Below are 142527 nucleotides of genomic sequence, written 5' to 3' on the forward strand. Positions count from 1 at the left end.
CCAAATTCTGCAAAGTGGAACACATCCATCTGCCAGATTTCATTCCTTTGAGTACCCTGTGGGTTGCTTCCTGCAGGTAGTGGTGTTTGGTTACAGAAAGAGCAAGTAGGGCATCTCCTTATAATCTCCTTAGCTTGTTGCCATGTAATAGAAAACTCTTTCTTTAAATCTTTGAAATTGACATGATGTTTTCTATGAAATTCTGAGGCCTGCAACACACTTCCAATCAATAATTGATCAATTTCTGCATTACCTTGTGCTAGAGGACCTGGCAGACTTGTATGGGATCGGATGTGTGTTATGTATATAGGACAAAGCCTATTCCTGATTATGTCTTGCACCTGGATAAATAATGAAGTCAACTCTGTGTCATCTGGCATAAATTCAGTGGTTTCAATATGTAAGACAACTCTTTCTGCATATTGTGAATCTGTAACTATATTAAGCGGTTCTTTAAAATCCCTTAGAACCATAACATATAATTCTTCCTTCTGGACAGAATTATAAGGGCTTTGTTCCACTTTACTTAAATCTTCTGATTTGTAACCTGCCTTCCCTGATTTATTTGCATCAGTATAAAATGTACAGACTCCAGTTATTGGAGCATCATGTACAATTTGGGGATGAATCCAAGAAGTTCTCTTTATAAGGTTAAGTCTATCGCTTTTGGGATAATTGCTATTAATTTCTCCCAAAAAATAGCACAAGTTCTTTGCTATGGTTCATTGCCTTCCGATAACTTTTTTATTTCATCAGTACTGAAAGGCAGTATAATTTCTGCTGGGTCTAGACCTGCTAATTGACGAAGTCTCAATTTAACTTTTATAATTAATTCAGAGACTTTTTCCACATAAGTTTTTAAATTTTTACTTGGTTTATGTGGTAAAAAAATATCTATTCTAAGATAATATCATCCCTCTGCATTAAAATTCCTGTAGGAGGAATTCTGGAAGGCAATATGGTTAGAATACAGTTAAGATTTGGATTCACCCTATCCACATGTGCCTCCTGTAATTTTTCCTCAGCAATTGTCAACTCCATTTCTTCTCCAGCTGTTAATTCTCTGGGACTATTCAAATCTTTTTCATCATCTAAGGTTTTGTTTAAATGAATTATTAGATCAAGTATTATCCCAACAGCCGATTGTAGACTAGAAATGTCTCCTAACAATCTTTGAAAGTCATTAAAAGTCCTCAACCGGTCTCTCCTAATTTGTGCCTTTTATGTCCTAATTTTCTGCAAACCTATTTTATAACCTAGGTAATTGACAGAATCTCCTCTCTGTATTTTTTCAGGAGCAATTTGTAATCCCCTTTTTGGCTAAACTTTCTTTACTTCTTCAAACATTCTTTCTAAAGTAGCCATGTTTGTATCAGATAGCAAAATGTCATCCATGTAATTGTAAATTACAGACTTAGGAAATTGCTTACATATTGTTTCCAATGGCTGACTTACAAAGTATTGGCACAGAGTGGGGCTATTGAGCATTCCCTGTGAGTGGACGGTTCACTGGTATCTCCTAGTAGGCTGAGAATTATTAAAAGTAGGTGCTGTGAAGTCAAATTTTTCTTTATCCTTTTCTTGTAAAGGTATAGTGAAGAAACAATCTTTCAAATCAATAACTATAGAGGCCATTCTTTTGGTAATAGAGAAGGCAGAGGGATTCCAGATTGTAGAGGACTCATAGGTTGAAAAACCTTATTGACAGCTCTTAGATCTGTCACCATTCTCCATTTACCAGATTTCTTTTTACAACAAATACAGGGGAATTCTGTCCTTGCGCCTTCTTTCCCTGTTCATCAGCTCCAATAATTTCCTCAATTGTTTCAAACAATTTTATTATTGTCTTTTGTAAAGACTGAATCTCTTGGTCTGTATATATTTCTAGTGATTTCATTGAGGCACCTAATCTCTGGTCCTTATTCTGCACATGTGATTCCAAGGTCTGAAGTTTCCGCTTTAAAGATAACATCTCATCCTTGGACATTACTTGAATAGCGTGCAGATTGCCATCCTGGAGAGACAGTTTTTCTGCTAACTTATCATAAGTTTTTGACAAATTTTGTTTGTCAAATCCAACAATATGGATTCTTTCAGATAACTTCTTAGTACCCTTAGATATGAATTCAGTTTTGTCTGTAATAATATTAACTTTTCCAGGTAACTTTTGATTTTCTATGATATTGATCCTGTCAACTACCTGTTCATTATTAATCTGTAAAGACTGTATCATTCCTAAAAGTGTCATATTCTTTCTTAATGATAAAATATGGAGAAGAAAACTGAATCCTAATACCCAATAAATTGAAGCATCACCATAGTCATATAAGCCTCGCATAATACAATCCATAGTATTAACAAAAAAGTTACTAAAATTTGCATTATTAATGCAGTCTGCCATAATGATTTATTAATTACCTGTTATGTGATACAGTAAACTGCAATCTTTATGGTCCAGCAGATGTCGTGATTGCAGAAATGCAACCGGTAGTGACAGGAACAGTCCTAGGCTGCTTTAATTTCCGAGTTGTTTTAGTTTTCCCCTTGGTGCTGGTTAAATCCTGAGAAATATGCTTTGCTTGACAAATTAAAAGCAATAAAATCAATTTCATACATGGAGGAAGAAAACCAGAACTCAGGGGCAGGGAGCAGAAACCAGAAGCTGCACAAGTGGCCACTTGGCGAGGAACTGCCCCAGTGAATGCAGCGGTTGTGCATGTATGCTTGCATGCGCTTGGGAAATTTCCAAGTTGCCACACCCAGTAAACTCTTGCTGTGGCAGGGATTCTACAATAAAACACTTAGGTAAAAACAAGCCAAGTGGGCAGGGTTGGGAGACTGTCTGGGCCGTGGACCAGCCAGGCTGTGAGGCCGTCTACCCAACAGACGAGGAGTCTCCAAATGAAGACGCTGGCTTAAAAGAAATCCCACACTAACTCAGAATTGAGAAATAGATGGTTATTTATTTAGGGGTAAACTCACAAATCAGAATCTTCTGCTGGAACGGAGATCAGAAACAGAAATCCACAACCGGAATAGAGAGGCTGGACGCACGTTCTACATCGGCATATACAGTATAAGAGGCCACGCCCCAGTGGGCAGGTGACCACAAGCTGAAAGACTTCCTACAGCACCAGAGACTCAGATCTACTCAAGACTACTCAGCCGTAGGAGTCGCTTGTATTTCTCACATTCTCTGTCTTTTAGAGACACTGTCTGGGCAGAGACTCCTCCCTCGAGTTGAAAACTTTCTGGCACTACTTATGTCCTGATCATCTTGCAAGGTTTGAAATAAATTAGCTCTTGAGTAGTTAATCCAGTTGTGGGCCATAACCAGTCAATATGTCCCAACAAATTTTGAAAATCATTAAGCATTTGTAATTGATTTTTCCTAATTTGTAAGTTTTGTGGTTGAATTTTCTGTAAACCTATCTTATAGTCTAAATAATTAATAAAAGCTCTTCTTTGTATTTTTTCAGGAGTGATTTGTAATCCCCAAAAAACATTTGCTAGTTGCTTTATGTTCTTGTACAGCTGAATGGTTGGTGACCTTTGTGTATAGTACCTTATTATAACCTTCCCAGAATTATGAGTTCCGAATGTTAATTTGGGTATCTGGTAATCTGGTAATGCTTCATCAGACATTATTTCCTCAGACATCTGCTTCTGAATCAGATAGTAAGGTATCTTCCACATAGTGGTAAATTATAGATTGAGGAACCTGTTTACAAATTATTTTTAATGGCTATTTGACAAAATATTAACACAAGGTGGGGCTGCTTAACATTTCTTGTGAAAGAATTTTCCAATGGTACCTTTTTTTCTTGGTTTTTTGAGACAGGGTTTCTCTGTGTAACAGGCCTGGCTGTCCTGGAACTAGCTTTGTAGACCAGAATGGCTTCGAACTCATAGAGATCCGCCTGCCTCTGCCTCCAAGTGCTGGATTAAAGGTGTGTGCCATCACTCCCTGGCACAGAAGTATTCTTTATTTTATGGTTTGTTTCTGAGATTGGAGGAATGTTAATCTGTGTGTTCCATTGCTGTAACAAATCAATGCCCATAAATTAATTGCTATGTTAACCACGTATGGGTTTAATTTTCCTCTCCGCCCTTCTGCCCCTAAACTCTTGACCCATCTTGCACTTTGTCTTACCCGAGATAAAGTTCCAGTCCCTAGAAACTGAGCATTTACCTCCTGAAGAGAATGCCAAGATTTTGGTAAATTATTATAATATCTGCCCCTATGTCTACTAAGCCTTCAATTTCAATACTATTTATTTGTATTTTTTAGCTTTGGTCTCTGATCATTTACAGAAGTTTGCCAAAATACTTGTTTTCTGATCTTTCCTGAACTTTGTTTTATCTACTGAAGCTGTTTTATCTTTGATCACATCCAAAGAATGTTGTTTTTAACAAACAGGCATTAAGTCTTTTAATTGCTCTGTGAATGAGTTTCCCCAATGCTGACAGGGAATTATTAAGCCAAATCTGATATTGGGGCACGTGGGAGGCCCCCTAAGGTGTCTCCCAATGGCAAAAGTTACCTTTCCTGTCCTTTGTTGATCTGTACTCACTAGTCCAATGCTGGTCTTTGCCATATCCTTCTGCATATTCCAGAAGGCTGGGGCCTTCTGTTTGGATTATCTCTAGAAAAACTATTGTTTCTAGGAACAGCTTGCCTACAATCCCTTTTAACATGAGCTTGTTCACCACAATTAAAACATCTGACATTTTAATTTTTCTTAAAACTTTTAGAAATTACTTCTATCAAAGTTGCATCATAATTGTGAAATCCAGTGTCAGCTGTATTTCTAATCCATTCATCTATTGGCTGATCTTTCCTTTAAAGATTTAATCACCATTTTGCATTCTGATTAGCATTTTCAAGAGCCAAAGATTCAGTTAGTACTTGTCTGCCTCCTGGATCTGATACTAGTCTACTACTTACAGCTGACGTCAATCTTTGTAAAAAGAAAAAAAAAATCAGTGAAGTCTTCTTTTGGGCCTTATATAATTTTAATAAGTGACTCACACCCTTGTGCCAAGCATTTAAGCCTGCTAAACAACATAGGATCAAGGTGAGATCTTCAGCTTCAAACTGTCTTTCCAACTAAGCAAGCTATAATCAAAAATAAGAACTCCAGGTCTGCCAGGACCAAGGTTGGTGCAGCTGCGAACTCTCTCTCGCACACAGCACCAAGGGCAGACTCTTCAGAGACACAATTCTTCAAGGTTTCAACAGTCTCAAAACATTTTCTCTGCTTCTGCTGATTAACTCAAACACAGCAAAGGCTTTGCGGAAACATTTCTCTCAAAGCCAGACACGGCGGCTTTACTATTCATGCCACTACATCTTCAGACAAGGGTCAAAAACAGCCACTTGCATCACCAAAATATCACTAGAATGATCTCTAGGCAGCGTACTAAAATTCTTCTCCTCTGAAACCTCTTGAGTCAGCCCCGCACAGTTCAAATCACTCAGCGCCTGTCTGCCATGCTCCTAATAGTATGGCCCATTAGACAGTGTTCCTGCTTTCCGAACCCAAAGTACCAAAATCCAAATTCCTCCAAACAAAAACGTGGTCAGTCCTTTTACAGCAATGCCCCAGTCCCTGGTACAAACATTTAATTGGGGTGGCTCTTATTTTCAGAGGTTTAGTCCCCTATCATCATGGTTTGACATGGTGGCATACAGGCAGTTATGGTGCTGGAGAAATACCCGAACTATAATTCATAAAATGAATTAGTATCTGGCAATAACACTATCCATGGTAGAATGTTTAAATTGTACTAGGCTGGACATGGTATACACCTTTAATCCCAGCATTTAGGAGACAGAGACAGGTGGATCTCTGTGAGTTTGAGGCCAGCCTAGTCTACAGAGCGAGTTCCAGGGCAGGCTCCAAAGCAACAGAGAAACCCTGTCTTGAAAAAAACTCCAGAATAAACAATAACAAAAAATAAGAAAATCAAAAACAAGTAAATTATCATATAGTGCTCTTAGCCAGGATTAAGAAATTAACTTAACAATACTCATAGTTTGATACTAAAAAGGAAATGGTTACTATTACTTCAACTCCATTAGAATTCTATTTCCCTTTTTGACTGTTACAAAAAATAACATTTTGTTGTGCCCATGATGCCTATAAATCCTAATTTCTAACGTGGCTGAAATTTTGTTTTTATCTGTCAGTAAAAATACTTGGAAAATGGGAAAAGACAATTTTCTTAAAAGGGAATTAAAAATAATATTGTCAAGTTATATGATTTCTCCTGGAACTCTAATTTTATAGACGAATAAAACCCAGTGAAGCATCATCCATAAATAAGAGTTAAAATAATTTAAATATTTAAGACCATTTTTTCCTAAAACTTAGCGCCAGCCATTCCACAAAATTATAGCTATAAGGTAAAATCAGTCAAAAGGAAAAAAAAATCTAAATGTAAAGAATTACATTAAATTCTTTTAAATACTCCATACCAAAAAAGCCCCACACATACCTATAGAATTTATAAAAATAACCCTGTTAGATATATGGGGAAGCATATAGTCGATCTAGTTTTTCAAATACATAATGGGACCCCCGCCTGATGCCATTCCGCCCAGTCCGGGTCTAGGCAGCTCAGGTCCTCAAGGTTCCGTCTGTCTGAAGACAGCCATGGCCTGCCCGACAGGTTCCTTATTATGATAAGGGGATATGTGGTGGGTAAACGGGAAAGATAGAGACGCGAAATGATTCACGCTCTGCGGAAAGATGCAGAAAGGAAAAAGATGAAGACAGTGGGGAGTGGCCAGATAGCGGAGCCCTGATGGCCACCTGGGGCCACGGTGAAGGCGGTGAGGAGTGGACTGAGTGGGGAGGTTGCCACCCAGGGCCCTGGTGATGTCCAGGCTGGGCTGCTGCCAAGGGCCATGTCTGGATCCCCAGTCCTGCGGTAGCCAGGGCCTCTCTTGATGTCCATGGCTCCTGTTAGCGTTGACTCCCATGCGGATTCCAGTGGACTAGGCCCCCCCTGAGACCGTGTTTGTGTCCACAAGCCACGCTGCCACTAGGGCCATACAGATGGGGCGCTTTTGCTGCCACCTGGACCATGGTGACGCCATGGTGACAATCAGGCCTAGGCTGTGCCGAGGACCATGTCTGGGTCCGTGGTCCTATTGTAACCAAGGTCTATGATGATGCCCCTGTCCCAAGGTGCCACCAAAGGACACATGAAGCCTGGGGTGTAAGCTGCAACCTGTGGTGTCCAGAGACCATTCTGCTGCAAGAACCGTCCTGACCTAAATGGGGCTAGGATGTTGACCAGGCCGAGCTGCGGCCTGGGCCTGTGTTAAAGTCTGTGTCCCAGGTTGCCACTAGGACCTATGCAGAGGCCCAGAATGTAGGCCAGAGCCCGTGGCTTGGTTGGAGTCTGGGGACTACACTACAGCAGGGCCATACATATATAGGTGGTCTGTGTCGCCACCCGGAGCCATGGTGTCATCTGAGACCAGGCTGTTGCTGAGGGCCATGTCTGGGTCTGTGGCCCTATAGTGGCCAGGGTCCAGACTGATGTATGTAGCTCCTATTGCCACCGATCACCATGAGGATTTCCGGGGTCAAATCAGCCCCCCTGAATCCAGGCTGGTGTCCAAGGACTAGGATGCATCCAGATTTGAGTGGCCTGCGCTGGTGCTCAGTTGCATCTGGACCAGAGCTGTAGCTGAGGGCCATGTCAGGGTGGGTGACCTTACTGCAGCCAGGGTCTGTGCTGACGTCCAATGCACCGTTACCACCAAAGGCTATACAGACAGACACCTGAGATCAAGGGTCATACTGTTGTCTCAGGGCCATAAACCACAGGGGCAGTGGTGACAGCCAGACTCAGCTGATAATGGCCATGTCTGGGTCCATGGTCCTACCTTGACCAGGGTTCTGCATTGCCACAAAAGGTCACATAAAGACCCAGGCTTGGGGCCACAACCTGAGACCTTGGTGGTGGTCTCACCATTCCCACCTGAGGGGCCATTCCTTCTACCCAGGGCCAGGATGTTGTCTGGGCCCAAGCGGCTGCCAAAGGCCATGTCTGGGTCCATGGTCCAGCTGCAGCTGGGGTCTGTGTTGATGTCTGTGGCCTGCGTCATCTCAGGAGGCCTTAGGAACTGTGCAGGATGAAATCACAGGGCCATGTTGAGCCGGCCCTGCACTTTGCTGCTCCTGGAGAAGCTGGCCTTGCCTCTGGCTAGACACTACAGCAAGGAAGCTGGACTCTGCACTCAGGAGAGATAGCCCCACCCCTCACCACAGGTGAGGGTGAACAGACCCTGAGAAAATGCATGTGGGGGAGCTGGAGCTGGCTCCACATCCTCACCCTGAGCTGGATGGCTCCAGTGGCCCGGACTGACCAGTTAGGCTACCACCCAGGTCCACAGCTGGGCCTTGGGTTGCCTCACCTTGGCGTCTACCCCATCTAGGACCTGCTGGAGCTCATGGGAGGACTGGTCCTGTAGAACAATACCTACAAGGTCTCCAAGACCTGGGGCAGCCACAGGATACCCCAGAAGAGTTCCGGTGAGGCTCCAGTGAGGATGGTGTACCAGAAACCAGAGGCCTTGAACCAGACCAGTGGCTCACTGCAATGAACATCTGCCAGTAAAGCTGGTGGGACAGGGGAGTGTACTGTGTGACACAATGAAGCCTCCAATGCCACCAGGATGAATGAAGAGGAGATAGAAAGGCAGAAAAGAGATTTTTTTTTTCTGTTGTTGTTTTGTTTTGTTTTGCTTTGGGATTTTTGCCTTTTGCTTTTGCTTGCTTGATTTGCTTTTCTTTTGTTTTCTTTTGTTGGGGGGCATGACAGGAACGAGAAGAGGATATGGAGGGACCTAGAAGTAAGCAGAATTGGGGTGAATGATGTGAAACTTCCAAAGAGTCAATAAAGAAGTTAAATTTGGGGGATAAAAAAGGTGCTACTTTATGAAAAGAAATTTTTTTCAATTCATAATAAGTACGGAATCTCTCGACTAATCTAGTAAAGGTATTCCATCTTTTAAAAATACACAAGGAGACGTGTCAGAGAGAGGGCTCAGAGGCGGCTCAGTCCCAGACACCAGGGTGATGTTCTGCACCCTGGAAGACATCCGGTGACTTCCCCAGCTACTCTGCTTCTCTCAAAACCGCTATGCTGTTTCCTCGGCCTCATCTACGTCAGATCCTAGGAATGAGCCGTCCTAGCAATGGGGGACATTTGGCCTCCATATGCACAAAATGTGAATCTTGGCTGACAGGAAGCTGTGAAGTCAAATGTTCAGACGGCAGACATGCCTTGCCCAGCACTGGAACTTCAGTGATTGTGAAGTGGTTAGAACGTTGCAGGCCAAATACCTCAAGCTAGTTCAGTCTCTTAAAGTCATTCGTCACCCTCGCCTGCCTGTGATTAACTCTGTGGATAACAGAAGAGTTATCTCTCTGAAGAGACCCCGAGCTTTCATCAAGCTTGGGTGTCCTCACATAGCATTTGAAACCTAAAGCAGAGATTTCTCCACTTCACCGTAGTCCACCTATCTGATGTTTCCGCCAACGTGGAGCTTCTGTTCCTCAGACGGTTTACAGGACCACTGCCATCTCGGGATACAGAACTGCGGAAGCTTTAATTTGTGTGCCAGGGCCACAGTCACTCATAATTTGGCTCCAGAATAAGTCATTTCTTATTCCCGCTCATCTTCCGTTTTGTTTGAGACGGGGTTTCTCTTGTTCACTGCTGCTAGGTTAACTATCCCAAGAGCTTCTGGAGGTTTCTTGTCCCAGTCAGAACGCTCAGGGGGCAGATGCATGTTCCACTCCAAAGAGCTTTCCTGTGGTTCTGGGCGTCAGAACTCACTTTCCAGGGCTCGCGTGACTGAACCATTACCCCAGTAGGAGCATTGTTGTGGTGACTTGAATAAAAATGTAAGAATGACCACCATAGGCTCACATATTTGAACCTTAGTTATCAGGGATGGCACTGTTTGAGGATTAGAAGGATTAAGAGGTGTAACTTTATTGGAGGAAGTGTGTCACTCAGGTAAGATTTGAGGTTAAAAGTCATGCCAGGCTCAGTCTCTGTCTCTGTCTCTGTCTCTGTCTCTCTCTCTCTCTGCCTGCAGATCAGGATGTGTCTCTCAGCTACTGCTCCAGCATCATGAGTGTTAACATGCTCCCACCATGCTCCCCACCGAGATGGTACAGACCAAGCCTTTGGAACTGTAAGCAAGCCCCCATTTAATGTTTTCTTTTATGAGTTGCCGAAGTAATGCTGTCTCTTCAAGCAATAGAATGATGACTAAGACCATTGCATTTTCATAAATATCTTCTTTGGAGAAAGGGGCAGAGTCTTGGCGTGTATCCCAGAAACAAAATCCTGCACCCATACGTGGTACAAAGCACCGTTGATGAAAACATACAAAGAACTTATAAGCTCCACAGTAGGAGATCAATCTAAACACTGGTGAAACCCAACAAAACATAAACACCTCACTAAAGACACTCAAACTTAACAAACATGAAAGTCCACAGATGTCCACTGAGGTCTGAAGGCTTGAGACCCAACCATTTCCACAGCCTATTGAAATCCTAACACTTAAGTTAGTGTGGTTGGGAGTAGGCCCTTGCAGAGGTAATCAGGCCAGGAGGGTTGAGCTCTTATAAATGGGATTAGTACATTTCTAACTGTGATTTTGCAATTTTTTTTGTTGTTGTTGTGTTTTGTTTTTTTGAGACAGGGTTTCTCTGTGTAGCCCTGGCTGTCCTGGAACTCACTCTGTAGACCAGGCTGACTTCTAACTCAGAGATCCTTCTTCCTCTGCCTCCTGTATGCCACTGCTACCCAGCTATGGTTTTGCTTTATTTATTTATTTATTTTAGGACTGGGGACCAAATGTACTAGGAAAGAGCTCTACCACTGGGCTGTTCTGCAACCCAGCAGCCTTTGTAAAAAAATTCCTCACCTGAGCCATGGTGTTGCACGATTTTAATCCCAGCACTCGGGAGGCAGAGGCAGATGGATCTCTGTGAGTTTGAGGCCAGATTGGTCTACAAGAGCTACTTCCGGGACAGGCTCCAAAGCTACAAAGAAGCCCTGTTCCATTCCTCAGAAAGCCGGCCCACTTTCAGACAAAGGGAGGTTGGAGCAGAAGGATGCCTTGGCATGATGCAACTTTGCTCAAGCTTGGCTCCTAACCTGAAATTTCCAGAACTATGATAAATGAGTTTTCGTGGTTTGGGCCATTCCCTACATGTTATTTTCGTCAAGACTAACATTTTCCAGGTCTTGCAATCATGGCTCTTCAGCTTCCGTTTGGCCCTGAAGGAAGAGCCAGCTGCTTGGGAAATATGCTGGCTTTCATACAACACAACCGACTCGCCACACAATGCAACATTTGGAGACAAAAGCTGAAGTTCAGGAAACCAGCACAAAGCTGGTTATAGCTTTTATATATATAAATAAAAATATAAAATATATTACCAAATGACCAAATCCTGGAAAGCAGCCAGATATTCTTCAAGAAGTGAATAGATAACCAGCGGCATATCCAGTTAACCGAGTATTGCGGAACCAGAAAGTGAAACTTGTTTCTTGCTGTACCAGGAAAACTAGCCATATGTTCCTAAAGAAGGAAACTGAGCTAGTGTCTTGTTGGTTGACATTCTGGTCAGGGCAAAACAAGTTGCTGAGGTCATGCTAGTGATTCGAGAGCCTGGGGAGGGCAGGGTGCCAAGGGGTATCTTAGAGAGGGTGAACTACTCCCCATGTCCCTGTGGTGGCGGGGACGTGTCACCATACCCATGTCCAAACCGTGGTAAGTCCGCAGTGGACGGCGACCTTCTCGAGGTGATAAGACCCGCAGAGCTGCTCGGGATTTTAACAAAGAAATCTCAGTCAAGGCCGAGCTCGGGAGGGAGGCCGCAGGAAACCTTGTATCTTCTGCTTGGTTTTTCCTCCCAGTCCCAAACCCCTCTACAAATAAACTCCAGAAAGAATTCTTTAGAGTCTGTTTAAGAATGGAAAGACCCAGAGAGGGGGAAATGCGTTTAAAACACAGTCGAGGGCCGAATGGGCAAGCCGCAGGTTCAGGTCTTCGTATCCCTCGAGGGGACAGTGACTCAGGGACACAGGGCACCTCAAGGCTGCCTACAGGACGCTTGGACGGAGGAAGCAGAGGAGCGCATGCGTCCTGTGAGTGAGCGCCAGGCAGCATGCGCGCCTCAGGAGGGGGGAGCAGGGTGACTCAGCGCCTTAGCTGCCTGCGTTTTGGCGCTCATGGGAGATATGTAAATGAGCTGGAGCATCATGGGTATTGGTCTTTTATAAGGCCCTGGTGCTGTGGCGAAGGAGCCTCGTTGGAATCGGCGTCCATTCGCAGGGTTACTGGGAGCTCAGCCAGGCAGGTGAGGATGGGAAGGGGCAGGGAGGGTGACTGGGACTGGTTGGGTGGGGTGCCCTGCGCTGGGTGAGGGGGTCTGGGTCTGCGCGGGAGCGCGGTGAGCAGGGAGGATCCTGCTTTAGGCTTCCCGGCCTCCTTCAGTTGGGAGCTGGGCCAGGAGCCCCGAGGAAGCTGCTGAGCCTGGGGCTGTGGTGAAGGAGCCCCAGTTTGCTCAAGGCGAGCAGTGAGCCCCGGGAACCTCATCCCCAGCCCTCCTCCCCTCGGTGGTCAGAGCAGCCTGCGCAACAAGGGTCGCCAAGCCTCATTTTCTTTGCCTTTCAAGCTCCCAGATATTGGAGCAAGTGTGAAGGTGGAGAAGTTTCTGGAATCTCACGTCTGTTCACTTCTCCAAGGAGGTATCCATTGCATTAGCACCCAGTTTTCTCACCACTACCCCATAGCCTGGAGCCCAAAGTACCCGAGAACCCCTACTGCGCCCCATTTTCTCCCGTTTCTCCCATTCTCGGCTTTCCCGCCCGTCCCTAGCATCACGCGGTCTCCAGCTCCTGAGACCATCAATCAAGTCTTCCTCTCTCTGTCCAATCAGCTATAGGCAGGCTTCTTGGCCATGTGTCCCCCAGTCAACGTTCGCCATGGGGCCAAGGGCATGTCCTGCCTCTATGCGGAATGGCTATACCAGCTTGTCCACGGAGACCAGATGAAGATCTGCTTTGCTTGCTTCAAGGCAGCTTTCCTGGTAGTTAAAAACATGCTGGAGATGGGAGACTGGGAAGAGGAAGAGTGGGGTGCTGAGCCCATGGAACTCTCAGAGGCAGGATCCGAGACGGAAGAGTGGCTGGGGCTCAGCTGGGGAGAGGGCCAAGGGCATCTGTCGCATGGGAACTCTGTCTCCACAGGTCCTAGCATCCTGACATCAGGCCCTGTAGGGACAGAGGGACTAGGGTTGGGACCCCAGCCCGTCCCCACTGAGCTGGGGCCTCAGGAAGCTGTACCCCTGGACCTGGGCCCTGAGGATGCTGAATGGACCCAGTCTCTTCCCTGGAGATTTGATGGCCTTTCCCCCTGTTCCCACTGGCTTATCCCCCCTCTATCCTGGTGGGATGTTTTCAATGTGAGCCCATCTCCTGGGCAGCCTGTATTGTTGGAGTTGAGCCCTATCTGGCCCATGGATCCTTTGGAAGCGGAAGCCTGGTTGGTAGATCTGAAGTTCGTCTTTCTGTTGGGCGGCTTCGATGCCATCTGCTACCTGCTGTCAATGACTCCCTGCTGGGCTGTGAGGACCCGGGTCCAGCGCTGGCAGGTTTTGCTGGACCCTGGTGAGGTGAGGGTGGCCCAGCTTCAGAATGCACCTGAACAGCAGGACCTACACCGCTGGAGGCTGAGCATCCTGGAGTCCTCAGAGCTGGGGGTGGAGCTGGTGCCTGCTGACTGCAGTCTGCGGAAGGGAGGCTTCAAGGTGCACTCCTACCTGCCCTGGGACAGTGACACCCCAGAGGACTGGGGCAATGAGCCCGGGGAGAGGCTGCTTGTCATCGAAGTTGTGTCTCTGAGGGAGCTACCCAGCTTCCACTCCCCCTCCTCTGATTCACAAAATTGAAGGACTGAAGGCTCGGGCAGCCCCCATTGGCCTTCCTGTCCCAGGGCCCCAGGGACTGAAGTGCTAGAGGTTGCCTGTCCTCAGCCACAGGTCTAAGAGGATGCCCATCATCTTGAGGGGTGGGACCTCAGGGAAACTGGGTTTAGTTGTCCTCAGTTGACTGTTGAGTGTTTGGGAGGTAAGCCCCAGCTTCTTGGGCAGGGGGAAGACTTGTGCATCAAGTCTTACGGGGGACAAGTCATTGATCCCTCATCTGTTCTGCCATAGGTGTAGGTGTGGACTCTAGAAGTGCGGCACCCCAAGTCGGGTGTGGTTGACCTGTGCATGTTCTGCACTGGGACCTTCTGAGGGCCCACGAGTCCTGACTTCAGAGTTGACTGTTTTGGTCTTTGTCAAGTTTCTGCCCTGTACGTGTTTCTGTTTAATAAAGTTGTCATCTTTTTCGTAGAAGCCTTTTGGAGTCTCCTCATTGGGTCCTCATGGGTTGTTCACCTCTCTCCTGGGTCAGCGTCTTCACGAATTTAAGATCCCACAGAGCCGGGAAGGGGACATTGGGTTCTGGTCTGTTTTCTGGGTCCCATAGTGTGTTTGTGTCAAGTATAAGAGCCACATCTTCACAACCCAAATGTACAGGGTTTAAAATAGGGGCAGTTTCCTGATGTGGGATTTACCTCTGCATGTTGTATGTTTTATTGCCATTGTTTAACAAAGAAGCTGCTTTTGGTCAATGGCTTAACAGAGTAAAGCCAGGTGGAAAACCGGAACAGATGTAGAGAGAGGGTAGGCAGAGTCAAAGAGATGCCATATAGCTGCCAAAGAAGACAGACGCCCCAGAACCTTGCTGGTAAACCATGAACCTTGTGGTAATACACAGAATAATAGAAATGGATTAATTTTAGATGTCAGCTATCTAGAAATATGCTGAAGCTATTGGCCAAACAGTGTTTTAATTAATATGGTTTCTGTGTAATTTTTTGGGTCTGGGCAGCTGGGAAACAAACAAGGAGTCTCGGCCTACAGTTTACTGTGTGGAAGAGCATTGTCTCGTCTCACAGACTGACAGGAGGCAGCACAGGCTTGTAATCCCAGAAGGAATATTCAGAGTCTAAGGCCATCCTCATCTACATACTGAGTCTGAAGCCACCAGGGGCCCGTAATGTCAATCTCAAAAGTACAAAAGGGGGGAAAAAAAAGCGTGTGTGGTTTTTTGTTTTGTATTGTTAGTTTCTTTCCCCACTAGCAACAAAAATCAACACTGCCTGATGCATGCTGGGCCAGAATTTCTGAAGTATATTTCTTGTACTTTATTTTCCCTAGCTAGTCATGAGCTTTGGGCTATCTTCTTGCCTCGGCTTCCCTAGTGCTTGGCTCATATGCATAGGCCACCATGTTTCAGGAGGGGAAGAATCATCTTAATTATCCTGGAGTTGAACACATGAATCTAACCTAGGAATTCTGGGCAAATGGTCCCTGTGCCGTGAGACGGGGTGCACGGTATGGAGCCCTGCTTTGCCCCCCACTGAGCTCCATGACCTGCTGGTGGCTTCTGTCCCCACAAGGGTTCTGCAGACAGACACATCTGTGTGCTCTGGTCATCTCTTGTGTTGATTAATAATGTGTGTTGATTAGCGCCCTTAAGCTATCAACACTTGATTAACACTTTGAGACTGCCATTTTCTTCCATTTGTTTTTATTTATGGTCTGTGTGGCTTCCTGTGGAGGTGAGAGGCATTGGATCCGGTGGACCTGGAGTTAACAGGTAGTTGTGAGTCACCCGACCTGGGTGCTGAGAGCCAAACTCTAGGTCCTCTAAAAGAGCAGTGTGATGGTTTGAATGCAGCATCTTCCACAGTTTCCAGAATTTAAATGTGTGACCCCCAGTTGGTAGCACTGTTTGAGGAGGCCTAGGAAACATGGTCTTTTTGGAGGAAGCATGTCACGGGAGGCAAGCTTTGAGAGTAAAAGATGTGTGCCATCCTGAGTGCTCTCTCTCTCTCTGCTTCCTGCTTGCAGGTCAAGATGGGAGTTCTCAGCTTGTGTTCTGGCTAACATTCTTCTTGCTGCTATGCCTTTCTGCCATAAAGGACTCGTGCCTTCTGGAGCCATAAGCCCAAATAAGTCCTTCTGTAAGTTTCCCTGGTCACAGTGTTTTAACATATCATTTGCTTGATACAAATACTTCACTGTCAATTGTTTTTAAGATTTTTTGTTTTGTTTTTTGTTTTTTTCTTTTTTGAGACAGGATTTCTCTGTGTAGCTCTAACTGCCCTAGAACTTGCTTTGTAGATCAGGCTGGCCGTGAACTCACAGAGATCTGCCTGCCTCCCGAGTGCTGGGATTAAAGGTGTGCATTATCACACTGGCTAAGATTTTGTTTTTATTTTATGTGTATGTGTATCAGTATACTGCCTACATGATGTATATCCATCATGTTCATGTAATGTCCACAGAAGCCAAAAGAGGGTGTCAGATCCCCGTGGAACTGGAGTTACAGATAATTGACAGCTGCCATGCAGTTGCTGAGAATCAAACCACAGTCCTCTGTAAGAGCAACAAGGGCTCTTAACCATTAAGACATGCTGTGGGATAGCGCTCTTGTACACTGTAAAGATTTGTCACTTCTATTGGTTTACTAATACACTGATTGGCCAGCAGCCAGGCAGGAAATAGAGGCTAAGTGGCCAGACTAAGAATTCTGGGAAGAGGAAAGGCAGAGATGCAGTTGCAAGAAGCCACAGAGGAAGCAAGATGAGAATGCCTTACTGAGGAAAGGTCCGAGCCATGTGGCTAAACAGACAAGAATTATGGGTTAATTGAAGTTTTAAGAGCTAGTTAATAATAAGCCTGAGCAATAGACCAAATAATTTATAATTAATATAAACCTCTGTGTGTTTATTTGGGACTGAACAGCTGCAGGACTGAGTAGGAGAGAAACTTTGTTTACAGAGACATCTTTCCAGCCCCTCACTATCAAAATTTAGAAAGCAGATCAGAGAGGAAATATGACCTGATCAAATTGGACATTAGATAGGCTGAGAATCACTGTTCTAGAGAGTTCTGGAAGTCTGATGCCTTTAGGGTTTGGAGTCCTAAAACATTCTCTTATCATCCCAGGGCTCCTGATGTTTGAATCCCTGGGAGAATACAGGTTCTCTTTCCCTCCCTCCCTTTTTTGGCCTTCCCCACACATCAGATCACAAAGCCAGAGGTAAGGTAAGCTCTGTCTTGGAAATAATGGCCATATCCAGGGCCTTGTGTGTCAACTGCCCATAAGCCTATGGTAATAGGTGATGCCAGCTCGGGGTTCTAACAGTGACAATGGGCATAGCCACCCACTTTATCCCACCCAGGCCCCTAAAGTGGTAATAGGGCCCCCCCACTTCATCCCACCCAGGCCCCTATAGCAGAGATAGACTAGGTACCCAGTTAGATGCTGGGACTGCTTTTGGCTTCTTCATCACTATCTAAAACGGCATCTGTTGTCTTAAAAATACAAAAATCTAGAAACATTTTTTGAGACAGGGAGGCTCCAAAGCTACAGAGAAACCCTGTCTCGAAAAAACAAAGAAAGAAAACACAAAAATCTAAGCAACATTCAAGAATTAACTATTCTGGGCAAATCAGACCCGTGTCAGTCATCCTGCCATTAGACCCTGGCTGTCTGCCCTTCCGGAAGGGTGCCCTTGCTGTCTGCCATTCAAGTGACAGGCAGTGTGGCACACAATGAATAACACATACCTGGGTTGAAAATAACTTTAAATGTTTGTAGTTAGCTTCCTTATGTTTGAGCTTTAAACAAAACCAAAGATGTATGCTGGGAGGTTGGAACTGTGGGCTACATGGACACCTGCCTGCAGGCTGTGGGTCCCCCTTCTTGGAAAGATGGAGGGAGTGTGAGATGTATCCTGGCAGCTCTGAAAAGGCTTAAAGGCTCCAGGCTCTAGGTGTGCCCTCACTGCCCTGGTCAGTATGATCCCACAAGAGACCCCGAGAGGCCACTGGCAGGCATGCAAAAGGTCCACCAAACTATCACAGCAGCTTCTGATGAGTTATCAGTTGTCTAGGGGTCTTGTCCAGCTGCCCTTTCTTTTCCAGGGAAGACAGGACTGTGTACACCCTGGCCCAGGCACAGAGCCCTGTGCTCAGAGTGGGTGTGGGCATGGCAGACCTGGGCCAAAAACCCATTCCTGAGTCCTGCCGTGCTGGGTGTTTGGTTTAAACAGGCACAGTTGGAACACACAGACCCCCAAAGTCAGGCCCGAGGCCAGTCCACACATCTGGTGGAAAAAGGATTATGAAAACTCTCTGCTCCTGGGAGCTCTTGGCCACCGGGCGCCTGCAATCCTGGCATCTTCGAGAGTGTCCAGAAGCCTACCACCCCCTCACCGAAGTCACAGTAGGACTGATTTTCAGGGTAGGCCTCCTTAAAACTTTCTGCTTGCCAGTGGCGCAGCCTGGTGGTCACTTGAGGCTGGCCCGGCTCTGTTGTATGGGCTCATGCTTTCAGGGTCGGCCAGGTCCCTGTCTCTCAGGAAGACGTTAGGAGCAACTGCCAGTCCCTTAAAAATTCCTGTGACCGCCAGCCCTCTGATGTCCTCAGCCCGTGATTTTAGATCAGAGGTGGTACACCCTTATGTATCCCAGGTCTTCTAGATGATTCTAACGGGTGGCTGAGCCAAAGACAAGGGACCTTTCCCAAGTTATCCTGCCAGGAACCCTCCCTCCCTTCTAACCGACTCCACCTTTGGCAAGTGAGTAGAGCCTAGAGTCTGAAACACCACGATTAACATATGAAAGAGGACAGCTTGCCGAGAAAAGCAGGAAATTTCCCCACGGGCTTCATGCAGCAACAAACTGTGTTCAGTACAAGTTTGCAGGAATAAACAGAGTGTGCACAAGAGAAACCTGGGGCACACAGATGTGCGAACGGCAGGTGCTATGTATGTGTTCCATAAAGGATTGTGTTCTTTGTGACCCAGGGTCACACAGGGTCCTTGGTGTGCTAGCTCACTCTGTGTCTCCAGAATGCTTTTTCTCCCTCCCTTCCTCTCTCTCTCTCTCTCTCTCTCTCTCTCTCTCTCTCTCTCTCTCTCTCTTTAGTTTAAGGGGAAATGGGGTTCAAGATGATTTCACCATGTGGCCCTGGCTGCCCTGGAACTTGCTCAGTAGACCAGGTTGACCTCGAGCTCACAAGATACACCTTCCTCTGCCTGAGGGCTAAGATTAAAGGGGTGTGCCACAATCACAAGGCTTTGTGTGTGTGTGTGTGTGTGTGTGTGTGTGTGTGTGTGTGTGTGTGTGGTTTTTTGAGACAAAGTGTTTCTGTGTAGCCTTGGCTGTCTTGGAACTTACTTTATAGATCATGCTGGCCTTAACACAAGGAGATTCACTTGCCTCTGCCTTCCAAGTGCTGAGATTAAAGGTGTACACCACTACACCTGGCCTGCTTTTCTTTCTAAATTGCCTGCTTTGTTTTGTTTTGTTTTTGAGACAAGATTTCTCTATGTTGCCTTGACTGTTCTGAGGACAGTTTTTTTAAGATATATTTATTATGTACAGTGTTCTTTCTGCATGTACACCTACACTCCATAAGAGGTCACTAGATCTCATTACAGATGGCTGTGAGCCACCATGTGGTTGCTGGGAACTGAACTCAGGACCTGGAAGAGCAGCCAGTGCTCTTAACCTCTGAGCCATCTCTCCAGCACCTTGACTGCTGTGGAATTCACTCTGTAGATTAGGCTAGCCTTGAACTCACACAGATCTGCCTGTCTCTGCTTCCAGCATGCTTGAGTTAAAGGTGTGCTCAGTCACCAACATGCCTAGCTTTTCTTATTCTTATTTCTAACTCTGAGTCTCTGGTATAATCCTTTGTCCTGGTACTCCAGAGCCTGGAATGATGCTCCCTCTGAACTCAGACAGCTTGGCACTAAGCCATTTTTCTTATCTCTCTTTCTCTCTTCAATACCAGTCAACAGCCTGATACCTGGACTTCCTCATTGCTTCTGTAACCTCTATGCCTAACTTCAAAGGCTTCTCCATCTAGCTCCTCCTTGATATACGTATAAATAATTTACATTAGTATGGATCTTGGTTTGTTGATATAAATTTAAGGTCAATCTTGTTATATGTATATTTCTGCTCTTGATTGAGGTGTTGTGATTGTGTAGTTCATTTAAAAATATAATGTATAATTAAGAAATATAGGTTAATAGATAATCCTCTATAATAGTCAAGTTTGTAGTCATGTTAGTTAGATTTTCTAGATGTACAGAGAAGTATTTCAGTTAGATAGGCATTCTTCATATCTTTCAAAGACTAACAGAATATGGCATTTAAAATGTTTTAAAAGTTTAGGACTTTTCTTGACAGTGAGACATATCTGCTCCTGGCAGCACCAAGCTACTTCAACAGGAAGATAGGCATTGAAGAGGATCCTTAGCCGTTTGGGGAAGAAACTACTCTTGCCTGGACTGCTTCACTGAACATGCCAGTACCCACAGAGAGATAACTGCTGAACTTGCCTAAAGGTAAGAGGGTCCTTCAGGGTTCCTGCTTCATAAAAGAGTCTGCGAGACATTCTGCAGGACACAGAAGAAAATGACTGAACTGTCTTTGAAATTCCCTGCTTTGTGGAAAAGTCTGCTGGTTACTATGGGCCTGTAGGCTGAAGATGGATGCCCCAACAGTACAGAAGAACTTCGGGTGACTGTCCAGGTAGTAAGATGTCTCTGTCAATTTTAGAGTTTTGGAAGTTGCTTACAATGTACTTCCTGCTCACGTAGGTAATATTATATCCTTCTGAGGTCTTTGATGGAGTTGAAGAATAGATAGTTATAGTTTTGCTTAGTTATGATAAAAGATAAAGTAGATATAAATATTGTAACTGTAATTCTTGCTTGATAACTGTTTTGTTATATATAATTTTAGTATGTTAAAAGTTAAAGCCTTCCTTTAAACAGAAAAGGGGAAATGGTGTAGGAGGTTCTTCTGTTTATGTGTTACTTTTATTGATTAATGAATAAAGAAACTGCTTTGACTTGATAGGGCAGAACTTAGGTAGGCGGAGAAGACAGAACTGAATGTTGGGAAGAAGGGCAGAGAGAGAGCTGCCATTGATGTGCCAGAGTCAGACATGCTGAATCTTCCCTGGTAAGCCACTGGCACATGGTGAAACACAGATTAACAGAAATGGGTTAAATTAAGATGTAAGAATTAGCCAATAAGAAACTAGAGCTAATGGGCCAAGCAGTGTTTTAATGAATACAGTTTCTGTGTGATTATTTTGGGTGTAAGCTAGCTGGGCAGCCGGGACAAACAAAGGGACCCCTCTCCTTGTAGCACCTCCTGGCTGTTTGCTGTTACCTAACCTGTTGTTTTTCTCTCAGACTAATAAAATGGTCTACCAGCTTCCTTTAGAGTCTGCTTTTTTGTTTCATGTTCATTTGTTTTAAGAATTATTTTTATTGGCCAGGCAGTGGTGGCAAACACCTTTCAAGTCCAGCCTGATCTACAGAGCAAGTTCTGTTGCAGCCAGGGCTTTGCAGAGAAACCCTGTCTCAACAAACAAACAAGCAAGCAAAAATATCTACTTTTGTTTTAATGTATGAGTGTTTTGCCTGTACCAAATGTATGCATGGTGACCTAGGAGACCAGAAGCGGGCATCAGGTGTCTTGGAATGGGGGTTACAAATGGTTATGGGCACTACATGGGTGCTGGGACTCAAACACAGATCTCCCAGAGCAGCAAATTCTCTTGTCTGTTGAGCCATCTCTCCAGCCCCCCCCCCCCCCAGTCTGTGTTTAAATGCTTTTTGTTTGTTTGTTTTATTAACAAGACGAAGAACTCACAAAAGAGAACCCTGATTTCCCCAGTAGCACACTTGCCCAGACTTGGAGGTCAACTGTGAGCACGTGTATATGGGGGAGCAGGCATATTTAAGTGTACATGGGTATGCATAGGTGTGTACATGTGTGTATAGGGTATACGGACACCTTTGCCCCTGCTAACAGGTGCATCCTCCCAGGCTCCAAGGAGCAGGTACCTGGTGTGGTTGGTGCTTTAGAAACTTGCACGTTGAAGAGAAGTGAGCACCAATAACAGACACTCAAAGGAGAGAACCTGAGGTGAGGGGACCAAACATTGGCCAAGGCTGCTGTTGGCAAGAAAGAACACAGAATGTTTATATTTTCTGCTCATCTGTGACTTCCAAGACTTCTAAATTTTACTTGAATTTCTATATAACAAGAAAGAGTCATAACCTCCCCCAAATGGTGTGCAGCTCCTCATCTTCATCCGGCGGGACTGGGCCATGAAAAGACACCCAGGAGAGCTAGGGCCTGTGCATCCTTTCTTGGCCACCCCACAGTGTGGCTTTGTGAGAATAACACAGGACAGCTCAGGAAAGTGGGATGGAGTTGAGCCATTTAGCCAGGATGAACATGAGGCTTCAAACTCTGTACCATCACCAGAGACTGTCCCCCATCCCATCCCATCTTCTCCTGCTTTACCTCCTCAGTGACCAAGGAGACTCTCCCCTATCTTCTTGCACATGCGTGCACACACACACACACCCCTTCTGGTGTAGCAAGTGGCTGACTGGTGGGGTCATCAAGTTTGGTTACAGATCTGACTAACAAACAGTTCCAGGATGGTTGTGTTGACTGACTCTATCCTAAGCCCTGGACCAGGGTTATCATAAGGTGATGTGTCAGGCCCAGGGGGTCCAGAAGGCCTGGCTGCCTAGGGCCAGAAGTCCACGGGCTCATAGCCTGGGCTGGACCTGAGAACTGGATGTGCCCTGTGGTGGGACCCTGAGAAGTTTGGGATGCCAGCAGTGTTGTAGGCAGCCCCAAGGACATAGACTCCATGCCTGGGTCATGTTGAAATAGTTGACCCCAGAGTCCTTCTGGCACCACTTAAAACACCAGCTGGGTAACACCCAAGCTTTTAAAAGATAACAAATGTGGGAAAGTGTCCCTGGGACCTGGCAGGCCTCCCACGGAGGCTGTGGAGCACCCAGGAGGCACCCCCACATAACTTCAGCACAGCTATGGACTCTGCTCCCAGTGCACATCGGGGCTCTAGATTAGAGCTTGTCCAGGCATCCAGACTGACAGAGAAACATGGCTCCTTCTCTCAGCTATGCAGATAACCAGCATGTCCTTCCTAGCAGAAGACGCAAAGGATGCATGGCACCTCCACCTCGAAGCCACTAGCAGATCTGGGAAGCAAGCCTGTGCCTCCTACATGTCAGGAAGTGGAGCGAGGGCCAGGAATGCATGGGGAGAGCAGGAGGCAAGATCACTGATCAATTCCAAGAGCTGGAGGGAGGAAGCAGAAGAGGCTCCCTGTTGGCAGTTCATAAAACTAGGCTATGGGTGAGCCTTCGTCTGTGTTTATGCTTGAACTTTGAGCTAGACTGAAATCTCATAACCCCAGCTAACTCTCAACTCAGAAAGCAGAGGCAGTAAAATCATGGATTCAAGGCCAGTCTGAGATGCATAACAAATTCGAGGTAATCCAAAGCTACCTAGACTGCCTGTCTCAATCAGTCAATCAAATGAGAGCTTCCTTTGGGATACCAATCCCTTTGGAGCTTTTCTAGCTGGCTCTACTGCCTTGCTGTTTCAGAGCAGGATGAGGATTGACCCCACTCACTGTGCAAGTGAGCCTCTCAGAGAAGACCTGGCATCACTAGGGGGCTGCAAAGGGTGGGCGAGTGATGTGGGATTCCCCTCCATATGCTGTGATTAATGAATAAAGAAGCTGTTTGGGCCCATCCCAGAACAGAATAGAGTAAGGTGGGAATTCCAAGCAGACAGAGGAGAAAGTAGGTGGACTCAGCGAGTCACCTGTAGCCACTGCTATAGGATACAGACACCGGAACTTTACCTGGTAAGCCACAGCCATGTGGCGATGCACAGATTAATAGAACTGGGTTAATTTAATATGTAAGAGTTACCTAGAAAGATGCTTAATCTATAGACCAAACAGTATTGCAATTAATGTAGTTTCTGAGTGATTATTTTTAGTCTGGGCAGCTGGGAACAAGTGAGCAGTCTCTGTCAACAGAATTGGCACTAACATGGGTAACTGTATCCACATAAAACCTGAGAGAGCTTGAGAAGGAATTCTAGACACACAAAAAAAGAGTTTAGTACAGCGAGACTCTGTTCGCTGGTGGCAAGCACTGACAAGAACTATGTGGTTTATTTGAGGGAAGGCTTCCTGGTTCGTGCTCGTTGCAGGAGCAGTTCTGGCTCTTTCAGGAGGCCGAGCATTTGAATGGAGTTTGTGAGCAGAGTGCTACAACTTGCTTAATGGCAACATGCAACATAGACCTGCTGTGTGCCTGAAAATGGGGCAGTGTGCAGGGCTTTCAGAGGCAGTGCGCATGCCTCCACCATGTTGGACTGGGCACAGTCAGTAGGCAGAGCTGCAGAACTGGTCCTAGTCACGCCCACTTAGCATTTGAGGAAAAAAAAGAAAGTGCTCATGGTCAGAAAATAGTTAAAGATACACACGCAATAAAGACAAATTCAGATGAAAAAGACCTCTAAATGTGTCACAATGTTGGATAAATGTACATAGATTTGGGAGAGAGAGGAAAAAGAGTATAGACAGTTATAAAAAGAAGTCTTTAAAAGACATTAAAAGTAGTATAAAAGAATACAGACAGTCACAGATTAAAGGAGTAAAGAAAAATAAACCACATAAAGATGGAAAATACACAGAGAGTCTGGATTATGTATATCATTGTATATCTTTAAATTTTTTGACTGTCAATGAGCTAAGTACAGAGAGACATTTCTGCTATGGGCTGCTAAGCTAAACTAACATATATATTTTAAAGGTATCTTGACTTCAAAATTTGGATCTAAGGATATGTTACTTTGGAAAAGAGGTTCTGCTTTTGTTTCCACAGAAGATGAGAACCTGTGGATTCTTTCCAGACTAATGTGGTCTGATGAACCAAACCCCCTGAAAGGTCTCCATAATCCCCCCAACAAAAAGCAGGAAGCAGTTTGAAGAGAATTACACCCAAACTCTCAAATATTGTTTATAAATGTTTGTTTCATTTAAATGGGGTATGCTATAGAGATGAATACTTTGCATTGATGTGGATTATGATTTATTGATACAAATTTGAGGTCAATTTTGTTATATGTATATTTCTACTCTTGATTTGGGTATTGTGTTCATGCAGCTCATTTAAAAATGTAATGTATAATTAAGAAATACAGGTTAATAAATAGTCATCTATAATAGTCAAGTTTGAAGTCACATTGGTTAGGTTTTCTAGATGTACAGATATATGTGTTTCAGATAGATAGCTATTATTCAAACCTGTCAAAGACTAATAGAATATGGCATTTAATATGTTTAATAACTTAGGAATTTTCATGACAATGAGACACATCTGCTCCTGGAAGCACCAATCTACTTCAGGAAGATGATGGACTTCAAAGAGGCTCCTCGTGGAGTTTGTTAGCCATTTGGGAAAGGAACTGCTCTTGCCTGGACTGTTTGATGTTATGCTGTATGAACTGGACCCACAGAAAAATGACTACTAAAGTTGCCTAAAGGTGAGACCATCCTTCAGGGTTTCTGCTTCATAAAAGATTCTACCACACATTCTGCAGGACACAGAAGAAAGTGACTGACAAACTGTCAATATAGGCAGAACTGTCCTAGAAGTTTCCTTCTTCGTGGAAAAGTCTACTGGATACTATGGGCCTGTGGGCTGAAGATAGATGCTCCTATGTTGCAGAAGAACTTTGGGTGACTGTCCAGACAGCAAGATATCTCTATCAATTCTAGAGTTTTGAAAGTTGCTTACAATGCACTTCCTGTTTACTTAGGTATATCCTTTTGCAGTCTTTGATGCAGTTGAAGAATAGAGAGTTTTAATTATAGTTTCCTTAGTTATGATAAAAGATAAAGTAGATATAAATAGTGTAACTGTAATTCTTGATACTTGTTTTGTTATATGTAATTTTACTATGTTAAAGTTAAAACCTTCCTTTTTATTTAGACGGAAAAGGGGAGGTAATGTGGGATTCCCCTCTGTATGCTGTGAATGTGTTTGGTTAATGAATAAAGAAGCTGTCTGGACCTATCCCAGGGCAGAATAGAGTAAGACAGGAATTCCAAGCAATCATAGAGGGAAAAGTAGGTGAAGTCAGTGAGTCACCACATAGCCTCTGCTGTAGGATACAGATACCGGAACTTGACCTGATAAACCACAGCTACGTGATGATGCACAGATTAATAAAAATGGGTTAATTTAAGATGTAAGAGCTGACTAGAATTATGCTATGCATAAGCTAATAAGTCAAGCAGTGTTGTAATTAATACAGTTTCTGAATGATTGTTTCAGGTTTGGGTGGCCAGGAAACAAACAAGTAGCTTCTGCCAACAGGCAAGGAAGAAGGGACACTGGACGCTGCCTAATAATGACTCAGGTGGAGTCACAGTGGAATCCCCCGAAAACACCTTTCAAATGTTTGAAAGCTGGACTCAGAGTGGGGATTTTATGCCCCTCCATGTCCTACTGTTTAATATTTATACTTCTTTCTGATCCCCTGGAATGGCAACACTGGCCACAGTATGGGGGAAAGCATTGCCTTGCATGAATACCGGTTTCTTGTCAGTTCAGCCTCCAAGCTGACTTTTACTATAGAGCCAACTTCATCCATTATTACCGTCTGTCTGTTCCTTAGGCTGTGTATGATGCAAGGAGCCGCTTGTTTGTCCTCGCCACCCAGAACAGAAATCTGCACACAGAAACTGTATTAGTTAAATCACTGCTTGGCCCATTAGCTCTAGTTTCTTATTGGCTAACTCTTACATCTTAGTTTAACCCATCTCCATTTATCTGTGTATGTCCATGTAACAGTGGCTTACCAGCAAAGTTTTGGCATATCTGACCCTGGCAGCAGCCCATGGCATCTCTCTGACTCTGCCTTCCTTCTCCCAGCATTCAGTCCAGTTTTCCCTGCCTACCTAAGCTCTGCCATATCAACAGGCCAATGCAGTTTCTTTATTCATTAACCAATAAAAGCAACACATAGACAGAAGGACCTCCCAAATCATTTCCCCCTTTCTGTTTAAATAAAAAGGAAGGTTTTAACTTTAACATAGTAAAATTACATATAACAAAACAAGTATCAAGCAAGAATTACAGTTACAATATTTATATCTATTTTATTTTTACCATAACTAAGGAAAATTATAACTATAAATTCTTCAGCTCCATCAAAGACTCCAGAAGGATATAATATTACCTAAGTAAACAGGAAGTGTACTGTGAACAACTTCCAAAACTCTAGAATTGACAGAGACATCACTCTGCTCGAAAGTCACTCAAAGTTCTTCTGTACTGTTGGGGCATCCATCTTCAGCCTACTGACCCATAGTATCCAGCAGACTCTTTCATAAAGCAGGAAATTTCAAAGACAGTTCCACCTATATTGGTAGTTTGTCAGTCACTTCTTCTGTCCTGCAGAATGTCTGGCAGACTCTTTCATGAAGCAGAAACCCTGAAGGATCATCTCACCTTTAGGCAAATTCAACAGTTAGTTCTCTGTGCTCCGTTGTCCAGTTAAGCAGTCCAGTCAAGAGCAGTTTCTTAGCCAAATGGCTAGCAAACTCTATAAAAAGCCTCTTCGATGCCCATTTTCCTCTTGAAGTAGATTCATGCTTCCAGGAACAAATGTGTCTCATTGTCATAAAAAGTCCTAACTTCTTAAAACATTTTAAATGCCATAATCTGTAGTCTTTGAAAGATTTGAGGAATACCTGTCCATCTGAAATACATCCAAAAAGTCTAACTAACATGACTACAAGCTTGACTATTATAGATGACTATCAATTAACCTGTATTTCTTAGTTATACATTACATTTTTAAATGAACTACCCAATCACAATACCTTAATCAAGAGCAGAAATATACATGTAACAAGAATAACCTTAAATTTGTATCAATAAACCAGGATCCATGCCAATGCAAATCTCTATAACATATCCCCCTTTAAATTGAAAAGAACATTTATAAACAATATTTGGGAATATGGGCATAGTTCTGTCCATACTGCTTCTTGCTGTTTGGTAACACTGTTAATCAGGTCTTTCATGGTATATTCTATGTGCTAGGTTCACCTCAGTCAGCAGTTGGGCAAAGTAATTTTTAAGGGTGTTCACAGCGATCTTTCATGGGGTCTTATTCCATCTAAGCACACCAGTCTGGAAGCAATCCACAGGTTCTCATCATCTGTGGAAACAAGAGAAGAACCTCTTTTCAAAAGCAACATATCCTTAGACCCAAATTTGGAAGTCATGGTACCTTTATAATATACATGCTAGTTTAGCTTAGTGGCCCATACAGTGAAATGTCTCTCTGCACTTAGCTCATTCACAGTCAAAAATTCAAAGATACCACAATAATATACATAATCCAGATTCTGTGAATTTTTCATTTTTATGTTGCTTATTTTTTCTTTACTCTTTTTAATTTATGACTCTGTACTCTGTCTCTTTAAAGACTTTACCCTTTTTTTTAAAGCATTAACTCTATTTTATGACTCTCTAAACTCTTTTTCTTCTCTCTTCCAAGCCTGCGTACACTTATTCAACACTATGACTCATCTGGATTTATTGCATATCTGTAATTCTTTACTGTCCTGGAGTGCTTTTTAAAATGCTAAGTGCTTCTTAAAACTTAAGCTGCAGCATTACTAAGTCAAATATGGTACTGTCTGCTTGACCCACCCAATCCAGCATGGTGGAGCCACTTGCACCTCTGAGCTGCGACCACCACCCCACTTCCAGGCACACAGCCAGCCCACACTGCCTTTAAGCAAGCTGCAGCAGTCTGCTCACAAACCCCATCCAAATGCTCTGTAGCTGGACCTCCTGCCTGAAAGAGTCAGAGTTTGTGCTGGCAGGGCCCAGAAAGTTGGCATTTTAAAATGGCATGGCTTTTAGAGGCTGCTTCTGCATCAGGAAAACCTCTCTTAAAGGAGCCACCAGCAAACAGCAAGAAGCCATGTTAAACACTATATTTTTTTGTCTAGAATTACTTTTCAAGCCTTCTCAGGTTTTACGTGGATTTTGTTGGCCACATGGGTGCCAATTTGTGGTCTATGGATATTTTCCTCTGTTTAGAATGGTGATTACAAGTTCTTATGGATAATAGTCAGGAGAAAAGCTAAACAAAGGAGATTAGATTCAGAGTTCTTGTTTTAAAAGAAAGGAGGGAAAGGAAGTGCTGTGGGACAATGGTTTGTACCCTCTCAATTGTATTTTAATAAAATGCTGATTGGTCAATAGCCAGGCAGGAAGTATAGGCGGTACAACCAGGCAGGAAGTAGAGGCAGGGCAATGAGAACAGGAGAATTCTGGGAAAAAACACAGTCTGCAATTGTGACTCAGCCACAGGGAAGCAAGATGTGACTGCCTTGCCGAATAAGGTACCGAGCCACATGGCTAATATAGACAAGAATAATAGGCTAATATAAGTTATAAGAGTTAATAAAAAGTTAGCGCTAATAGGCCAAGCAATGTTTTTAAATAATATAGTTTCTGTGTCATTATTTTGGGTCTAAGCTAGTAGGGCAGCTGGGAGGAACAAGTGGCCTCCTCCCTACTACATGTGTGTGTATGTGTGTCTGTGTGCATGTGTATACATGCACATGTGTATATATGCATGTGTGTGTGTGTGTGTGCATGTGTGTGTATGTGTATGTGTGTTTATGAAGGCATTGGCTTAATGACAGACAAAGAATATACCCGTTCAATAGTTCACACCAGCAGTGGGGGTGTTTGCATTTGGGAAGACAGAGATGGAGAAAAGTCTTGAGGCATGTGTTGTGTTGACCTCTGTACATGCACTGGAGGTTGGGTCTCTGTTTTAGTTCTAGGGTCTGGCTTTGGAGCAAGAGAAGATACAGAAACTGGAGGCACTTAGAAGCCTCTCACTATGCTAAGGACTAGTCAACTCCAACTCTGACTGGTAACATACTATGGATGTCCTTGGGGTAGCACAGCTACTACACCTTAGGATCTTCTACATAGAAATGACAGATGCGACAGAGTGTTTATTTTCTCACACAGTTCCTTTTTTTTTATTGGGTCTCACTGTGTAACCCTGGTTTGTCAGACCCTCTGTGTGTAGACCATGTTGGCTTCCAAATCATAGAGAGCCTCCTGCCTCTGCCTCCCAAGTGTTGGTGTTAAAAATATGTGCTACCGCACATGGTTTTCTTTCACAGTTTATTTATAAAGAAGTTTATTTATAAAGCAAGAAAGGAAAATATACTTTAGAGGGCTTGGGTAGGCTGTTTTAAAATGTGAGCAGCACCTTGTGTTCTATGTTACAAATTTTTAAGAAAATTGTTTTTGGAAAGTGTTATTTATTCATGAAAAGGAATGAGAGCATATAAAAATTCTAGGAACTGCCACATGAGGCCAAGAGGAAAATCCCAATATTCACAACTTTCATTTGCAATGACCCATTAACTACAAAAGTTTAAAGAAAACACTAAGTTCATGCCTACTGGCATATTCCAAGTGGATTTCAACTCACTGATGAATCTAACACAAATTAGAATGAAAGCAAAAACCACAAGCTGATTTAATAAAATTATATACTTTCTCAGTTGGGAGGTGATGGTGCACACCTTTAATCCCAGTACTCAGGAGGCAGAGGCAGGCAGATCTGAGTTCAAGGGCAACCTGTTCTACAGACTGAGTTCGAGGACAACCAGGGCTACACAGAGAAACCCTGCCTTGAAAAACAAAAACATAATTGCTTTGCTATATTTTACCACAGTGAAGATTGTTTTAAAAATCTCTGACAACATTTGTGTGTGTGTGTGTGTGTGTGTGTGTGTGTGTGTGTGTGTGTGTGTTTGGGTCAATTTACCCTCTCTTATTCCTTCCCACTTAATGCTGAACCCCTCCTTCTTCCAAACACGCTGCCTCTTTTTTTCCTGTCTCTTGTTTGTTAATTAGAGATGCTTACATGAGCACAGGTAGGATTGTTTTGTTTTGTTGGTTTTTTTACTGGAGTGTGGAGAACTTACCAAAGACTATACCACTGAAGAAAATTACCTTCCCCCCATTCACCACTAACTGTCAATGGCTCCTCTGGGAGGGATCTATTATACTCATGGGTCGCTCCCCCAACAGTCTTGTCACATCCAAAAGACAGCTCTTCATTGCACTCCTCCCCATCCTCTGGCTCTTAAAATCTTCCCACACCCTCATCTGCAATGGTTCTGAGCCTTTGAGGAGGTGGCATTGATGTCCTGTTTAAGACAGAGCCCACAGCAGTCATTCATTCCCAGCCCTCTGACCACTGCAATGTGAAGCTTCTTGGACCAAGGCTGAAAACAACACTCTATTGATATAACCATAAATATCTTAAAGGACATTAGAAAACATGTACATTTAGCAAAACAGCAGTGGTAGATACCTCCATGGAGTCGATGACCTCCCCTCCCCTGCCATAGACTTTTGACCAGGTTATGACACTAGGCATGAATTGTCTCCTGTGGAATGTACCTCAAATCCAGCCAGAAAGCAGCAGACTACCTCCTTAACAGCCATACCACCATTGTATCACTGGGTACATATTTATTGGCAGGTCTGTGCTGTACCCTGCAAGGTACATTACATAAAACTGTTGCTGGCCCAAGGCAATGACTTCCACAGGAGTGGGTACAAGGGAGCCACTGCTGAGGGAGCAGGCCAGAGACAGAGAGACCTCTGCAGGAGTAAGAACACATCAGAAAACCATACACCATGGTCAAGTCAGCTTCATTCCAGAGATGCAGGGATGGTTCAACATACAAAAATATGTCAATATAATCCACCATATAAACAAGTTGAAAAATAAAAATCACATGATCATCTCATTAAATGCTGAAAAAGCCTTCAACAAAATACAACATCCCTTCATGATAAAGGTCTTGGAGAGAGCAGGGATACAAGGAACATTCCTAAACATAATAAAGGCAATATACAGCAAGCCAACAGTCAATATCAAACTAAATGGGGAGAAACTCCCAGTGATCCTACTGAAATCAGGAACAAGACAAGGTTGTCCACTCCATCCATCCTATTCAATATAGTTCTTGAGGTTCTAGCTAGAGCAATAAGACAACAAAAGGAGATCAATGGGATACAAATCAGAAAAGAAGAAGTCAAACTCTATTTGCTGATGATATGATAGTTTGCAAAAATGACCTCAAAAATTCTACCAAGGAACTTCTACAACTCATAAACACTTTCAGTAACGTAGCAGGATACAAGATTAACTCAAAAAAATCAGTAGCCCTCCTGTACACAGATGATTAATGGGCTAAGAATAAAATCAGAGAAACATCACCCTTCACAATAGCCACAAATAGCATAAAATATCTCAGAATAACTCTAACCAAACAAGTGGAAGACCTGTATGACAAAACTTTAAATCTTTGAAGAAAGAAATTTAAGAAGACACCAGAAAATGGAAAGATCATCCATATTCTTGGGTAAGCAGAATTAACATGGTAAAAATGGCAATCTTACCAAAAGCAATCTACAGGTTCAATGCAATGCCCAGCAAAATTCTTCACACACCTTGAAATAATGGTACTCAACTTCATATGGAAAAGTCAAAAACCCAGGATAGCCAAAACAACCCTGTACAATAAAGGAACTTCTGGAGGCATCATAATCCCTGACTTCAAACTCTACTACAGAGCTACAGAACTGGAAACAGCCTGGTATTGGCATAAGAACAGACAGGAGGACCAATGGAACCGAATCAAAGACCTGGATACCAATCCCCACACCTACAAACACCTGATTTTTGGCAAAAAGCAAAAAATATAAAATGGAAAAAAGAAAGCATATTTAACAAGTGGTGCTGGCATAACTGAATATCAGCACATAAAAGAATGAAAATAGACCCATATCTATCACAAAACTCAAATACAAATGGATCAAAGACCTCAACATAAAGCCAGCTACACTGAACCTTATAGAAGAGAAAGTGGGAAGTACACTTGAACACATTGGCACAGGGAGCCACTTCCTCAATATAACCCCAGCAGTACAGACACTGAGAGAAACAATTAATAAATGGAACCTCCTGAAACTAAAAAGCTTCTGTAAAGCAAAGGACACAGTCAATAAGATAAAATGACAGCCTACAGAATGGGAAAAGATCTTCACTAACCCCACATCAGACAGAGGTCTGAACTCCAAAATATACAAAGAACTCAAGAAATTGGTCATCAAAAGAATAAATAATCCAATAATAAAAAATTGAGTACAGACCGAAACAGAGAACTCTCACAGAGAAATCTAAAATGGCTGAAAGACACTTAAGGAAATGTTCAACATCCTTAGTCATCAGAGAAATGCAAATCAAAACAACTCTGAGATTCCATTTTACACCTGTAAGAATGGCCAAGATCAAAAACACTGATGACAACTTATGCTGGAGAGGATGTGGGGTAAAGAAAACACTCCTCCATTGCTTGTGGAAGTGCAAACTGATACAGCTCCTTTGGATACCAGTATGGCAATTTCTCAAAAAATTAGGAAACAACCTACCTCAGGACCCAGCAATACCACTTTTGGATATATACCCAAAGTATGCTCAATTGTACCACAAGGACATGTGCTCAACTATGTTCATAGCAGCATTGTTTGTCATAGCCACAACCTGAAAATAACCTAAATGCCCCTCAACCTAAGAATGGATAAGAAAACTGTGATACATTTACATAATGGAGTACTACACAGCAGAAAAAATGACATTTTAAAATTTATGGGCAAATGGATGGAGGAAACATCATATTGAGTGAGGTAACCCAGACCCAGAAAGACAAATATCATATGAACTCACTCCTAAGTGGCTTTTAGACATAAAACAAAGAAAAAAAACAGCCTACAAATCACAATCCCAGAGAACCTAGACAATAATGAGGACACTAAGAGAGATATGCATGAATCTAATCTACACGGGAAGTATAAAAAGACAAGATCTCCTGAGTAAATTGGGAGCATGGGGACCATGGAAGAGGGTTGAATGGGAGGAGAGAGGAAGGGAGAGAAATGGAGAGAAATATGCAGTTCAATACAAACAATAAAAAAAGTTATTTAAAAAAACACTGTTGCTGATTTCTCTCTCCCAGCAGCCTGTTACAGCACCTTCCAGCACTCCGAAAGCCAGGCGGGAGGGAGGAAGCATGCAGATCAGTTACAACTTGATGTTTGTATGTCCAACAAACAAAGCCTGCTGTGTCTTTAACATCTTGTTCTGGCATGTAACCAAGAGCAATGTCGTGTGACTCTCTGACCAGTGACTCATATGAGGGAATCCCACACCAAAAACACGCCTTTAATCCCAGCACTCGGGAGGCAGAAGCAGGCAGAGCTCTGTGAGTTGAGGCCAGCCTGGTCTACAGAGAAAAACAAAAAGCAAAACCAAACCAACCAAACAAAAAAAAAAAAAACCTACGACCTCATGTAGGCTACGAAACCACTGAGTTACATCCTCAGATTCTGGACCACACTGAAGAAAAGAATTTCAGTACTAGTCAGGATGAAGCAGAATTAGCAAGTTTACCAATCAGGAGAAAAGATAGACCTGCTGACCACAGTGACATCCTTCCAATAATCCTGCCAATAATCCCATCACTTAGGAGGCGAAGGCAGGAGGTCTGCTATATGTTCAAGCCCAACCTGGACTACATAGCAAGTCCCAGGCTAGTCTGAGTTAGTAAAAGAAAAACAAAAAAATGTTCCTCTGGCCAGTTGCAAAGCTAGAACTATCCTGGTTTCATGTGAGACAAACAGCAATTAATTGCCCCTGATAAGCATATACACCCCGAGAAGGGATTCCCATTGTGTAGGGCGTTTGCACTGTGCCCTTTCTTATGCATTTTGTTCTTCTGGGCAGGTGGCCAGGAGGCAGCAGACCTGGACCTTCCTCCTGTTTTTTCAGTGGCCTTCCTGAGGTCACATCCAGCCTCCTCACCTACTGTTAGGAGGAAGCTCTGGGTAGTGACTCTGAGGAGCAGCCTTCACCCAGAGCTGGCTCCAAGGCCTGCACTCCCATAGTTCAGCGCAGAATTCCCCCAATGTATCATTCTCAGAGAAGGCGGATGTGGGTTATGTGCACCTTTCCCTCAGGGACGGCCAAAGACATTTTATTTCTTTGGGTGTCACACCAAACCTCCAGGCCTTTCTTCCTGATGAGGGGAGTCCGCGTGACGGCCACGGTGCCCATTGCACACAGGCACACACACGCATTCCCTTTTTCGTCATTCACATGACTTGCACACGCTAGTCCATACCCCGTTGGCTGTACAATGCACGCTGGCATAATAATACACCGATATGTACAAAGACCCAGGGATTTGTCAAGAGCAATCATCTCCCCACAGGCTCTTGTCAGAGTTCTGCACACAAGTCCCCGTGGACAGTGGCCCTGGCCTCTCAGGCACAGCTGAGATCGCTACTGGTGACAAGCACATAGCACTGGCTCTGGAATGCTCTGCCACCGACCCCAGATCCTCCGTCCCTTTACTTCCTGCCTGCCCTCCTCTCTGGCCAATTAATTACTTCTTGACCTTAGATGTGGGATGGGAGATCCGACCTCCTCAAGTTTCCTTTGATCCCTGCCTCTTCGCTACTTCACATGAATTGTGGAGCCTCATTTGTTGTTGCTGTTGGCTCAGACGCACACAGGGCACAGGAACACAAGCTGGAGGCTGGGTGCTGTTCCTCAGGAGCCACCAGCCTTGGATTTCTGTTTGTTTAAATATTTATTTGTGTGTAGTGTGTGTGGTGTGTGTGTGTGTATGTGTGGGGGATGCGTGTGTGTGGTGTGTGTGTGGTGTGTGTAGTGTGTGTGGTGTGTGTGTGTGTATGTGTGGGGATGCGTGTGTGTGGTGTGTATGTGTGTGTAATGTGTGTGTGGTGTGTGTGTATGTGTGTGTGTGGTGTGTGTAGTGTGTGTGGTGTGTGGGGGATGCGTGTGTGTGGTGTGTATGTGGTGTGTGTGTGTGTGTGTGGTGTGTGTGTATGTGTGTGTATGTGTGTGTGTATATGTGTATGTGTGTGTAATGTGTGTGTGGTGGGGGGATGCACGCAGGCGTGTGTACAGGACAGAGGTTAATGTCTGGTGTCTTTTTGAAAATCACTGTCCATTTTTTTTCACTGAGGCTGGGTTTTTTACTAACCCAGAACTCCCCAGTTTGGCTTTATTTAGCTAGCCAGTTGACCTCAGGGATCCCATGTTTGCCTCTCAAACATTGGATTGCAGCCGAGCTGCCCATGTCATGTGTGGGTACTGAGTATTCAAACCCTAGACCTCACACTCATGGCAAACATATTACCCATTTAACCATTTCCACAGCTCCCTAAAACCACTTTTTCTGAGTTAATAAGTAGTGTTCCTATGAAAGCCAATGAGTTTTATTAATTTGGGTGTAAAGATTGTCTGTGGGACCTCAACCGAGGTTGGTAGAAATGCATTCTACCAGGTTCATGGTGGGGACTTGGCTACAGAGCTTTGCAGCCTCACATGTTAAAGTTGTGAGCTACCCAAAAAGGAAGAGAGAGAGAGAGAGAAAGAGAGAGAGAGAGAGAGAGAGAGAGAGAGAGAGAGAGAGAGAGAGAGAGATGTGAACGGTTCTGGGAAGTGAACCAGGGGCCTCTGCGAGAACAGCATATACTATTAACTGTTAAACCATCTCTTCATCCCCCATTAAACACATTTTAAAGGGAACAAATGTCTTTTCTTTTATCCTTTATGGCTTCTCGAGACAGGGTTTCTCTGTGAAACAGTCCTGCCTGTCCTGGAACTTGCTCTGTAGACCAGGCTGGCCTCCACCTCACAGAGATCCTCCTGCTTCTGCCTCCCGAGTGCTGGGATTAAAGGCGTGCACCACCACTAGCACCCGGCAGAAGCAAATGTCTTGCTTATGACCAGGTAGTGGGCAGCCCAGCCTCGGTTACTGGAGTTTAAGGTGATTTGGCTTCCCTGAGGCCAGTGACCCAGGAAGGAAAAACCAGGGGCCCCAGGGAATAAAGATAGGTGGGGATCTGGTTCAGAGAGGAGAGAACTCTGGAGGGTCCAGTCTTGCTCAGACTGCAGCACAGCAGAGACAAATGGAACCTCGGCATCTGGGTGACCTGAGCCAAGGGGCACCAAAGCAGAGAAAAGCAACATGGGATTTTAGAAACTCCAGCTTTTCAAACGTCGTCCAAAGTGGTTCCTGACATCCCATCACCAGTGGCGGGAGTGTGCTGCAGTTAAGACCTTCCAGTTCCCAAAGCTATCAATGTCCATCATGAGAACAAAGTGCCTGATTAAACCTTAATGAGGAGACTCCAGGCACTCACGGGGCACATGCTAGAGGGTGCCCCTTCCTTTAGGAGGCGGGTGTGGCCAAAGAGATAGGCTGGAGACACCGGAAGCTCTGCTCCCGTTGTACCCCACCCCCCAACTCAAGGGTCTAACTTTCTCAAGTCCTAGCCTGGTGCGGAGTGACAGTTAGTTTGAATTTTTCTCTTGCCCTAAAACAGACCATCTCCCATGTACCCAGGTTCCCAGGAGGAGTGGGGTTTGTGAGCTAGCACGAAGCAGTTGCAATGGAACTGTCTCAATTGACACTAAGCCCCTGGGAATGTGGGCTGCCGGGCTGTACTTGTGAGGGTGCCCTGAGGCTGAGTAGAGGTAATGTCTTCCAGAACAGCCCTTGGGTTCCCTGGGAGTGTTAGCCAGAGCTCTCTACCCTGTGTCCAGCATCTATGGTTATCACAGGAATGCTGACCTTGTTAAACAGGGTCCCACTACTCGCTAGCTACATGTGGCTCTCTGTAGACATTGTTCCCAAGGCAGAGCCTCATGGCAGCCTGGGGCACCCCGCACAGGGACCTATGGGGAGGTTTATCTTATCAGTATGACATCTCCCTGGCCCAACTCCTGAGCAAGCTGGCTCAGACCAGCCAACAAGGACCTGAGTGGTGACGTGGTACTCTCCCCAAACGACCTATGCTCCTACCTGTGGCCTGTACTCCCAGAACATCACCCTTAGACAGAGCTCACACCAATATTCCCCACTCTTAATTTAAAGGGGTAGGCTGTGGACATCCATCAGCCCAGCCCTGGCTCCTGGAACGGTCCTGCAATTCCTTGTATACAGGTCATGAAATGGAACCCTCAAGACACAATGGATGAAAGAATCTGATGACGGGACTAATTCAACACTTCTAGGAAAAGGGCTCTGAGCTTGCCTTACAGGAAGCCTGCAAGGAAATGGTGGGCTATTACCGACAGTTCCTAAAAGAAAGAACAGGAACTCGGCTGCCCACCCCACACCCATGGTAACCTTGCTCCCCTCTCACATGACTCAATTCTCCAGTGAGATTACTTGAAGGGCCTTTTTGACCATGGCCCATCTCCAGTCTTATGGGCCTCCAAAAAGGCTAACTTCCTGCCCCAATCGACTAGACGTGGTCCCCCATGCCTGTTCGTGAGCCGGCCAAAGGAATGTGAGCAGCATTGGGCTGTTAGGTTACCTTGCAGCCAAGAATCTCATTCTTACCTCAGACTCTCCGCTCAGCTGAGCATTTAGGTGAGATGTCTGAGCAGTTTTCAAACACTGCAAAGATAGAGAAGAGATGCAGGGCAGTCTTTATCTTGATGTGAGCAAAGAGAGCCTCTTGATGGAGTTTGGGCAGAAAGTAGGTGATAGCACCTGGCCTTGCAGAAGTTGCCAGGCATGCTAGAAAACGGACCACCCGCTGGCTTCTGATGTAGAATGCTTAGAGGAGACAGGTTTGGAATGTGGTCTGTTTTACTTGTTTTCTTGTTATTTTTAAGGAGAAAGTTGCTATATTCGGAACTGGAGCGAGGAGTCAGCTGGTAAGAGTACTCAGTGTTCTTCCGAAGGACCCAGGTTCCTTCGCCAGCACCCATGCCGATCAGCCCACAGTCACTTTTAACTCCAGCTCCAGGGGATCTGATGCCTTCTTGCAGCCTTCTTGGGCATGTGAATACATGTGGTGTGCACTCACATAGACACACACACGTGCACAGAAGTGGAGGTAGACACATAACATATGTTCTATTTATTTATTATTTATTTAGGTGTGCCTGTGTACGTGTGCATGTGTGTGTGCAGGTCAGAGTTAATTCTTTCCTTCCATAGTGTGGGTCCCTGAGTTCGATCTTGAGCCTTCTGGCTTGGTGGCAAGTGCTTTTGCCACTGGAGCCATCTTATCAGCCTCTGCTTTTCATCCTTGGTTGTTGTTAGTATTTTTGAGTTTTTAAGATGGGGGTCTCCATATCCCAGTCTCCTCATGTCCCAGACTGCTGAGTGCTAGGGCTAGAGGTATGGTTTAACAGGCACTTAGGAAAGCTGGCTTACAGACACTGGTGGAAGCTGAAACGCTGGATGTGGTACCTGGATTCCTACGACCCTCTGCTCTGACCCCTGGAGAGCACCAGCCGGGTTTGTTGCTCTGGGGAGACACTCCTCAGGACGCCCCTGGCCCCTGGTTCCGCTGTTCTAGAAACCTCCTCATCCTGCCTGGTGGTGGAGGACTAACAGCAATCCAGCCTGGAAGTGATGATGAGCAAGGCACTGTCCCTGAGAGTCCTTGAGCACTTGACAAAATCCCAACTGGAACTGAGAGCAGGCAGTGGGGGCACCTGGGCTCTCCTCAACCCCTTGTCCCCGGCAGCAGCAGAACAAGGCTAGCTCTGAGATGCCTCTTAAACTCTTCCTTCCTCCCAGAAAGAGTAGCATCTTGGGGACATGACCCATTGCCTAGGTGCCTAGGGACTGAGGTCTGGCTGTCTGTTAACTTGCTGTCATGTCCTGTCTCCAAGGACCAGCACATGGATTCCAGGATAGTTCTGGGAAGGGGAGGCAGACAGCCAGCAGGACAGGATGACTCAGTTGGCCCTCTCTGTGCCGAGTCTGGCTCTGACGACCAGGGTCGTGCGAGAGAAGACACAGAAGGCTTTCAGCAGTTGGACCACTGAGAGAGAAACCAATACTAGTCCTCAGCCAGTGCCACCTTCATGGAGTGGGTGCCACATCTAGACTTTGGGGAGAGGCGATCTAGTGATGCTTGGGTTAGGGGATGGGCGGACTCCTTGGTTCAATGGGCATGGCCAAGTAATTCTCCCTGCTTTGGGATCCCACTCAGTCCCCAGTCAAGGTCTGATAATTAAACCCCAACTAGAGTTGGGAGAAACTCATGTCAATAGCATAGAGGCATCTAAGAAGGCAGCGAGATATAAGAACATACATGTATATGGGTACTGTCAAAGAAAAGCCCTTAGGAGACTTGCCCCCTTGCAGGCGTGGTTCTCTGAGGCAGCCTGAGAAGTACTGGATCCTCCACTGATGCATGATTAATAATGATTCAGAGAAAGAAATTGCAGTTCAACCTGAAGATCAGAAAAGCAAAACAATCGGTCACTGACTCTTACCTCTACCTCAGTTCAAAAATGACAATCCTGCCTCTAGAAATCTCAGAAGGAAACTCAATCTGAGAGCTGTCTCCTCCCATTTTATAATCTTCTCTAGGGCTGGGATTAAAGATGTGTACCACTGGGATTAAAGGCATGCACTGCCTGGTTTCTATGGCAGGCTACTGAAATTAAAGGTGTGAGTCATCACTGCCTGTTCTGTGGGGCTGTTTTACTCTCTGAACTTCAGGCAAGTTTTATTTATTAAAATACAAATGAAATGCCACTACACTGCCTGCCTGCTGGGCACCCAGACAATGGACACAGCGCTCCCCTCAGGGCTTAGGGCTACCCTCGGGTCTCAATGCTCCCCTCAGGGGCTGAAACAGCTGGGGTCTGAAGGCAGGCCCCTATAAGTGGGGTAGAACTATGTGTTTTAGCTTTCTACTATCCCAAAAGTCCTCCAAAAAAACCCAGGGCTGAGGGACTGGCCTACCATTGCCACATCTTGAGCTCCAGCTCCTGGCAGGGAAGCTGCCTCCTGCGGCCCTCCCTAGAGGCCTTGTGTCACCACGTCAGGAGTGATGACGACTTTCATACATTATCAAAAGAAAGACTCAATTTTCCACGAAGATGGTCTATCAGGGACGTGAGCTCAGAGGGCCCAGGACAAGCAGGGGCTAACTCTCTGGAGACCTGCACCGTGCTGATGAGGACATCATCCCAGCCAGAGACTTCTGGGTGTGGCAGTAGCTGAACCTGGAGATAAGTTAACTTCATTCCTCTGTCTGCAGAGAAAGGAGACCCCGATCCAGGAGCTCTGCCTTCTGTCTCCGGGGTCTAAAGGCCTGTGCCCGAGCCCACAGGCAGAGAGAGAGGGGCCACAGCCTAGACTGAGGCTGCTCCTCACATGCTTGATGGCAGAAAAGAGAGAGGATAGAGCCATAGACATCAGTGACACCCGCCTGCATCTCAGAGAACCAGTAACTCACTCAGGGTATGCAGAGGAGAAAAGAGCTGCCCGTACCTCACTGTGTGGATCCACTGTGCATTTAAACCTCAGAGAACCTAACATAGCAAAAGGCTTGAAAATTCCCTTGGGGGCATGGCTACAGCTGATTTTAAATTTTCCATTATTTATATTTTGTAAATATCCTGCTAAAGGAAAAAGTCATAATAAAGGGAAGATCGTGCTCGTTTGTAGAAGCACTCAACTATGCACTCATGCGCGTGCGGCCTCTGCCCCTGCCTTCCCCTTCTTCCTTCCTGCCAGCCCGCTGTCCTGCATTCAAGCAGAAGGTGTGACCTCTGAAGCCATTCTGGTGGGCTGCTTCTCTCCAAAGGAAATGATACAGGAAGATACTGTGTGGAGTCAGAGATGAGGGCATGGAGAAGAGAAGAGTTCCCCGGGTGGGTGGGTCCCCAGCTTTACATTCGAGCAAGAAATACCAGGAAACACCAGCCTTCCTCCTAGTGTCAGTGTCTATGGAGATGGAGACACCTACACCTACACCCTGTCACCTACAGCAGCCTGAGGAGTCGCCTTCCCCTTTCAGGAACTTTAACTCATGTAAAGCTGGATCGTTGGCTTTTTATTTTATCAAAACCTATATTCTATTTCACATATAGCAATAAAACTTACATATTAATAGAATAACCTATAAGCTAGAAACAGAAGGAAAAGTTTTTAGGCTTACAGAACCCCTTCCCAGAGAACATTTTTTTTTTAAAAAAAAAATTGTTTTTTCTGAGTCAATGTGACAAAAGTCCTTAGGGACTAGTCCCAAGTGGCCGATGGAATTTTTTCAAAACCCAACTTTCACAATCACTGTCTGAAAGGGATAGTACATGTCGGATTCTTTGGGAATGCAAAAAAAAAAAAATGTTCTTGTTACGTCAATTCCCCCAAAAATTGAATTCACAGATCCAACACAGAAGAGAATAGAGACAGAACTGTTCTGGAATTAATATGTCTTCCCTATGAGAAGTCACTCCTCGCACTTAGAGATCAATAAAGTGAAACACTCTGAAAATAACACAAGGACTAGTTCTGTCTAATGCATAGAGGAGATCCAGCCTTGGTCTGCACCGTTGCCATTCTTAAATCTTTTTCAAGCCTTAAATAATGAAAACAGAGAGAAGAGAGACGTGGGTCGCTTGGGCAGGTGGGAGATTCGCACAGAAAGATATAACCAGAGCTACACCAGCACACCAGTGTGGTTCTCAATAGCTGTTAGGCGGTTATCTTACTCACCTGGCACAGTTATTTCTTCCTGATAGGAGAAGTGAGATTATTGGCAGACGAGGATTTAATGTCGGTTATCACCCTGCGTGGCCTCCATAAGGTGGGGTTAGAGGAACTTCCTTGAATTTGCCAGTTTCAAGTTAGGGTTTTGCTGTTCTGGGGTGTGTACCTTTGTTCCCTTGGTCCTAGGAATGGTACCTAATTAGGGGCCAACCTTGATAAGCAAGTGCTAAGAGCAGTTTTCTCAGCCTCCCTTAAACTTAATTTCCAGTCCAAACATCTCTAACCCGCCTTGCCTGTCTCTGCTTATCTTCCAGTTGTGTGGGAGGCAGCACTCTTGTAACTAAATTCTACATGAGGGACTTGGTATTTTTTAACCAAGTGTGTTAAGAAATACTTTATGGCATCAATTTTATGATCTCAGATTTCTCCTGCGTTAAAACCGGGGGAGATTTTTGGTTTCCCATCCTTTCTCATGAGTCAGGTGTCATTTATTCTTGCTCATCACCCAATATTACCCTTTCTTGATCTCCCAAGTTTCACGCCACACCTACACTTCTACTTGTTTGTATACAATGTATACAATGCATGTATACATTGTAGGGTAGGATCTACCTAGGAGAGAAAACACTTGGTTTCTATCTGAATTTGGGCTGCCTCGGTGTACTTTCTAGGTGATTCATTTTCCTGCACATTTCATTACTTCATTCCTCTCTACAGCTGAAGAATATTCCACTTTGTGCATGCAACGCATTTTCATTATCTGTTCACCTATTGATTGACATCTATACTGGCTCCGCTTCTTCGCTATGGTGAACTGAACAGCAATAAAAGAGGACGAGCAAGTGTCTCTTTGGTAGACGATGGAGTCCTTTGGGTATACGCGCTGAAATGGTGTAGTGGTTGGCTCGTGTGGTAGTTCTATTTTTTAAAGGATCAACCAGATGTATTTGCATAATGATTGTATTGATCCACACCCCCACCAGTAATAGGGCCCTTCTCCTCACCCCCCCTCCCCGCCACAACACACCTCCGCAACTTCCCAAGCATCTGTTGTGATGTTTCTTGATGGCAGCCATTCTGACTCGGAAGAGGTGGTATCTCAAAGGAGTTTAATATGCATCTCCTTGGTGACTAAGGATGTGGAATACCTTTAAAAATAGTTGTTGGCAGCCAGACAGTGGTGGTGCACGCTTTTAATCCCAGCACTTGGGAAGCAGAGGCAGGCAGATCTCTGTGAGTTTGAGGCCAGTCTGGTCTACAGAGTGAGTTCCAGGACAGCCAGAACTGTTACACAAAGAAACTTTGTTTTGAAAAAAAAAAAAAAACAAAGAAAAGAAACTAGTGCTGGAGAGATGACTCAGAGGTTAAGAGCACTGACTGCTCTTCCAGAGGTCCTGAGTTCAATTCCCAGCAATCACATGGTGGCTCACAACCATCTATAATGAGATCTGGTGCCCTCTTCTGGCATGTAGGCAGACATTGAAGGAATGTTGTATACATAATAAATAAATAAATCTTAAAAAAAAAGAAAGAAAATAGTTACTGGCCATTTGTGTTTCTTCTTTGGAATTGTCCATTTCATTAGTCCATTTTAACTGACAAATTGGTTCCTTGATGTTTAATTTCTGCAATTCTTTGTTGGGGGGTGTGATGGTTTGAATAAAAATTGCCCCTGTAGGCTCATAGGACGTGGCACTATTTGAAAGGACTAGGAGGTGTGGCTTTGTTGGAAGACGTGTGTCACTGGGGGGGCGGGGGGGTATGAGGTTTCAAAAGCCTAAGCCAGGCCCAGTGGCTCTCTCTCTTCCTGCTGCCTGCAGATCTGGATGTAGAACTCTCAGCTCCTTCTCTAGCACCATGTCTGCCTACACAATGTGCTGATAATGCTAAACCTCTAAACTGGAAGCCAGCCCCAATTAGTTTTTCCTTATGAGAGTTGTGGTCAGCCTGGCGGTGGTGACACACATCTTTAATCTCAGCATTCAGGAAGCAGAGGCAGGCAGATCTCTGAGTTAGAGGCCAGCCTGGTCTATAGAGCAGGCTCAAGCACAGTCAGGGCTACATGGAGAAACTCTGTCTTGAAAGAAAAAAAAAAAAGAGTTGCCATGGTCATGGTGTCTCTTCACAGCAACAGAACGTTGACTGAGACGTGGGGGTCCCTGCAAGTTCTGTGGCCAGGAGAGAAATGAAACACCAGAGTCAAGAAGAAAATTCAGTTCGGCACAATTTCATTAGCTGGACTGGGTCAAGCTCATGGAACCTGACTTCAATCAGTTTATTTTTTACATATTTAAACAGGTAAAACTTTGCGGAAAATGTCCTCGTGACAAGGAGCACAACAAAGTTTAAGGCATGACTACATTGCAACCCCCTTACAAAGTACATGTCTTTTGTAAAGTGCCTGTGACCTCCTTCACAAGAATGGGTTCTACCGGATGAGAAGCAATGGGCCGGCTCCACCGAATAGCAAAGAGGACCATGTTATCAAACAATATTCACTACAGCCTTCCGTGTGAACAGCTTCCGTGTCAACTTCTTCTGTTGAAGAAAAGACGCCTGTGTGTTTAACAATTTTGGCTTCTCTAGTGCTGCCTCTGAGTGTGTGGACCTCATGTCCCCTACACTTTGTAAATTCTGAATATTTATCCCCCCGTCTGAAGTACAGCTGGTAAGGACTTTTCTCTCGATCTGTGGGCTGCCTGTTTGGTCTGTGGATAGCTTCTTTTGCTGGAGATTAGTGAAGCCACACCTCTGGGTGTGTCTGCGGTGGCGGTTCCAGCGAATTCGGTACTGCGTGGGACAGTAACTCAGGAGAAACACCTGCCCCGGGTGCACCATCCATTAGGTTGTGGGCCTAGATAGCATAAAAGTGCAAAGAGGAAAGCCAGCCAGCTATTAAGCACAAGCTCCACTCTTCCTGTGCATGCCCTTTGCTGCTGGTACGCCTGTGACGTCAGACTGGATTCAGCACCTGTGACCACAGGGAACTTCCAGGCCTTCCGGGTTGAGCTGCATCCTTGGTGCTCTTTGTCCTGAGACATCCAGTATCTTGTGCTAGGAAGTTTCTGGGAGTTCTGGAACCACCTCCCATTTCACTGTAGGACAATGGAGAGTACAGACACTTGATCATATTTCTGGCTTTATATGGGTGCTGGGGGTTTGAACTTAGGTCCTCGTGTTTGGAAGGAAAGTGCTTTACCTGGGGTACCATCTCTTCACAGACCACCTTTCTCCCTCTCTTGCTCTAGAAAACTTTGACTAATGCAAAAAGGAAATACACTTTTACAAGTAGCCCACCAGAAAAGTCCACTCAGACAAGGTTTACAGTCAACTGCAAGTCTTTATTCCAGCTGGTTGGGGTCACACCAGATATTCCAGGACCTAGGTGTGGCCTCAAATGTCCAGAACACAGGCTTTTGAAAGACAGAAACCACATACTGGCATCTCTTGGCAGCTGCAAGCGGGGAGGGTGCTTTACAGAAGTAAGCAGTTTGAAGCTAGCAGTTTTAACAAAAGCTAAAAGCAATTAAGTAGAGAGGTTTCATATGAACAAACAGGCAGTTTAATAGAGACTAAATTAGCTAGAATGTCCTGACCTTGGGTAATTTGCCATGGGAGTCTCCATCAAGGAGATCAAACTCTAGCTAAACCTGCATGGCCTCAGCAAGAAGACAAGATGGAGGAGGTTCTGTATTGCTTTGCCATGTCAGAACCTTTAGGGGAGGAGAGAGAGGAAAAAGACAGAAGGAAAAAGGATCTCAAAGCCAAGAGGCCTGAGAGACAGCACAGGGGTTCAAGAGCTCAAAACGCTCTTACAGAGGACCTGAGTTCAGTTCTCAGCCACATGGGCAGCTCACAGTTACCTGTATTTCTCCAGCCCCAGGGGATCTGGTGCCCTTTTCTGGTCTCCTTGGGTACCTGGGCACTCACATACACAGACGCATGCATACATGCATAAAATAATAAATACACACATTAAAAATAATAAAAAAATAAATCTTAAAAATAAGAAAGCTTCAGCTGCAGTAACATTTAAAACTTTTCCCTGGCCGGGCGGTGGTGGCACACGCCTTTAATCCCAGCACTCTGGAAGCAGAGGCAGGAGGATCTCTGTGAGTTCGAGGACAACCTGGTCTACAAGAGCTAGTTCTAGGACAGGCCCCAAAGCTACAGAGAAACCTTATCTCGAAACCCCACCCCCCAAAAAAAATCTTCCCTGAAGGTGAGGAATAGAAAGGACACCAGATGTCCATGCCTGGCCTTCACACACATATACACCACACACCCACACATAAACACATACCAAGTTTTTTAAAAACGGCCCCAAAGAAACAGGAACCAACAGATGTCTTTTTCTCTCTCTGTTCTGGAAGAGATTGGGACACACAAACCAAAGTTTTGTAAGAATGAGGAACAGAATCCTAGAATTGTGCCGAGCATGGTGGCACACGCCACTAATTCCGGCACTAGGAGGCAGAGGCAGGTGGGTCTCTGTGACTTTTAGGCCAGCCTGGAGCAGTTGGATTTTTCTCCTGGTCACCAGCTCACAAATAACAACATGGAGCACTATTAATTATGAAAGCTCAGCCTTACCTTGGCTTGTTCCAGTAGCTCTTATAACAAATTAACTTGCATCTATTAATCTATATTTTACCATGTACCTTTTCACATTTCTTTCATTCTGTACATCTAACTACCTCGTTGGCATCTTGCTGGTGTTAATTGGCTTGCCTAGATTCCTCCTCCTCTTCCTCTCTCCCACTGGAGATACTGCCTATCCTCTCTGCCTAGATATTGGCTATTATTATACCAATCATAGCAATACATCTTCACAGTGTACAAATATCCCACAGCAGCCTAGTCTGTATAGTGAGGTCTATCTGTGACTGCATAGTGAAACTCTGCACCCTCCAAAAAAAAAAAAATTCTAGAATTGTGTCTCATTACATATCACCGGGTCTGGAGGAGTCCGACACACCCCTGAATCTCAGAGCTTGCCACTTGGAGATTGCCTCAAAGCCAGAAGAACCAAGAGTTACAAAGTTGCCTACAAGCACAAAGTCACTACAAGCACAAAAAGTGACAGTGACCATGTCCTCAGGAAATTGGTTGTCCATGAGGAAACCATGTAACAGGGACACTAAACAATTCAAATTTCAGCGCTGGACATGCAGCTGAGTTGATAGAGTACTTGCCTAGCATGCATGAGGTTCTGGGTTTGCCCTCCAGCATCGCATAAACCAGAGACTGCAGCACAGGTCTGTAAGACCAGCACTGGAGTTGGAGGCATGAGGATCAGAGGTTCAAGGTCATCCTTGCCTACAGAGACTATTTTGAGGCCGGTTTGGGGACACACGAGACGCTCTCTCAAGAAGATAACAGTGCAGGCAGGGAGAAAGTGAACTTAAATTTCTGCAGGACATCCTAAGTCTGAGAAAAGACTTGACAGCCTACTTCCAGGAAAGGTCTGATAGCTTACCTCAGCTAGATCCCAAGTATATATTTCCCTACTTCATTTTATTCTTCCTCACAACATTGCTTAACACGGCCGCAGGGAAGATGAAAAGAAACTGCAAGTGTCCTCATTCCACTTCGTGAGTCAAACTCTGACTACACGCACTTCCTTCTGCTTTTTCCACCTCCGGAACTCAATTCCAGGAACAGCGAGGCTACGTCTAAGGTGTGCACAGAAGATGAGTGTGTGCCGGAGGCAGAGGGCACAACGGGTCTGATCTTGCTGGGGAGGTGCAGATGTCAGGCTTTTTGTTGTTGTTTGACTTAAGAACTTATTTATAAAGAAACTTAGAAACTTACAAGAGTAAAGCAACGAGGGAAAGGCCAATGCCCATCAAAATGAACAGGAGGGACCAGTGGTACCCAGCAGAGTCCTCGGAGTAAGAGCTACTGCCCTGTTCATGTGGCACTCAGTAGCTACAGGGGGAGTTTTAGGAAAATACCTGGAACTCTTGAACTTCCTGCCTCCATCTCCCAAATATTGGGATTATGCATGCCACCCAACCCAGCTGATATGAGAGGCTATATTGTTTTCTCTCTCTGTGTGTATATATACATATATAATCTTGTACACATGAAGGTCATCACTATCCACCCCTTATTTTGAAACAAGGTCTCACGTTGGTCTTGAGCTCACCAAGTTGGTTGGGTTTATACAGGAACCCAGATGTCTCCACTTTCTCAGAATTGGGATTATAGGAACATGCCACCACATCTGGCATCCTTAAAAAATATAAACATATATTTATTATATATAATTATATATTATTAATATATAAATATATATTAGTTTTATTTGTATGAGTAATATTTTGTCTGCATATATGAATGTGTCCCCTGTGTGTGCCTGGTCATCCTTGCCCCTTCCACCCCTCTCTTTCCAGAGGCCAGAGAACCAACCACATTGGACCCTCCCTCCCAGGAAATAAAGTTACAGATACTCACTGAGTAGTTTCTTTACATAGCTGCTTTTTTCTCTTTTTTGTTTGTTTGTTTCTTAGTTTGGGTGCTAGGGATAAAATCTGGGTCCTCACGCCTAAACAGCAAGCATGTTACCTACTGAGCTACTTCTCAGTCCTGCCAAAGTTCACTTAAAAAATCAGTGTGGTTACGCCCTTAACCTACAGTTCACTGCCTATCTGGTTTTTTCTTCCTCCTTTGTCAACAATACGTGGGATGTATTTATGCCCACTCCTATCATCTTATTGCTTTGGGAAAATCCACCCGGTGCCGAGATAATGTTAATTTCAGCATTTGAGAGATTGAGGCTGGAGGGTCAGGAGTTCAAAGTGATTCCACGAAACATACTGAGTTCAAAGAATCCTAGCTATATATGAGATCATAGCTGAAATTTTGAAAGGGGTGGGTTATAACTCAGTGGTCAAGCCTTTGCTTAAGATGCACAAAATCCTGGGTGTGACACTGGGCACATACACATGCACACACAGAGATTTTTAAAGAAGAACCTGATTAAGACAGAAAGGTTCACTAGGTACTAACATGCTACTGGCCACCACACTCATCTTTATTTTTATTCTTGTCCTGTGGTCCAAATGCTAGCATGCTTCTTTTTCCTCCTTTTGCCCACCCAGCCTACTTTCCGAAGAATGGCTGCCCCTTTGTCAGTTGTCCTTGGCATGGCCACTTCTGCCAGCCCTCCTTACCCCAGTACAGTGAATTCTAAATTGAAGCTACAGCTAAATGGTCAAGATGCTGGCTTCTCGAGGAGATAGGTCAGCTGTGCATTGCTCTAAGTTACTCCATCTTGTGTGGAGCCTGGGCTTCAGACGGTGTCTGCCCCTGGTGTCTTCGTTTTACAAGCAGCGTCTGGCGCTGTTTATCAGCACCTGTCCATTGTCATCATGTCGATTATCAACGTGAGGCCCAGCTGCACGCAGTGAAAGGTACTAGCTGTGACATCAGTCTGGATTGGAATCACATGAGTATTAACTTAGGTCGGTAAAGGGAATGGGGCAGGGACTGTACATCTCACAGACAAAGCCTTCTTGGTGTTTTGTTTGCTTTGCTGTAGCTCAGGCTGGCCTTGAACTCCTAATACTCCTCCGTCCACCTCCCCAGTGCTAGAACCACGGGCACGTCTCACACTGCCTAGCCATTCCCAATTTTAAAAGAAACCGGGCGGTCCATGGTGGTGCCTATCTTTAGTCCCACCATTCAGGAGGGAGAACCAGGCAGGCCTCTGTGAGTTTGAAGCTAGGCTGGCCTATATAGTAAGTTTCAGGCTTGCAAAGACTACATAGTGAGACCCTGTGTGTCTCCAAAATTGTCCTTGACTTGCTTGTTTGTTTACACTATTTAAACGTGTGTGTGTGTGTGTGTGTGTGTGTGTGTGTGTGTGTACAACCTGCAGGAATCGGTACTCTTCTTCCATCCTGTGGGTCCCCAGGATCAAACTCAGGTTGTCAGGCTTTGTGGCTGCACCTTCACCTGCTGAGCCATCTTACCGATCTCCCAGGTTTTGAAAGAAGAAAAATCTTGGAATTTCTTATGAGACAGTGGGTGAAAATGTCCCATGCTTTAGCAAATTCTTTGTTTCCTAAGAAGTTCTCTGTAGGATCTGCATGGTGGAGACTTGTTCTGTCTTTTTCTTTGAAGATCAGCTTCCGCCCAGACTGTCACTGTGTGTTCCCGCTAGCGAGGCCCCGTGCACTGCCTCTGACCTACACCTTCAAGGCCACTCTCCAGTTGTGTAAGTGAGGGACACAGTATGGCCTTGTAGCTCACACCTTTGACCCTTTCTCTAGTCAGTCTGGTGACTCTGTTTGGGCTCCTTCTGAATTAATTTTAATTTCTGCAATTTGTTCAGCAAGAGGTGTGGGGTCCTTATCTCTTGGAGTTCTTCTGGGCCGTTAGGATTCTGTTGAGTCATTGGGGTGACTGCCGCTTGGGGAACAGGTCATCTTGAGGAGCTCTTTTGAGCAAATCTGGGTTCCATTGAGCTATTTGGGTTTAGATTACATCCGGGGAAGCTTAACTCTTGTTGTGGTAGCAAGCCGGAAAGGAAAATAAGGAACTTGGGAAAACAAGAGTATAGAGGAACCTCTTTTAATTTGTGTAACTATGAAAAATATTAAATCTTTACTATTTTGGTGTCCTCTAGAGAGAATTCAAACTGATTAGTCTTTTGTAAACCCAGGGTAACTTGTTATGGTTAGTTTTTATTGTCCATTTGAAACAATCTAGAATCACCTGGAAGAAGTGTCTGTGAGAATTAGTAATTGTATTGTGTTAATTGACGTGGAGGGCCCACTCACTCCGGGCATCGCCATCCCCTACGCAGGTGGTCCTGGACTGGATAAGAATGGCGGAAGTGAGCACAACACTAGTGTGCGTGAATTAATTCATTGTTCTCCGCTCCTGGCTGTCAGAGTGACTAATCCCTTCAAGTTCTTGCTGCCTTGAACTTCCCAAAAACAAAACTGTGGCCAGGAATTGTGAGCCAAATAAACCTTTTCTCCTGTAAGTTGATCTTATCAGAGTGTTTTATTTCACTCAGCAATGGCTAACAAAACTAAGACACCAAGGCTGGCATGGTGGCACAAGCCTTTAGGAGGCAGATCTCTACGACTTCAAGGCCAGCCTAGTTTACATAGAACGAATGTCTCAACAAAATAAAACAAACAAAAAGATTAAGACAGTGATTTATCTAAGAGAGCTAATAGAATTGCTTTCATTTTGCATTTAGAATGAAGAGTGGGGCGTTCACCTCTAAATCCCTAGTTTACTTTAAAGGTTTGCCTTTAAAACCCTAGTAGTAAAACCCTGTCTCTGGGAGGATGGAAGTCAGGGGAACCCAGGAAGCGCCAGCATAGTCAACAACATGTGGTTAATAGTCCTTTTGTTTATAGATACTTTATGTCCAATTAGCAAGGAAAAATAATAAATATAGTCAGGAACCAGCCTGAAGGCCTTAGTGTGTATGATGATCTCAGGTCAGGGGTCATTCTTTTCTATATGACAATTAACTGTGTACATGGGGAAGTATGTATTCTCCCTCCAATCCTGTGAGTTGGACTTTAACTCTGTTGATAGTCACCCTGTCACATGTCCCTCAAGAACCACACTGTGACCTCAGTAACATCTCTCTGAAAAGAATCACACTTCAAAAAAAAAAAAATCTAGATTCTATTCTTGACTATTTGTGGCTGGTGTCCACACTCTGAGATATATCTTATCTTCTCCCCAAGTGCCTTTTTCCTTCTCTTAACCCTCATGTTTAAAATCTATATTTAAAATGTCTATTAAGGCCGGTGAGATAGCTCAGCCGGTAAAGACACTGAGTGTCTCCATCACTCTCTACAGCGTGCTGGAGTTGCTGTTCCGAGCATCTGTGGCTTGATTCTACTCTTTGGCTACGTTTAAGACCTCCTACTGGCTTCCTTATTATCTTCTGATCATGGTCATTATTATTATTGCGTGTGCGTGTGTGTGCGTGTGTGTGTGTGTGTATGTGTGTGTATCTCTGTGTGTGTGTATGTGTGTGTGTATCTGTGTGTGTATCTGTGTGTGTGTATCTGTGTGTGTATGTGTGTGTATGTGTGTGTATATGTGTGTGTATGTGTGTGTGGTGTGTGTGTGTGTATGTGTATGTGTGTGTGTGTATGTGTGTGTATGCGTGTGTGTGTATGTGTGTGTGTATGTGTGTGTATGTGTGTGTATGTGTGTGTGGTGTGTGTATGTGTGTGTGGTGTGTGTGTATGTGTGTGTGTGTGTATGTGTGTGTGCGTGCGTGCGTGTGTGTGTGTGTGTGTGTGTGTGTGAAGCATACTATGATATTGAGGTCAAAGACCATTTGCAGATGGCAATTCTCTTCTTCCACCTCGTGGATTCCAGGAATTTAACTCGGGTTATCAGGTTCAGTCTGAGGGACAAGCACCTTTACCCACGAAGCCAGTTATCTTGCAAACCCACGGATGCCTTAATAGCTAACCGCCTGTAGCGACTACTTATGCGTCTGTGTTGACTTCTCCCTCCAACAAGTCCTCTTTGAAAGCTGTGACTTCTTTAATCCCCAGTTATTGGGGATTAAATCAGCAACTACATTTACAAACCAACAACGGCAAAGTGAGGCTGCACGGAAAGACAGGGAAAATTCAGGAATACAGGAAGAAAAATGAGCCCCTCACCTGGAGTCTGGTAGAAGACTCTCACCAGCTGAGAGTTAAGATTTTAGCATAATAAAATTAACTGTGGGAACACCTACAGAGTCAATTACAATTTGAGACAGGGTCTCCACACTGTAGTCCAGGTTGACAATTGTAACCACCCGGTTCTGCGTCACCCTCTCCCGGTACGGTTTGCGCGCCTTCCGTACTGATCACGCGTTTGGGGCAAGGACCTGGAGATTGAAATAAAAGACACACACACAAAGAAACCTGGGTCATTCGTCAAGAGATAGCCGAATGCCACTTTATTTAGCTTTCTGCAAAGTTAATATACCTTTGCCCTAGTAGAGGAATTCCCTCCCAGCCAGACGGGAAAGCACAGCGCGAGAAACCTGGCGCTGTGTGGGAATTCCTTCCCAGGCGGGGCGGGTGGGGGGGGGGCAGAGAGAGCAGCGACAGACAGTGGATCAAGCGGAGAGAGAAACTGGCGCCTGTAGGAACTCTCCCAGGCAGGTGGGAAATTGCCATACCAAAGATAAAACAAAGCCTTAGGCTAAATCACCAGGCTAAAGCGGAAATTAGCAGGAAGCTTAGTTGGCTAGCCAAAACAGTCCTTGCGATTTGCACCTCAAGGAGCAGGGGGTAAACCCGGGATCCTACAGTTGACCTAAAATTCGTGGCACTCCTGTTTCAGCCCCCAAAACGCTAGAGCTACAGGGATGAGCCAGCATGCTCAGCCAGAATTCTTTTTTATAGACATAGTTCAAGAAGGTTGTTAAAATATCAATGACCCATGTTTATATCCTAACATATATATCTTTAAATTTAGCCTAATTCCTTTCTGGTCCCTGGGCCTGTAATTTCCTAAAAATCACAAAAACAGGATAATCAGCCTTGTTCACAGTCAAAACATACATTGACTTCTTTGTAACCTAATAAGCCAAGGGTTTATCTGACATTTTGATCTGGTTTTATTATTTTATTATCATTAATTGGTTTTTTGAGTCAGAGTTTCTCTGTGTAACTGCTGTCCTGGAATTCACTCTGTCAACCAGGCTGACCTCGAACTCACGGAGATCCGTGTCTACCTCTGCCTCCTTGTGCCACCACAGCCGGCTATATTTTGATCTGTTTTTATCTTAGCCACGCTGTGCACTGCCCTGTGCGCGGAAGAAACCACCCTATGACCTCATCCAGTAAACTTCTTAGATCAACACAAGCAAACTGAAACGCTGGTGTGTAATCTTTAAAACCTTTGGCCATCATGACCACAGCAGAAACTGCTAAACCCTTACGTGTGGTTACTCTTAGGATCCTGCTGAGAAGTCTGTGCTGCTCCGCGATGCACGTGGCCCTCAAAACCCTCTCAAGCTGCCTCGGCTGGACTGGGTTCTATCTCCAGAACCTTCATGGTATTGGAGAAGAGGTTTCTTCAAGTTGCCCTCTACACACGTGCCGTAGCAATGTGCCCCCAACAACAAAAGAAATAAACATCAAAAAAACTAAGAGAAAATCCTCTGTTCTCCCTCCCATAGTCAAATCTGTATTAAAACTCTGTCCTCTCTCTCTCTCTCTCTCTCTCTCTCTCTCCTCTCTCCTCTCTTCTCTCTCTCTCTCTCTCTCTCTCTCTCTCTCTCTCTCTCTCTCGTGTGAATGTGCAAATGTGCAGATACACAGATACAAGTGTGCTTGTGGAGGCCACAGGTCAACACTGGACATCTTCCAGCCCTATCGTTCTTTGCCTTGTTCTCTTGAGGAGGGATCTCTCTCAGAACGTGAAGCTTGCTGGCTTTTTGGCTAGGCTTCCTGACTAGACAGAAAGTTCCACTGGCCTCCCTGTTTCCACTCCTCACAACACCGGGGTTACAAGCGTACACAGCCACATCTGGCTTTTTACAGGGTGCTGGGGATTAAAACTCAGGGCTGCATGCTTCCGCAGCAAGTGCTCTTACCCACCAAGCCATCACTCCATCCCCTCCACCTTGTTAATGTTTTGCCACTGGGTCCCTCATTAAACCTTACACTTATAGGTTAGGCTGGCTAGCCAGCAAGCCCCCGGAGATCCTCCTGTCTCTCCTTACCCAGAGCTGGCGTTACAAGTCTGTGCGGCTGTACCAGCTTTTAATGTGAGGGCTGGAGATGCTCTTACACAGGAAGAGCTTACCAACTAAGCCATTGCACAGGCCCCAAATTCTTTTTTTAATAAATTCTAACTTTGTGTCATATTGACTAGTCCTGAAAGTCTATTCTGTGGCATAATAATCCCAGCATTCTTAGAATCCGGGAGACAGAAGCAGGCAGATCTCTGTGATTTCAAAGCCAGCCTGGTCTACATAGTGAGCTCTAGGCTAGCCAAGGCTATATGGCAAGACCTGATCTCCAATAAGTAAAGAATAATCCCAGCACTTCTGGGTGTAGTGTTACATACCTACAGCCCCAGCACTGGGGAAGTGAAGCAGGAGAAGTAGAAGTTCAAAGTCACCCTCATCTATGTGAGTTCCAGACGAGCCTGGGTGACACAAGACTCTATCTCAAAACAAGACAGCCAACGAACGGATCCTGGTGCATTTGATTGGAGGTTGCTTGTGGGACCCCCCCCCCCAGACTGCAACACACTTCTTTCCATCACAGAGGGCCCACTCCAGTCCAAGGCAGCCACTAGGACGTCAGGCCTGAGAGCTTGCTTGTACACACGAAAACTCCAGAAAACTAAGCCTCCATCACTAGTGGACGTCGACACAGGAGTGGGAGCCGGGCACGGTGGTGAACACCACTGAAGGCCATTAGGTCATAGAGCAGATGACAGCTGATGTGTGTTAGGTGGATAATTCTCTGACGGGAGCCCCCGCCTGGGAAAGACCACGGGGTCACTGACTCAGAGTGTGTTTGTCTCTCGTGTGCTGCCATGATCCGCTCTAAAAACAACAGCTACGGGTATCTTCCCCACTGCTTGCGTGTTCGTCTCGTGAAAATATTCCATCTAGTGGGCACACATGTCGCTGTGAATGGCAATGATTTCTGCTTAATCTGTATAATTCTGAAGAATAGAAATAATACTAGGATATTGTTCACTACTCAGGCTGACATAGGAAAGTATTCTCAGCCACTAAGACAGCTAATTTTAGACTTCAGAACAAATTCAAAGCAACCTGGTTGGCCCTAGAGACGAATAGACAAGGAAAATTTCCCAGGTGTTTATTGTTTGTTTCAAGGTCTGGCGTGAAGCAGCTTTAGTAGACATAACTTTCTCAGCAATGGACTTCCGGCACGTACTCCCAACTTCAAGGTTCAGCCAACTATCTGTTTATTATTTAAGTCCTGAATTTCAGTGTCTCTTTCTGTCTGGGTACCCTGGCCACTCAGAGATGCGTGCTTACTTCACTCACCGTGCCCAGTCAGCGTGTCATCCCCAGCCCGAGAGAATCTGTGTGGCCAGCATGGCTGTTTCTCCTTGTTTACTCAAGAAATGATGTGCGACCCTGAGACTGTGATTCGTATTTGTCTAGAGGCTTTGTTGTAGAGAAAGAGGTAGGAGAGAAATGTGAGAGGCATATGCATGTGTGTGCATTGTGTGTGTGTGTGCATGTGTGCATGGGTGTGTGCATGTGTGTGAGTGTGCATGTGTGTATCTGTGTGTGCATGTATATGTGTGTGCGTGTGTCTGCATGTGCATGTGTGTGCATGTACGCATGTGTGTGCATGTGTGCATGTGTGTGTATGCATGTGTGTGCACATCTCTGTGTGTGCACATCTGTGTGTGCATGTGTGCGTGCATGTGTGTGCATGTACACATGTGTGTCCATGTGTGTGCGTGTGTGTGCCTGTATGTGTGCCAGTGTGTGTGCACATGTTTGTGTATGTGTGTGCAACTGTGTGTGTATGCATCTGTGTGTATGTGTGTGTGCCTGTGTGTGCACATGCATGTGTGTGTGCTTGTGTGTGTGCGCATGCACGTGTGATGTGTGCATGTGTTGAAAGGGATGTGTAGCTGAATGTGCAGAGAGAATGGTGAAGAGATGTAGTTGAGTGAGTAGAGAGATGTAGAAGAAAAGTGTGTACGTAGGAGAGATACATGTGAAGGAAGAAGCTTATGGCTGTGTGGAGAATGTAGCTGCATGGAGAAAGATTTGACTGTGTAAAGAAGTGTGAAGGTGTGTGGATGTGTGGAGAATGTACGGAGATGTGTGGAGAGTGTAACTATGTGAAAATAGATATAACTATGTGTAGAGATGTGTGACTGTGTAGAAGAGAGATGTATGTATGTACAGTGATATGTAACCGCATGTGAAGGTATGTAGCTGTGTAGAGAGACTGTCAAGAAAGAGAGATTATTCAAGACAAAGTAAAAGAGAAGATTACCATCAGGAAAACGTATGCTTGTTCCTTTTTTTCTTAAGTCTCCCTCAAAAAGCGCGTAATCCCTTATTTACCCTCGGATAGAAAAAGTCTAGTCGTCAGATGGAGAAGAAGATTTCTCCAAGTCTCTGCTGCTCTGAAGGCGATCTTGCTGCAACCCTGGTGCAGTCCCGGGAGCTGGCTTTCCAGGATGTGGTAGAACACCTGCAATCCCAGCCAGCGTTCAGGAGGAAGAGGTAGCCTGATCTTTGTGAGTCTGAGGTCAGCCTGATATGCTTAATGACATCCAGGCCAACCGGGGCTCTGTAATGAGAAAAACGGAAAAGAAAGGAAAAGAAGAAGGAGCCATGAAAGGGAAAGTAAAGTGGGGACGTTCTCTAGACCGCTGGGACCATTCTGGTCTGCTTGTTTCCTTGCCCTTTTCCCTTCTCACTTTCGAAATGCACCCACTGGTTGCACTTCCACAGAGGAAATGAACGTTTGCTTAACTGTGCAGAGCATCTCTGTGGGTAAGACACTGGGTACCCTCAGCTTCCCCTTAGCCCCCCATCAGCCAGAGGCCCCCTCTGATGTTCGAAGACTGTGGCGGCCTTGCCTGGGAGATGCAGTCAGAGGAGGGAGGGAGTAGGCAGTGGTAACCTGGGCTGTAGTCTCAGGGACAGGGGCAAGGTTATGGAGCCCATGATGTCCTGGCGTCTGGATTTCTCCAGTCTGTGCTGGCACTGGGGGTTTCTGGGGGAACCTGTGAGGGTCCTGCCTGGTCTCAGAACTCCATGTAAGCATCTGAGTTCCACGCTTGCATGGAACTGTCTTCCTCGAGGCTGCAGGCTCTTGGTTTTATCTGCCGAGGTGAAGTAACTTACTGCTTTGAAAGAGCACAAAGGACAAGGCTCCATATTCTGGGCTGCTGGCCACTCTTTCAGGCCAGTGTGTCCCTTCTCACTTCCTGAATGCCTGTGGAACAGCTGGGCCCAAAACCAGTCAGTCTGACCCTCCTGCCCATCCCCACAGCTGCAGGCTCCCAGAGTTTGAATCTGCTTCCTTTTCTCCTCCAAGTCACTGGGCGGAGGCGCCACATCTTATCACCTTCTTTGGGGCTTGATCACCATATGTCTGGAGACTGCAAGGCCTCTTCTTAACGTCCAGAGATCTCTGTTTGTCCCTGTGCAGCGTGCCAAGTTAAGGTCCAGTGTGGGAAAGGGACTGGCTTGCTGCATAGCCTCTTTAGGGATCTTCACCCCTAGAGATCACATCTCAGAGTTCTCCCCCTGGGTCTCCACAAGGCCACAGACATCCTACAGAATCACTGTGGGGCCTCGGGTCTTTGCCCTAGTGTCCTCTGTATTCATGTGGACACAGATTTTCTAAATGCTGGTCTCCTCGCAGCTCGCAAGTCACTTGGGATGTAAACAAACCCTCTTCAGGGTCACCCCATCTATCTCCTGCCCCTCGAGAATATCTTCCCCAGGGTCCCCGCCCCGGTTACATCCACAGCCGCTGACTCCTCCTCCCACTGTCCATGAGGCCAGACACTGGGCTGACCTCGCAGTACTGCTAAGCCACAAGGAGGCTGGAGCCGAGCGCGGAGCTGGCTCAAGGCTGGGTCCACAGCAGCCCTTCCCTCCAGTAGTGGACAGCGGTCTCCACGTCTCACTATGAGGCTTCTCAGAGGCAGTCCGCACAGCAGGCTGCGAAACCTCTTTGCAAGGAGCAGGTGTCAAATACCTGCAATCTCCTTGAATCTGGGACCTTCTCCAGGTGGGGCCCAGGAGACCGGCTAGGGTTTGTCTACAAGATGTCTAGGACGCTGGTGGGCATCAACAGAGCGGACTCCCTAGGTCCTGGGGCTTTACTGTGTGGCTGGCCAAGGACGTCAGCCCTGAAATTCTTCCGCTGCCCGCTCTGTCTTAACCCTGCATTTTGTTCCTGCAACACACCCCAGGGCTGTCCTAAAGTACCTCTGGCCTTGGCCCCTTCAGGGAAGCAAGCCCACACAGCTCCCCAAAGAGCAGCCCTTGAGTCTTGGCACAAACACCAGCTCCAGCCAGGGTTTTCCTAGTAAAATCCCGGACCTTCCTCCAGTGTTCCTGGGATGCAGCTAATGCGGGGCTTCTAATTAAAACATGCTAATGACGGAATCACTGGGACACTTATGGCTCTGTTATGTGAATTCAGAGTAGTTCCTGAAAATTGAGCTGTTTCCTACAAAGTGCCTGGCAAGGAACTGGACAGACTGCCTCCTTTAGTCCCTCCCCCAGGCTGTCAGCTTCCCACTGAGTCGCCAAATCCAGACCTCCTGTGGCTGCCGAGGCGGTAACATTGGAGAACGTGCTGCAGAAGGAGCAGGTGAGGGGCTGGGGTGCACGGGAACAGGGATTCGAGGACGTCTGGATGCTCTGAGGGTTGAGGGTTCTGTGGGGTGGGAATGGCTGCCTCAGATAAGGAATGAGCAAAAGCAGAGCTGAGCCACCAGTCAGGGCGTCGGGATTCAGGAAACAACAGGAGGCAGGATCGGGGCTGTGTCAGCATTCAGCGGGACCTGTTCGGGTGTCTTGAAGAGCCTCAGGCTCGGCTCCAGAGGAGTAGCGGCAGCTCGCGGTTCTTCAGCTGAGTGAGGCAAGTAGGAAGATGTTCTCCTCTCTGCCCTCTAAACAAGCATGGTAGAGGATTTGGAGAATGGGAGGATGGACATTGCACTCCGGACCTGTGAATAAGAAAAAAAAATGCACTCATCCAGTAGCACCGATTCCTGCAGAGTGTCCTCATGCACAGGTTTGTGCTCACACCTTCATGTGGGATCCTGAGGCTTTGCCTTTGCCCATACCCACATCTTGAACACTCATACATACCCATGTGTACACTTACACATGCACATGTACACAGGCACACGTACACATGCACACATACACATGCACACTTACACATGTACACTTACTTACACATGCACACTTACACATGCACACATACACACTTACTTACACATGCACACTTACTTACACATGCACACATACACATACACACTTACTTACACATGCACACTTACTTACACATGCAGACCAGACACCAGGGTGCTCCATGGCTCCTTCTTCCTCTCATTATTCCCTTTGAGGACTTCACATTCTCAGACTACCTCCCACCTTCAAGCTAATATCTGTCTTGGGAATAAGAGTTCCAGCCAGGAAGCCAAGCCTGAGCTGGTTCCCTCAGGGCAGCTGTTCTTCGTCTGGCAAGTGAGGTTCTAAAAGGGATGTGGTCCTTGCCAGGAGGGATCCATCTGCTCCCAGCAAGGGCGCAGGCTTCCTGTGTCAGCTACCCTTCCTAGCCACATAAAGCATAGACCCTTCCTAGCCACAATGAGTATAAACTTCATGGGGCTTCGCACTGAGTGGACACACACAACAAGCCGCTAACATGAAAGAAGTACTGGCTGTCGCCCTTCAGGCAGTAAACGAGCCAGGGCCCACCGTACTTCTCACTGAGCTGGACCGAAGAAGGCCAGCTGACTGCCAGCTTCTGGCCTTGTGTGGTAGAGGTAGGTGCTCGCCTGGGTCTGTGATACTAGCCCTGCTGGGCTTTCACTTCTCCCAAGGGATTAGAACGGGATCTGTGGGGCTGGAGTCTTCAGTCAATGGCTGGCCCTTGGGATTATGTCTTTACATACTTAGAGGCAAGAGAGAGCCTGGTCTACCCTCTGCCTGCTATGCCTGGAACTGGGTATGGGAGCTGGGGTGCATCCCTATCTCTGAAAGGACATCTTCAGGCAGCAAAGAGCTTGTGGCCCAGGAGGTAAAAGTCTACTGACAGCCAAGGGCAAAGGTGTTGTCTCTGAACCAGGGTTCTTCAGTGGCCTCCAGAAGGGATCCAAAGTAACCCAGGCCACCACAGGACAGACCCCTATGACAAGACAGTGGCCTCGGCCATCCTTGCAAAGACCCCAGGGTGGAACACAGAGCGGTACTGATCCTGAGTGATGTACTCTACACGTCATGGGACAGCAAAGCCAAGGGGACGCAGGACTGTCCCCTGCTCCACCCAGGGCTGTCCTCTGTCCCACCTAGGGTTGTCCCCTGCTCCACCCAGGGCTGTCCTCTGTCCCACCTAGGGTTGTCCCCTGCTCCACCCAGGGCTGTCCTCTGTCCCACCTAGGGTTGTCCCCTGCTCCACCGCCAACTCTAGCCTTGAGGTTTTGTCTACTGAAGAGGAGACAGGTGGGAAACATGATCCAGACAGACTGAGGTTAATATGAGATTAATCTTTGCTCTTGGCTGTCTCAGTAGACTTTTGCCTCCTGGGCCACAGGCTCTTCACTGCCTGAAGGTGATCTTTCGGAGACAGGGATGCACCCCAGCTCCCCAACCCAGTTCCGGGCATAGCAGGCAGAAGGTAGACCAGAAGTATGTAAAGACATAATCCCAATACGCAGCCCCATACACAGCCCAGTTTTGGGGTTGGACAGCACCCCAGACAAGGCCCATTCTTAATCAGCTGCAGTTCTGTGAACAGAAGGGAGGCCCAAGGACTCAGCAAACCCACAGCACACTCAGCAAAGTCACTTAGGGGTTTTCGTTCTGGCAGGAACTCTGGAGAAAGTGTTTCACAGCGCTGTCTCAGGGAAAGTATTAGGTAGATCTTGCCAGCGGTGGAAAGCCCCCTCGAGAGAGTTGCCACACCTTTCTAGTTTCCACCCATTCAAGTTCCCAGCAACCCAGAATACTGGAAAACTGGTTACGGTACTCTCTTGATCATGGGCAGGGATGGGAAAAGAAAAAGCACAAAGATGCACACGTGTAGCATGCAAACTAGGTTCTGCCTAACTCCCGATTCTACAGAAATAAGGTGCAGAGTTAAGTCTGCCTGGAGATCTAGAGGAAGATAAAAACCAAGGAGATTGTTTAGCCAGCTGCAGAGTTGGGTGTCGAAGCTGCTTGCTGAAACCTGCAAAGTAAGAAGGCAGATGCCCAAGTTAGGGCCACAAGGGCTTGAGCATCAGGGCTCCTGGTGTAGTGGACTGTCAGCCCTACTTAGCCAGTGTCCCCTGACATGCTGCCCGTAGCGGACTCTGAGTCACAGTTTTCAACATGACTTCAGGAAGATTGTGTGGATGCATGTGTGTGTGTGTGGGGGGGTGCATATGTACACACTTTTGGAAAGTGTTGTTCCTCAGGCACTGACCACTTTCCCTTTTTGAGACATGGTCTCTTATTGGCCAGGAGCTTATGAAGTAGGCTAGGCTGGCTGTCCAGCAGGCCCCAGGGATCTTCCTATTTCTGCTTCCCCAGTGGCAAGGTTATAAGTGTGTGCCACCATGTCTGACTTTTTTCTTTTTTAAATTAAAAGATTTTAATATTATATGCATGGGTGTTTTGCATGCATTTCTGTCTGGCAATATATATGCATATTGCACCTGGGTGCCTGGTGCCCTTGTAAGCCAGAAGAGACCATAGATCGTTTGGGACTAGAGTTACAAGCTCTTATACGTCAGCATGTAGGCACTGGGAATCAAATCTGGGTCCTCTGGAAGAGTAACGTGCATTCTTAACTGCTGAGCCATCGCTCTAGCTCTATACCTGACTTTTTTGGTTGTTTTGTTCTTTTGTTTTGCTTTGTTCTGTTTTGTTTTGTTTTGTTTTTTGAGGCAGGGTTTCTCTGTCCTGGAACTGGCTTTGTAAACCAGGCTGACCTCGAACTCACAGAGATCTGCCTGCCTCTGCTCAATATCTGACTTTTTAATCTATGTTCTAAGTATCAAACTCAGGTCCTCTTGTTTAGCATGTTGACCTATCTTTTCAGCCTCCAGTAAACATTTCAAAGCTAAAGCTTGAAGCTTTGAAAGAAAAAAAACAGACAAGAAAAGCGTCAGTGTGTAGAGTTTTTCAGTCTCCAAGGAAAAGAGATGAAAGAGAGGGGTGACCAAGAAAGGAATTAGCCTTGTGTAAGAAAGACAATGTGCTTCTCTAAACACAAGTGTCTCTTAAACCAATCAGAAGTCAGACACCGCATGAGAAACTGACATAGCAGGGACTAACTGCACAACTTACAACTGCAGGAATTTATTTCCTCATAGTCCTGGGTGCCAGAAACAGAGACCACATTGCACAGGCTCAGGGAGGGTCTATTTCTGTCCCGGGGCTCCAGGAGACTGGGTATTGTGGCTGTGGGCTGGTGGCTCCACCATTTCATCTCTGCCGATGTCAGATGGCCTTCATCTCTGTGCCTATGTGCCAAATTCCTTCTTCTCAGATGTCAACCCTACTGGGTACAGCTCACTGGATTCAGTACAATCCCGTCCTGACTGGCTACACCGTGGTGACTTAACTCCAAATAAGATCACGTCTTTCCGTGGATAAGAGTCTTGAGGGACAGATGGTACCACGGGGAGAGGCAGAGGAGAGAGGGAGGTGTTGTAACTAAGCTTCCCATGAAAATGTTCTCCTTTGTGTGTATGTGCACACACACACATACACAGGACACGCATGAAAGGATGGTTTGACATGCTCCTGGCTTCTCTCGACTTGTGTCTATCTGGTAGTTTCCAGCATCTGCTTTTCCTTAGTTTTCTCTTGGCGGGAGGGGTGGAGAGAAGTGGGGTACTGCTGAAATAGAGTCTCACGCTCAGGCTGGCTTCCAACACGTAAAAATCCTCCTGCCTCGCCTCCCAGTGTTGGAACAACAGGGTGTGAGCCACCGGGATCAGCTTATCTCACACTTTTCTGTCACAGGTTGTTTTTAAAGGCGCGTGGGAGAAATGGAGTGATTTAAGCAAACCACCCTTCTTACAACAACAAGCTAGAAATAAGAAAAGGTCCCGGAGTGGTGGCCCATATCTCTCACCCCCACATTCAGGAGGTTGAGGCAGGAGGGCCTCAAGTTCAAGGTCAGCCTGGGCTATATAAAAAGACCTGTCTCTAAATAAATTGAAGAAGAAGAAGAAAGAGGAGGAGGAGGAGGAGGAGGAGGAGGAGGAGGAGGAGGAGGAGGAGAAGAAGAAGAAGAAGAAGAAGAAGAAGAAGAAGAAGAAGAAGAAGAAGAAGAAGAAGAAGAAGAAGAAGAAGGTTGGTTTGTTTTTCTGAGGCAGGGTTTCAGGAATCCCAGACTGGTCTTAAGTTTGCTGTGCAATGGGGATTGGCCTTGATCTTCGGATCTTCAAATCTCTACCTCCCACAGGCTAAGATAACAGGCGTGCAATGTTATGCTTGTGCAGAAAAGCCTTTTAAAATAAGATAGAAACAACACCAACTGCTATAAACTCAAAGACACTCCAGCTGCAGCCCTGAAAGCACATAATACAAACCTAACTTTAAGCTGTCATCGGGGAACAGCCTGAAACATGGCCGTTGGAGGGAGATTCCCCATTGCCTTGTCCGGGAGCTTGGGAACAGGTTGCAGGTAAAGCAGCAGCAATGTGAGCCGGAGTGGAGGTGGAAGTTGGTGCTGAGCACAGGGGTAGGGCAGGAATTTGAGAGTCTAGGGTTCCACTTCCATAGCCCAGAATGGGATGCTGTGCCTCTGGTTGGGTTTGTGTGCACTGTGGACACCGGGCACTGATATATATATATATATATATATATATATATATATATATATATATATATATATATATATATGGAGAGAGAGAGAGAGAGAGAAAATTGAATGAGATAATAGATAATTTAGTGTGAACTTACTCACACTAATAATAATAGTAGTGGGTAATAGAATAAATACTTGTGAGATATTATTTATGGACAATTTACATTGGTATAGCTTTTTGTATATTAATACAAGTTCAAATTATATTTGTTTTTTCTGTTTACAATATTTGTACACCTATACAAAGCTATTTTGTCAGATTGTATGCATGCATGTTTCTACCTCTAAGACATTTTGTATATAGATACAATTTTTATGATATATTTTCATATTGCATTATATAATTCTACCTCTGATCAAGCTACTTATACATTGTTTACATTTTGAGGTCATTTTCCTCATTTATTGCACAGTTGTTTATAGATTATTTAATATTCTGATATGAACTCTTAGTCTTTAAGTTATACAGGTATTAAGTATTATAGATCAATAGTTGTTCATGTTTATTATACATATAGTCAGATTAATTAGGTTCTTTGGATATGTAGAGATTGTATTCTGCCTATATACGTAATCTTCAATCACTTCAAGGATCTGTGGAACATGGCATTTAAATAACTTAGGGTTCTGTTGAGAACCCTAATGAGACACGATTGCTCCTGACAGCACCAATCTATTCCTGAGAGAATGTTGAACACTAAAGACACTCCACTTGGAGTTTGTCTTCCTCTTGGCACAATTGGCCTTTGGGCAAGGAACTGCCCATGCCTCGACCACTGACAAGGTACATGGTGTCTGGACTGGATAAGCAGGACACACAAGAAAAAGACTGCCAAACCTTGCCAAGACAGGATAAGAAGTTCTAAAACTTTCCCTGCCTCTGCAAATGGTCTGTCAGTTATGCTAGGCCTTAGCCACAGTTGGTCGCTTCAACATTGCAAATGAGACTTTGGGTGATTGCTCAGGTAGTCAATTGTCTCTGTCATATACTGCTCGCTTTGGAAGTTGATTTGCTCGCTTGATTGCACTTCCTGCCTACTCAAGTACTATTATCTCCCTTCTCAGGCCTTCGATGCAGTTAAAGATTAAATAGTCTTAGTTACCTTCCTCTTACAATTGAGCCAAGCCATTTCCAATGTGAGACTTAGACTTTTTAGAATAGAAAGTTTATTAAACGTGTAGCATGTGTTCCTTGATTTAATATTATTTATGCTGGTTCTAATTTTATACTTGATATCTTTTCCTATTGTATATAGTTTTGTATTGTGTTTAAAAGTCTCTTATTTAGCCAAAAGGGGGAAGAGATGGGGAATCTCTTGTCAGCCAATGAACTTTAGGAGGTAGGACCAAGTTAGGAGTGTGACCTTTTGGGAACCAGGAGAAAAACACAGAGAAACACACTCGGGCGGCTCAGGGTTTGCTCTCTCTTTGGCGGCTCAGGGTTTACTGTCTCTGTGATTTCTGTGCTCAGGGTTTACTCTCTCTGTGAGTACAGCTGAGCTTGGACTTCTCTTTCCTGGTTCGTGAGTTTGCCCCTTATAATAAAAATATAATTGGTCGATCTTGTAGTATTTCTCGACCCGAGATAATTCAACAGGTATGTCCTGTAAGCCTGTGACTGTGTGTAAGATATTAACAACAAAGGAGCTGGGTGGGGTGGCGCACGCCTTTTAACCCAACACTCTGTGATTTGAGGCCAGAGTAGGCTAGAAAGCAAGTTCCAGACCAGCCACAGTGTCATAGTGATACACTATCTCAAGGAAAGAGAAGAGAAGTCAGCAACACGGACAAGGCAGAGCTGGGTCAAACATGGATATATGGAAATCCTTCTTGTTTTGTTGACAATATTTCTCTCTATAAAATCACTCAGGTGTGATGGCACTTGTCTTTAATCCCAGTATTTATGAGGTTGAGGCAAGGAGATACAAACTTAAGCTCACCCTGAGCTGCATAGCAAGATACTGTCTAAATGAACAAACAAACAAACAAACAAACAAGAGACTTAAAATGTTCTCTCTGCCATGGCTCCATCCCCATAAGCAGTGAGATCCAGGCAGTTGCTGGCTCCATGGAAATCTCTACAGACGTGCCCAGCATTCAGCTTGGTGCTCCTTGCTCCTAGCTTCATGTGTTTACCACAGCCTATGACACCTCTCCAAATAGTGGTGGCTCAGAATCCTGCAGGAGCTCGGGTATTCAGGCAGGGACCCTGAGCTATGCACCCCTGGCCAGGCTAGGACGGACCCCACCAGGCTCTGCAGCAGCCTCGATGGACCTCTGACCTCTGTGCTTTCTTCCTCCTAGGAAGTGTTCCCAGACAGCTGGAAATGACAAGGGTCTCCTGAGACCTCCCTTTCCACCACCTGCCCATGAAGACCTGGCCGTCACCTGCTGTCCACACTCCCAGTATGTTCGGCCTTCTGCTCCTGGCTGCCTCACTGAACGCTCAGAATCAAAGTAGGTTTGGGTCTTCTGCTAGAGGGAGGGGTGCAAGGGTGCAGACAGGACAGACCGAGGTTAGATCCAAGTGTTGTCTGCCACCCAGGAGACTCAGCATCAAAGGCTCCCAGGAGGGTTGATGCCCCTGGGTTACACAAGTGTGAGTTGTGTACCCCTGAGGATGGCTAACAACAGAGAAAGGGCCAGCAACACTTGGAGTTGATGTTAGAACACTGAGGGGAGCCCTCAAAACTCCACCTAGGCTGCAAGGGAAAGAGGGTGTCCTGGCCAGGCAACAGCGGAATGTTAACAGCTGAGGACCTGCTTAACCTCCTCTGGATACATCCAGCTTTGTCCAACAGCCTAGGCACCCTCTGGACCCTTAATCAATCGGAGTGAGTATAGAAAATGGGGCCCATGGAGTTTCCCCAACACAGCTCTCCAGATCCAACATCCCCAGAGAGGTCGTGAGATCACTGCCGTTCCATTCTTGCTGCACAGTGGGTGCCAAACTCTGACTCAGTCGGTGTGAGATATCCCATCCTGTCTCTTAGAGGCCTTGGCACCTGCTTCGCTGCCCACGGCCCACAAGAGCAGCCAACAACTGTCTTGCAGCTCTGCCTTGCCCATGTGTGATCATCTTCTCCACACAGGCTGGGACACTGCTAACTGCACCGAGGGCGTCCTGTCTGTGCCTAGAGGCAGCCGCGCAGTGATGACCTGTAACATCTCCAATAACTTCACTTACATCACCATCTGGCTGAACAACAAGATCGTCTTCTATAAGACGCCCCAAGGATACTTCCGCTGGGAGGGGTGGGAGCTCCAAGTTCAAGGGGGCCAGGCACAGCTTGTGATCAACGACACCCAGGATGTCCACACAGGGCTGTACTCGTGGTACCTGCGTGGATGCCAGGGAGATTTCAGAAACGTCACCCTGAATGTTTCAGGTGAGGTGAGGGCTGTGGAGTAAGGGGATAAGAAGGGATAAAGGCTCCAGTATGTAGAGTGTGGTGATTTGGGGGACAGGAAGGGGAGCAGAGGGGAAGGCAAAGATTTTGGTCTTTCAGAGGAGCTTAATCTGTCTGAGATGCAGAAAGGAACTCCACTGTTCAGGGCAGAAGACCATCTAAGTCTTGGTGACCACAGAATGAGGCCCCAGTTCCAGGAGTATCCACACTACAGTGAAACCGTCCCCCTCCCCACAACGTCTTCCACCACGGAGGCTTGCCCTGGACTTTGTGTGCCTTAGAAAGAGAAAGTTCAGCCAGGTGTGATATGGTTCCAGCACTTAGGAGGCTGTGAGGCAGGAGAATCATGAGTTCAGGGTCAGACCTTGTCTCAAAACAAGAACCAAAGAGCAAAGACCCACACACACTCCGATAGCCGTCCTATCTGCACCGGGACCCTCTCCCCAGAACCCTCCTCGCTACCCAGCCTCACTTCCTTCCTGTTCAAGCTTAATTCTGTTGTGATGACAAAAATCCATGACCAAAAGCAACTTAGGAGAGGAAAGGGTTAATTTCAGCTATGAGCAACGTCTGTTATTGAGGGAAGTCAGGGTAGGACTCAAGCAAGAACTTGAGACAGAAACCATGGAGGAAATTGCATCATTAAAAAATGCCAATCAGCCTAACTGTGAGAGTCACCCTCATAGGAAAAGCCTCTAGCTCTTCAGTTCACTGTGTGACCGCCAAAGGGAGAACTGCAGCCAGGAGCCACCATTTGGTAGAATTATATCACAAATAACCCCTGAATGGCAGCAGACAAAGCCTTTGTCTCGATTTCTTTAGTAGATGTGGGAAAACTAATACAAGGGAATTATCCCAGCCGGTGATAAGATAACAATGAGTGTACTAGAGACTGAACAATGTGGCAGAGACTGGTCCAAGAGAGCAATGTTACTCAATTCTGTCCTACTGATGCTCTGTAGCAATACGGGCCTAGTGTCACTAAGCAACCTGGACAACGTTTTTGTTTTTTTAAAAAGAGAAGCATGTGATTTTATTGTTGACGAACAATGCTCAATTGTTTTAATAATAAAAATGTAAGTGTTTAAACTTCAAAAAAGAGAGAGGAGAGAGAGAGAGAGAGAGAGAAAGAAACCATAAAAGATGCTGTTCACGGGCTTCTGTCTAACCCATGTTTCCCAACCTTCCTTCCTCTTCCTTCTCCTTTCCTTCTCTCTTCCCTCCATTCTGTCTCTCTCTCTCTCTCTCTCTCTCTCTCTCTCTCTCTCTCTCTTTCTCTCTCTCTCTCTCTCTCTCTCTCTCTGAATAGGGTCTCACTATGTAGCCCCGACTGGTCTGGAAATTGCAGGAATCTGCCTGCCTCTGCCTCCTAAGTGCTGAAATTAAAGGTGTGGGCCTCCTTAGCTAGCTTTCTTTTATATTATACTTCAGGACCACTCGCTCAGGGAACGATGCTGCCCACAGTAGGTTGGACCCTCCTACATCAGTTAACAATCAAGATAATCCCCTACAGACATGCTCACAGGTCAATCTGATCCGGGCAGTTCCTCAGCTGAGACTTCCTTCTCAGGAGACTCTACGCTGTGTCAGGTTGGCAGTTAAGGCTGCTAGAACACTGCCCTAGCGACTTTCATGATTCATTCACAAGGTGGAAGTGACTGGAGAGGACCCTGTCCTACCCACATCCCTCTGGTCACCCCTTAATCTCTCTAGAGACTGGTATACCCCATGATGCCCATCCTTACCGCACCTAGAAATGAATTCCTCCCAACCTGGAACCCACTGCCCACTCCATCCTTTCTGTAAAGTCTCCATGTTCCTCTTCCCCTGCCCACACCAGTTCGATCTGTCATAATCCCTGAGCCCCTGAAGGTGAGCCTGATGTTGGTCCCTCCTGGGACCAGCCAGACCTGCAGGACTACTGCAGCTGGAATTGGGGGTGCAAACACATATCATCCAACCTGATGGCACGTCTCTGGCAGAGCCTTCAAACAAGGATGAGCCCACAGACAGCTGGCTATCCATACCCCCCTCAGATAGGTGTCCTAACCCTGTCCCCAGGCTTCTTAGCATCCCAGCTGCTCCTGATGCCATGGAGCCAAGGACTGGCCACCTGGGACGCTTCACCCTTAGCCCCTCCTGTACTTGCTCACCAGGCATCACTGCCAGGAGGGTGTGGGGTCAGCAGGTGGTGAACAATGGGAAGAGTAGGACTGTGAACCAGGGAGGATGTAGTAAAGGACCAGTGTGGCAAACATCACCCCTGACTACTCCTGCCCGCTTCAGACGCACTGATTCAGCACAAGAGAGCTCCACTAGAGGCCGGGCCTGAGACCTTCACGGGAGTCCTGGTCCCTGTCTTCCTGATCTTAGGAATCGGCACACTAATCTGCTGCATGTACCACCGTTCCAAGAAGTCCCCAGGGAAATGTACTTCAGTGACTGACTTGAGGTATGGGTGGGGTCTTCCTGGGTCCTTACTTTGTACCTCCTTGGGGTGTCCCCTGAGTTCTGCTTCAACAGGGGTTCAGAGGGATCACGGAAGTCACACAGGGCCAAGACGGCAGGTCCCGCTGCAAGGACTTTTTCAGTCTGCTAACAGCAAAGAACATGGGTCCTGAATTGGGTTTGCAAGGATCATCTGTTCTCAGGGCTTTATTCTGACCCTCGGACAGCTTGGGGAGCAGCATGCAGTCTATAGTTCCTCTTGGGACTCTTGGGAACTTGTGGTTAGGAGCGAACCTGTGGTTTCTGATCCAGGATGTTTCGTACTTTTGGCACCCTGGAAGTAAGTTCACCATGGGCTTAGACCCAGGTTCTGCTGGGAGGAGGAGTGTGAGAACAAGGTGGGTGTTCCTAGCTTAGGTGGGTGGTATCACTGTTCACACATACAGCGTCTGAGACGATGGACCACCTGTGCACGCCTGTGCCTCTCTGTACACAGGACTGAGCTCAGGGGCTCACCCTCCCTCTCTCCTTTCATCTCTCCCTGTCTATATAAGGAGGTTCTAAGTCTGTGGGCCAGCGGAAGCTGAAGGAGCTGCCTGCGAAGCTGATTCCAGAGAGAGGCCACCAGGATGGACTTGTCATGTTCTTTGCCCTTGGCAGCCGCTACGACCCTCTGGAACCCAAACACCATGGAGCCATTATCACATGCTTGGCAGAGCAAAAGACTGTTCATGTTTGCTGGGCACAGAAGAACTTTCCCAAGGGTGGAACCCTTGGTTTTATGTAGAGGAGGGGACAGGAAGGGCCTTGGAAGCTGGAAAACATTTGGGTATCTTTCAGTCACATGAACAAGAATATAGCTGTAGCACAAATTCTAATTACTATTAATAATAAAAACCTGGAATCAGATCCTGGGTTAAAGCTGAAAGATCAGAGAAGCAGAACAGCCAGCCACTAGAGAGTCCTTACCTCTACCAATGACCAGACCAAAGGGGTGATCAAAACCTCGAACTGCATCCGTCTCTATGAAGCCTTAGACTGTGTTCTCAGACAACCCTCAGACGGCATCTGAGCTCCTGTCTCCTCCCACCTATATTCCTCTCTCTGCCCAGCCATATCCCTTCTGTCTCCAGCTCCCTGGTGCTGGGATTAAAGATGTGAGCAGCCACCACCTGGCTCCATTTCTCTTTGAGACTAGATCAATTTGGTGTAGCCCACGGTGGCCTTGAACTAACAGAAATCTGTCTGCCTCTGTTTCCCGAGTCCTGGGATTAACGGCATGTGCCACCATTCCCTGGCCTCTAGTGGCTTAGTTCTGCACTCTGATCTTCAGGCAAGCTTTATTTGTTAAAACACAAACAAAGTATCACTCCATTCAGCCTCTGGACTACGGTCTTCAGTTGTCTGATCAGCTCCTCAACTCTTCAAAAGTGAGAATTTCTGAGCTGCGTAACCCTTGACCCTCAGCGTCCACACTCTCTTTCTCTTACAAAGGCCTGGGCTCCTTTTCTCCTGCTGGGCCCCTGAGGTCAATGTCTCTTCACTACCCAAAGATCTCCAGTGCAAGTCTAGAACTGCACCAAGATTTGCTTCAAGTAGGAGGGGGCCACACACCTGCTTTCTGACTCACAATAGTAACTGATCTGGGAAACTCAACTGTCAAGTTCCAGGGGCCGACAGGAAGATTAGAAGTCTGAGATAAACTATCACCCCACTCCTGCCCTGGGAAGGTAGAGTGCCCTCAGGAACAGGGTTCTATGGAAGGGTGTAGGTTTTTTCTGGCAGGTATCGCTCTCCTAGGGAAGGTGGCCAGCCCTGGAACTCCCCAGCCCCAACTCCTTGATTCATACCCATGCCCCACTGTTGTTTTCTGGCATTTGTCTTGGTTACAATCCTGGTTTTCTTTAAACATACATTAAAAAGGGAATTTTTTATAGAATCTCCATGCTTCATTATTATTATTATTATTATTATTATTATCATTGTTGTTGTTGTGTATGAGTGTGGGTATGGGCATGCCAGGACATGTGTGTGAAGGGTGTTGATAACTTTTGGAAGTCAGTTCTTGCCTTTCACCTCGTTCTGAGGCAGTATCTCTCTTGATACTGCTGCTGGGCTGTATTTTCTAGCCTAGCTTGCCCATAAGCATCCAGACAAGTCTCCGATCTCTACCGCCTACTCTACCCTAAGAGTGCTGGGATTGCAGAGACACGCCACCACATCTGGTTTCTTCATAGGTTCTAGGGATCGAACTCAGGTCACTGGGCAAATGCTTTTACCTGCTGAGCCACGAGTTATGTCATTCTTTAGACAATCACCTGGATGTAATCGTCAGATAAATAATAAACTAATAAAGAGACTATCAGGTCAGCTGAGAAATACAACTGTCAAAAGCATAAAAGTCTACAAGAAACCTCACATACTGGTGCTTAAATGAAAGCAGAGGCCAGAGATACTGCCTGCTGCCTGGGGCCTCCAAAGCAAGCCCCATGGTGTCTCTGTGGCTGCAGCCTATGCTCAGATGCAGGAAGACCTGAGCTTCCCAGATCAAACTAAGGTAATCTACAGCACTTTGATGCTGTTCTTTGTTTGGGGCCATGTGTTAGTTACTTCTCTTGTTGGACCAAAATATCCAACACAAGCAGCTTGGGAAAGAAAGGTTGATGTGGGCTCAGTTTGAGGATACAGTCTGTCGTAGCGGGGAAGGCCTTATGGCAGCAGTGTGAACATCATAGTGGGAGAGGCCTGGTGGCAGAGGTGTGAACGTCATAGCAGGGAAGGCCTGGTAGCCGAGGTGTGAACGTCATAGCAGGGGAAGGCCTGTTGGCAGAAGTGTGAACATCACAGTGGGGGAAGGCCTGGTGGCAGAAGTGTGAATGTCATGGCAGAGAAGGCCTGGTGGCAGAAGTGTGAACATCACAGTGTGGAAGGCCTGGTGGCAGAAGTGTGAACGTCGCAGCGGGGAAGGCTTGGTGGCCAATATATGAAGCAGCTGGAAGTATTGTGTTCACAGACAGGAAGCAGAAAAACCGAATGCTGGTACCCGGCTTGCTTTCTCTTTTCTGGTCAACCTGGAATTCCAATCCCAGCCCATGGGGTGGAGCCACCCACAACCTCCTCAGTTAAACTTTTCTGGAAACACTGCCAGACACATCCAGAGAGGTGTGATTCCATGGTGATCCTAAATGCAATCAAGCTCCCCAGTTCCCCTCTTACACTGGGCAACAGTGTGAGGTGCTGTGCATCTTGGCTTCTGAAGCAAGAGGTGTTGTGTTTTTCTAAACCTGTGAAGTGTGCTGATGCAACAAGTTTCATCAAAAGTCAGTGCTGAGCCTCTGCTGAGGAGGGAAACTTTAAAGTCCATGAAGTTCCTCTTCCCCCTGTAGCTCCAGGAACCCTAGAAGAAAACCGAGTCGGGAGCTTCGATTGCACTCACTTCGCTGTGGCTTCTGTCTCCCCCGGTTTTCTCTTACGGGTACTGAGGGCCAGTCCCACAATGCTCCACTGCTCTGATTCTCTCTGTCTTCAAAGCCAAACAGAAAAGTCCTTCAGGATGCAGAATTCCTATAGGGTCCTTCAAAGGCCACCTCGACAGATGCTGCCTGGTCCAAACAGGTTTGTCTCCATAGAGTAGGAAACTAGTCCCAAGAAACTCATCGGAACCTACTCTGCCCTGCTATCCATGTCACGGGACCTCAAGCTCACCACCAGCACAGGGAGTAAGTCTGTCACTCGGGCAGGGATGTGCTCTGGGCCAGGCATCTCTATATGATGGTGCATACGCATTATCTATGCATGTGCACATGAGATCTTCATGCACAGTGACACGCACTGACTCTGTCATTAATTAGCATTACGTGAGATTTCGGGATAGTACATGCTTCTGCTGTTCTAGAGGTCAGAGCCAGCAGGGTCTTTGACCTTGGGCCTGAACACAAACCTGTCACTCTCATCCTAGGAGAAGGGCCACTCTTGTGGTGTCTCCTGGCTACCCATTGACCCTAACCAATTGCCTCTGCTCGGCTTCTGGGGCAATCACAAACTGGGGTCTCTTCTTCAGGGCCAGAACCAGGTCTTCTTCAGTCAGGCCAGTCTTTTAGTTCAGATGATGGTACATATGTAAGGGCATAAGTCTGACCCCAGAGACCAAACTCTGGGTAGCAGGGACCTCAGCTGCAGTCGGATTCCTCCCTCCACCCTGTGTCCCCATCTTTCCTCCTGCTCCAGCCCCAAGACTCTGCTAACATTCCCCTCCTTCTTCTTCCCCTACCCCATCACTGATGGCTCAAGCTAGTTCAAATAGGTTAGTGAGTAACCCACACCATTGACCACCTGGATACGGAGACACTTGTAGAACTCAGCGTCCCAAGAAGAGAACACACAGAGACATGAGCCATATCTACAGACGGCCCTGAGTGTGGCCATGGGGTCATGCATGCAACCCCAAGAAACATGAAAGACAAAGGCATGGACTGGAGAAATGTCTCGGTTGGTAAAGTGATTGCTTTACAAACATGAGGACCCAAGCGTGATCCCCAGAATCCATGCAAAAAATTAAAAAGCTGATTATGATGTTCACAGTTGTGATCCCAGCACTGGGGAGGTAGAGACAGGAGAAACCTTGGGGCCACTGGCCGGCCAGTCTAACGGTGAAACCCAGACCAGTGAGAGACTCAATTTCAAAAACGCAGAGGGTGCCTAAGGTAGGATACTTGAAGTTGTCTTCTGTCACACGCACACACACACACACATGTGTGAGGCATGCACACACTTAATTAAAAATAGGATATAGCCGCAGGAGATAAACATCTACTACTCCTGAATTCTTAGCAGATCCTGCTGAAGAAATGGAGCAGCGTGGCCTCGGAACTTAAGTCTCTGGAAACCCCATGGATGTGAGTCAGCAGACGGCATAGCCCTTGGCAGAGGAGGCTGTGATCAGGAGACATGCAGAGGGTGTCTCCTAGTGGAGCTAGGCGGAACACAAGCAGCTGTGTCTACCTGTGAGAAGCATATGCACCCCGAGGAGACATGCCTGATCAAGATGGTTTTCTGCACACGTAATCTCCAGAAGGCCAAGCACACATCGCCTGTGGACATTGGTACTAAGTCACCGGGGAAGACTTGGAATGTCTTGTCCTGGACTTGTAGTTTCAAAACAAATGGATTGGTTTCACTTTCACAGAAAGGCATTTTAATGGGGTGAGACACTGGAAACCTCAGCTGCCCTTCCAGACTCTCCCTTACACAGGACGTTCTAGCCCCATCATACCAAGGTTTCCTACCTCTGATCTGTCACCCAAAGCCCTACCAGGAGGGATAATAAGATCACAGCTATTTGACCCTCTCTACAGCATAGGTAGGCACTAGGGGTACCTGGTACGCCGTGAGTATGGAATCCATGGATTGTGTCCAGTGTGGGCTACTAGGCTCCTGCCTTCCTTAGCTCAATCCTAAAGTTCCTGTCTTTCCCTGTGCACTTGCCCAGAGTGGTCATGCCCGTACTGTCCCATGCAAGGAAGCAAATATACCCAGTTTTCCTAAAGGAGCAGCCCCAGAGCCTTGAATCAAACTTTGGCCCCAGTCAGGACTCTTCTAGAAAGAACCTGGACCCTCCTCCCACCTTCCTACTGCAGTGGCTAATGCAGGAGTTTTGGTTAAAATGTATCGAGGGAATCACGAAGAAACTTTTGTCAGGAAGAAACAGAAGAAGAAGAAACTTCTGTTATTGTTGTGTGTGACTTCCTGAAAGTCACACTGCTTTCCCGAACTTGTTTTCTTCCCTGGTTAGGCCAGTCCCATGGGCGGTACTTGGCCTGCCTTATCTGGGCCTCAGCGACATCTGGACTGAATGACTTCACCGGTGGCAGTTACAGAGTTCGGACAAGAGCCAAGTATGCAGGTGAGGATTAGAAAGAACCCTGGTGCTCAGAGGGTTTGGGGCTCTATGGGCTAAAGCCTATGAGTTTGAAACCATCAGGCAGGGTGTGCCTGAGGCTGCCTCTTGCCTCGAAGATCTGTCCAGAGTAAAGGCGGGGCTGAGCTACTCCACAGGTGCCTTGGAGCCGCTGCCGCTGCCGGGAATAGAGTAGACCTGGGCTTTGGACCTGAGCTCCGTGAAGGGCAGAGGTAGCAGCTGGATTCTTCGGTACTGAATGGGAAGAGGAGAATGGCGACCTCACTCTTCCTTGTCATCTGACCATGAGTATGGGAAGCCAAGCGCATGCAGTTGCCCAGGTCTTCAGGAGAGGGGCTTAGTGCACACGGGGCCCGCTGTGGTTGGTATTTGTGGACTTCTAAGGCTGGCCACTCAGAACTGGGAATCTACGCCACGTTTGGTCAGGGACACTGTGAATCCTGGTTTTTTGTTCCCGTCGTAATGTAAGTAGAAGCCGACTTCTGGTTGTGGGCTTGAAGGTTCTTCTTGTGACTTTCCTTCGACTCCAGAATTCTTGAAGCTCCGTGCATGTAACTCCCAACCCGACTCTGAGCTGGAAGCCTCTGTGCTGTATGAGATGGGCTGCAGAGGGGGTCAGATCTGTGGGTGGGGTCTGCCGGTGAAATACCACTACAAATCTGCTCCTGACCGCTCTGCGGCTCAGCACTCACATCCACTAGACACGGATCAGGGTGACAGACCCATCAGGGCTCTCGGTGAGGCAGTAATTACAAAGGCTTTGGGAAGAGGGTGTCAGAAAGGTGACACTGGGTATTGTCTGTGTAACCTGAGTCCTGAAACAGACTCTAGAGGTTCCAACATGCAGTTTCTGCTGCTCATCCCTTAGAAAGCATATAAAAACACAGGAGACAAACTTAACTAATACAGTCCTTGGGTAAGGACAGCATTGAAGTCTGTCAGCCCATCTTTAAGGTACTAACATGAGCTTCAGACTTAAAGAGAGAAAGAGGAAGGGTCTACGTTCTGATTGAGTAGGGTGTTGCCTAGAAGTCTTTGTTGCTTGAGGAATAATGGGATTCCCAAGAAGTGAGGGTTATTCTGAAACCCTGGACCACAGCACGTTCAAAGCAATGGCTGGGGATTTTTCATGCACCTTTGGGGGCAGAAACAGAACACAGGGTGAGCTGGCAGATGCCTCCGTGATTCTCATCTTCATCTCCAGCCATGAGGGGTTTAGATTTAGGGATGCCCCATGCATAGCTGCCGTACCTACGCGCAGAATTGAGCAGAAACCGGAGCGTAAAGGAGACAGCTGCAAAGGAGGCGGATGCCAGGCTCACCCTGCTTCTGGTTGTCTCGCTGTCCTAGGTAAGGAGGTGCTATAGCCGGAAAAGCTCCAGAGATGCCCAGGGCCCAAGAGCGTAGGTGGCTGGGAACTGGGACCACAGACAAGACAGAGGCCAGAGAGGGGCACAGTACCTGCTTCTCCCTCCATCTGCTCTTGCCCTCACCAGGGTGACCCACCGCTCGAGTCCCCTGGAAGGAGGCTGAGAACCCTCATGGCAGGAGGTGGCTTGGAGCAGTTAGGACTTTGGAGGAAAATAAGAACCATATTAGCTGTGGAGAGTCAAACTTTGAATTTTTCTCCTTCCACTATGTGGGTTCCCAGGCTCAAACTCAGACACTCAGACTTGGCAGCAAGTGCCTGTACCTGCTGAGCAGGTGGCCCTTTCTTTTCCTTGTTTCTGGTGCCTCTGCTTCCAGAGTGCTGAGATTAAAAGCAGATGCAACCACACCTGGGAAAAGACATTAAAAATGTATGTGGGGGGGGGAGTCTGGAGTGATGGCTCAGTGGTTAAGAGCACTGCCTGTTCTTCCAAAAGTCCTGGGTTCAATTCCCAGCAACCATATAGTGGCTCACAGCCATCAGTGATGAGATACAGGAACACAGGCAGGCAGAACACTGTGTAAGAGATAAATAGAGCTTTTTAAAGAAAAAAAAAACAGTGCTTAACCTTTAGAAATATTGTGTGTGTGTGTGTGTGTGTGTGTAGGGGTGTGTGTGTGTGTGTAGGGGTGGTGTGTGTGTGTGAGTGTGCACAAAGGCAGGGGTCAGAGGACAACTCTGTGAAGTCTGTTTCTTCCTTGTGCCTTTACAAGATTTCCGGGGTTGAATCCCCCAGTGGTCATAGTTTTGAGGAAACTGCCTTTACCTGCTAAGCCAGTTCACCAGACCTTACAGGATGTTATTTAACATAGACTAATTTGAGGACAGGGATTAACAGAACGAAAGGAACTCAGGGAAAGAGGAAGACTTACACCAAAGAGTGTGGGTGTAAGTCTCTCGAAGGAGAATCACACTTCTTTGTATTTGAAATAGTCATGTTGTTGACAGCCAGCCCCGAGTACAGAGCGAGTTCCAGGACAGGCTCCAAAGCTACACAGAGAAACACTGTCTCAAAAATAAATAAATAAATAAATAAATAAATAAATTTAAAAATTAAAAAAATCATACATAGGATTTTTTTGGTGTGATTTGAAGTTATTGCCTTCAAAGGGTTACTAAGACATTTAAATGATGAGGCTGGAGCAATAGGTCAGAGGTTAAGAGTACTTGCTGCCTTTTCAGAGGACCCCACTTCAGTTCCCAGTACCCACCTGGCTGCTCACAACTATCCAGGGGGTCTGATGCCCTTTTCTGACTTCTGAGGGCACCAGGCATGTGTGTGGTGCACATACATGCTGTCAAAAACTCTCATATACCAAAAAACAAATAAACAAATCTTTTTAAACACTTAAGTGACAGTGCAAGGGAGGATGCTAGACAGACTTGTAATCGATAAAACAAGTCTCTAGCCACAGGTTCAAGGAGATGGGATACCGTTATTGTAAGAAGAAGGCAATAACCTTGTTTGTTTGAGTTCCAAAAAAATGTCAGAGAGATTGAATAAGGACATACTTTAGCTCATATATGCTCAGACTTTAAGCATGCTTGTTGCTATTTTAACTTTTTAAAAAACAACTTATTTGATTTTTATGTGCGTTGGTATGGAGCTGGAGTTTCAGACATTGTGAGTCGCCATGTGGGTGCTGGGAATTGAACTCAGGACCTCTGGAAGAGCAGCCAGTGCCATCTCTCCAGCCTCTAAGTTTTTTTTTTTTTCAAGGCAGGGTCTGCCTATGTAACCCTGGCTGGCCTCAACCTTACTATGTAAACCAAACTGGCTTTGAACTCACAGAGTTCTTTGTGCTTCTGCCTGCTTCTGTGTCACCATTACTGAAATTAAAAGTGTGTGCTGCCACAGCCAATTATTTTAACATTTTTATTTGAAAATATCTTTGGCATGTTTTTTCTACCCCCTTGACTGTAGACAGAAGTTTCTGTCCCACCTAGTCCCACAGCCGTTCGGTCCCAAAGAAACTCAGAGGCTTATATTAATTATAAACTGTTTTGCCTATTAGCTCAGGCTTATTATTAACTAGCTCTTACAACTTCAGTTAACTCATAATTCTTATCAATGTTTAGCAACGTGGCTTGGTATTTTTTCTTAGTGAGGCATTCTTCTTCTGTGTCTAGAAGATGGCTGTCCCTCTGCCTTACCTCGTCCCAGAATTCTCTTACTCTGGTCACCCCGCCTATATTTCCTGCCTAGCTACTGACCAATCAGCATTTTCTTAAACTAATATGAGTGACAAATCTTTACAGTGTACAGGAGCATTATCCCAAAGCATTGATTTTGAATCAATTTCTAGTTGGGTATCTAGGAGAGGCAAAGTGAGACTCCCAGAAAAAAAGGAGAGGATGGGCTTCCAGTTCCAAGAACAATGGGAAGATTCTCATTTGAGAACTGAGAGGTATCTTGAGGGGCAGATCTAGGCTTGCCCTTTTCTCTGATGGCCAACCTGGCACATGGCATCTGTGATCATAGTGCAAACCAAAGAGTATCTCAAGACCAGGGCAGCCTGCCCAGCTTCAGCTAGGCCAGAAACAAGAAGTTGGCCCCTAGGCCCTCAGTCCTTCAGCAGAGGGATCTTGGTTTACTGTGAGGTCTGTCATTACACTGTGGTTAGTCACCTGACTGTCTATGGTGCCTGACCAGCGCCACAGGGACCATAGCAAAAGCCACAGCACCACCCCAAACAGAGGTACCTGAGAGTAAAACAGAGGTGTGACCATGGAATCCCCAAGCTAGATTACAGAGCCATCTGGGGCTCCTACTGTGATGACCTCATGGTGTACATGAAAAGAAGCTTAGGATGATCAGGGCCCTGAGGTTGGAGGATGCCCTTGGCTCTGGGCAACGGGAGAAGCCTGGGACCTGGGCACCATTCTTGTGAACCAAAGATTCCAGCTTCCTAAGGAGGCCACCATGAGGATGGTGGTATCCTCAGAGTCAAGATGCCTTCTAGTATGAATGTCTTGTGGCATTTCATACACAGTGACATGCTGGAGGGAACTTCATAGATGTATGATTCTGAAGGGAGGGGGTGACGGAAAGGTAGGCTCTAACAGTGAGGAAATGCCTGTGGGGTAATTAGGACATGGGGGTGTGAGGTATTGTAGATTAGCTCAGAGACTTCCTAAGAGCCAACAGGGAAACTTGTGTAAAAACTGAAAATTCCCATCACACTTGATGCCCCCGCTGAGAGCTTCCTGCCTCCCCCAGAGAGCTGAGTCTCCAAAGCTAAAGAGCACAGTCTCCCAGGACTGTTGGACCTAACTCCTATAGCCTTGAGGCAAGAGTTCAGCTTCTGGCTTTCACTTTCCGTGGGTGTCCCCATCCTACAGCTGTGATTCAGTAGCCATTCAACATTCTTTTGACTGAGGTTACTAGCTTTCCATATCACCTGGGTCCAGATGTGGACCAAGACTGACCTTTGACAAGCCTAGTTCCAGCCCAGGAATATGGACCAGGACTCCCATGGGACACTGACCAAACCTTTCTGAAGGGCTGCTGGCTGATGTCACAAAGAGCAAAGCTGTGCTCCATGTCTGTGTCAGGAAAGGCTGGGCAGGATCCTTACCCCTCCTACACTTCAGTGGGTCCAGATGCATTTGTTGGACTACTACTGTGTACATAACATGTACCAGGTCTGTGGGAAACACAGACCCTGACATCATCAGGGTCGTTAGAGGTTCATCTCTGCTGTCTCATCCTCCTCCAACATAATATTTGTGTACATGTATATGCATGCATGTATATACATGTATTCTATACATGTGCACATGTTTGTGGTGGTCGAAGGGGTCAGGAAACAGGGTATTACACATTCTGCAACAGAAGCAGTAGACTATAAGTAGGAGTCAGGTCATGCTGACTGGGGAGCTCTCTGGAGGGCAAGTTCCCTAACACGAATGGTCAATGTTCTGCGGAACTTTCTCCTTCCTTCACTGCCAGTCAGCATTCCAGGAACCCTTAGAACAGGATCTACACATCCCACGGCTGCTGCACTGGTAAGGAGGATGTGTACGAGGGGCCTCTATCCTGCGCTGGAAACTAAGCATTGAGACTGTGAAGGACGGTGCAAGATGCAGCTCGCATGTCCAGGGATCTGGAGCTGCCTCTACCATAAGACAGGGTCGGTTGGGTTGACTTTGAGGTCTAGGAGATTTGCCCACCTCCTAAAAGCAGCAATCAGCCTGTCCTATGGTAAACCAAAGAAATATAAAGCTCACCTGTGCTTCAGAAGTGTATAGTACAAAGTTAACTTGAGGGCAGGTAGGCAGAGTCCAGGGTTAAAGCAAGAAAAGGCACTGGGCAGGCTGCTTGATTGAAAGATGGCCAAGGTCTCTCCTTTTCTGGCATGAGCTACTGTGGTGGCTCATCTTGGTTGTCAACTTGACTACATCGGCGATCAGCTAAAACATGAGCTTCTGGGAACTTCTGTGTGGGATTTTCTTCATCAGATTATTTGAAGCCAGAAGACCCACCCTAAATGTGGGCCGCACCTTCTGATGGCACCCAGATAAGAGGCATGGAAGAAAGAAGCTTGCAGCTCTGCTAGTTTGCCCTCAACCTCACTGCAGGCTTCACCAGTGTTAGGACCTCCTTCTTCAGGACTTCAGCAATCCTGCAGGCCTTCTGCACCAGACTGGGACAGCGGAGACATCCAGCCTAGTGGGCGGAACAATTACCAGATTCTTGGCCTCTGTGTCCTGAGGCAGCCATTATTGGACTACACAGACCACATCCTATACCATGGTGCTCAGTGAGGATGACTGAGCAAGTGAAAGAAAGGACAGGCAGGCAGGACATGAGAATCATGGGCGCTAGGCACTGAACGGAGGCCACTTAGTGCCCTGTAGACAGACAGTGCACAGGTCAAGTCAATGACGAAACTGTAACATGACCCTGTTTCTGTACAAAGTACAACCTGAGCTGTTTGCTTGGTTAACTTTGCAGCTCTAAGCAGGAAGTGTGCCAAGCAGCCAACTCAATGCGTCTCACTCCTGGCTTCACCTATCTGCCCGTTGCTCTACCTCAGCCAGCCCCGCACTCTTTACCAAATGTAAGAACAGCGCTGGTGGCTGGGGTCCCTGCACAGGTTCAGGAATCTGGGGAGGAGTGGACAGGAGGAGCTCAAGGACCCTGGGCTGCATAGCCCTTCTGAAACTGGTGCTGTTTCCATGGGCCTCTGCAGCAGCTTTGGGGGACTTCTGACCCCTTCTTTTTCCTTCCTCTAGGTACTGTCCAAAAACCACTGACCAGAACAATTGTCTTCTGAGGCCCATCCTATGAATGAGCCATGGTGGCCTACCCTGTAACGTCCACTGGCTCATTTCCCAGAATTCTCTGGACCCTCCTTCTCCTGGCTGCCTCCCTGAATGCCCATAATCAAAGTAAGTCTGGGTTTTACTTCTCCCAAATGCAGGGACTCAGGGCAAGATACAGTGGGAGGATCAGACCAAGGTCAGGACCAGATAGTGACCTTGGCTTTGTAGCCCCAATATGGTGGGAGCTGGGCTACTACAGAAGGGTGAACCGCGTGTCCCTGAGAATAGCTGACCCTGGAGCACCAATAGTCCTGGGATCACTGCCGGGGAATTGGTAGGGGTATAAAAGACCATGCCTAGGCTGCAAAGTAAAGACTGTGCTCTCTCCACAGATTGGGACAACCCCGTATGCACCAAACCGGAAGTGTCCGCTCTCAGAGGTAGCTGCGTGCTGATGGCTTGTAACATCTCCCACACCTTCAAAGACGTCACCATTGAGCTAACTGCCAATGGAAAGACCATGACCATCTTCTACAAAAAGCCTCCAGGAAACTACTTTAAAGATCCATGGCACCTCCAGATTCAAGGAGGCCATGCCCAACTGGTGATCACAGGTGTCCAGGACATCCACGCAGGGGCGTACCTGTGGAGGCTGCATGGACTCCAGAGAAAAGACGAAAACTTGACCCTGAATGTTACTGGTGAGCTTTAGGCTATGAAGTGAGCAGGGAGGGAATGGGGAGGGAAGGAGCAGGGAGGAACCCCTCACAATTGAGCTCTGGATTTCATCTGCTTCCACACACAAACAAGGACCCTATGTGTCTAAATCTATGCCCTCTTCACCCCTTCAAACCAGTTCAATCCACCATAGTCCCCTGAGCCCATAGGAGATTGGGGGTGACATCAGAATTCCCACTCTCTAACCTGGAGGTACACCAGGGCTGCGGTCCCCAAACCTGATAATTTGTCTCTGGCAGAACCCCGAGACCAGGAAGGCTCGAAATGTGGAAAACTCTTCACGTTCTCCAATTCCAAAGGTACAAGACCGTTCACACTTTTTCCCCTTAGGCCACATAGCCGCTATTTCTGGAGCCCAACCCAGAGGCCCCTGCTAGCCTCCTCCACAACCTTTACCCACCCATATAGGAGTTCATGGTGGACGTGTCGAGGGGTGGGAGGGGAACAAGGGGAAACTGGAGGGGATGAATTATGCAAGCCAATTCTCATTGACTTCCCTGCTCCAGACCTAGACACCACCGACCGGAAGCCAGAGAGCTTGCAAGTCAATGCTGAGCCCCCATCTTCAGTGAGCAACGGGGTCATCGTCGCCATTGTCATCATTAGCAGCGTGATAATAGGAGCCAGTGTGTATGCCTGCTGCAAGTGCTCCCGTTCCCCGAAGTACCACAGATATGAAATGCCAGGGCCTGGTCTGACTCATGGGTTTCCTGGCGGTCCCCACTGGACACTGCCTAAGGTCTTCCACGTCCTGCAGCAAAAGGTACTCAAGGGGCCTTATTAGTTCCAGACAGCAGACTACAAGGCACTCAACTGACTAGACCTGACTATCTATATTTGGACAATCCTCACACATTTAGACAGGCTCACAGGAATCTGCTGTCCCCAGGCTCTCACTTTGACCCTGAAACACCCTGAGAACAGAATGGGGCCTCTGCTCTTCAGATTCCTCCCAGGACTCTAGGGAAATTTTTTATTGAGGACAGAGGGTTTTGGTTTTTTTTTTTTTTTTTTTTTTTTGATTCAGGATGCCCTAGAAGTTGACTGAACCCCTCCTGTACTCAAAACGTAACTCTGTTGGGATTTGGGAGACATCAAAGTGTTTCAGAGTATCTCAAGTGTGTGTAATCTATTTGCTTATTTGTGTAAGCTGTGGGATTTGTACATGGTTGTGCCAGTGCCTCTGTACCTCACACAGGCCCAAGTCAGGCTCTCAGGCAACCTCCCTCCCTCCCTCTCTTTCCCCCTCCCTTCTGTACTCTCTCCTTTCCTTTCTTCCTCCCTCTCTATCTCCCTCCTTCTCCAGATGAGGGAACCTTATGGGTGATTGGAACCTGTGGGAAGCCACCTGCAGAATGGAGTCCTATGCTTGGAGAACCCAGAGCAAGGCTAGCACCATGGACTGATCATGTTCTCAGGATTCGGAGACCCTCGGTGTCCTCATCACCCTGCAAGCATTCATGAACCTATCACCACCCACTTGGAACAACAAGAAAGAATCCTGTCTGTGTTTGCTAGGCACAGTAGTAGCCCATGCCCCATGTCTGGGGAGAGGCACAGGATCCCATCCACATCCTCTGTAGAAAGAGAGACAGCGGCTCACTAGGGAAGGGCCTGCTAAGCAGTGGTCCGGGCCTCTCTCTGGCACTCACAGAAACAGACTCTTTCCTGTGGTCATTAGTTCCTTACTCTGCACCTCAACTTTTTCCAAAGTTGAGGGAATTCTAAGCTGCATAGCCCTTGGCTCTCAGGATTCATCCCCTCTGCCTTTTAAAAAGGGGCCTGGGTTCCTACCCTTCTGCTGAACGCCGCCCCCCACTTCCCTATGGTCTCCAGGGCCAGCTGAGGGGTGCGGGTGCTGTGCCAGCTTTGCTCCAGGCACTTAGATCTGCCTGCTGACTCACAGCAATAGCAAGTTCCCGGGATCCTGCTGTCAGGTTCCAGGGTCTTAGCAGAGAACTAGAGGTCCAGAAAGATGCATCACTATACTCCTACCACAAGGGGGTGGAGAGGGCCTGTCTGCAGGAAGTCCTCAGGGACAGTGAGCTGATGGAGGGGGGGAAATACCTGCTGGTGGACACTGCTCTCCTGGAGAGGACAGTCAGGCCCTTAAATTCCCCACAAACCTCTCTCCGTAGACCTGACTCCCTGCTTATCCCCACCCTCGCCTGCTGTTCCTCTTGGGCCCATTTATCTTTATTGTAATGCCTACTTGAATAATTACATCATTTATATAACTCACACTTCAGAAAAGCCTTCAGGATACAAATTGTTAAGGAAATATGGTAAATCAATGATTATACAAAGCTGTAGGTCTTCTAGGAAATACACTTGATAGTGAGAAACACTAAAACCCACAAAACAGGTCTGGAAAGATGGGCCCGGGACTAAGGACACTTTCTGTTCTTGGGGAAGACCTCAGTTTGGTTCCCAGCACCCATGTGGCAGCTCACACCCATCTGCAACTCCAGTTCCAAGGGATGCAATGCCTTTTATGGCCTCCACAGGTTCCTGCATGCACATGGTACACAAACACACACACACACACACACACACACACACACACACACTCTAAATATATTTTTTAAACCACAAAACATTTGTTTAGTGCTATACAGAGTCCTAAAGATGAAGGCTGAGGATGAGGACATTGCCTGGTGTCCTTGACCCTGCGCAGAGCAGGCCCAGAGCAGCTTTGGGTTGGTGGCCCTGAACCCAAGTGCACAGGGATGTGTGCCTAATAGTCTAAATTAAGGTCCATTTCATTATAATGCTGGGTTTGGGCCAATTCAAGCCAAGCCAGCCCACCAGTTCCTCTGGTGCCCTGGGTCACATTGGGCACAGGCATAGGACCCATGCATCTGGGGGTTCTGAAACCTAAACCAGTCCAGAGTGCTACTGCTTCAAAAGAAGTCATAGCAGAAGTCAGCTCTGAACCGTTGTTCAGAGGAGAGGAACTGGGAACCCAGGTGCCCCCCGTTCAGCAGCCACGAGAAGCCCAGGAGAGAAACTGGATGGGAGCCCTTGGCTTTTCTTTGCTCCCTCACAGCTTCTGTCTTTCCCAGTTTTCTCTGCTTGAGACAGAATGCTGGTCTTGCCGTGCCTCGCCACCCTGGCTCCCTTCTGTGTCTTCGCCCCTCACTCCAGCCACAGGGCTCCATACCTTCTGTCCTTGTGCTGTGACCACGTGACCTGCCTCTCTCTCTCTCTCTCTCTCTCTCTCTCTCTCTCTCTCTCTCTCTCTCTCTCTTGTCCTGTGATCTCCTTTTTCTTCTTTGTGACTTTTGACCTTCCTCCAACAGACCCTCCCCCATGTGCCTGTGCCCATGGGACCACGGCTAGATATCCATCTCTTTTCTCAAAGAATGAAGAGTAAGGTGCCAGGATAAAAGTATATCCAAAATGGATGTAAAAGTTCTTTTTAAGGGCTGGAGAGATGGTTCAGCGGTTAAGAGCACTGGTTGATCTCCCAGATGTCCTGAGTTCAATTCCCAGCACCTACATGGTGCCCCCTTCTGGCCCGCAGGCAGACATGCAGGGAGAACATTGTATATATAATAAATAAATTTTTAAAGTTTTTTAACCAGTTTATTATTTAATCAGTTTATTATTTTCTGCTCGGGGGTGTGTATTGCCACGGTGTGTGTGTGGAAGTCAGATGACAGCTTGTAGGAGCCAGTTCTCCTACAAGAGAACCATTAACCATGTGGAAAAAGCAAACTCCAGTTGTCAGACTTGGTGGCAAGCACCCTTACCCAGTGAGCCATCTCTCCAGAGCTGGATATAAAAATTTTAATAATGTATTCTGTAGGATAGATAGAGAGAGAAAGAGGCAAAAGGGTGAATTATTATAAAGTCGCTCCCTGGAAGAAATGTTCCTTTCATAATAGTTAAGAGAAGTTGTTTAGTTTCATCTCATGCTGCTTGTGTAGAGTTTCATTTGTATGGGTAAAAGTGGAAATCTCTCTCCTCTTTCTAGAAGGTGATTTTGCTGCACGGTGCTTGTGGAGGTGAGAAGAGAGCGTTGGATCCCCTGAAACCAGAGCTACAAACGGTTTGAACCACCACATGTGTGCTGGAAACGGAAACCAGGTCCTTTGCAAGAGAAGCAAGTGCTCTTACTGCCTAGTCCTTTTCTCCAGCGCCTAAAGATTCTTCTTCTTGTTGTTGTTTTGTTTCGTTTTTGGAGAGAGGGTTTCTCTGTGTATCTCTGGCTGTCCTGGAACTCACTCTGTAGACCAGGCTGGCCTTGACCTCACAGAGCTCCATCTGCCTCTGCCTCCCGAGTGCTGGGATTAAAGACGTGCGCCACCACCTGCCCTGCTTACCTTTTTATTTTTTTACTTTTTTTGGAGATTTTTATTCTGTTTTATTTTAGACAAGGTCAGAGTAAGTAATCCTGGCTGGCCTGGAATTCACTGTATAGAAGAGGCTGACCTCAAACTCACAGACGTCCACCTGCTCTGCCTGCTGAGTACTGATATTAAAAGTGTGTAGCACCATGCCCGGCTAAAGATTTCATTTTTAATTATGTGTATATGTGTGGGGTGCGGTGTGGGAGTTGTGTAGGTGAGTGCCCTCCTACAGAAGCCAGAAGAGGGCATCTGATCCCCTGGAGTTGGAATTAGAAGCGGCTGTGCATCCTAACGTGCAGAGCCAGGTCCTCTGTAAGAGCAAATCCAGCCTCTCACCGCCTCTTACGTAGTAACTTTTGTAAGTACCAACCAAGGTCACTAGTGGCGAGGGTCATGGTCATTGGGAGTTGTTACTTAAGGCATCACAAGTCGCTCGGAAAACTCTGAGAGTCAGTGTCTGTCTGCTGGAGTCAGGCCTTTTGCTTTTATTTTTTTGGCCTTTTGGTTTCTAGACCCATCTCCCCCCAGGTCAGCAATGTCAAATCAATGACAGAGATGAAACTCTGTTCTTCTGGGCAGCTACACGGTGGAGAGAGGCTTTGGGGGTACTCTGGCTGGTTTTGCTTAACCTATGTAGGGTCATAGAACAGTAAGTCATAAAAGGCTTGAGCAGCATTTTGGAGGGAGGAGCAGTTATCGAAAGAGGTTGAGGCTGGAGAGTGACATTTCTTGCAGACTGAGAAGTCCTTGAGAGCCGTAGACAGGCACTGGTGTTGATGGTGAAAACTGATATTCTTGAGACAGCACTAGCTGGGGCTTTAAGGATCCGTAATCTGCAACAATTCCACAAGAGCATTAAGTAAGTAAAAGCAAAACGAGAGAGTTAAGCAGGTGATTGGACCCAGGAGAATTAGTAACCAGGAGAGCCAGACCCAGTGCCTCTCCAGGGCACCATCTCCCAACTGGCACTGTCCCTGATGGATGGGCACAGACTCAGCATCCCTCTCCCAGGGCCAGGCTTGGCAGTTTTGGAGAAAGGCTGAGGGCAGAGGATCAAGCTGGTCCTGAAAGACCTCAAGAGCTGCTGACATGTGGCTAATCCCATAGGTTAGTTCACTGACACGTTATGGTAAACACAAGAAACCAGTCTGGGCTGGGCAGTGGTGGCTCACACCTGTAATCCCAGCACTTGGGAGGCAGAGGCAGGTGGATCTCTGAGTTCCAGGTCAGCCTGGTCTACAGAGTGAGTTCCGGGACAGCCAGGGCTATACAGAGAAACCCTGTTTTAGAAGAAGGAGGAAGGAGGAGGAGGAGGAAGAGGAGGAGGAGGAGGAGGAGGAGGAGGAGGAGGAGGAGGAGGAGGAGGAGGAGGAGGAGGAGGAGGAGAAGAAGAAGAAGAAGAAGAAGAAGAAGAAGAAGAAGAAGAAGAAGAAGAAGAAGAAGAAGAAGAAGAAGAAGAAGAAAAGAATCTGATTACCCACATTCTGGTTCCCATTCCTGCACTAATGCTGAGCCGGACAAGAAGGATGGATATGCTGGCTACTTTTATGTCAACTTGCTACAAGCTACAGTTATTTTAGAAGAGAGAATCTCAGTTGAGGCAATGACTCCACGGGATTGGCCTATGGGCAAACCTGTGGTGTGTTTTCTATGTTGATAAGAGAGAGAGAGAGAGAGAGAGAGAGAGAGAGAGAAATTCACAGTGGGTGGTACTACTTCTGGGCTGGTGGCCCTGGGTTGTGAAAAACATCAAACACATGCTGGGAACCAAAACCAAGTCCCCTGCTAGAGCAGGAAACCCTCTTAATCACTGAGCTATCTTTCCAGCCCCAGGGATTTCAACAAAAGTAGAAGCTAGGACACACACACACACACAAAAATTATCTATAAGTTAAGACCACTCAAGGAGAGGATGAAATTTAGGGATTTGGTATTGTGGTCTGAGACTGTTTTATTTTCCTAATAAGGTGTTGAGTGGAAATGGGGATTTGACTGCCCCTAGCTGTGGTTGAGAAGGTTTTATTGTGGATATGAAAGAGAGGAGTTGGAGGCATCTGGAAGGGTCTAGACTGAACTGGGCCAGGAGAGCAGATGGGGCCGGGTAGGGGGCAGGGGACGGGTCAAGAGAGGAAGAGAAGAGGGAGGGAAGAGAGGAGGTCCAGGAATGGAGCCAAGAGATGACCCAAGGGGCCAAGAGAGCACAAAGCCAAATGACTGGGCCTTATAAGTAAAGAGAAACTAGGGAACGGGAAGTTCAGTGGCTGGAGAGGTTCAGGGTAGTGGGCGGGGGAGGGGGTGAAAGTGCTATGTTAACAGGCCCCTCACTGAGCCATCTGTCCCAGGCTTCTTTGAAAATGGTTAATCCGGAGCATATGTCCCCCGTTTTGCAGCTGCCTCCAACACACGTAAAGGGATCTGTGGGTGCTAGAACACTGGGCCGGAGCTGAGATGTCTCTTACTTGACTGTTCTCCGTAAGCCTGCAACCGTCACAAAGAAGCAGACCATCCTGTACCACACAGGAAAAGGCAGCCATGAGAATGTTCCATTTCCTGAGAGATTGACCTCAGTTTGCACGACTCACAGGGCCGTTCAAGTGCTCTCCTGACCTTGTCTTTGATTCTTTCAGCCCCTGGGTCTCTGCCCAACTTGCAGTTAACACCACCATAGTCTGTCTATCTGTCTGTCTATCTATCTCTCTCTGTCTCTGTCTCTGTCTCTCTCTCTTTCTGGTTTCTCAAGACAGAGTTTCTCAAGACAGAGTTTCTCTGTGTAGCCCTGGCTGTCCCGGAACTCACTCTGTAGACCAGGCTGGCCTCAAACTCACAGAAATCTGCCTGCCTCTGCCTCCTGAGTGCTAGGATTAAAGGAATGCACCACCACCACCCGGTTCAAATGCCTCTGCCTCCCGATTGCTGGGATTACACCACCGCCGCCAGGCTAGAGTCTCCTAGACACGCACTCTCTCTCTTGTTCTCATTCTCTCTTTTTCTGTTTTTTTTTTTTTTTTTTAGATTTACTTTTATTATTTTGTGTGTTTTTATCTGTGTGTGGGCAAATGCTCATGAGGCCAGAGGTGAGTCACAGGAAGTTGTGAGCCACCTGATGTGGGTACTGGGAATTGAACTCAGGTCTGAGCCTTTTTTTTTCAGCCCAATACACTCTCTTTCTTTTTTTAAAAAATTAATTAATTTATTTATTTATTAAAAATTTCCACCGCCTCCCCCGTCCTTCCCCCTCTCCTCCACCTCCCCATCCCTCTCTAGTCCTAAGAGCAGTCAGGGTTCCCTGCCCTGTGGGAAGTCCAAAGTCCTCCCCCCTCCATCCAGGTCTATAAAGGTGAGCATCCAAACAAACCAGGCTCCCACAAAGTCAGACCATGCAGTAGAATCAAAACCCAGTGCCATTGTCCTTGGCTTCTCAGTCAGCCTTCATTGCCAGCCACATTCAGAGTGTCCAGTTTGATCACATGCTCCATCACTCCCAGTCCAGTTGGCCTTGGTGAGCTCCCATTAGATCAGTCCCACTGTCTCAGTGGGTGGACGCACCCCTCATGGTCCCGACTTCCTTACTCATGTTCTCCCTCCTTCTGCTCCCCATTTAGACCTTGGGAGCTCAGTCCAGTGCTCCAGTGTGAGTCTCTGTCTCTATCTCCATCCATCGCCAGACGAAGGCTCCCTCTGGATGGAACTCCTCAGCACAGACACAGGGATAGCTGGTAGTTCAAGGACACCAGAGACAAAAAGGCCAGTCTCTTTCCATAGCAATTTTTTGCTCCTTTTACAAACTTGGAGAGGAGCCTCCTGAATCTTACAGTTATCTTTTTTTCTTTTATTTTATTTTATATTTTATTTTTTGGTTTTTCGATACAGGGTTTCTCAGTGGCTATGGAGCCAGTCCTGGAACTCGCTCTGTAGACCAGGCTGGCCTCGAACTCACAGAGATCCGCCTGCCTCTGCCTCCTGAGTGCTGTGATTAAAGGGCTGCGCCACCACTGCCCGCCAGAATCTACAGCTTTTTGAGCTTCCTGCTTAGCTCCCAGAACCTGATGAACCTCCCTCCTCCCTCAAGTTTCCATTCTGAGGAAACAGCTATCTCTGCCATGCTTTGTTCCAGGACGCTAGACACATCTCTGGTTGATCCTGTGTGTGGCCATGCACTCGCACACACAACCCCAACAAAATTCAGAGAAAAGGAACCCACAGAGCAAAGCCACACATTAGAATGACGCCACAGGAAACAAGAGCTACATTCACCTAGCGCGTCTAGAAATTCAGCTGCTGCTAAATAAATTGTGAATGACCTCAGAAAGCACAACCCTTGAAAACCTTGGGGGGTTGCTTCTCACTTCCCTTGACCTTCAGACTCCACTGCCTCTGCCCTTTATAAGTGGTGGTTCCTGTCTTTAAAACCCAGCACTTGGAAGGCAGAGGCCAGGCCATTGCTCTAAGTCCAAGGCAGCCTTAACAACATAGCAAATTCCATACCAGCCAGAGTGACATAGTGAGGCTCTGGAAACAGCGAGAGAGTGAGAGAGTGACCTAGGAAGAGAGGGAAGGGGAGAGAGAGAGAGAGAGAGAGAGAGAGAGAGAGCACGACTTCAGCAGAACCCATCATCTCGCTCTCCTCTCTCTAATAATCTCCAACACCAGCGAGGACCACGTCAGTTTGCTTCAGGAGATCAAGGTCACGCCTTTGTTCTGATTCACAGTAATAACAAATGCCACAAATGCCACTGGCCCAGCTGTCAGGTTCCGGAGGCCCTTGGTTTTAGCCTTCCAAGCAACGCCATCCGGCTACCACCACAAGGGGGCAGAGTGGGTCCGCCTGCAGGGAGCCCTAGGGACCAAAGCTTCAGGAGACCTTAATCTCCCTAAGGACCTCTCCTTACAGATCCCCACCCTGACTGCCCTCTCACCCCCATGTTCACCCTCTGTTCCTCTTGAGTCCATTTGTCTTCTCATGGTAATCTCAACTTGGGTGATTTTTTTCCCCCTACGTATGCCGTGACCCAATCTGCAGGTAAACCTCTGTGATTCCGATCTTTAAATAAATGAGTACGGTAAATCATTGGATGGAAGAAATCATCATCTTCTGGGAAATATGATTGTTAGAAACATTTTTTTAAAAAAAAAAAACCATAACACTTACTGAACACCATATGCTGAGACCTAACAATGAAGCCCTGAGCTAAAGACAGTGCCTGGTGACGATGACCTCCAAAGCCACAACCATAGTGCCCCTGAGGCTATGGCCCTATATCCAGGGGCACAAGAGTCTGTGTCTCTTGTGGGGACGGTGGTGGTACACGCCTTTAATCCCAGCACTGGGGGGAGGGGAGAGAGAGAGAAAGAGAGAGGCGGGTCTCCGTGAGTTCAAGATCAGCCTAGTCTACAAGAACTAGTTCCAGGACAGGCTCCAAAGCTACAGAGAAACCCTGTCTCAAAAAAAAGAGTCTATGTAATCAATAAAGTGCGTTGGGTTTGGGCCTTCATCTCCCCCGTAGCATTGGGTTATATTTGGGCACAGTCCACGGGGCCCATGTGTGTCTGTAACCTCTGAAACATGCCACATGCTACCTCAAACAGTCAAAAGTGTTCATATGTGAAGGCTACATCAAAGCTAGCCCTGGGTGTGGCAGCAGTCCAGTCCATGTGCCCCGTGTACGGCCACAGGAATCCTGGGAGGGAGCTAGGTTAAGGCCTTTGAATATTCTTGCTTCCCTGTAACCATGGTTGTCTCCTCTGGGCCTTGAGTGATGATTTCCCCAACTGCTCACCTGACCCAGCTTCCCTCATGTTTCTCTCCCATTTTCTCAAGTTACGGGGTTCTCTACCTGTTGTCCCTCTCTTGGGCACACGTGACCTGCCCCGTCCCCAATCCTTTGTTCCCAAAACCTTCCAAATTTGGCCTTCCTCTACCCAAGTTCCTCTCCTGTGTGTCCTGGAGTACCCCACACCGTTTCCCGTGCACATCCTAGCACTACCAATCTACCCGCATCTTCCAGCCATTCCAAGTGGGACCCCACGGAAGAACTGGCTTTAGGTCCCTATGGGACAGTGGACACACACTTCACCCCTCACTGTGGCACACACTGGCTCTGGTACCACCAAATAAAGCTCCATGGTGGACAAGAGTCCTAGATGTCCCTTGACTTGGGAGCCGGACACAGGGTCTTCACTCTCACCCCAGCAGGTGGGCTGCTGTTGAGGGGGCTCCTGGCCACCCTTTGACCCAGCAGGCCTGACTCAACCCTCTTCTAAGGAAGGAGCAACCATAGCCTAGCCTATACGTGACTTCTTCTCTGGGACTATAGCCAGGTATGCTCTGTGATGCCAGTGCTGAGACTCCATTGAGTAGAGATGCCAGGTGACACCGTAGACCTCAGCATGTTCCAGCAGAAAATGATACCAAAAACCAGAGGAGACCTCAGCTGCCTCCTGGCCTCTAACACTCTAAGACCCCCTTATCTTTCTGCCACAGCCCCAGCCTTTATCTCTTCTCTCTCGATGTCTCTGGTAGAGACTCTGGGTTGGGGCGATGAAGAGGTGGACCAGACAACCAGCCAAAGAGGACAGTTGGGGTCCGGTAGCGATGTAGTTAGAATGTTCCCCGACCTGGTTTGCTGTGAGGCTCCTCCACCAAGACTCCGCCTTCACCTCCAGAAAGCCCTCCCTCTGTACTTACCACCAACCAAATTGTAAGACCACGCCCCTGTTTCTTCCTCTCCTGGGGCTTTTGGGGGAGCCTCTGTCACCTTGCTCACTAATGTGTTTCCGCCAGAGTGGCTGATGATGTGGTCCTGCTCGGTTGATCTGGGCAGTATGTCTAAGGATGCACTGCCGGTCTTGATCCTTACACTGGTCATGGTTCTGCCTGGCCCCCTGGATGCCCAAGGTAAGCATTTCTCCACATTATAGGGCTCCCAGGGGGAGCCTCACACACCTGCCTGGGAAGGGTTGGCACTGGTCTTGACTTCCCGAGTTTCAGCCCTTCCCTGGGGGTCCTGAAGCCACCTCAGGTCTGTGGAAAAGCTGAGACTTGAAAGCTTTGTTTACATGATTAGCAGTGGCCTTTGTTGCTAGTGAGGATGTTTTTCTCTAGTTCCCGTTCAGAGCAGCTGTCTGTGGGAAGTCCTGTGGTAGGGTTCAAAGGTTCTGCAATGAGAGTACAGGAAGGCTGCGGCTCCCAGGAACAATCCTTAAGCACAGCGTTCTGTCTGTGAAGTGCTGAGGTTTGCCCTCGAGCTGGTGTACACAGGAAAACAGGTGGCGCGGGGTCTGGGCAGAGCAAACTAGGCTGGACTCTGAAAGAGTGGGAATCCCATGAACAACATGTGCCCCTCCTACAAAGTCGTAGGCTCTGGATGCCTGGAAACAGGGGAGGAAGGCGGGTGACACGGCCAGCACTGGAAAGAGCAGGCACAGAGGCGATGGGACTGACTTAGAGAGAGAAAGGGTAGAGCCTCGGAGAGGGGAGTGGTCAGAAAGGAAGAAGTCCTAGTGCTGGGATGCAACAGAGTCGCAGACAGCCCACCCTGAGGCCATGGACCGCTAGTCAGAGGGGTATCAGCACCTAGCGCTGCTCCAGGGTTCCCTCAGCACCTTCTCTGAAATGCCATGTTAGCACAGGATTGACCAAGTCCCTACACCAGTCCTGCAGAGAGGGGTCTGAGAGAAGCATCTTGCAGGGATGAGAAACGGGAGAGAGAAGCCTAGAGAAAGGGTGCAGGGCTTCTGACCAGGCCCCTGTGCACAGCAAAGTGAGATAGCACGTCTGTGAGCATGCGTGTGTATATACTGTGTGAGATGCTTGAGTGTGCGTGGACATGTATGAATGTGGAGTCCGTGAGATATGTGTGTGTCACTGTGTTTGAGTCCCCATGTGCTATGCGGGAAGGGGGAAGATCTCTCCGCCAGCCTGGTGGTAACGGTGGCTGGTCCTTCACAGACGTCGTGATTGCCTCTGAGGGGAATTCCATCAACATCACCTGCTCTACAAGTGAGGCCTTGCTGGGGATCTACCTGAAGAAGACCTGGCCACGGCATTCCAATATGATTTACTTTGAAGATGGGGAAAACGCCACAGTAGACAAGGACTTCTCAGGCCGAATTGATTTCTCCGGTTCCCAGAACAACCTGACCATCACCATACGCCTCCTCCGGCGAGCAGACATGGGCATCTACACCTGCCAGGCTGTCACAAAAATCAAAAAAGATGGCCCATCCACCATGCTTGTGGTGACAGGTAGGGGATGCCCCCATCTACTGCTGGCGAGGCCAGGAGCCCGTTGGCTGCTAGGGAGCTTCTTTTCACTTTCTGGAACTGTCTGCTCAGAGCCTACTTGTTCCTGGAAGCCTCCAGTTGCTCCCCCTCTGCTGCCACTGTAGCTCCTTCCTGGTTCGAACCTTAAGGCCTCGAGTAGAATCCTCTCCTACCAATGGCTCTTTTTGTTCATCTTCCCAGAAAAAGTATCCCAGGAACCTCAGGAGATATCAAAAGTATCCCAGGAACCTCAGGAGATATCAGTTTTCCTCCTGGCTGTCATGGCTGCAGGCTTCTTCCTCATTGGGCTGGTCCTCGGGATGCTGGGCATGCTGAGGAAGACACAGGTCAGTGTGAGCCTATGGCTGTTACCAACGAGCTGGCCCTTCTCACGGGCTGACAGAAGGAAAGATAGAGGCTTCAGGCCAAAGATCTGGTCAGAGGCACTGAAGACACAGATGGGTGTGAATGAGGCATCTTGCAGGGGGACACAAAATGGCAGAGGGAAGCCTAGAGGTAGAGTGTGGGGCTTCTGACCAGGCCCCTGTGCACAACAAAGTGAGACAGCACGTGTGTGGCCATGCATGTGTATGTACTGTGTGGGATGCTTGAGTGTGCATGGACATGTATGAATGTAGGATATGTGGAGTCCCTGAGATATGTGTTAATGTGTTTGAGTCCCCGTGTGCTGTGCGACAGGGGAAAAGGGTCCCGACAGCGGTCAGCTCTTTCTGATCGCTCAGCCGTTGGCCCTGGGTCCTGCCTGCAGTTCACCCTGCCAGGTGCAGATGGAAGCGTGCTCTGCTTCCCCAAGTCTGGGGAAACTGCTTGTCGAGGAAAGGGGTTGCTTCAAAACAGGCGCACTACCTGCACCACCATGCTGACCACTGCCGCTGTCCTTTCAGATCGAGGAACTGTGTGCCTCAAGGAAGAAGGACTCACGGTGTGTAGTGTATGAAGACATGTCCTACAAGCACAAGACTCCATGTGACCCCAACCCGTACCAGTGAGCCCCTCTACCCACGGTCCCCCGCCCCATGCCTTGTTTCAGCAGAGTTCATAGCGGTCCTGCTGACCCACTCAGCCCAACTCCTCCAGCACCCTGACCATGACACTCAAGTGCCCCCTTGGTGCTTCTGGGTGAGTGGGACCCCTCCTCTGTAAGCTTGTCCACAGGGCTCTGCAATCTGTCCCCCACCCTAGCCAGGTAGCCCTGACCATGCTGCCATCAGGAGGGAAAAATGTGGTACCTACCTTTGAGTAGCCTGGCCAGAAATAAATAAATAAATAAATAAGCAAACAAACAAATAAACGCTTGCTTTTTTTCTGTCTCTGACCATGGCTTCTATTTTCCAGCCAGCTCCTAGTTGAAGAGGGCAGGGACTCAGACTGTTGCCCCCCTCTCCAGGGCTTTGTGGCCAGTGTCTGCGAAAGCAGCAGAGGGCAAAAGCAGGGGTAGAGGACACTCCCCTGCCCCAGCCCCCAGGAGGCTCAGCACTCCAGACACCCCCATAAGGAGCAGCTCACCCACACAGGGGAAGAGCCAGTGGCTACAGCCTCACCCATTCTAAAAGGCCGTGTTCCTAAGGGTCCAGCCCTGCTAGGTCCCTGTTGGTGCAGCCCTAAGGCCCTCAGTGAGAAGAGCGTGAGTGTTGGCTTTCCCAGACTCCTCCCTTGTCTCAGAGGCCACTATTAGAGGCCACAGCAGCACTGTACCGAAACCTGGGGCCAGCCTAGTTCCCAGTGTTGCTCTTGAGGACAGGAACTCGAAACTGAGGCCCGAGCGGTCAGCTGATCCATGGTGAGCTGTTCAGTCCCTCGTCTCCCGCACATTGCTGACTCCTGGGGTAACCGGAAGCAACAGAAAGGACAAGAACAAAATAGACACATTTGTGCTGGCCGCACAGCTGCTCCACGCTCTCGCCTGCCACCCCTTGTCTCCTGCCCTTCCGACCCATCCCCTTTGCCAACAGAATAAGGTGCGCACAGGACAAGTGACTAGCAGCAGCTGTACAGTGGGGGATTTAATAGCCCTGCTCTGTGCACCTGGAAAATAGGGGGTCAGAGAATCAGGCATGAGTGATACCCTCAGACCCAGACCACGGCTCCATCCACCTCCCCACAGAGCCTCCTGTCTTGCCAGCTCACCCCCAAATCTCAGCCTTCCCTACCCGGGCTGACCTCTGCTCCCCAAGCTACCACCATGGCCCTCATAGAGGCTATGCACCTCGACACTAGTGACAGCAAAGCCTGAAGAGTCCCAGGAGCACCAGAGGCTGAAGAGCCATGGAAGCCACTGGGGTTGTCAGTGCCCGATGTGCTGTGTAGACAGAACCCTGGTCAAGGGTCACAGAGACCTGTATCTTAAAAGGTAAAACCCCTGGAGCAGCAAAGGCCTCTGCTAATAAGCCCCAGCAACCTTCGTCCCTCTGTAGGTACCTCTCACTTGCTGCCCCAAGTCCCATCTGTCTGGGCCACCGTCCTGGGTCTAGGTGGCCTCCCAGACAGCGTCACCAACCTCACTGGGAAATGTACATTTTCAACCTTGAATGAGGCCTCTAGGACATGAGACCTCCCTCTAAACCTAAACTCGGATCCTCTGTCCTCCATCCAGGCCTGGCTGGACTGACCCAGCTCCAAGGCCTGCTCTACCCCTAACATCTCAGAAGAGCAACATCACTCCTGCATTGATTGGCTCTTGCTGCAGGCCTTCACAGAGAGGGCTTTGCTCTGCTGGGGTCATCCACAGAACAGAGAATCCTCCATCAGCATGGAGAGAACCTGGTTAAGACAGCCACAAGTCCAGAGGCTTACAGTGAGCCCTGAGGCTGTCCACGCCTGCCCACCAGCGTAAGTCGCAGAGACAAAGCAAGCGCCCTCAGCCGCAAGCTTTAGAACATCTCAAAGGTAAATGATAGAGAACTACGAATTGCAGGGAAATGTTTGCTAAACAAAATACAGGTCCGAAGTCAATATATTTATTCACTTCATAAGTTGGCTTGTCCGTGAATAAGAAAACAACATTTAGATAAAAGAATATGGCAAAAATGAGCAGGTAGCCAGCAATACCCAAATATACCATTTTTCGCAGTGATGTCTGCCATCACTTATTGATCTCTCTGAATCAGCTCCGCTCCTCGGCGTCTGGAGGCCACCATCCCTCTGCAGAGCTGGGCGATACTGTAAAGTCTACCTCTAGAGGAGCTTGACCCCCAGCCAGCAACTGGGGGCCTGGATGGCTGTAGCTGAGTCCTTTACACAGCCCCACCAGCCAGCAGTGACCAGGAAAGACAAAAGAACACAGGTGTGGGGTCCTGGGGAACAGGCTGGGCACAGCTGGCATCCTGAGGTCCTCAAGCCCGGTCAGTGTGCACGGCTGGTGCCGACAAACATCCACTACCGTCAAGATGTGATATATACGAATGCTCCTCTCGCATTGCAAAGCGTCCATGTTGGCAGTTGTGCCCTGTGTAGTAACAGAAGTCTCCTTCCGGCACAGCCTCCCACACAGAGAGCAAAAGATCAGCAGGGGACAGAGCCCAGGAGGCTAATTTCTGAGCTCTCCACCTCCCTAAAGGAAGTTGAGACATCTATGGCTTGGGGCTCAGCCAAGGGCAGATCCGTACATACAGCGGATGCCACCAGGGTCTTGCTGATTCAACAAAGGAGTCTGATTATTGTGAATTAGTGAGTTAGATAGGTGGGGGTCTACTTCTCTTCAAGTGCTGGTTTGGTCGCCAAGGCTCTCTGACATCGGCTCCCGTCAGAGAAGCTACTCTACCCTGGTTCCTCCTCTCAATTCAGAAGCAACTTCCTGAAAGATAAGCCGACCGCCCACAAGCCCACCTCAGAGGCCTTGTGATATGAAACATGGCTAGCCAGACTACACCGGCAACAACAGGCCGTGTGTCCCCAGAACTGAATCCCCAGGCTCCTCTCCCTCCTCCTAGCCATGCTTGCTCAGGGCTTTCACCTCATGGTCGTCCTCCTGACCCCTCCACGTTCAGGACCCCATGATCCTTCCCATGACCCTGCTCTCAAGGCTGAGCTCCCCACAATCCTCTTCTTTGTCTTCACTGAGGCCTGGATGGTGTGGTATATGGCAATGAGTCTTTCTATTACATCCCCGTGCCCACCCAGCCTCAGAAGCACCCAGCCACTTAGTGAACCCCACTATGAGCTTTGCATGTTGGGTAATATTTTGGTGACTCCAGTGACAACAGCGTGTGCTTGGTCTGAGTTGCGGTCCCCACTGTGCAAAATTCTGTGCCTCCCACCTCCCTGCAGGAAGTGGAGACATCTATGGCTTGGGACTCAGCTAAGGGCAGAGCCAAATGTAGAACAGTGCCACCAGGGGCTTGTTGACTTCTGGTTCTAGATCTTGGCTACGCCACACATAAGCCTTGTTTTTGGCCCTTGGGGCTTTGGGAAGGTGTCTCTCAACAAGGCTGTGGGTCCTTCATATGTAACATAGGACAATGCAGTGATTGGATGCCGTAAAGATTAACCAAGATGCTGCACCAACACCCCCATAGAGCAATACTCCCTCAGTCAACCAGGTTTGGACAGACAAGGGAGTAGATTATATGGAAAAAAAAAACCCTCAGGGGAAGCCTCACCCACAGGGGAGGACTTTACCCCCACAACCCCTTCCCTTTTGAGAATTTTATGAGATCAGCATCCTGAAACAGAGGTCAACCTCAGCCTAAGGCATCCCAGGACAGAAGGGAAACCACCAATCACACACCACCTCACCCCTTCCTTTTCTGCTACATCCACAGCTGTCACGCCAGTGTAGCAGAAATGCTGACTGGATGGGCTGTTGCCGGAGGATTGGGGCCCGCGCTTCATGGAGCTATGTCCCTGGCGGTCCCTTGGCAATCAGTTGTGGTATAATGCCACCTGAGTCGCCATTTGTACCGACTCGACTTCGCTGTCCTTGGAGCCATATGTGTGTCTTTTTCCTTGTCTTTGTGTTCTTTGTGATTATTGCATATTGACAACAGATCAGACTATTCCAGGCAGTTGCGGATACAAACAAGACTGCTGAGGACATTTTGAGCTTTGCCCCACCATTCATTAAAGCCTTAAAAGAAGTAGCCAGTTCTGGGAATTGGCAGGGTCATCATTAGGACAATTCCTTGATGATGTGGAACAAAAGGAGTTAATTTTACTAGGAAAAATCTTAGAAGCCTTCTACAGGAAAACAGTATTAGGCATTTGCCTGGAAAGTATGTGCAGTTGTAAACAGAAGGCCTATGAAACCTTTTTTGTGGGAAGAAAAAGACCTAACCTAAGCTGACAACATCTGAGCCTGAGAATTTAGAAGGGAGGAAAGTTGAAGTTGGTGATATGGAGCAAGTTTCAGAGAGGTTCGAGACTATGTCTTGAAATTTCCTAGCAGAAAGTTTTCCCAGGAAGATAGTAGCCTTCTTCTTTCCCACCCAGGCACACAAGGTCACTTAGCTCAAACCAGCCAGCCACCTGGTACAAGCTGATAAAGATAGTCTAGCTCAAGGGCAATGGTCTCTCTAAAGGCAAGAAAAAGAGTCAAAATATGAGAGAGCAAAAGTCCTTGTACCCAAGTCAAAGCATCTTCAAAGATTCTTTTTGTAAACTGTTTTATGCTGTTTTTTCTGTCCTATGATTTGATGATGTATGCCTTTGCCAAGTTCTTTGATTGTAAAAAATATATAATCTTGCACTGAAAAAAAGTAAAATTGCAGCAGCATTTCTCAATTACATTGAGAATGACTGTCTGTCATTTCCTCACCGGATTTCTGAATTCTCCTGAGCCTTCATCCTGTTCCCCCACGGTCTGAGTGGCTCACCTGAGCCGGTCCGTGGCACTTTTCCCTTCCTCCCTTCTTCCAAACCTCTTTGTTAATGTTATACTTTAATACAAGAACTGACCAAGAGGTAGCAGCCAATGGGGAGTGTGGAAAGGAAGGGTCAGCAGCAAGCAGAGAGCTCCTGTGGGGCAAGGCACCTTGAAGGCTCCTCAGGGTGCCAGGTGAGAGGGGAGGGTGAGCATTGTTTGAGTTCAGCCTATGAGAACAGCTGAATGGGGAGAAGTTTCCAGACCCGGATGGTGCCAAGCTCCTCAGGATGAGGACAACTGAAGAATTAAATACTGGGGGTCAAGAACTTGATGTCTGGACAGTCATATTCAACAAAATTATACAACTTGAGGAGAGAATAGATACTCAGGCATCTAAGCTCTTAAAACACACCATCAAAGTCAACTTTGCAGTCACTCTTAGGGGCAATACTCAAGCCAGGGTAAAACAAGTGTAGGAGTCATTACCAAAAAGATAAGAAATCAGAGGCTGTGTCTGTAGAGGTGGCTCAGAGGTGAAGAGCACTGGCTACTCTTCCAGGGACCCGGGTTCAATTCCTAGCAGCCACATGGAGGTTCCCAACCATCTGTAACTCCAGTCCCAACAGACCCAATGTCTTCTGGCCTCTGGTGTTAAGAATATTTTCTAACAGAGAATATTCTGGTGTAAACAATTCTGGAAACAGAAATCATGAGAAAACAATCAGGAACCACAAACGCAAGCATAAACAGCAGAATACAAGAGATGGAAGAGAGAATCTCAAGCGCTGAAGATACAACAGAGGAAATAGACTCATTGGTCAAAGAAAACATTAAATCTAAAAAAGTTTAACACAAAATATCCATGAAATATGGGACATCATAAAAAGACCAAATTTAAGAATAATAGGGATAGAAGAAGGAAAAGAAGTCCAACTTAAAAGCACAGAAAATATATTCAGCAAAATTATAGAAGAATTCTTTCCCAACCTAAAGAAAGATATAAATATGAAGATACAAGATTAGCTTACAGAACACCAAAAAGACTGGATCAAAAAAAAATCCCCTCACCACATAATAATCAAAACACTAAACAATAAAGAATATTAAGAGCTGCAAAGGAAAAAGGCCAAGTAACATATAAAGGCAGACCTATCAGAATTACACCTGACTTCTCAGTGGAAACAATAAAAGCCAGAAGGTCCTGGTCAAGCATTATGCAGATACTAAGAGATCACAAATGCCAGCTCAGACTACTATATCCAGCAAAACTTTCAACCGCCATACACAAACAAAACAAGATATTCCATGACAGAACAAGATTTAACCAATACTTAGCCACAAACTCAGCCCTACACAAAATATTAGAAGGAAAATTCCAACCCAAGGAAGTTAGTCACATTCACAAAAACACAGACCATAAATAATCTCACAGCAGCAAATCCCAAAGAAAGGAAAAGCACACACAATAACATTACCAACAATGAAAACTAATATAACAGGAACTAGCAATCACTGGTCATTAATATCCCTTAATATAAATGGACTCAACTCATCTATAAAAAGACACATAGGCTAACAGATTGAATATGAAACCAGAATCCATCCTTCTTCTGTATACAAGAAACACACCTCAACATCAAAGAAAGACATCACCTCAGTATAAAGGGTTGGGAAAAAATATTCCAATCAAATGGACCTAAGAAACAAGCAGATGTAGCTATCCTAATATCTAACAAAATAGACATTAAAATCAACCAAAAGAAACAAAGAAGAACACTTCATATTAATCACAGGGAAAATCCATCAAAAGAAAATCTCAATACTGAAGTCTATGCCCCAAATACAAGGGCACCGTCATATGTAAAAGAAACACTTCTAAAGCTTAAATCATACATTAAACTCCACACACTATTAGTGGGAGACTTTAACACTCCACTCTCACCACAGGATAGGTCTTTCAGACATAAAATTAACAGAGAAATAAGGAAACTAACAAACGTTATGAATCAAATGTACTTAACAGACATCTATAGAACATTCCTTCCAAACATAAAAGAATATATTTTCTTCTCAGCACCTCATTGAACCTTCTCAAAAACTGACCACGTACTCAATAACAAAGCAAACCTCAACAGATATAAAAAAAATTGGAATATCCCCATGTATCTTAATGGGTCACCATGGCTTAAAATCAGAATTCAACAGCAACATTAATTTCAGAAAGCCCACAAACACATGGAAATTAAACAATGCTCACCTGAATCATCAATGAATGGGTCAAGGAAGAAATAAAGGAAGAAATTAAAGACTTCCTAAAATTCAATGAAAATGACCACACAGCATACCAAAAATTTATGGGACACAATGAAAGCAGTATGAAGAGGAAAGTTCATAGAATAAATGCCTACATAAAGAAGCTGGAAAAAACTCACACTAGTGAGTTAACAGAACATTTGAAAACTTTAGAACAAAAAGAAGCAAACTCACCCAGGAGGACTAGACAGGAGGAAATAATCAAATTGAGAGCTGAAATCAAGAAAATAGAAACAAAGAATACAATACAAAGAATCAATGAGACAAAGAGTTGGTTCTTTGAGAAAATCAACAAAATAAACAAATATTTATCCAAACTAACCAAAAGGCAGAGAAAGAATATCCAAATTAACAAAAGCAGAAATGAAAAGGGGGCCATAACAACAGACACGAAGGAAATCCAGAGAATTATTAGGTCATATTTCGAAAATCCATACTCCATAAAATTGGAAAACTTAAAGGAAACGGAAAATTTTCTGAATAAATATCACTTACCAAAATTAAATTAAGACCAGATAAGCAAATTAAATAGACCTATAACTGCTAAAAAAAATAGAAAGAGTCATCAAAAGTCTCCTAAGCAAAAACAGAGCCCAGAGCCAGATGGTTTCAGCTCAGAATTCTACAAGATTTTCACTGAAGAACTAATAACCAATACTCCTCAAATTTTTCCACACAACAAAAACAGAAGGAACATTGCCAAACTCTTTTTATGAAGGTACAATTACCCCAATATCCAAACTACATTTACACAGAAACATTACTAAGAAATAGATTTACAGACCAATCTCCCTCATGAACATTGATGCAAAAATACTCAATAAAATACTGGCAAACCAAATCCAAGAACACATCAGAAAAATCATCTACCATGACCAATTCGACTTCATTCCAGAGATGCAAGGATGGTTTAACATACAAAAATATGTCAATGGAATCCATTATATCAACAAAATTTAAAAAAAAAAACAACAAAAAAAAAACATGATCCTCTCATTGAAAGCCGAAAAAGCCTTCAACAAAACACAGCACCCCTTCATGATAAAGGTTTTGGAGAGAGCAGGGATACAAGGAACATATCTAAACATAATAAAGGCAATATACAGCAAGCCAACATCAAACTAAATGGAGAGAAACTCAAAGCACTAACACTGAAATCAGGAACAACAAAGTTGTCCACTCTCTCCATATCTATTCAATATAGTTCTTAAGGTCCTATCTAGAGCAATAAGACAACAAGAGGAGATCAAAAGGGATACAAATTGGAAACAAAGAGGTCAAAACTCTCACTATTTGCAGGGGATAAGATGGTTTACATAAGCGACCCTAAAAATTCTACCAAGGAACTTCTATAACTCATAAACACTTCCAGTAATGGGCTGGAGAGATGGCTCAGTGGTTAAGAGCACTGCCTGCTCTTCCAAAGGTCCTGAGTTCAATTCCCAGCAATCACATGGTGGTTCACAACCACCTGTAATGAGATCTGGTGCCCTCTTCTGGCCTGCAGGCATACATGCAGGCAGACTACTGTATATTTAATAAATAAATAAATCTTAAAAAAAATACTCCTATACACAAAGGATAAAGAAGCAGAGAGGGAAATCAGAGAAGCATCACCTTACACAATAGCCACAAATAGCTTAAAATATCTTGTGGTAACTCTAACCAAGGAAGTGAAAGATCTATTTGACAAGAACTTTAAGTCTGTCAAGAAAGAAATTGAAAAGGATACCAGAAAATGGAAGGATCTCCCTTGCTCTTGGATTGGGAGGATCAAAATAGTAAAAATGGCAATCCTACCAAAAACAATCTATAGATTCAATGCAATCCCCATCAAAATCCCATCAAAATTCTTCACAGACCTTGAGAGAACAATAATCAAGTTTATATGGAAAAACAAAAACCCCAGGATAGCCAAAACAATCTTATACAATAAAGGAACTTCTGGAGGCATTGCCATCCCTGACTTCAAACTCTATTACAGAGCTACAGTATTGAAAACAGTTTGGTATTGGCATAAAAACAGAGAAGTCGACCTATGGAATTGAATAGAAGACCCGGATATTAACCCACAAACCTATGAACTCCTGATTTTCGACAAGGGAGCTAAAGGTATACAATGGAAGAAAGAAAGCATCTTTAACAAATGGTACTGGCATAGCTGGATGTCAACCTGTAGAAGAATGAAAGTAGATCCATATCTATCACCATGCACAAAACTCAAGTCCAAATGGATTAAAGACCTCAATATTAATCTGACCACATTGAACCTGATAGAAGAGAAAGTGGGAAGTAGTCTACAAGACATGGGCACAGGAGACCACTTCCTAGGTAGAACCTTAGTAGCACAGACAATAAGAGCAACAATGAATAAATGGGACCTCCTGAAACTGAGAAGCTTCTGTAAAGCAAAGGACACTGCCATTAAGACAAAAAGGTTACTCTCTGACTGGGAGAAGATCTTCACCAACCCCTCATCAGACAAAGGTCTGATCTCCAAAATATACAAAGAACTCAAGAAACTAGACACTAAAACTCTAATTAACCCAATTAAAAAATGGGGTACTGAAATGAACAGAGAATTCTCAACAGAAGAACTTTGAATGGCCAAAAGACACTTAAGGTCATGCTCAACCTCCTTAGCGATCAGGGAAATGCAAATCAAAACCACTTTGAGATACCATCTTACACCTGTCAGAATAGCTAAAATCAAAAACACCAATGATAGCCTATGCTGGAGAGGATGTGGAGTAAGGGGAACACTCATCCATTGTTGGTAGGAATGCAAACTTGTGCAGCCACTGTGGAAATCAGTGTGGTGGTTTCTCAGGAAACTGGGAGTCAACCTACCTCAGGACCCAGCAATTCCACTCTTGGGAATATATCCAAGAGATGCCCTATCATACTACAAAAGCATTTGTTCAACTATGTTCATAGCAGCACTATTTGTAATAGCCAGAACCTGAAAACAACCTAGGTGCCCCTCAATAGAAGAATGGTTAAAGAAGGTGTGGAACATATACACATTGGAGTTTTACTCAGCGGTAAAAAACAATGACATTTTTAATTTTGCATGCAAATGGATTGAAATAGAAAATGCTTTACTGAGTGAGGTAACCCAGACCCAAAAAGAGGAATATGGTATGTACTCACTCATAAATGGATTCTAGCCATAATTAAAGGACATTGAGCCTTTAATTCGTGATCCTAGAAAAGCTAAATAAGAAGGTGAACCTAAAGAAAATCATATAGTTATCCTCCTGGATATTGGAAGTAGACAAGATTGCCAGGCAAAACTTGGGTGCACGGGGATGTGGGGGTGGATGTAAGGGGAGATGGGTAGAGAGAAGGGAGAAGGAGAGGATTCGGGAAAGCTTGGGGGAATGGGATGGGTAGGGTAGAGGAAGGGTAGATATGGAAGCAGGGAAGTAAATATCTTAATTAAGGGAGCCATTTTAGGGTTTGCAAGAGACTTGACTCTAGAGGGGTTCCCAGGTCCAAAGAGAGGTCCCCAGATTGTTCCTTGGGCAGCAGAGGAGAGGGTGCATGAACTGGCCTTGTCCCATAACCACACTGATGAATATCTTGCATATCACCATAGAACCTTCATCTGGTGATGGATGGAGATAGAGACAGAGACCCACATTGGAGCACTGGGCTTAGCTCCCAAGGTCCAAATGAGTAGCAGAAGGAGGGAGAACATGAGCAAGGAAGTCAGGACCACGAGGGGTATGTCCACCCACTGAGACAGTGGGACTGATCTAATGGGAGCTCACAAAGGCCAGCTGGACTGGGAGTGATGGAGCATGTTATCAAACTGGACACTCTGAATGTGGCTGGCAATGAAGGTTGAATGAGAAGTCAAGGACAATGGCACTGGGTTTTGATTCTACTGCATGGACTGACTTTGTGGGAGCCTGGTTTGTTTGGATGCTCACCTTTATAGACCTGGATGGAGGGGGGAGGACCTTGGACTTCCCACGGGGCAGGGAACCCTACTGCTCTTAGGACTACAGAGGGAGGGGGAGGGGGAGGGGAGGGAAAAGGGAGGCGGGGAGGAGGTGGAAATTTTTAATAAATAAATAAATTAATTTAAAAAAACACTTTCAGCAACGTAGTAGGATACAAGATTAAGATTAACTCAATAAAATCAGTAGCCCTCCTGTACACAGATGATAAATGGGTTGAGAAAGAAATCAGAGAAACATCGCCTTTCACAATAGCCACAAATAACATAAAATATCTTAGAGTAACTCTAACCAAACAAGTGGAAGACCTTTGACAAGAACTTTAAACCTTTGAAGAATAAAATTGAAGAAGACACCAAAAAATGGGAAGATCTCCCATGCTCTCGGGTAAGGAGAACTAACATAGCGAAAACAGCAATCTTACCAAAAGCGATCTACAGATTCAACACAACGCCCAGCAAAATCCCAGCAAAATTCTTCACAGACCTCTAAAGAACAATACTCAACTTCATATGGGAAAGTAAAAAACCCCAGGATAGCCAAAACAGTCTTGTACAATAAAGGAACTTCCGGAAGCATCACAATCCCTGACTTAAACTCTACAACAGAGCTACAGTACTGAAAACAGCCTGGTATTGGCATAAAAACAGATGGGAGGAACAATGGAACCAAATCGAAGACCCGGATATCAATCCACACATCTTCGAACACCTGATATTTGATAAAGAAGCAAAAAATATAAAATGGAAAAAAGAAAGCATATTTAACAAATAGTGCTGGCATAACTGTATATCAACATATAGAAGAATGAAAATAGATCCATATCTATCACCATGCACAAAACTCAAGTCCAAATGGATCAAAGACCTCCACATAAAGCCAGCCACACTGAACCTCATAGAAGAGAAAGTGGGAAGTACACTTGAATGCATTGGCACAGGAGACCACTTCCTAAATAGAACCCCAGCAGCACAGACACTAAGAGAAACAATTAATAAATGGGACCTCCTGAAACTGAAAAGCTTCTGTAAAGCAAAGGACACGGTCAACAAGACAAAACGATGGCCTGCAGAATGGGGAAAGATCTTCACCAACCCCACATTGGACTGATCTCCAAAATATACAAAGAACTCAAGAAATTGGTTATCAAAAGAACAAATAATCCAATAAAAAAAATGGAGTACAGACCTAAACAGAGAACTCTCAACAGAAAAATCTAAGATGGCTGAAAGACACTTAAGAGAATGCTCAACATCCTTAGCCATCAGAGAAATGCAAATTAAAACAACTCTGAGATTCCATCTTACACCTGTAAGAATGGCCAAGATCAAAAACACTGATGACAACTTATGCTGGAGAGGTTGTGGGGTAAAGGGAACACTTCTGCATTGCTGGTGGGAGTGTAAGCTGTTACCGCCCCTTTGGATATCAGTATGACGATTTCTCAGAAAATTAGGAAACAACCTTCCTCAAGACCCAGCAATACCACTTTTGGGTATATATCCAAAGGATGCTCAATCGTGCCACAGGACATGTGCTCAACTATGTTCATAGCAGCTTTGTTTGTCATAGCCAGAACCTGGAAACAACCTAAAGGCCACTCTACCAAAGAATGGATAAGGAAAATGTGGTACATTTACACAATGGAGTACTACACAGCAGAAAAAAATGACATGTTGAAATTTGCAGGCAAATAGGTAGAGCTAGAAAACATCATATTGAGTGAGGTAATCCAGACCCAGAAAGACAAATATCATATGTACTCACTAATAAGTGGCTTTTAGATATAAAGTAAAGAAAAACCAGACTACAAATCACAATCCCAGAGAACCTAGACAACAAAGAGAACCCTAAGAGAGACATACAGAGATCTAATCTACATGGGAAGTAGAAAAAGACAAGATCTCCTGAGTAAATTGGGAAAATGGGGACCATGGGCGAGGGTAGAAGAAGAGCAGAGGGGAGAGGAAGGGAGGGAAGTGTAGAAAAATATATAGCTCAATGAAAACAATTAAAAAAAAGAAAACATATGTTCTGTAAACGTAAAATTTGTGCAGCTGAGGATGTTGTAACCACAGTCGTAAAAAGATAAATCAGTAGTTTAAGCAGAGATTTCACAGGGTAGGGTGAAGAGGAGAAGACAGGGAGAGTCCCGTGCAGCCCAGACTTCCTTCGGTACACAACCAAGGATGACCTTGAACTCCTGACCTCAGTATCCCAAATGCTAGGGCCACAAGTGTATGCCACCACGCTTGTGTTTAGGGGAGATTTTGAGCCCCCCCCCCCCGCAGATCCAGTTCACAGATCCCGTCAACAGGGATTTCACACTCATTCAGACGCTACCACCAGAGTGTGTGAAACCATGTTTTAATTGTAGCTTGTGTCAACAGGCCCTGCTCAGTGAGAAACAGGATGAGGTCTACGAGCCCAGGGCCCTCCGTGAAGCTCATGAACTTGCAGAAAATGTCAGAGCGTGGTTTGCTATGAGCAGACAAAAGGAAAGAGCATTTCAGCTCAGAGTCAAGAATGAGTATCTTGGTTTTCTTGCAAGGGAAAAAACAAGATACCACAAAACAGGAAAGTGGTTGTGATAAGGCAGGTGATAACCCTGGTCCTCACTTCTGAGGGGGCCCTGAGACCTGTGTATTATCTTTGAAGTTCAGCCTGGCCTCTGTCTGGATCCAACCTGAGGACCCTGTGCCAAAAGTTAGATCTGCCCCTTCCCCAGGAAAGGACTCAAACCCTTGACCGCCCATTCTCCCACCTGGGCTGCAGGTTCCGGCCCAGCTCAGGATAGAGGACCCTAGAGCATGCCTCTCTGTGTGAGCCCATCTCTTGTTCTTTTCCTATCTTTCCCGGCTGTCCACGGTCTGAAAGGGGCAGCTGCTGTGGACGGCCCAGAGATCAGTGCAGAAACCCCAGAAAGTCAGAGAGAAGACCATCAGGGCATTTAAAAAGGAGAGTAAGCCATAACTGGCAAACCAGACCTGTCCTTCCAGATATCCAGAAGGCTGAGTAAGGAAAATCAGAAGTTCAAGACTAACTTGACCTAACAGACTAATGGGCCAGTCTGGCAACTCCATGAGACTGAGGACTGAGGATGTAGCTTAGTGATAGAACTTGCCTAGGATGTGTACCCAAGGCTCTTGGTTCAACTCCCAGTACAAAGAAAAAGAGAGAGAGAGAGAGAGAGAGAGAGAGAGAGAGAGAGAGAAGGGAGGGACAGAGGGAGGGAGGGAGGAAAAGAAAGAAAGAGAGAGAGAGAGAGAGAGGAAGAAAGACAGACAATGGAGGATGTGGGTAGGGCTGGCGAGAGTTGGCTCAGTGGGTACAAATACTTGTCACCAAGCCTGATAGCCCGAGTTCAATCCCCAGGCCCCATTTGGTGGAAAGAGAGAACAGACTTCATAAGTTCTCCTCCGAACCTCCATACATACACTGTGACTTATACACACACACACACACTCGCAAGCACACTCAATAAATACAAGGTAATTAAAAGGGAGAGAGAAGGCTTAGCAGCTAAGAGCACTTACTGCTCTTCTAGATGACCTGAGTTCATCCCCAGGACCCATGCTGGGCCATGCACAACTGCCTGAAACTCCATTTCCAGAGGATCTGATGGCCTCTTCTGGACCTGGGTATGGGAGGGGGGGTGATACACAGACCCATTAAAGTACATTAAAGTAAATATTTAAAATATATAAAATATAAAATGCTTTAAAAAGTGTTCTTTTGCTTTGGGGAGTAACACTAGCTGCACATTCTTTGTAACATATAAAGGAGAGAATAAAATTTTTTTATTCGGTCAAGTATTTTGAGCCAGGATCTCGTGATGCAGTCTAGGCTGCTGTTGAACTCACATTAATCCTCTTGCTTGTCTCTCAAGTGTTGAGATTGCAAGCACGCGCCACCAAAACCTGATGAAAATTATTCTTAATTCTTTTTTTTAAGACTTATTTATTTATTATGTATAGAACATTCCTTCCATGTATGCTTGCATGCCGGAAGAGGGCACCAGATCTCACTATAGATGGCTGTGAGCCACCATGTGGCTGCTGGGAATTGAACTCAGGACCTCTGGAAGAAGTCAGTGCTCCCAACCTCTGAGACATCTCTCCAGCCCAATTATTCTTAATCCTACCACCAAAGATAACCACATTTCACCATGCTCGTGTTTAGTCTCCCACTCAGCAAATGCCCAAGGTCTAGACACCAGGCTCAGGCTGGGTTGGCCAGCTCTGGAGAAGCTCAACTTCAGGCTAATGGTAACAAGAACAACACAAAGGGTTTCCGGGGTCCCCAAGGAACTGGAGTGACTCCGTTGATGGAGGCTGGGCAGGTACACCCTGAGAGAAGGTGCACCCAGAAAACAAACACCAAATCACAGATGTAAAACTGTGCCAAGTCGGTGAGGGGGAACACACCTGCGATCCAGCACTCGGGAGGTAGAGGCAGGGGGATCGGGAGTTCAAAGTCATCAGCAACTATATACTAAGTTTAAGATTAGCCTGGGCTACTTGTTCAGATTCGAAAGGAAATTATAATGTGTATGTTTGTGTGAATGTTTGTATGTAAGCAGAGTCATGTGTGTGCCCATATATATGGAGGTCGGATGTGAGTACCAAGTATCTCTCCTCAGGCACTGGCTCCCTTAGTTTTTGAAGCAAGGTCTTGCACTAGCCCAAGTCTTGCTGGTTAGGCCAGGCTAGCTGCCAGCAAACTCTAGATGTCTGCTGTTTCTACCTTTCAACTGTCTGCCACCATGCCTGGATTTTTATGTGTGTTCTGGGGACAAAACTCAAGTTCTCATGCTTGCGATTCAAATATTTTGCCGACTGAACTATCACCCCAGCCCTATTTTGTGTTGTTTTTGGTTTTGAGAGAGCCTCTCTCTGTGCAGCCCTAGCTGCCCTGGTACTTGCTGTGTAGACCAGGATAGGCTTGAACTCACAGAGATCCACCTGCCTCTGCCTCCTAGGTACAGGGATTGAGGGCATGGGCCAGCATGCCAGCCCCACCCCAGCCCAATTTTTTAGAAAAAGTTTATTTTATTAATTTTTAGGATTACATATATGTGTGGGGAAATGCACATGGATGCCCATGCTCGTTAAAGCCCCCAGCATTACTAGATCTGGAGTTATAGGTGGTTGTGCACTATCTGACATAAGTGCTGGAAATCAAACTCGGGTCCTTTGCAAGAGACGTATTTGATCTTAACCACTGGGCCATCTTCCCATTCTAAATTTTTTAATACAAAAAAAGAAGTTCCTCAAAAGTTAATGTCTTAAAGACTATATAAGCAACTCAGGACCTTATGTGTATTTCTCATAATTTAAAGAAAAGATTATAAATTGTCAAATTTTAGAGATAAGAAAAAGGAAGAATTTTAAATTTGTGTGAATAATTTTGAATTTATAAACTTTAAAAACTAAAATCTAGACTACACAAAAACAGAAATAATATCGTTACTTCTGGACATCCCTATCTCCTAGTGAAGCTATGGCTATAAAGGGAAGTGTAGCTGTCCTTGATGGTGTATGTATCGCCACTCAGAGACTGGGTAAGACCCACAGCAGGTTCATCTTCATATATTCTTGATATGGAATTTTAACTTATACATGGTAGAAAATTAATCATAATGCAGTCCTTTTGTTTGTTTTTTGAGACAGGGTTTTTTTGTGTGGCCCTGGCTATGCCAGAACTCACTCTATAGATCAGAATGGCTTCGAACTCGCAGAGATCCACCTGCCTCTGCCTTACCAGTCCCAGGATTAAAAGCACGCGCCACCACCACCCAGCATGCAATCCTTTAACTTCAGCTAACTGCAAAAATAACTACTCTCAGAAAAAAAAAAATGCCAGGAGGAAAATACCCAGGAACCAGCAATTCTCTAAATTCTCTAAAACAAAGTATCTGTCCATAACCTTTTTTTTTTTTTTTTGAAACAGGGTTTCTCTATATAATTCTAATTGTCCTGGAACTGGCTAAGTAGATCAGGCTGCCATTAAACTCACAGAGATCCTCCTGCCTGCGGTTGCCTCTTGAGTGCTGGGATTAGAAACGTGCACCACCACGCCTGACTGCTCATAACTATTGTTTGCTGGATGACGTCACAGCCTTCTCTCTGCCTCTTCAGGTGACCACAATTCCATGGAGTCCTTTTCTAGAGTAAAGATGTGGAGTCTAAATGCTGATTCAGCTGAGATGTATCTAGGATACCCAGATAAGAGCAACATACTGGGGATTTCCAGACGTGGGTATTATTCACAACACACACAGGGATTCTGGAAAATGATTTTTGAGAGTCTCTCAAAATAGAACAATGTGGTTACAGATCTGACAGGCAGCTGCATCATGGATAAGTGAAAGCCTGTGTGTGTGTTGTGTGTGTGTTGTGTGTGTGTGTGTGTTGTGTGTGTGTGTGTGTGTGTTGTGTGTATGTGTGTGGTGTGTGTGTGTGTGTGTGTGTGTGTAAAGGTGTGGATGCATACTAAGCCTCTTCCAAGACTGTTACAACTTTGGTGGATTACACAGAGTCAACCATCCTGAGTCACCGTCATTTACCTCTGAGGGACACTGGTGAGCCTCACCTCAGCCTCCCATCAACCCTGAGCCAGCCCAGTGGAGCTGGAGTTACAGAAAACTCAGAGGAAGAAAGAAAGAAAGGGAACTCTTGACCTTGGAACCAGGGTTAGGCATCTCACCCACTGAGAGTCAAGGTTTGTTTTGCTTTTTCGAGACAGGGTTTCCCTGGCTGTTCTGGAACTCGCTCTGTAGATCTGCCGGTCTCTGCCTCTGCCTCTGCCTCTCGAGTGCGAGGACTAACGGCGTGTGCCGCCACTGCCTAAGAGTCAAAACTATTAATCACAGTGATGACTACCCACAGGGACTGTATTCTTTTCTTGAAAGATGTTTCAAACAAAAATGTTCAAATAATGTCTAGGAAGATATTTGCTCTCGCAGACCTCGGGTTCAGTTCCTGGCACCCGTATGGTGGCGCTCATCCTCCGTCTGTAACCCCAGTTCCAGAGGATCCGACACCCTCTTTTGACCTCCGAAGGCACCAGGCACTCACGTGGCACACAAACACACTGGCAGGCAAACCACTCATACACATAAAATAAATAAACCTTTTTTTGAAAAACATTAAAAGGGCAACAACTTGTGCTAAAGGCCAAGTGATCTCCGAGTTTAAGAGACCTTTCTGAGAATCTCACCAGTGAGAGTTTGAACTCGTTTGCTATCAAAGGAAGTCTTGAAGGTTTTTCCCTTCGTGCTTTCCCAAGCTGTTTTTAATCTTATCGCCCTGTATCACCTGTATGATGTGCCTCACACACCACCGGCGATCTCACTTAGTGAAGTTTCTTAGATAAAAGTCAGTGGAAATGTTCTTAATTGTAAACACTTTGGCTAGTGTAACTTCAAAATCATACATATGGCCATTGTGAGAACAATGAAATGTGATTCTTTTCTTTCTTTCCTTTTTTTTAAAGGAATGTTTCCTTTATTTTCTTTCTTTTTTTTTAAAGATTTATTTATTTATTGTATATAGAGTATTCTGCGTACATCCATACCTACAGGCCAGAAGAGGGCACTAGATCTCATTACAGATGGTTGTGAGCCACCATGTGGTTGCTGGGAATTGAACTCAGGACCTTTAGACAAGCAGGCGGTGCTCTTAACCACTGAGCCATCTCGCCAGCCCTCTTTCTTTCCTTTTTTCTTTTCTTTGAGACAGGGTTTCTCTGTGTAGCCCTAGCTGTCCTGGAACTCCCTTTGTAGACCAGACTGGTCTCAAACTCACAGAGATCCACCTGCCTCTTCCTCCCTAGTGCTGGGATTAAAGGCGTGCACCACCACCACCTAGCTATGGCTCAAAAATAAAAAAGATTTATTGGTTTATTGGTTTTCATTTCAGGGCTGAGAGATGGTTCATCATTAAAGAGCTGCTACTCTTCCAGAGAATCCAGGTTTAATTCTCAGCATCCACATAACCAATAAAAATGTTTTAGGGTAGCCAGGCGGTGTTGGCACACACCTTTAATCCCAGCACTCAGGAGGCAGAGGCAGGCGGATCTCTGTGAGTTTGAGGCTAGCCTGGTCTACAAGACCTAGTTCCAGGACAGGCTCCAAAGCTACAGAGAAACCCTGTCTCGGGGGAAAAAAAAATCGTACTCTTCACTAAGAATTTTATGCTCACATTAGAATATATACAAACCCTCCCCACACTTCTCTTTCCATGCTTTGTTTGAATCTATATTAAAACTTTTTAAAGAAACAAAAAGTTGGGGCTGTCACTTAGTAGTAACAGTGGTAGAGTGCTTGCTTTACATGCGTGAAGCCCCAGGTTCAATCCCCAGGACTGAAATAAAGGGAAGTCAGGAAAGGAAGAAAGAAAGAAAACTTTTCCTAACAAAGGTGGGCACAGTAGCACACACCTGTAATCTCATCACTTAGGAGGCAGAGGTAGGAGCATCGGGAGTTCAAGGCCAATCTCAGGCACTTGGTAAGTCTGAGATCAGCCTGGGTCCTGACTGATACCATTCTAGGACCTAGTGAAGGAACTCAGTCCAAAACCATGGCTCACAAAATTGGGTTTTGTTTATTGATTTATTTATTTGTATATATGAGTGTGTGTGCAGTTCAGAGGGCTGTCATTCTCCATTTTATTCTTTGAGACAGGATCTCTTATTAAACCGGGAACTTGCAGATTCAGCTAGACTGACTGGCCAGCGAACCCCAGGGATTCTCCTGTCTCTGTCTTTCTGGCAAAGAGTACTCAGACCTTCATGTTTATGCCCCAGCAAGCTCTTTACTGACAAGCCATCTCTCAGCTACTTTTCTTTTTGGTTGGTTTTGTTGTTTTTGTTTTTTTGCTTGTGTTTTTTTTTATTATATATACAATATTCTGTCTACATGCATGGCTGAAGAGCACACCAGGCCTCATTACAGATGACTGTGAGCCACCATGTGGTTGCTGGGAATTGAACTCAGGACCTTTGGGAGAGCAGGCAATGCTCTTAACCGCTGAGTCATCTCTCCAGCCCTTTTGCTTGTGTTTTTGAGACAAGGACTTATATAGCTCAGGCCGGCCTTGAACTCTTGGGTCTCCTGCTTCTACATCATAAATCCCAGGATTATAATCATTTATTTTTTTTATGTGTGTGGGTGTTTTGTTTGCTTGTGCCTTTGCATCATCTGTGTGCCTGGTGCTCATGAAAACCAAAAGAGGTTGTCACTTCCAGGCAGAGGCTGGAGCTACAGACAGTTGTGAGCTGCCTGGGTGCTTGGGTCCTTTGCAAGAGCAGCTCGCCCTCTGTACAGCTGAGCCCTCTCTCCAGCCGCTTGCCGCTTGCCGTTTGTTTTGGAGACAGTCTCACTCTGCAGCCTAAGCTGGTCTAGAAGCTACAATGTTGCCTGAGCTTACCCTGAACTCATGGAGATCCTCCTAACTGAGCCTAGTGTGTGTGCAAGGATTTGTAATTTTTGCCCCATATACTCAGCTCCCGGACTTTTTCCTAGAAATTGATCATGCTGCACCTAGTTCCCAGCCCCACATCAACTGGCCAAGGGGTTAAGGCTGTAATGAAGTTCTCTTACCACTCATTGCTCCCAGAAAGACTTAGCTGGCGCCCCTCCCCTGCTGCCCTTCCCCAGAATGCAGAGCAACCTAAAGATGACGAGCTGCCTGTGGGCACCTGCCTGCCCGAGCTGGGCTCTAGCTGTGGCTATGGCTTTGGTTTACTGTGGTTGACGCAGGAAGAACCTGCTGGGTCTGCAGAAGCCCAGCAAGTTCTCGGGGCACCTACTGTTAACACCAACCCCCGCTGCTCAACACCAGCTAGGGTCCTCGACTTAGGCGCTGAACAGTTCAGACCCCTAAACCAGGTCAAGGTGGGTCCACAAAATGCTCCCACTTTGGCAAAGAACCCTCATATGAACCTGAGAGTCAATGGGCTCTATACCAAGTGGGCACCCCTGTGTGTCAAGTCCCTGACCATGCCTGGCCTCTCCAATAACATTACCAGTGGGACTATCAACCATGCACACTGCTGCTGACCCCTCTCTGCTCTTCCTGCTAGGGGGAGTCACGGCCAATCTGGGGAACATGGCACAGTCCTTTACTTATACCGTGACCTCTGATCTGGGTCACATCTACAAGGGCAAGCCAGTAGAGCGATGCCCCAGAGAACAGTAAGGACGATTGAATTGTGACCTGGGCATGGAAGGGGCACGGGGAGGGAGGAAAAGAGAGGTGGGAGGAAGCTGAAAGAGAAGGGGGCGGGGAGAAGATGACCCCTGGCAACCCTGAGATCAGCAAGTACACCTTGCTGGAAACCCTCCTGTCCCCATCCATTGGCTGGTAGGAGAATCTCAGGCCCCAAGTCTTCAGTGCTCAAGAAACAAGGGCCCAGCCGGGCAGTGGTGGGTGGCACACGCCTTTAATTCCAGCACTCGGGAGGCAGAGGCAGGCGGGTCTCTGTGAGTTCAAGGCCAGCCTGGTCTACAAGAGCTAGTTTCAGGCTCCAAAGCTACAGAGAAACCCTGTCTCGAAAAAAAAAAAAAAAGAAAGGACGGACGGACGGACGGACGGACGGACAGACAGACAGACAGACAGACAGACAGACAGACAGACAGACAGACAGACAGAAAGAAAGAAAGAAAGAAAGAAAGAAAGAAAGGAAACAAGGGTCCAGAGCTCTACAGCATCCAGGGCAGCATGGAGAGAGTGGGGCATGATCACCATGACAACCATTTTAGCCCCACCCACATCCCACTCTTCACCGCGCGAGACCTTCACCCAATCCCCAGTTCTCTGCTCTTCCGGGTCCTTTCACACATTCTTAGTGTTCGAAGACAGCAAATGGCGGTTGGACAAGTTGAAGGCCGCTGTTCTCTTGCGCACTCTTGCACTACCGTGGGTCTTATGGGCAGCATCCCGGGACTCCTGAGATCCACGGCCTGTGGGCAGGTGTCCCACAGACCCTATGACACTCCTGAATCCGAGGGTCTGTGTTTTCTCGGGTTCCTCCCCTATTGTGCTCTAAGGCTCAAGTCCTGAGCATCATCAAGTTGTTTAAAGTGTTCACTCCTCAGAAGAACGACAGAGTTACCTCCACGAAAGAGCCATAGGCTGCCACTCAGCTAACAAAGCCAGGCTTGTATCTGAATAGATGACTCAACAGTTAAGTGAATGTACTGTTCCCAAAATCAATCCCCAACATTCATTTGGGTCCATTTACAATAACCTGTGACTCCTGATCTATGGGATCCTTGGTGTCCCCCTCCCCCAACAAGCAGGGCATATATCAAATGTCCCTGCTCTAAGCCTGTGTGCCTCAGATCCATAGCCCATCCCTACCCCAATACCAACCCCTTGCAGCTCCTGGGAGCTGCAGCCTGCACCCTCTCTATGTTTGCAGCCCTTCAGATTGCATGGGAAGTTCTCCAGTTAAGATGCAAGGCCCTCAAGTCAGGCAGTGGTGGTGCACGCCTTTAATTCCAGCACTTGAGAAGCAGAGGCAGGCAGATCTCAGTGAGTTTGAGGCCAGTCTGGTCTACAAAGTGAGTTTCAGGACAGCCAGGGCTGTCTCTGTTACACAGAGAAACCCTGTCTCCAAAAACAAACAAACAAACCAAAAAGATTCAGGGTCCTCCACAGATGACTGAGGTAAACACCGGTGGGGGGAACCACATCATGATTCTCATAGGTCGTTAGTGAGAGGTAGCTGCTCTGATAAGAGGATGCTCACAGGGCTGCAGAGATGATTCAGTGATTAAGGGTACCTTCTGCTCTTGCAGAGGATCTCAGCTCAGCTCCCAGCACCCATGTGGTGGTTCAAAGCTATTCATGACTCCAGTTCTCTGGGGTCTGATGCCCCCTCCTGACCTCCACAGGTACCAGGCAGGCATGTGATGTACAGACACACATGCAGGCAAAACATTCACCCAAAAAATAAGATGAATAAACCTAATTTTTAAAGTTTATATATAATTATGTACATAAAACCATATAGAGTTAAAATATATATATTTAAAGTTTACATATATATAGTGGTGGTTAATGTGGACCTGTGTGTATATATATTTTTTTAAAGATTTATTTATTTATTATATATACAATATTCTGTCTGTCTGTATGCTTGTTGGCCAGATGAGGGCACCAGATCTCATTACAGATGGTTGTGGGCCACCATGTGGTTGCTGGGAATTGAACTCAGGACCTCTGGAAGAGCAGTCAGTGCTCTTAACCTCTGAGCCATCTCTCCAGCCCTGTATATATATGTATGTATGTATATATATGAGGCTGGTTCACAGTACAGCAGTCCCCCAGACTCCATGCCCCAGGTCTCAGGTGTCTTGAGCCCAGGAAGGACCTGTCACAAGCTATAGGACCACAGCAGCCACATTATAAGCAGTCAGTCCATCAGATCTCTACCCCAATATGGAGAGTGAACTGCTGTGACATTTGGGGAACAGCTCCCAGAGGCTAGGGTGCCAGGCTAGTTATGACCCTATGGAAGGAAACTCATGAGAAACCTACCAAGACCTAAAACCTCAGTTTCTCTCTAAGGCCAAGTCCAGGGTACAGGATCCTGTACTGTGAGGCTGAGCTTCTGGTCCTTGAAAGTGCACCTCACCTCATTCTGCCTCTTGGGGGTATGTGCTCTCTCTCTCTTGCAGTCCAAGCTGTTATACCTCCTCTCCAGGCCTGGTGTCTATACCAGGAGCCTGGGCTATCTGAGAAACCCTCCACTCCCTACAGAACACTAACTACCATAAGACCCTCGATCTGCTCACCTGTCCTAACAGCCCCACCACCATCGTGGGGGTGGGACTTTCTGCTCTGCTTGAACTTTGGATCCAGCCATCCTTCCTTCATCCTGCAGGCCCAGAGGTCACCCTGATCTCTCCCTAGGAATAACCTGAAGGCAGGGCTTCCTCTGGGGACTGAGGGGCTCAAGTCCACAGAGGTGAAGTTGCCTGGTGGGAAGTGGGCATCCTTTATCTTCTCCCTTCCTCAGAGGTCACCAAACTCGCTTGGGGAGAAGGAAGCCAGGCAGTCTCGGGCCACAGCAGGAAGAGATAGCAACACACAAGGATAAAAGATAAGATCCAGGATGAAACAAAGACACAGGAGTGCCTGAGTCCCCTGAGAAAGGAGCCAACGCAATGGAGTGTGCAAGGGGACCTGGGTCTCTTGTTTCCTTCCTTCTCCGGTCTGTGAGACTTTGCAGAGGATTTGGTCTAACCACCTCCTGCCAACCTGACCACACCTCACGTGACCCAGAAAGGCCTGGGACTCCGCTTGCCACAGGTACCACATCCCCTAGCAGAGCCCTTGTTTATGCCCCCAAGAAATGGATCTGCCATCTCACGGTGACCAACTGCATCCCTCTTAAGAGGGACGAGGGACCCCAGGAACTAGGTCCATCTTGAGCCTCTGTGAGCCTGTGATAGCTCCCAAGTTAAAGCACAAAGTCCTCCAGAGACCACCGAGAAAAACACAAGATAAAACTGGGTGGAAGGGCTGCATCTCGGCTCTCATAAATCATTAGTGAGGGAGGACGTAGCTGGCAAGTGCTGACCCCCCCATACAAGGGTTCCCCAGGCTCAGCATGGAGGTCTCAAATACCCTGAGCCCAGGAAGGACCTATCAGTGTGTCAGAGATCACAGGCTCATAGCAAGGGACCAGGCCAAGGACCCACCAAGAGCTGGGTGGTTACCAGCCCCCATTTTCAGGGCCAAGGTCCTTGTCTCTGAACCTGAACCATGAAGAGAAAGCCAGTCCCTTCAAGCCCTAAACTAGACAGAATTGAAGGGGTGGGGCGCCTTGCCCAGTCACTTGAGTCAGATGTGGGAGCAGAGCAAGGACCAGGCTTCCACCATCATTCCACAGGAAGATTCCAGAAACCCAGGACAGGGATATCTCACCCTCTGTCCACCAGTGTATACACCATACCTGCCAGAAGGCCACACCCGCTCCCACCGTCCACACTACTCCAGTCTGCTCCACAGGTGGGAGTCCATGCGGGGTCAGCCTAATGTCTGCGCCCACGCTATGCCAGCTAGTTAGGTCTCGGGTAGAGAGCAAGCAGAAAACATAATAGCAACTCCCTGCCCACTGTGGGAGAGATGAGGACAAAAGGGACCCCCAGGTAACCCTGTTAATCTGATCTGAGAGTCTGGGGGCCCTCTAAGACCCATGAGAAAGCTCAGTCCTGGTCTCTCTCTCACTCTAGGCCCGGGCTGGTCACCCTCAGCTCTGCCTCTGGCATGGGGTACACATCTTATCCAGAGAGGCGGCCCCCAGAGGAACACAGAGCTATACCAGAGTACAGGACGTTAGGTAACCCACATTCTCACCCAGGCCTGAGGAACAGTGAGAAGGGGCCTCAGCTAGTATAGCTTGAAATGACCTTTGCCTGCAGAACCCTCTGCACACCTCTTTGCCATCCCATCTCTGTACACAGAGACCACAGACCTCAGGCGGTTGCTGCACAGAGGCTCGAAGACCATCTCAGCCTTTCACACCTGGGGTGAGGGCGTCATGGGCAACCAGGCTAAGTCTGGGTGGGCCCTCAGCCATCTTTCCACTCCCTGGCTCTGTATCTGCTGCCGAGAGGCAATCCATCACTTGTGGGGCTGGGAGGCTGGGGAAAAGGACCTCAAGGGCAGGAGTGAGCCTGAAAGCTGCTTGTGATCCTGCATCTGCCACCACCGGCCATGGAAACCCAGGGATACACCAACTATCCTCCTGGTCACTGAGACTGGGTGGGAAGTCTATGACATGGTCCCAGTTAGGTCATCCCCCAAGATAACAGAGAAAGATGCGCACGTGGGGACGGGGTCGTCTCCTTCATCCAGTTCCCCAGATGTCATGGGTATCCTCAGACAGTTCACAAACATCCATAGCTTCCCAAGAGTTTCTTCCAGTATCCGGTCCAGGTCCAGCTCAGGTGTCCCGTTTTCCCGTGCGTTTGTCTGTTTCAGCTGTTCCTGATAGCTACATTGTAAAGCCCTCTTCCTCCCTAGGGAGTCTGCCTAAATCCCGCCCCTGCTCAGTACCCAGCTGCAACCCATCTCAGCCTGAGGCTGAGGCAGAGTCTAGTTCTGGGAGACTGGGAAAAAGTGGTTCACAGGGCAACATGGCCCACCACTCCCTGTGAACCCTCCTTCCACAGAGCTGCAGGCTCCAGCATACCTGCAGCCTCTCTCTCTCTCTCTCTCTCTCTCTCTCTCTCTCTCTCTCTCTCTCTCTCACACACACACACACACACACACACACACACACACACACACACACCTGGAATCCTGCATATCCGCCGCCATCTGCTCTTGTCCAGGGTCAGCCCTGCCTCTGAAGCCTTTGCTGTCCCCGGACAAGCTCTTGGAGGGTTTCCCAACATGGTCACTGAACGGTCCCATCACTCTGGAGACACTGGAGCCATCTTGTCTCAATGCCAGGATAGCATTGTCTAGAAACTTAGCCCTGAAGGCAGGGTAGGTCCTGGGCAGGGCTGGCACTGGGATCTGGGCAGGGGCAGAGCAGAGGATGCTAGCGCAGGGAGGCAGAGCCCAAGGCCTGTTGCAGCACTAAGGAGGGCTGACTGCCCTCTGGTGGCAAGACAGGGCAGAAGCAGGGAGAGCACGATCAGGTGCCTCCGTTCTCTGAAAGTTTACATGTTTATAGAAAGGGGGATGAGCCCTGCCCGCCTCCAGCAACACAGACCCCGTGGTCCTCTCCTGCACATCTGATTTGCCCCATTAGGGGAGAAAAGCAGGAAAAAGAAGGATGAGTGTGAGTGGCCAAGTAAGTGTCAAGGAAGAGTGAACTGGCCATCATCAGGGTCCATTGAGGCAAAAAAATGGATAAAGATTTCCCATGAAGGAAGGACACTCATCCATGCTTGTCTCCAGGCAGCATTGTCTCTAAGAGGCCCAGGAGGAACCGTTGTTTCAGAAGGGAAAACGTGGCTGGGAGGAAGCAGGGGACTTCCCTTGTCCCATCTGTCCCTGTCTGCTACCTGAGTATCTATAGTAAGCCTATAGAACATCCTCTGTGTGTGTGTGTTTGTGTGTGCACGTGTATGCATGCATGTGTGTGCACACAAGCATGCGTGTGTGCACGTGTGTGTGTGCACATGCATGCGTGTGCACAATGCACTGTGTGTGCGTGTGTGTGCACGTGCGTGTGTTTGTGTCTGTGTGTCTGTGTGTGTGTGTGTGTGTGTGTGTGTGTTTTCTTTACCTACTCTAAAAGACTGGTTAAAATTTGGAGATTCTCTCCATCTCTTCACAGAATTCTTTGCAACAGTTTGAGCCTAACCTGGCAGACTCTAGAGTTGGGAGGGCCCTCCACCACTGATGGACGCTTATAAGCTCTGAGATTGACCTGGAGGACAGGGACTTCTTTAGCCTCTGTGCTCCTGAGCCACATATGGACCCTTTCTCTTCTTCCATAGGCCTCCACCTGCTCATGTCCATTACCACCTGGTGTCCTGACTGCCTGGTGACTCCAGGTCCAGCCCCACACCGTAGGGAACAGCCCACAAGACTGCTCAGCCAGTCCTTGGGCCAATGTTTCATTTCTCACGAGTCTTAAAATACCCCACCATGACCTGGTCACCGTGCTCTACTCCAGTCGATAAGCACTGTCTCAAACAGCTTGGGAAGGACTTTTTGGCAGCCTAAGTTTCCTTGAACTTTAGATAATAACCCTGCAGCATTTTCTACTCAGATAAGGAGCACGGCCTTTCCCCCCCACTAGGGAGCCTGGTGCAAACAGTTTTTATTTACAGGATGGTGTATGGTGACGATGCCTGTCTATCTGTTTAAACAGGTGGTTCTGCTGATCTTATGGGGGAACTGGAAGGCACCCGGTGCTGCAATCCAAGGTTTCTTTTGAGTGGTGTTCTGCTAAACTTGATCTTCACTATTGGTAGTGCAGGCGGAGCTGGCAACACAGTATCAGGAGTGTGTGGGAGGGCGAGAGTGTGCAGTAGTGAGAGAGAACACTGGAAGGCTCCAAAAAGATGCTGGGGCAGAAGCTATGGGATACAGAAGTCAAGAGAAGATTGGGTCCTGGTCACCGGACTTAGCAGGCCACCCAGCGGGGAATCCTCTTACGTGTGTTGTAGGTGTACAAAGTCCAGGTCTGAGGTTGAAAGGGACAGTGAGACTCCGGCAGTTGTGGCCGTGGGAGTATGCATGTGTGAGCGTGGAACACAGAGGAAGTAGGGTGAGGCCTGGGAATTATAGAGACCGCACGGGGCTGCAGTGGCCAACAGAAAAGGCTGGTGGCTGAGGACAGGCAGTCAGAGGGGAGAGGAACAGGTTCCTGAGGCAGCTCTATGGTCTTACAGCTTTGTCAAGCAGTCCAGGGATCATTTAAAGCAGAGGCATTCTAGCTGCCTGTTTGTGTGACCGTCCTTGTCTCAAAACATTCTGGGTCTCGCAGCTGTCAATCATGGAGTCAGACTACCACACCCCCCCATCTGAGTTTATTTTTTAAATTAGCATTGAAAGGTGTGCTCACAGTAAAGAGTCATCATTAACATTATCAGTGCTTCCACGGAGATTCACTTCTGCCCCGCGGGGAGATGGAGCTTTCTAATCTGCTTTCCTGAGATTACATGCCTGAGGCACCACGCATACTTCAAAGAATCACAGTGATTTTTCCCAGTGCTGAGACTGTGAACCCAAGGCCTAGGACAGACTAGACAAGTACTTCATCCCCGAACTGTGTTCCAGTCCTTAGCGTCTTGTGTTATCTTTTCACTATAATTGGCCGGTGTTTCCAAGTTCACGTTCCCTGAGCTTTTCCCATCGCTCCCTGCCTGTGACTTCCTGGCAGATGCTGTCCTGGCTTTAAGTAAGGAAATCTTGAGACAAGATAGAAAGGGGAGGAGCTGGAGAGATGGTTCTGTGATTAAGAGCCCTGGCTGCTCTTCCAGAGGACCCAGGTTCAATTTCCAGTACCCACATGGCAGCTCACAATTGTCTGTAAGTCCAGTTCCGGGAGGATCTGACACCCTCACACAGATATACATGTGGCCAAAACACCAATGTACGTAAAATAAAAATAAATTATTTTTTAAAAGATAGAAAGGAGATATTTAGGGGATGTAGGTATTAAATATAAGAAGAGGAAGATCGTGGTTGATGCTTTATGAAAGGAGATCACACAGAATTACTCATCATGAATGAGGTTTATTGAGAACCCATGATAGGGTCTTAAGATGAGAGACAATAATATACCAAAACCAGGATAATAGAGGCCTGAGGGAAAGAAGAGGCATTCCTCTAAGACCTGGAGAGGACATTCACTAAGAGTGAGAATAAGGGCCTTGGATCATTGACTAAGAACACTGGCTGCTCTTCCAGAGGACAATTCCCAGTATGCACACAGCAGCTCCTAACTGTAACTCCAGTCTCAGAACACCCCCCCCTTCTGGCCTCCAAGGTTACTGCGTTCACTGGTACACAGACATAACACCATACACATAAAATAAAAATAAAGTTTAAAAATGTTTCAGAGAGTGTTGGGACCAATTGGAGTCCTGGCCTTCAGCTGCTCTTCCCTGCTAGAGCCTTCTGATTGGAGTTACTTGTGTAAATAATGATATTAAACATACTACAGGTATTCCATATAACCCTACTGGACAAGCTATAGTAGAAAGAATGCATATGGTTATAAAACAGTATTTCACAAAAATAAATAGGGGCAAGTATATTCTCTCTCCCAATACACAACTGGCTTCTACTTTATTTATTCTAAATTTTTTAACTGTGGATTGTGAGGGTCACTCGGTCATAGAAAGACATTGGAATAAAAGTTCTCAGTCCTTAGGATGGGAATGATGGAAAGACCTTATTACAGGACAATGGAAGACGCCCACGCCCCTGTTGGCTAGGCTTTTGTTTTTTGTTTGTTTGTTTGTTTGTTTTGTTTTGTTTTGTTTTTCCTCCAGAAACGGACAAGCCCATTTGGGTACCAGAGCGATATGTTCGGGCTGTGGAAAATGATGGGAAAGGATCCTGTGATGAGCCTGAGAATGAGCCTCCTGGTGAGTCCCAGTCAAGCAGACAGCACTGTGTGAAGCCTGGTAAGGAACCCCCTTGTACTGATCCATGAGCCAAGCTAGTTCTTCGTATTCATCTTTCTATTCCTCCAGCTATACAGCTGGAACTGCTTTAAGCAATATGGCGATAGAACAGGCTTCTATTAATCAAACCTTTTCCTTTGTGAATGCTTTGTACTTTGTTACATTTTGGGTCTATGAATATCACTTTAAAGGAAGCCTATACAAGTGAGTGTAGTTCCTATCTTTCTTTTTTGGAATATTTCTCTGAGAGCCCAGGCACTATTAAATCCCGTGTTTTTTTTTTTTTTTTTCTTTTCCATTTTGTAGTATGGATTAGCACCTTTGGGGGAAAAGATATTCTTGGTTGTTCTTTCAGAAACTGTGGCCTGAGCGACTGCTGGGATGCCCACTCCAGGGCTGCCTTGTTGGTTCGGGTACCAGCCGTCATACCTCTGCCAATTACCAAAAAGGCTAAGCAGACTGAGACGACCCTGTATCGAGAGAAACGAGATTCTGGAGAGACATCTGCAGTGGTTGCTGTCATCGCGGTGTCTGCTGCTGCAGCCATGGTCGCAGGACTGGCAATAGCACAAGGATCGTTGGTGTCAGACACCGCGGATAAACTGGCGAGACAAGTCAACGATGCTCTCCAGACTCAGAATGCCCTGAATGTCCACATTAAATTTGGGTCTTCGAATTTAAATCAACAGACTGCCCTGTAGGAGCAGGTGGACTTATGACTTGTACAACAAATGTCTTGTTCACACTTTCATCATTCCATTCGTGTGACATCTGTTAATATTGCTAATGCCTCTTATGTGGTGAAACAGCTCAATGGTTACTTGAATAGCCCTTGAAATGTTGCAGTTAGCACACCAGATTGTTGATACCTGTGTGCCCTGTTTTAGCCAAACGGTTGGTAGAATGCCATAGTCCAAATGGGAGGCTGGGTCCAGTGGTGATTGGGGACCCTATTGCTGGCAATCTTAACACCTGTTGCCATGGGCATTCGCCTCCGAATCCTGTGTAAGATCAGACAACCCATGAGAATGCAGCATATGGTCACTTAGCAAGTCCTTCTGAGCCTGTTGGCCAGTAACTTGAACATCCCCAGGTTTGGTTGCAAATACTGCACCAACAATGAAGACTCCTCCGTAGACGGGCAACTTCTACAGAAGAGGGCCCACCTAAGACAGGAAGGGGCCTCCCAAAGACGGGTAAGGGTTTACTCTTCTGAGATGACCTAAGACAGGAGGGTTCTCTGTTTTATAAAAAATTTAGGGGGAGGTGTTGGAACCATCTGGAGTCCTGGCCTTCAGCTGCTCTTCCCTGCTAGAGCCTTCTGCTTGGAATTACTAAAAGCTGTGCTTTGCCTAGAGGATCAGAGGAAGGGATTTTCACCTGTTGGCCATTGGCTGCTGGGTATTTAAGCCTCCATGGTGCTATTAAAGAAGGGCTTTGTACCAGTGATTGGAGGTCTGTGTGTCTGTCTGTCTCTGTGTTTGTTTCCTCAACGTCCAGCCCCTTGCCCAAAGTTCGCGAACTGAATTGTAGTGCATAGAGCGCAGATGGGGGCGCGGTGTGCAGCAAGAGAGAGAAGACTTTTGTAAGGTTTGGGGCTGGCTGGAAGTTCTACACCGTGTGATTAGGTGTTCGATAATACACCTGACAGAGAACAGAGGAGGCAGGTACCATAAATCAGGAGCTTTTAACCACAGCACAGACCAGTTTAACTGTACCAGGAAAAAAGCTAGGGGGTGGGAATCAGAGGTGACTCAGCCACGAGGATCACTGGCATTGGGCAGCCCCCAGCTTCTAATAACTCTGGTTTCAGGGGATCTGATACTCCCTCCCTCTTCTGGCCAATGAGGACACCTGCACTACAACATGAATGTACCTACACACACACACACACACACACACACACACACACACATATGTATGTATATATATATGTATGTGTATACATATGTGTGTGTATATATATATGTATATATACACATAGTTTAAGAATAAAATGAATCATTTTTAAAGAGAGAGCAAGTGGGAAGCACAGCTTAGAAAAAGCACTGGAGGAACCAGAAGTAGTAAACATGCAGGCCTAGTTTCTTCAAGGATAGGAAATGTTACCTTTTCAGCCATGGGGCTGGAATTGGATGTCTTTTTATGACCTGGTGATCTTTTTGCTAGTCTATGGAGCCAGCCATCACCTGACTCTCCCCAAATCCTGGACATTGCTTGGGCCCTCCTCTGAGCTTTGTCTCTCAGTGAATAGAACCCATCCTTATGAAAGCAGCCTTGTGTACTTTATGTGCTCCATCAATAGCATCTACCCTTATGCTTGTTACAAATCTTTCCTCCTTAGGCTCATACCCTGAACTCTGTTTGTCAGTCAACAGAACTCATTCTGATTGTAAAGGTCCCAGGTGCTGTGTTATAGAGACATAGCCATCCCGTCCCAGGTGCTATGTTATAGGGACGTAACCATCCCATCTCAGGTGCTGTGCTATAGAGATGTAGCCCTCCATCCTGTCTCGGGTGCTGTGCTATAAAGATGTAGCCATCCTGTCTCAGGTGCTGTGCTATAGAGATGTAAACATCCCATCTCAGGTGCTGTGCATGTCACCAAGACGTAGCCATCCTGCCTCAAAGCAACAACAACAACAACAAAAGCAAGACACAAAATTGTGTTCATCCGTTGCAAAGACACCTAAGTATAACTCGCTCTAGAAACATCTAACACCTACATCTCGGTAGGGATGGTGTTCTGTCCTTTTACGCTTCCCTCTCACCAGAGTTCATCCTTAAATATAAACATTTGCCATGCGTTAGGCTTTCCTTAATAGCTTGTCCCAAACTCTTTCCTATGATGTACTTAAGGATCTGGCCTTACCCAAGTGGAAGTCACCAGTGGGGACTTCCTCCGGCTGACCGCAGCAGTATCCCTGCTGCCTCACAGTCAGAGGGGATCCCCTTTTGCTGCCCACAGCAGCGCTGGGCTATCCAGCTCCCTGCTGCCTCTGCCAATCAGAGATCGGAAGAGTTTAGTGGAAACTGTCCGTGGTGCTTTACGCCTGTGATCCCAGCACTTGGGAGGTAGAAGCAGAAAGATAAGGATTGCAAGGTCATCCTCAGCTACCCAGTAAGTTTAAGGCCAGCCTGCGTTCTCTGACTTCTGTCTCAGAGAACAAAACAAAAATAAAGAGCAAAGGGAGGAGGAGGAGGAGGGAGGGGCAACCCAGCACAGTGTGGAATGGTCCTACGGTGAGGAATGTGCTCCCTAGTAGATGACCTTGTCCCACTGAGCACTAATTTGCCTGGGTGAGACCGAGCTGCCCAGCCCTGCAGGACCTCAGTTACTTTCTAAGCTGTTCCCACCTTCCCTGTCTCTGCTCACTAACAGTTAAGGGCTTCTGACCAGGTCCCCTCTGGAGGGAGCTGGAGAGACCCAGACAAACCTATGGCAGCGCCACCCTGGTTTCTGAGCGCTGTCCTCATTCAGAGCGCCAGGAGATGGTTAACATTGCCCTGTTTTGTATTGTTAGGTTTTTGTTTTGTTTTCTGTTCTAAGACAAGACTATGGATATTTTACAAAGTAAAAACAGAAGCACGGTGAAAACGTTTATTAGGATGAAAATTTAAACATAGGAATTGCCTCCGCATTTGTGTGCAGTAATTTTGGAAGCACAGACGTCACGAAAGATGTAAGAAGATTGGTTGGGTCTTGTCAGTTAGCAGGGACGTCCAGGTGCTGTTGGCAAGCGCTGCCTGCTGACGTTGTCTCTCGAAGGATGACAGGCGAATTGCTCACTGCTGAGGCAAGCATTGGTTCCTCTGGGACTTCGTCCTGTGGAGGAGGCTCTTCCTGATGGTGGGAGCCTAGACTCTGCCTTCTGAATTCAGCTCCCTGTGATCCATCTGCTTCGCCACTAGAGGCGGCAAATGCAAGGCTCAGGGCTCAGCTCTGCAAACAGTCCAGGCAGAGCGGTGGAAAGACAGCCGGTCGCGGTGGCCAGAATGTGGTGGCGTCACGCTTCCGGGGGACGCGCGCACTTCCTCAGATTCATGCAATTACAGTCATGATGAACACAGTTGGGAACAAGCGAAAGAGATGCTGCAATACTCTCCGAGTAGACAGAATAGCAAAAGTCCCATGTGGGTTGGACCGCTTAGATCCGGTCTGCAGATCCGGTCTGCAGTCTGTACTCGGCACGCAAGGGCGTTTTCTTCCACTTAAGAGTGGCCCGAGATTCTCTTTGTGACTTTGCACTGTGGAAGAGCTCTAAGGACTAAAATTATGAGACACCAATCCCCACTGGATAACTGCCCCGAGGAAGACACTGAGTTAGAATAAAGGAGGCTAAGGGAGGGTAAGGAGAGCCTGGGGGAGGTCTTGACATCGGTGGCTAGAAGGAGGAAAATCGGAAATTCAAGTACGTGGTAAAGGCAAGTCTTACACACGCTACTGTTTACATATCCAGAAAGAAACCAAAATATAAGATTTTCACATAACACTTCATTTGTTCTGGGTTGCTGGGTATGGAACTCAGGTCTCCAGTATCCTGGGGATACCTGTGTTCCCTTCTACTGAGCTGTACCCTCCCACCCCCTCAAATGTAACGTTTTAATTGGCCTACCTGAAATACAGTTCCATTAAACATATGCAAAACTGTATTTCAAGTTTTTGTATTTGTCGTCAAGCATCAGCTACCCCTCTCTACAACTTGATCGAAACTATCTGGGTGAAAGATGGACCCAGAGTTACCAGGGCCAAATGCTATCTTTTGTTTTGTGGTTTGTTTCTATTTAATGGTAGCCCAGGCTGGTTTGGGTTTCCACTATATAGACGGCAATGACTTTGAAATTGAGATCCTCCTGCCTGTACCTCACAAGTACCAGGGTAATATGTGTGTGTCACTGTTCCCGCCTTTGTTGGGTTTTCTTTGATGTCATCCTCAGTAACTCAGGCTGGCCTTTAACTTGATATGTATCTGGCTGGCGTTGAACTCCTGATCTGAGCTCAGGCCTTAGCCTCCCATGGGCTGGGGGTATAGGCAGGTGCCACCACGCTCAGCTCCCACGTTAACCAAGCGCAGAGAACTGGCCACCTAAGATGGAAGATGCTGTAAGATGTAAGAAGATGTGGAGCGAGGGGTCACACAGGTTTAGCAAGAATTCACAGGCAGAAGACCATCTTGACGAGACAAGATGCTCCCTGTACCCCAAAGCGGAAGCAAGGGATTTATATACGTAGTCAGACAACGGTGGGCTGCAGCCGCCTGAGTGCACTTGGTCTTCCTCACTATTAACATGTCCCCATTCTTCAGAAACAACCCAGCGTCGGCGGCTGGCACACCACCCTTGACCGTCTCAAAGATTTCATTTGTCTGAGAGGCTCTGGGATGTGTGCCAGGGTTGCTGGTAGCACAAGACTGTTATCATCCTGCCAAGTGGATCCTACAGCAATTCTATTTACAATACAGAATTCTGGAAGATTTCATCATACTAACTAGACTTCTGCTATTTTAATCAAAGGCTTGAAATATAGTACTGTGTGTTTGAAAAGCCTTTTCCCATGTCATAACCCATTACATGGATACGCTCTCTGAGTTGCTTGTGGTTGCTGTTAAACACTGTGTCCTCAGGCGACGACCATAACTAGTGTTTTTTGTTTGTTTGTTTTTGGTATTCCGAGACAGGGTTTCTCTGTGTAGCTCTGGAGCCTGCCCTGGAACTTGCTCTATAGCCCAGGCTGGCCTCGAATTTATACAAATCTGCCTGCCTCTGCCTCCCAAGTGCTGAGGTTAAAGGTGTGCGTCACAACCACCTGGCTCATAACTAGGTTTTAAGTGGGTGCTGGGGATCTAAACTGAGGCCCTCATGATTTTAGTGCAAGTACTTTATGACCGAGCAATTTCTTAAGCCCACCATTGCCATTAGAGAGGTTATGAATTGCACAAGAGATACTCACAAGATAGGGCCTATGAATGGTCCCTTGAAGGACGGATTGGTCAGTTACCCAGTCTCTCCTATGTCCCCTGCCCTGGATGCATGTCATCTGGATGGCGTATGCAGGAGGCAGAAGTTACATGTGATAGTTGTGAGATACTGTCTGGTAGGCAGCATAGCCATTTTCTTCTGTGTGTGGGGGGCATGTGTATATGTATGACTATGTGTATGGTTGTGTATGAGTTTGTGTGTGGTATATGTATAAGTGAGTATATAGTGTGACAGTGTGTGTGGTATGTGTGTATATGGCTGTTAGTGTATGTAAGCAAGTGTGTGTGTGAGCATGTATATATGTGTGAGTGTGTGTGTATGGTTGTATGTGTGTGTGTGGTGTGTATATGTGTGCAGTATGTCTGTATGATTGTATGTGTGTGTATGTATATGTGCGGTATGTATATGTGTGCAGTGTGTGTGTCTGGTTGTGTGTGTATGTGTGCGGTGTGTGTATGTGTGCAGTGTGTATGTATGTTGTGTTTTGTGTGCATGCATGTGTGTGTGTGTGTGTGTGTGTGTGTGTGTGTAGGCAGGAGGAATTGGGAAATTGCATGGTGCAGCTTCAGAGAGTTGCTGCCCTGCTGAGATTGAGACTTCTCAGAGATGCAGTTGCTTTGGGGTCATCCACACCCCTGTAACCCTTACCATCCCTGATACATACACTCTACACTCTTTGGCTCACTAAGCTAGACTTGAGAAGAGAGCCATTTATTTCATGTTGTTGGTACCCTGTCTAGGGTAGATGTTTGTATATATCCTCCAAGGAAAAGTTAGGGATCTTGCTTCCCCTCCTCATCTTTCATTCATTCATTCATTAATTCGTTCATTTGTTTGTTTTGAGACAGGATTTCTCTGTGTATCCCTGGCTGTCCTGGAACTCACTATGTAGACCAGGTTGACCTTGAACTCACAGAGATCCACCTGGCTCTGCCTCCTGAGTGCTGAGATTAAAGGTGTAAGCCCACCATCACCTGGCCCTCCTCCCCTTCTTTTAAAGTATTTTATAGCAGTCGTACTGGTTAGTTTTCTCGCTGAGACAGAAACTAAAGTCACCAGGGAAGAGGGAATCTCTCTTGAGAAATTGCCTCCTTCAGGTTGATCTGCGTGCATGTCTGTTGGGGCATTTTTTTGGGTTAATGATTAATGAGGAAGGCCCAGTTCACTGTGGGCAATGCCACTCTTGGGCAGGTGATTCTGAACAGTATAACAAAGCAAGTTGAGAGCCAGGCACAGCGGAGCACACCTTTAATCCCAGCACTCCGGAGGCAGAGGCAGGCTCATCTCTGAGTTCAAGGCCAGCCCCTGCTCTACAGAAGGAGTTCCAGGCCAGCCATGGCTACATAGCGAGATCCTGTCTCAAAAAACAAAGTCCACAGCAACTTTATTCATGAAAGCCCAAAATAGAAGGAGCCAAGCATCTGTAAGGAGAAGGTATGAACACATTGTGGTGTGCTTGCAACAGTGCTACTCAGCAAGCAAAAGCACAGCCTACTGAGGCTAGAGTGATGGTATGCACACTCAGTGGTATGCACACCCAGTGGTATGCACACTCCTCAGTGGTATGCACACTCACTGGTATGCACACTCCTCAGTGGTATGCACACTCACTGGTATGCACACCCAGTGGTATGCACACTCACTGGTATGCACACTCAGTGGTATGCACACTCCTCAGTGTTACGCACACCCAGTGGTATGCACACTGACTGCTCTTGCAGAGGACTGGAATTCCATTCCCAGTGCCCACACGATGGCTTACAATGGTCCATATAAGTTCCAGGGGATCCAACTCTTTCTTCTGGGCCTCCTCTGGCACCAGGCACACACTTAGTGCACACCCAAACACAGGCAAAACACTCATACAGAAAAAATAAAAATAAATAAGTCTTTAAAATAAAAGAACGAATTTCTTGAGCTACATGAACAAGTTACAAACACATTACAGAAGGAAGTCTTCCTTACAAGTGTGTGCTGATGATCTTCTTATGGGAACTACGAGAATCAAGCAAGAGGGAGAAACCAGAGCGGCTGATGCTTCCATGGATAGGGTGAGTAGAACGGCATGGGTGTTCTGGGCTGCTGGAATGCTCTATGCATCTGCAAAGGCTCTTGGGTAACACAGTTATGTGTATTTGCAAGAACTCAGCAGATGTACAGTTACATTTAGTGCTTTACTGCCAATTTAATATTAAGAAAAAAACTACAAGCAAAAATTCTTCAGGAGACAAGGTCTCAGTATAGAGCCCTGACTGAACTGAAATTCACATGTAGATCTAATTGGTCTCAAATCACAGAGATCTGCAGCCTCTGCCTCCAGAGTGCTGGGATTAAATAAAAGTGTGCGTGTGACCATAGGCGGCATACAAGCAAATTGTCTGTAATGGCGTGTATGCTCAGGTACTCAGGGTGAAGCTGTGGGTGTTTACATTCTAATGTCGAAACCATCTACCCTAGATGCACCACAGACAGCAGGTGTTGCTTTGGAATACGACACTGTTTGGGCAGACAGAAGTCTGACAGATGAGGGTCTCGGTAGGCCCGGCCCTTCCTCTCCTCTTCTGCAAACCTGCAAAGATTCAGGGTCCTTAGGCCTTCTCAGCAGCACATAGCAAGGCCTTCTGCACAGTGCCTCTCCTTTTCTCCAAGAACATCAAGAGTGTTCCAAAAACACACTAAGGGGCCTGGAAACTTCCATCCAGTCAAAGCTCCCTGTCACATGAGGCCTGGTCAAGAATGGTGAGTGACGTCAGCTCTGAGATCAGCAATGACTCCCAGTTCCCAAAAGTCCTCCAGGTCTGTGGGCCTGAATCCTGACTTGGAGGAACAATAGATGACTCCAGCTGCCAGTAACTGGAGGTCGACCTGTGTGGCCCTGGACAGCCGTCTGAGGGTACTCTAGCCACTAGACTCCAGAGATGCAGGAACTCACCCCAGAGACAAGCCCAGGGGGCTCCTGGAAACTTTTTAGACACAGGGATGTGAAGGCAGTTGAGTGTGGCCAGAGAGAACACACTGTTTATGGCACATTAGACAGATCTGTTGTGTGGTCATGCACGACCACAAAGCACACGTGTTTAACATGAGGCTCAGAGCTGTGTAGCTGATACTCCTGCCAAATTGTGCTTTCTTTCATGCCTCAGAAAAAAAAAATAAAACCTATACTATTAGCAGCCACTCCGCCCTTCTCTGGCCCTAGGAATCCACTACAGGTTCATCAATATCACAGAGACAGTACTAAGCTTGTATTGCTTATCTGAAGCACAAACCCATCCAGACATTCCGTGTTTTTACTTATTAAATCTGGCCACCCGTATGTAGGTCTCCAGGGACCTCATTTGGGAAGGTGACCTGAGCCTGGGACTGTCTGCCCATGAGATGTCTTCTCTTATAGTCTCACCTCTCACCTCCAAATTTCCAAGAAAAAAGCAGGCAGCGCCCGAGTCTACCCTGGGATGTGATTCCTCTGGATGTCCTAGATACAGCTCTCCAGCAGAAGTCCAGGCCCAGACACAGGGCCGGATGGGCAGTCAGTGAGTGTGGTTTTCGGATTTAGTAGGACCTAAAGGTTTTCCATGAATATATTCTTACCTAAACTTCTGCTTGTCTACTTCTAGTTGGTGGCACAAACTTGGATATCAGCACTCTAGAAGGAGACCAAGAGTTGAAAGTCGTCGTTGGCTACTTAGTGAGTTTAAAGCCAGCCTGGGTTACATGAAACTCTATCACAATCTCCCTTCATCCCTTCTCTCTCTCTCCTTCTCTCTCTCTCTCTCTCTCTCTCTCTCTCACACACACACACACACACACACACTCACACACACTCACACACACTCTCACACACACACTCACACACACACACACACACACTCAGTAGTTTCAGAGCAGGTTCTATTTTCATTTCTTTTGTTGTTTGAGACAGGCATGGTGCCACAGAGGACCCACTAGCCTTCTGGTAGCAAAGCCACCTTCCTTCTCTCTGCTGACAGACCTACTTCAAACAACCCCAGGTCTTGTAATATAACCTGGTTCCTAAGTACCAGGACTCTGGTTTCCTGGACTTATGCCCCACAGAGCCACTCCTTGCCCTCATCCTCTGACCTTCAGGCAACTTTCCTGCCGTGTTTCAGCTGCCTGGGTTTTCATCATCTCAAGAGACACTAAATATAAATATTCTTGCTGAAACCATTAGAGCCAGATGCAGTACGGTAACCATGTATTCCTAGCATTCTGAGGCTAAGGCAGGAAGAACATTTGAACGCAAAATTTTGAGACTAGCCTGGGCAACGTAACAGACCCACACCTCAAAAATACAACACAAAATACAATTATTAGGAGCTAGAAACATAAGATCCATGATGTGGGTACATTCCAAAACCTAAACTAATTTTAAAATTTTTTCTGTATCAACATTAATTTTAGATGTGCTGAATTCCCACATAGATGTTTGCCACTGTTAACATCCTCAGTAACATGGTACTCCAAGGCTTGTTCTGTTTATTGGTGTACGTTAACTGTGCAAAGTCGTGGGTTAATTGATGCCATTTTCACAGTGTGATGCATCCCTTATCCCTATGAGCCCAGCGCTGGACCATGAGTGCTGTTCTTCAGGGGCTGGTGCTGCAGCTCAGCTGTTAAAGTGTTTGCTAGCATGTTCAAAACCTGAGGTTCAGTTCCCAGTACTGGGTAACCCGAGTATGGAGGCACCCTTGTCATTTTAGTTCATAAGCGGTGGAGGTAAGCCAGGTGGTAGTGGCTCGCGCCTGTAATCCCAGCACTTGGGAGGCAGGGACAGGCGGATCTCAGGGAGTTCAAGGCCAGCCTGGTCTACAGTGTTCTATGACACTCAAGGCTACACTGAGAAACCCTGTCTCGAAAAACCGAAAAGAAAGGAAGAAAAATAAAAATAAAGAGGCCATATACCTCAATCCTTCTTATTTTCTCAAAGTTAGTCGAGATCCCTCTTCTGTCCAGGATTCCACACGTCATTTGTGGTCTCTCTCCTTAGGCGTCTCCTGGCTGAGAGTATCTCAGACTTTGTAGCCCACATTGACCCGCAACTGTCCTCCTGCCTCAGCCTCGCAAATGCTGAGAAAACAGGACACCATGGCTGACTAGAGACTCCTTTTCTTCCTGATGTTCCTTGGGCTTGTTAGGAGCACTGGACAGGTAAGCTGCAGAGAGTTGCTCTACCGGGATTTGTAGATTTTTTTTTTCCTCACGATGACAAGATTGGGGCTTGGGATCTGAAGGCAGGAAACTTGGTCAGATGAAGTGCCTGCGATGGTTTAAATAGAAACTGCTCCCCGAAATCCTTGGCATTTGGATACTTGGTCTCCAGTTGGTATCACTGTTTGAGCAGGCTAGGGACTGTGGCCTTGTCCCTGGAGGTGGCCTCTCCCCATTCCCAGTTAGCTCTCTCTGCCCCCTGCCTGCTGTTTAATATGTGAACCCTCAGCATGCAGTCCGGCACCATGCCTGCTTCCCAACCATGATGGCGATGGACTCTCTTTATGAAATGGGAGTCCCCTCTGTATGCTGTGATTACCATTAATGAATAAAGAAACTGCTTTGAACCTATAGCAGGGCAGAACTTAGGTAAGCAGGGAAGACTAAACTGAATGCTGGGAGAAAGAAGGGCGGAGTCAGAGAGAAGCCATGTAGCCCCACCAGAGATAGACGCTGGAACTTTAGGCCGTAAGCCACAGCCACGTGTGGCGATACATAGATTAATGGAGATGGGTTAAATTTATATGTCAGAGTTAGTCAATAAGAAGCTAGAGCTAATGGGCCAAGCAATGATCTCAATAAGATGGTTTCTGTGTGGTTTTTTTCGGTTCTGAGCGGCCAGGACGAACAAGCAACTCCCTTACAACATCTTTATTGTTGTTTTGTTTTTGTTTTTTGTTTTCTGTATAACAGTCCTGGCTGTCCTGGAACTCACTCTGTAGACCAGGCTGGCCTCAAACTCACAGAAATCACCTGCGTCTACCTTCTGAGTTCTGAGCTTAAAGGCACGGACCACCACTTGACAGTTTGGTGATGGACCCTTATCGTTCTGGTATCATAAGCCCAAATTAACCGTTTCTTCTGTAAGCTGCCGTAGTCACGGCGTCCTACTCTATCGCAGCAGTAGACATTACTAATACAGGGTCCCTCTTGCCGTGTCTTCTCTGGCTCCTTGTTCTCCCCTATCTCACCATCGACTACTACCCAGTTATCCTTCCCCTTCTCTGTCCACACTGCACGCCCTGTGGAAAGCGGTCACAGCCACCCTCCTCTCCATTGCTGGGATATAGCTCTCTGACCAAAAGCAATTTGGGGAGGAAAGAGTTTGTATGTTTTGTATTTCCAGGTAACAGCCCATTATTTAGGAAAGTCGGGGCAAGAACCACAGAGCAACATTGTTTCCTAGTTCAATTACTCCCAGGTTCATGCTTAGTTTTCTTTCTTTCTCTTTTTCCTTTGTTCTGCCTGCATGTTCGCCTTCAGGCCAGAAGAGGGCACCAGATCTCATTATAAATGATTGTGAGCCACTATGTCTTTGCTGGGAATTGAACTCAGGACCTCTAGAGGAGCAGCCTGTGCTCTTAACCTCTGAGTTACTCTTTAGCCCCCTTAGCTGGTTCTCTTACACCCAGGACCTAGCCCAGGACTACCTGCCTAAGGATGGTGCCACCAACAATGGGCTAGGTCCTTCTGCAATAACAGTCAAGACAATCGTCCCCAGACATGCCCATAGGCCAGATTGAGCTAGGTAATTCCTCAGTCGAGATTTCCCTCCCAGATAACTCTAGGCTGTGTCAAGAAGACAAGGCTAACTACAACAGGGGAGAGAGGCTCTCTCCCCAATCTACTATATAGAAAGTTCTACTTGGGACATTCATTTCTTTTCCCCAGTTATGTATTCCATCATTTTTATTTACCCGTGTGAGAACCCACATGGACTTGCTTATATTTGGCTGATAGCCCAGCATTATGTTACCAATGTTACTGTTTAGCATCTAGATCATTCCAGGATTAGCCATTAGAAACACCTTTGTTTCTCTGGTCTAATCACACCATTGTGGGTCGGTAATTTTGTTTGATGCTTTCTTCACTTCCTGGGTGTATTAATCTGCTTGTGCTGCCATAACTAAATACCACAAAGTAGCTTAAAGAACAGATACTCCTTTCTTCCAGTTCTGGAGCGAGACATCGGCAGTCAGGATGCCGGCAGGGCTGGTTTCCCCTGAGGCTTCTCTCTGAGGACTTCAGATGTTCCTTTCTGCCCATGTCTTGCCTGACTTTCGACAAGGACCCCACCCACCTCACGATCTCATTTCACTGTAATTACCTTGTTAAAGAGTTTGGCCCCAAGCACAATCACATTGGGGCTGCAGTCTATGATTGGAGAGGAACACAATTTGATCCATAGCAGTAGCACTCAAAGATCCATGGGTGTTTTCTGAAGCTCGTCCATCTTCCTCCACTTCACTAAGTGCTGCAGGTCCCTTATCAAAGAATGGTGCTAGAAGCCATGATTTGGGTGATATCTGTGTTCACTGCAATGGCATTGCTTCTTGTCTGACCAAAGGTAGAATCATATGTGTACTATATATATGTGTGTGTAATGCATGGATCCATGACCATCCGTCTTAGGAAGGAGCTCAACTGATGTCTCTAATCCTAATTTTCTACCACCTGGATTATTCAAGCCAAGTCTCTGCTTTGTCTGTGGCAGAACCCCCCACTCCACAGTGAGAAACCTAGCCTTGCTGCCTGGCCTCCGTCAACCCCATTCCTAGGCTCTAGGACAGAAGCTTCAGAATCCGTTGCCAATCAACAAATGGAGATACGCGTCTATGTGCAGTTCTTTCTGCCTCTTGTCCTCCAGAGTTCACTCACTTCTAAAATCACTGAGGTCAGCATCAAGCCTTCGGTAATGCTCCTATTTGTGGTACAATCATATTCCTCCTTACGTCTGAATTCCATCCCGGGACTGCCCACCTCCTAAGCGACTAAATTTGCATACACGAAGGTCGGTCGGGTTTCAGGTTCTACAATTACAAAGGAGTTCTGCTGTCTTGGAAATCCCCTGTGTTCTATTTTCCATCTTCTCTTCCTCCCCTCCTTCACCACACGCCCCCACACCCCAGCGCCTTGATCTTCCCAGAGTATCTGCACAGCCTTTTTGAATGACTTCTTCCACTAAGTCT

The 142527-nt window shown here is 46.6% G+C and overlaps 4 protein-coding genes and 3 long non-coding RNA genes across 10 annotated transcripts; 4 read left to right on the forward strand and 3 right to left on the reverse strand.

Moving 5' to 3' along the window:
* Positions 1–12221: 12221 nt before the first annotated feature.
* On the forward strand, positions 12222–14450 carry LOC125397182 (testis-expressed protein 19.2). The gene is made up of 3 exons (XM_048429435.3): positions 12222–12407; positions 12726–12798; positions 12990–14450. Exon 3 carries the CDS (start codon positions 13011–13013, stop codon positions 13998–14000), a length of 990 nt encoding a protein of 329 aa, XP_048285392.1. The 5' UTR covers positions 12222–12407; positions 12726–12798; positions 12990–13010; the 3' UTR covers positions 14001–14450.
* Positions 14451–44989: 30539 nt separating this feature from the next.
* LOC146893714 (uncharacterized) lies at positions 44990–49297 on the reverse strand. The gene is made up of 3 exons (XR_015002992.2): positions 49201–49297; positions 48893–48978; positions 44990–45836 (listed from the first exon to the last, which is right to left on the reverse strand). It is a non-coding gene; the product is annotated as an uncharacterized LOC146893714 (long non-coding RNA).
* A 7263-nt stretch (positions 49298–56560) lies between these two features.
* On the reverse strand, positions 56561–83379 carry LOC125397137 (uncharacterized). The gene is made up of 2 exons (XR_015738695.1): positions 82741–83379; positions 56561–60441 (listed from the first exon to the last, which is right to left on the reverse strand). It is a non-coding gene; the product is annotated as an uncharacterized LOC125397137 (long non-coding RNA).
* On the forward strand, positions 59944–71878 carry LOC125397136 (secreted and transmembrane protein 1A-like). Its single transcript, XM_087909635.1, has 5 exons — positions 59944–60083; positions 67611–67763; positions 68399–68695; positions 71003–71168; positions 71719–71878. Exons 2-5 carry the CDS (start codon positions 67676–67678, stop codon positions 71726–71728), a joined length of 561 nt encoding a protein of 186 aa, XP_087765761.1. The 5' UTR covers positions 59944–60083; positions 67611–67675; the 3' UTR covers positions 71729–71878.
* LOC125397135 (secreted and transmembrane protein 1b) lies at positions 76931–89018 on the forward strand. Of its 4 annotated transcripts, none has more exons than XM_048429339.3 (6): positions 76931–77066; positions 83749–83904; positions 84171–84479; positions 84756–84815; positions 85023–85279; positions 88496–89018. In XM_048429339.3, the coding sequence occupies exons 2-6, from the start codon at positions 83811–83813 to the stop codon at positions 88574–88576; spliced, it is 801 nt and encodes a 266-aa protein (XP_048285296.3). In that variant the 5' UTR covers positions 76931–77066; positions 83749–83810; the 3' UTR covers positions 88577–89018. The 4 variants fall into 4 exon arrangements, with proteins under 4 accessions (XP_048285296.3, XP_048285299.3, XP_048285297.3 ...); XM_048429340.3 differs by lacking the exon at positions 76931–77066 and adding an exon at positions 77080–77545; XM_048429341.3 differs by lacking the exon at positions 76931–77066 and adding an exon at positions 83445–83573.
* A 318-nt stretch (positions 89019–89336) lies between these two features.
* Positions 89337–95699, reverse strand: LOC125397162 (uncharacterized). Its single transcript, XR_007231016.3, has 2 exons — positions 95557–95699; positions 89337–89704 (listed from the first exon to the last, which is right to left on the reverse strand). It is a non-coding gene; the product is annotated as an uncharacterized LOC125397162 (long non-coding RNA).
* Cd7 (CD7 molecule) lies at positions 95630–98446 on the forward strand. The gene is made up of 4 exons (XM_048429385.3): positions 95630–95766; positions 96820–97116; positions 97336–97481; positions 98040–98446. The coding sequence occupies exons 1-4, from the start codon at positions 95661–95663 to the stop codon at positions 98142–98144; spliced, it is 654 nt and encodes a 217-aa protein (XP_048285342.3). The 5' UTR covers positions 95630–95660; the 3' UTR covers positions 98145–98446.
* Positions 98447–142527: the final 44081 nt, after the last annotated feature.

The sequence above is a fragment of the Myodes glareolus genome, chromosome 9 (genome assembly GCF_982192425.1).
Source record: "Myodes glareolus chromosome 9, mMyoGla1.1, whole genome shotgun sequence".
Taxonomy (NCBI): domain Eukaryota; kingdom Metazoa; phylum Chordata; class Mammalia; order Rodentia; family Cricetidae; genus Myodes; species Myodes glareolus.

Coding starts and splice junctions, on each gene's coding strand:
- LOC125397135 (XM_048429339.3), top strand. CDS start 83,811: ATGGTGGCCTACCCTGTAACGTCCACTGGCTCATTTCCCAGAATTCTC. Junction 84,480..84,755: donor CTTGACCCTGAATGTTACTG/GTGAGCTTTAGG, acceptor TGTCTCTGGCAG/AACCCCGAGACCAGGAAGGC. Junction 84,816..85,022: donor CACGTTCTCCAATTCCAAAG/GTACAAGACCGT, acceptor TCCCTGCTCCAG/ACCTAGACACCACCGACCGG.
- LOC125397182 (XM_048429435.3), top strand. CDS start 13,011: ATGTGTCCCCCAGTCAACGTTCGCCATGGGGCCAAGGGCATGTCCTGC.
- LOC125397136 (XM_087909635.1), top strand. CDS start 67,676: ATGAAGACCTGGCCGTCACCTGCTGTCCACACTCCCAGTATGTTCGGC. Junction 67,764..68,398: donor ACTGAACGCTCAGAATCAAA/GTAGGTTTGGGT, acceptor TTCTCCACACAG/GCTGGGACACTGCTAACTGC. Junction 68,696..71,002: donor CGTCACCCTGAATGTTTCAG/GTGAGGTGAGGG, acceptor TGCCCGCTTCAG/ACGCACTGATTCAGCACAAG.
- Cd7 (XM_048429385.3), top strand. CDS start 95,661: ATGATGTGGTCCTGCTCGGTTGATCTGGGCAGTATGTCTAAGGATGCA. Junction 97,117..97,335: donor CACCATGCTTGTGGTGACAG/GTAGGGGATGCC, acceptor TCATCTTCCCAG/AAAAAGTATCCCAGGAACCT. Junction 97,482..98,039: donor GCATGCTGAGGAAGACACAG/GTCAGTGTGAGC, acceptor CTGTCCTTTCAG/ATCGAGGAACTGTGTGCCTC.